The 144,038-nt window shown below is 38.9% G+C and overlaps 3 protein-coding genes and 1 long non-coding RNA gene across 7 annotated transcripts; 1 reads left to right on the forward strand and 3 right to left on the reverse strand.

Moving 5' to 3' along the window:
• Positions 1-54,359: 54,359 nt before the first annotated feature.
• LOC120319292 lies at positions 54,360-56,364 on the reverse strand. Its single transcript, XR_005559732.1, has 3 exons — positions 55,793-56,364; positions 54,766-54,924; positions 54,360-54,444 (listed from the first exon to the last, which is right to left on the reverse strand). It is a non-coding gene; the product is annotated as an uncharacterized LOC120319292 (long non-coding RNA).
• A 2,089-nt stretch (positions 56,365-58,453) lies between these two features.
• Positions 58,454-105,559, reverse strand: MRPS6 (mitochondrial ribosomal protein S6). 4 transcript variants are annotated; one of them, XM_039318759.1, is made up of 4 exons: positions 105,426-105,559; positions 75,440-75,563; positions 67,104-67,243; positions 58,454-59,305 (listed from the first exon to the last, which is right to left on the reverse strand). In XM_039318759.1, the coding sequence occupies exons 2-4, from the start codon at positions 75,446-75,448 to the stop codon at positions 59,128-59,130; spliced, it is 327 nt and encodes a 108-aa protein (XP_039174693.1). In that variant the 5' UTR covers positions 75,449-75,563; positions 105,426-105,559; the 3' UTR covers positions 58,454-59,127. The 4 variants fall into 4 exon arrangements, 2 of the variants coding, with proteins under 2 accessions (XP_039174693.1, XP_039174684.1); XM_039318750.1 differs by lacking the exon at positions 75,440-75,563; XR_005553574.1 differs by lacking the exons at positions 58,454-59,305; positions 75,440-75,563; positions 105,426-105,559 and adding exons at positions 67,557-67,644; positions 79,674-86,864 and having other exon boundaries at positions 67,105-67,243.
• LOC120296755 (protein NYNRIN-like) lies at positions 71,733-77,264 on the forward strand. The gene is made up of 2 exons (XM_039318719.1): positions 71,733-75,381; positions 77,205-77,264. Exon 1 carries the CDS (start codon positions 71,761-71,763, stop codon positions 75,139-75,141), a length of 3,381 nt encoding a protein of 1,126 aa, XP_039174653.1. The 5' UTR covers positions 71,733-71,760; the 3' UTR covers positions 75,142-75,381; positions 77,205-77,264.
• Positions 87,535-105,564, reverse strand: SLC5A3 (solute carrier family 5 member 3). Its single transcript, XM_039318731.1, has 2 exons — positions 105,426-105,564; positions 87,535-97,506 (listed from the first exon to the last, which is right to left on the reverse strand). The coding sequence occupies exon 2, from the start codon at positions 97,207-97,209 to the stop codon at positions 95,074-95,076; it is 2,136 nt and encodes a 711-aa protein (XP_039174665.1). The 5' UTR covers positions 97,210-97,506; positions 105,426-105,564; the 3' UTR covers positions 87,535-95,073.
• Between the last annotated feature and the right edge of the window lie 38,474 nt (positions 105,565-144,038).

A 144,038-nucleotide genomic window follows, 5' to 3' on the forward strand; every position in this document is an offset into this window, starting at 1 on the left:
GTTGCTCAGCACGAAATAATTTTCAGGGGAGTCTTCTCATTGTGGCCACTTATATTTATATACTTAAGTAGAAGTATTTTTGAGATCATTTATAATTACTTACAATATTTTCACTGAAATTCAATACTATGCATTCATCATGCGTTGCAAACTGCATAGTTTCTGAAAGCATAACTAAGCAAAAAATCAGTTTAAACTTGTAAAGAAATTTCCTCAGCTTCATGAAGGGAACTGAAATTAGAGCTACTGATATAATAATGTCATTGTATAAATCTCTGCTTAGATCATATTTTATGTATTGTGTATTGTACAGTTCTGGTTTAAAAGGATATTATGTTGCTAGAAAAGATGCCCAGACAATCAAAATGATTAAGAGGCCCAAAACAGCCCTGCAGAGATAAAGATTAAAGTAACTGCAACACTTTTGTTTGGAATAAGGAAATGTAACATTAACACCATAGAGGTATATAAAATTATACTAGACAGAGATAACATGGAGACAGAGAAATCTTTCCTTTCTCACAGTATTAGAGCCCAAGGTCATCACTGAAATGAAAAACAGAGATTAAGGGTAGGCAGCAGGAAATACATTTCTACGCAGTGTACAGTTAATCTGTAGAATTCACTGTTAGCAGTTGTGCGAATTGCAGCCAATTTTGCTGGTTTTAAAAAGCTACTGGACAGATTCAATGGAAAGCTAGCAGTAGCTACTACTTTTGGTGTTGTTTGGTGATCCTGAATCAGAGACAGCAAACTTTAAATACTAGTTCATGAAATGAATGCAGCATTCCCTCTTAATAGTAAGAGCAGGACAGGTCAGTTCTGGTGTTATTTTATCCAGTAGTCCCAAAGGTGTTTTTTGGCTCAGCTCATGAAATAGTGAATGTGTCTGGGCTTTGGTTATACTTGTGCCTACTGGCTAAAATGTTTATGGAGATTCTCAGTCATCCAGGATATGGTTGTCCCAAAGGTGAGTTTTCAAAACATAGCTGGACTTTGTATTTCCTTGAAGATGTTTTGCTTCTCATCCAAGAAGCTTCTTCAGTTCTGAAGAAGTTCTGAAGTGGTTCTTCTCATCCAAGAAGCACTTCAGAAGCTTTTTGGATGATAAGCAAAAGGAAAAACAAAGTCCAGTCACTTTTGGGACAACCATGACCTGGATGACTGAGAATCTCCATAGAGATCCATTTTAGCCAGTAGGCACAAGTATAACCAAAGCCCAGATATCTTCATTATTTCATGAGCTGGGCAAAAAAGCAAAGAATTAAGCAAAGGCCAGCACTGCCTGATGCAGCACATTCATTCCCACAAGATTTCATGTTGGTCACCAACGTGCAAGGCTTTCAAACAATCCATAGATTATCTTTAAGCATAGTTTCCAGGACTGAAAGTGATATATTTTTATCTGAATTCTGGCTGTTTGAAAATATGCCAAGGAAAATTCTGTTACTTTCCTCATCTGCTTCTAGGGTTCCCAGAGGGATTCGATTTATATTCTCATCATGGTTCATAACTAAGTAAAAGAGAAAAAAAAGGATATAAATATCACTCAGATTCTTTTAGAAGTTTGGAGTTGTACACAGATTGTCAGATTTGAAAAATGAGTAGTCCATCCTTGAGAGTTAGAGAAATGTCTGTCCAAGCAGAATAATCAGCTTCTTGATTTGGTTGGTGAATCAGCTTCCACAGTACATTGTTACTTTTCTTGTGCATAATAAACCAAGAAAAATGAGCCATTCTCAGATTCCTTTCTTTTTTCTTTTTACTGATTTGCTTCTTTTCTTTCAAGAATTGGCGACTGTTCTGTTTTGCTAACTTAAGCTTACTCTATGAAATGTGGAATGCTGAAATTCTGAGAAAGAACAGGGAGTCTTGCACTCCTCAAGGTTGTTTTGATTTGTTTAGTCCCATTGAATTTAATGCATAGTAGAAATTGATTTCATTTCTCCTCTCCTTGACACTGTTTTCTGCTTTCTTCTCCTTCAGGCAGCAAGTTCCATTATCTTCCCTTAGAATGATATTTTTTTTCTCTGAAAAATATATTATTGCACATTTGTTATTTCACAAGCTGAAATTTAATGCAAGTGATGGAAACTGTTGAGTCCCTCGCGAAATGGCAAGATACGAGAAGCAGTTGTAGTTCTCAGATTGCTTTATTCTTCATTTAGCTTACAGATTGAATGCTCCGGCAACGCCCAAAACTCCCGGCCTCTTATATAGGCCTTTCCCGGGTCAATGTGTTACTTTTCGCGCGCCAGCACCCGCGCATGCGCACAGGCACTGGCGACAGCCTGTCTGGTCCCGGGCAGCTTGCACCTGCCCGGGACCGCCTGCAAATGCCCCGAGCCCGTTTGCAAAGCTCGGGACATAACACCCCTTTTCCCCGAGCTAAAACTACTACCAATATACAACCCATTTTCTTGATGCAGTTTTCTACTCCCCAGTGCTCCTACCCTTCTACTGGCTCTGTTTAGACAGCAATGTTATGTAATCCTCTAAGTATTTAGGTGATTTCCTTGCTCTCTGTGACCTCCTAGGCTCTGGGTCTCTGGCAAGTGTCCCCTGACTGAGGGGTGACGTGTGCCTGTTACCCTTGTCATGCCTTGGTGCCTTCCAAGGATTGTGCCCCAATGCCTGGCCTGCTTGCTTGCCCACCGGGCTCGACAGGCCAGGGCTTCTGTCACTTTGTGACCTGGTTGTCCCGCCTAGCTGTAGGCTCTCTGGCCCTTCTAAATGATAGCCACTGTTGGGCGTCTCTGTAGAACCTCCTAGGTCCGTCCAAGACCTGTCAGGAGGCTGTCCATCCCCTGATCCCCGTTCTGTGTCCGGGCTTGTGTGGGTTTCTGTGCCTTCCCAAAACTCAGTTACTCCCTGATTTGGGCTGGAGGTGTTGTAGTCGGGACTTGGTTCCTCGACCACCTCCCTGTATGTTTCCCCCTTGTAGGACTTGGGGTAAGGTCAGGCCAACTCTGGGGATTATGTGCCAGCTCTCTTGCAGGGTATGATTTATTTGGATGCTCCCGGGTATCCTCCCTGACTGGAGTACTGTGTTGTGCAGGTGAATAGTGATTGTGCCCCCGGAGCGACTCCCTGGCTGGAGTAGGCATGAATGCCTGGTGGTTGGATAAGCCCCTAGAATTCCTGTTTGGGGCACTCGCGGAATCTTGGAATGTGCCGTTTGTGGCTCCATCATTGGTGATGGGCAGCAGCTCGTGCCCTTCCCTTTGCTCAAAGGGGTCCCCCTCCCCCCGGAAAAGACCCAGGAGACTCAGCAGGAAGGTCCCACCTAGGGCGGAGTTGGTCAATGTGCCGACGCAGGACACGACCATCGTCCAGGGAGACCTCGTAGGACAGAGGACCTGTGACCCTGGAAATAGAAGCGGGGACCCATGTATGACCAGGCCCGTAATTACGAGTCCAAACCGGGGCACCCACAAGTAGTTGTCTAGGTGCCCTAGGGTGTGAGGTAGATAAAGGCAGTCTATCCGGATGCAACCGGTCAAGCTTCGTAGTCAGTTTGCGCCCCCAGCGAAGTTCAGCTGGGCTTCTCCCTGTAGAAGTGAATGGTGTGGTGCGATAAGAAAGGAGAAAGTCAGCCAACCTGTGATGCCAGTCCCCATAGGTGAGTTTCTTCAAGGCGTCCTTGGTGATGCGAACCATGCGTTCAGCCATACCGTTGGTGGACGGGTGGAAGGGTGCAGAAGTGGCATGACGAATCATGTTGGCCTGCAAGAAAGCTTGGAATTCGGAGGAAGTAAATTGAGGGCCGTTGTCAGACACAATGACATCTGGAGCCCGTGTGCAGCAAAAATCCCCCTCAGTACCTGAATAGTCTTTGCAGTGGTGGTGGATGAGACAGGTACAACCTCAAGCCATTTTGAATGGCTGTCAACAAGGACCAAGAAGAATTGGCCCTGAAAGGGCCCAGCGTAGTCAATGTGCACCCTAGACCATGGGGACTGTGTTTCCTCCCATCTATGCACAGGAGCTTGGGGCATCTCTGGGCGAGAGCGTTGGCACAGGTGGCATGCATGCACCTTAGCCTCAATGTCCTTGTCTAGGCCAGGCCACCACAAGTGGCTGCACGCAAGGGCCTTCATTCGAACAATGCCAGGATGACCCTCGTGGAGGGACCCTAAGACCCTAGTCCTCATTGAGGTGGGGATGACAACTCTGCTTCCCCACAGCAGACAACCCTGAGAGGTGGAGAACTCGTTCCTTTTAGACCAAAAACTCTGAAACTCAGGACTAGGACAGTGCTCAGGCCATCCAGACAAAACCCAAGAAAGGACACATGAAAGTGTGTGATCTGTGCCCGATTCAGGGGCTACATCCCTGGCGTTCAGAGGGGACTCTGGCAAGGCTTGGATGGATAGAATGTTAACAGCTGGCGCAGGGTCAGCTTCTATTACTGGCAGGGACAATCTACTGAGGCCATCAGCATGGCCCATCTCTTTCCCAGGCTTGTGAAGTAAGGAAAAATCATATGCAGACAAAAAAATAGACCACCTGAGCATTCTAGGTGAAATGATTTGGGGAGTTTGCTTACATGTGGTAAACAGTCCCAGCAGAGGCTTATGGTCAGTGAAGACCGTGAAATGCCTGCCATATAAAAAATCATGGAATTTTTTAATTCCAGCAACAACAGCTAAGGCCTCCCTGTCTATTTGAGCATAGTTGCGCTCAGCAGAAGACAATGTTCTGGAGTAATATGCAACAGGAACCTGAGTTCCATCAGACCTGAGGTGGCTCAGGACAGCTCCAACCCCGTAAGGGGAAGCATCACAAGCGATGCACACAGGAAGGGACTCATTGAAGTGTGCAAGTACACTGTTAGAAGTGAGCAAGGCCTTGACCTCATTGAAACTAGTCTCATGTGTTTGTGACCACTGCCACACTGCTTGTTTATCTAATAGCCTGTGAAGAGGCTCAGCTACACTAGCTTTATGTGGAAGAAAAGAATTGTAAAAATTAAGGAGGCCCAGGAAGGCCTGAAGTTCGGCCTTAGACTTTGGCCTAGGTGCTTCTAAAATGGCAGTTAGTTTGGATTCAACAGGGTGAATCCCAGCAGCATCAATTTTGAACCCCAAAAATTCAGTAGAGGGCACCCCTATTTTGCATTTGTCCTTCTTAAGCTTGAGGCCTGTCTTCCTGAATCTTAACAGAACAGCCCTTAGCCTTTCAGCTAGAATGTGTGTGGAGTCTCCTGCAATTAAGACATCATCAAAGTAGAGGCAAACCCCCGGTATACCCCGTAGTGTGTTTTCCATTACGCTTTGGAAAATCCCAGGAGTGACATTCACTCCGAACTGTAGCCTTTTTACCTTAAAGGCCCCTCTGTGGGTCACAATAGTCTGAGCTATAGCAGCATCATCATCAACAGGCAGCTGTTGATACGCTTGAGCTAGGTCAAGCTTTGCAAAAACACGCCCCCCCTTGAGAGAGGCCAGGATATGACTGACCACAGGAACAGGAGGGCATGTTGCTGCAATGCCTTATTCAGAGTGCATTTGTAATCAGCACAAATGCGAATGTCCCCATTTGCCTTTAGAGGTTGAGCAATGAGGGTCATCCAAGGACTGGAGTCAACAGGTTCTAGAATTCCCTTTTGGATCAGTTTGTCCAACTCAGTGTCAATTTTACTCTTTAAAGCAAAAGGGACCCTTCTTGCTTTAATTCTAATGGGAGTGACAGTGGGGTCTAGTTTTAAGGACACAGGGGGTCCTTTGAATGTGCCCAACTGGGGGCTAAAAACATCTGCGAATTCTTTGCAGACTTCCTGCAGGTCGAGTGTTTGTAAGCTGTTGAGCCCCGTGACGTGTATCCCCAAGGCCTCAAACCAATCGAGTCCTATGAGACTCGTTCGTTCACCCCCTACTACTAATATGTCTAGTGGACCTTCAAAATTCTTATACTGTACGTTAAGGGTGGCCTCCCCCTTAACACACACTCTCGAATTCTGAAAGTCTGTTAGCACAATGTCAGAAGGCCTTAACTTGGCCTGAGTTCCACTGCCGGAACAAATCTTCCTAAATGTATGTAAGGAGATGATTGAAAGTGCAGACCCCGTGTCTAGTTCCATAGTTAATGGAACCCCTTGTAGCTTCACCTTGAGTGACAGCTTTTTCTTAATGGGCTTGTGTGTGCCTGTCCTAAAGATGCTCCTTCGCGAAGCGCAAAACCCCACCCTATTCTGGCTGGGGACCCTGGTACCTTTCAGGCGCAATTCTTCCTGAGGTTGTACCTTTCGTCGGCCCAGACACACAGCTGCAATATGTCCTTGTTTTCCGCACGCCCGGCAGATAGTGGAGCGGAACTTGCAGTCGGTTCTCCTGTGGCGACCTCCACAGCCGATGCACTTGAGGGGAGCTGAAGAGCTTCCTTTCTGGTTCCCTTCCTTCGTGGGGTGGAGACGGTCGACTTCCTCATCCAGATCCTCCTCGGAATTCCCTTGGACTTCTTCTTGGTGCACGGATGCAACATCTGGACTGTTCCTGATCGGCCGCATGTTCTTGATGGCGCTGCCTGCTGCTTCTTCTGCGGTGAGCTCTCTCAAGGCATCTTGGAAGGACAAGTCCTCTTTGGCAAAAAGCCTCTGTTGTAACTCTCGATGCCTTAGCCCACACACGAATCGGTCCCTCAGTCGTTCTTCGAGGTCCTTGAACTCGCAGTGCTTGGCGGCTTTTCTCAATGCGGCGATGTATTCTTTGACCGATTCTCCAGATCGTTGATCCCTCTGCTCGAAAGTGTGGCGCCATGCGATGACGGACATCTTGGGCTGGAAGTGCTCCTTCAGTAGCTTCTTTAGATCTGCGTAGCTGACAGACTCTAATGGGACAGGTGCTGTGAGGTTCTCCGCGATTTCGAAGGCGTCTTGACCGCAGACACACAGCAGGGTGGCAGCCTTCAAGCTATCTTCCCTCACTTGGTTCACCTTGAGGTAGTTTTCCACCCTGGCTACGTAGGACTCCCACCTCTCTGGATGTGAGACGTCGAACTCCGAAAGCCTTCCAATTTTTGCCATCTTCAGGAGACGGGTCTATCAGCCAGCCTACCCCCGAATGCGCACTGGATTGGCGGGTAGCTGCCGAGTCAACGCCGTTCCGCCGCTCAGGACTCACTTGGGTAAGCTTACACCTTTTCCTTTTCAGTCGATGCAAGGCATCCCACCTTCGTCGCCAGTGTTGAGTCCCTCGCGAAATGGCAAGACACGAGAAGCAGTTGTAGTTCTCAGATTGCTTTATTCTTCATTTAGCTTACAGATTGAATGCTCCGGCAAAGCCCAAAACTCCCAGCCTCTTATATAGGCATTTCCCGGGTCAATGTGTTACTTTTCACGCGCCAGCACCCGCGCATGCGCACAGGCACTGGCGACAGCCTGTCTGGTCCCGGGCAGCTTGCACCTGCCCGGGACCGCCTGCAAACGCCCCGAGCCCGTTTGCAAAGCTCGGGACATAACAGAAACCTTATGTGGAAGTTAAAACTGATCTTCTGCTTTGTTTAATTGATGTTCTACATGCATCCACAGATTATGCAGGAGATTTTACTTTTACTTTATTTTTATTTCAGTTTTATTATTTTATTTTATTTTATGAAACCTAAGCATTTAAGAAGTAGCTCCTTGGCTTGGTTAAAGGGCTTAAATTTTAGAGCAACCTGGCATCAATACATCTTCAAAATCTATATGAAGTTGGCTAGTTAGGAACTGTGTAATACAGAAAAAATAAATAGGATGAATCAGTAGTCATCTTCTTCAGGAAATCTCACTGGATTTTCTTGCACAATTCCTACAGGTGCTTACTATTACCTTTCAAAAGGAATTGCAAGTATATGATGATTATTCAATCACAGAAATATGTACAGTTGTGCTGTAGAAGCTGATCTAAGAATCAATCTCACTGAATTCCATGGAGTTTTGAGTATGCATTTATAGGCTTACAACTTATGATTTTGGCCGCCAGTGAGGAAACACTCATCCGGTCCTCACACACATACAATTAAAACAAAAACAGAGTACCTTATCTAACATCAGGAATGAAGCCTGATTCAGCTGTGTTCTACTGAATGTCCCTAACACACTTTTAAGAACTGCTCTAAATTCAAAGGGAGCTAACGTGCTGATTATGATTCAGGAAGGGGATTTCTGAGCATGGAGCAAGAAAATAAATGCAGCTTTTATCATACTATAGCTCTTGTTTATATAGACAAGGTCTAACTCAGTGTTGAACATATATGATAGATACCTTTAAATCCAAGTTTTCATTCAATATGGATTCTTTCCTCTCTTCCATCTACTGTTGCTTTCGGAATTGATATTTAATATAAAACCAAGCCAGTCATCTTTGAAAACAGCCGTTTAGATGAGTGCCCTCAGAATGATGCTACAATTTAGGGGGGTGGCCTTCATGATATTTTCAAAGATCTCACACTGTACTTTTTTTAGAAATTAGTTAAGGATTCTTGTGAGTACTATACGTGGATGCTATGAAATTATGGAAGACTGTCTTTGTATATGGTAACTGCAGCAAGATTATTATATATACAAAGATGGAAAGAGTCTTGAATACCTGCAGTGGAGGAATGGTTAGTAAAGATGACAAATTCGCATAGATGGAAAAATCGACTTGCTTTGGTTAGAGAAAAAACAATTATACATTGATCAGTGACTGGAATTTCTTTACAGACTTTTTGCTGAAAATGGGGGGAAATGTGATTTTTCTAGGCTTGACAATTAGAAAAGTAGAATATGGAAAGAAGGTAGCCATGATATAATAATGGAGAGAAGAAATCAAACAAAATTCATTGATTAAACCTGTCAAGAAGATCAAAAACTGCTTCTTTGTATCTCATTTTTCTTTTTCTTTCCTTTCTGTCTTTTCTCTTTTATTTGTTATATATTAACCAATCAGTTTTCTCTTTTTCTTTTTCTTTAATTTGTATTCTTGTTACTCTGTAAAAAAATCCCTTCAAGTTTTAAATTAAAGTTATTATAATTATTTATAAGTTAATTAAATTTAATTCATAAATATTAAATTCAAAAATTAAAATTATTTTTTTAAAAAAAAATAACTAAAAACATTTCTAGAGTGCCATGGTGGCTGGTGAAAAGTAAGGATTATGGTGGGGAGGAAGGTAAGTAAGATGTGAATGCATTGCAGAAAATCAGTCTGTGTTGAAAAGTACAGAAGGGGCAGGTGGATGCTTCTTTAAGGAAGCATTACGGCATCGATATACAGACTCTACTGATTTCCTTGTCAGATAGCAGAATTCCAAGTACAACTCCCATTGCTCAGAAGTAAGAAGTGCACTTATAAAGACCATTTGGATTTCTCCATCAAGACCTCCATTTTCCGATCTTATTTTTTGTTGTTGTTAATAGTAACACATGAAAAATTATTCAAAGCCCCTGAAAATGCATAAAAGATAAATTTTCTATATACAGTATGCAATTTTATATCAAATGGAATTGGAATTCCACTTATATTGTATATATTAAATGTATTGTTGAAGGAAAAGCCTTCATCATGGTTAGTCCAAGCCAGGAATAAACAACATTGTGACTGCTTTAGAAAGAAGGTTGCAGGTTATTGAAGAGGAGAGCCAGACAGAAAGATGGCCCTGGAAGAAAAGAGTGAGAGCACATGTAGGGAATGGATTTTTATACTCTCTGGGGCTCTTGAGGTTGTTTCCTGTTCCTGTTTGAGGCTTTGTATTTCCTGTGTCATGTACTTTTGACCTGAGTCTGAATGTGCCCCTTTGGCCTCTATGGGTTAATCCTATTATGTCCTGTCTTAGAGTTTGGGTGGGAAATATAGATTTTAGATGTCTTTGTCTTCTAAATGTCTAGCTGGGGGCCTCCAACCTTCCTGAATGGATTATTTACATCTGCATTTCTACAGAGCTGGTTTCTGCTTGGGGGAGGGAGACTTGGGGCTATTAAGAAAAAACTGGGCATGCTTTTCTGCCTCTTTAAGATCCTTTGAGAAAATATAATATTCTGCCCTTTTAATATTTCCTTCTCTTGGGGGGGGGGATGACTTCCCACAGTACTAAACTTTGTAAAATATGATGTTTGTTAAGAGTATTAAAATCTAATAAATAGAATATGATAAAGAGTTTGGTGACAATCTACACCACTGAATTTTCAGAGAAAATTAGTTCGAAGATTCAATACAATTATTGTTTTGCAGAAAAATAATTATTCAGGCCTGGCTATTTTCATATAATGTGGTTTCCATGGAAAGCAAACAGGTTTCTTGGTTAACCTCTGGCCCAGCAAAACTTGATACATTGTTTGCTAGTTAGAATGACACCAGTTATGGATAAGGTTCTCAAAAGAACTCCATTGTCATAGGCAAACAACTATTTAATAGAGATTTAGACTGGCTAGGACACATAATTCTGCAGAGGTATGACCCCATCTAATTGACCTTAATATGAATTCTCCCCTTCATTTGTATCTGCCAATGCTACAGATTTTTTCTAAAGAAAGGTCAGTTTTCTTTAAACTTTTTAAATGGTGGCTTAATCCTTGCCAAAGCGCTTGTGACCTTAATAACCTCATGCATTTTTTCCTATTGAAAGTGGTCCTAGAGGACATATCATGACAAATGGAAATCACCAGCAAGGGAAAACATGACACTGAACTTGCAAGTGGATGAACGTTTAATTTATATGAGTACAGATGTCTGCATATTTATTTGGCAGTTAAGAAGTCTTCAAAACAACTCTTCAGCCCCTGTTTGAAGATGTTCTAGATCTAGATCAGTGGTTCTCAACCTGTGGGTCGGGACCCCATTTGGGGTCGAAAGACCATTTCATGGGGGTCGCCAAACAAGGCTGTCCGCCATTTTTTTCCCCTTTTCTTTGACCACACCCCTGGCACCTGGTGATGTATAAGTGGTTGGGGGTCACCACAACATGGGGAACTGTATTATGGGGTCGCGGCATTAGAAAGGTTGAGAACCACTGATCTAGATTGAGGACATGTTTGAAGTTGAATCAAATATCATAATTTTTGAGGAGAAAAAGGCAGCTGGGATTTAATTCCTAGGTTATTTGTGTGAATGAATAATCTCCAAATGTTATTGGATTATGGTTCATCCTGTGAGAAGTCCAGCATTGATGCATCAGAGAATTATCATATGGTTCAAATTCACATCAAGCTCTGAAACATAGCTACTTCTTTATCATTTTAGATTTATTTTTCCAAAATTGTAATAAAATGACATTGAATTTATAGGAAATTGATATTGTAGACAAGTAATTTGATATGACAGCAATGCATAACTGTTTATCTACAACATAGTTGTTCACATAGCAATACACATGAGGATGTATCTTTACATTGCAGATCATCTGATTTAGGAATCATACTCCCTTCCACAACCATAATAATAGCTCCATGGTGAAATACCATAATTATAGTTTCTTCTAAGAAATATTTCCTTTAATTGCAAGTAGCTTGATTTCCTTTCAATTAGCCTTTGGGGATTTTTGTGAAGTTTTGCAATGAAAGGCACAGTGTTTATAGCAATTTCCGACTTTGTTGTAAATCCATGCCTATTTTTAAATATATATATATATATATATATATATATATATATATATATATATATATAAAATTTGGATTGCTAGCAAAGAATTAAGGGAGAACTGGAATAGCTATTTCGAACTCTTTAGCTCTTTTCAACCAGACATACCCTTCTGAGATTCGAACCTGGGCTGTCTGCATGTCTGGTTGAAAAGAGCTAAAGAGTTCGAAATAGCTATTCCAGTTCTCCCTTAATTCTTTGCTAGCAATCCAAATTTTAGAAATGTATATGATGTCACAGTTGTCACTGCTGCCTGTGGATGGCTCTAGTTTGAGCTGATACAAGGCAAAAGATTTCTCTCTCCCATATTTGGGCAACAGGGTGTAACATGTGGCACAAGTCGAATACAGTGTGTTAGTGTAATGGAATGTACTGTACGAATGACCTTAGGGGAAAAGGGGAAGACATGTTGTCTAAGAAACGATCAGACAAGAGAGGCAGGAACCCCAGTGGCTTAATGGTTGGAGAAAAGAAAGACCTACCCTACTGGAAGTTTGTGCCTTCAGATTCAGAAGATTCTGTTGATGTAGCCCAGCAGTCTCCAACCTTTCCAGCTTTGTGGACTGAGGGGATGGTTTTGCGTGAGACAGGCAGGCGAGCACGCACAACTCCATTTGCACGAGTGGTGAGCACACATGCATGCTGCTCACATAAATGGAGCTGCGCATGCTTGCTCACTTGCCTGCTGCATGTACCAGTGGAGCTGCACACGCACACTGACCCGCCGCTTCCATGGCCCAATTCTGAACAGGCCATGGCCCAGTGGTTGGGGACCCCTGATGTAGCCTTACAATAAAGTAGAATTATTAATCTAAACCTGTTTCCTCTCTGATTTGTCTGGGAGGGCTGCCAGTTAATTACTTTTTGAATTGCTAATCTGAAAAAAAAACTATTTGATCTCTGGGAGTGGATGGGGCTGTATGACAGGTTAAGGGAAAAAGTGATTTCTCTTACTTCATATTTTAGTCATTTCAATCCCACAGAAAATTCAGTGTTTTATAGCACACTGATCAATTTTATCTGTTTTATTACCACCTTGGAATCAAGAAATGGACATTATCAGAATATTTTTGAATCAACAGATTCAATCCAATAATTTAAGGACCTGTCAAAATTTATTTTGTTCAGAAGTAAAATTGGCTCATCAGATTCTGAGCACTTCCGCCCTTATTTTTAAACAAAGTTTTCTGCAAATCCAGCAGATTAGATCACACATGACAGCAACACTATGTCTCTAACTAGTTTATAAAGCACATTGTATTTTCTGAGCATTGTCTGGTTGTTCTCTGGAGGCAAAGTTCCCAATTCTTTTCCTTCCTAGTGTCACTAGCTAGAATTCACAATTATTTCAATAAAGTGAACAAAAGAAGAGTGCAGTCAGAAAAAACATCACTCTTATTTCAGAAATTTTCCATTCTAGGCTCAGATACTATGAATGGTTTACTGCAATTAGCAAACAATCTGTGAAGAGCATGTCTGTCTCTGGAGGACTGATGAGCCCTGGCATGGAGCTTTTGGGTCAGTTCCACTTTCTCTCAGTCCAACCTACTTCACAAGGTTGTTGTTGTGCTATGAAAATGAGGTCCCCAGTCACCTTGAGCTCCCAAGGGAAATGTAGGCTACAAATGCAACAACAGTAATCAGGCTATGTACTTGTGGACAGAAAAATTCTATAAGGACCTTCTCAGCAATTCCAGTAAATCAAATAATTTAAAATTACTTCCCTTTCGGGTTTCCTAAAAATCATATGCCTATCTTTATTGTTTCAGTTTTTCTAATAAAATGGCTGATTGTGAACCACCAAACAGTAGTATGTCTATTACTTGAGCTCCCATGTCAAAGGAAAGCCAGTTAAAAATCATTTTAAAATGTACATATTATGATAGATAGATAGATAGATAGATAGATAGATAGATAGATAGATAGATAGATAGACAGACAGACAGATAGATAGAGGATGGATGGATAGATAGATGAACGATAGATAGATAGATAGATAGATAGATAGATAGATAGATAGATAGATAGATAGATAGATAACCTTTATTGCCATTTTTTACTGTGAGCACAATGGCACACATTAAAAGTGAAATGTAGTTGCTTGCTCTCAAAGTGTACACATACATAACACACATTTAAACATACTATATACAGCATATGGTCTATACATATAAATAATATATAAATATTAATCACAAACATTATGCACAGTATAGTTCTGCATGCTAGTTCTATAGTTACTCATCCAAGAAAGCTAGAAATTAGGCAGCTGTCATCTTAAAAACCAGGCTGGGTTAATATGTCAGATTGCATCATTCCCTACTGGTGCACTTGTCTTAATGTATGTGGACCACTAGGATCTGATTCTGGATAACTGGTTCAGTTGTTCACTGGGTCTTTTTTTTTAATCTTCCCATCTGCCATAGATATGTCCAAGACATTATGGCTTCTTCACCAGTTTTACTTTAATAATGTTAAAAATATCTCAGTCTATGCTGACTTTTAATTTAAGAATTTGTACTGTACTCAAAGCAGTTCTGATCCTTTATATAAATTAAAGTGGAAAAATAACACAGTAAGACTCTTTTGCTCTTGGACAGCAGAATGAGTAGTCACAGAGATGATTTAATCACAGACTTCTCCTCCATGACATATTACACAGATTTTCTATTTCAAAAAGCAATGTTTCTAAATACTAAAATATTTAGTATGATTGGGATTATCCTATATCATGTAATGATGCACTCCCCCCCCCATAGTCCCCTCATAGTAGGTCCTCACATTATAAATAAGAGAATAACATTGCCCAGCAGGTATCTGGAGTCAGAAAAAATATCATTATCAGTACCAACTTGGACTTGTCTTTTTTCAAATTTTCAGTTCTATATGATCCCATATCTGTGCATTGAGTAAATCAGACAGGTCTGATCATTCGTCTGTGCCCCAGACATAATGGAGCTACTGTAGAAGTAATACAGTAAGCTTCTCCTAGGAACAGAAGAAAAGTGGGTGAGATCGTCCAAGAAGATTTATTTATTTTATTATTTATTTATCAAATGTGTATACCGCCGAGGTGGCGCAGCAGTTAGAGTGCAGTACTGCAGGCCACTTTAGCTGACTGTGTTCAGCAGGTCAGCGGTTCAGATCTCACCGGCTCAAGGTTGATTCAGCCTTCCATCCTTCCGGGGTAGGTAAAATGAGGACCCAGATTGTTGGGGGCAATGTAAATATATATATATACATTGCTTACTGGTGTACACCGCTTAGAGAGTGCTTGCACTTAAAGCGGTATATAAGTCTCATAAATAAATAAATAAATAAATAAATAAATAGTGTTGTGAGATGACACTAAGTGGCTTAGAACATGATAAAAATATAGAAATAAAAAAAATATAAAATATAAAAACAGATTAAAATTACAGGAGTTTAAAACAAACCCCAAAAATCCCACAGGTTTAGAGTCGAGCGGTCGTGGTGGCTTCTCTGTTACTACACTAGCCACCTCCAGCCAACAGCATCACTTCAGGCCCCATGTCAACCAGCATAGCCAAGTTTGAAGGCATTTCCTAAAGACCAGAAGGGTGGGGTGGACCTCACCTCTTGCAGCAACAGGTTCTAAAGAGTGGGCTCATGGCAGAAAAGGCTCATCCCCCAGCACCACCAGCCATGACTCTTTGAAGGGGTCCCCAGTAGACTTTTTCTGCCAGCCCGAGTGGGGAGAGGCAATCCCATCGGGGCAAGATGGCTTCTCAGATATCTTGGACTTATGTCATAGGGGGCTTTAAAGATAATGACCAACACCTTGAATTGGACCCAGAAGCAAATTGGCAGCCAGCACACCTCGTGTAATACTGGTGTTATGTGTGCCACACTAAGAGCCTCCAGAACTGTACACACCACTGCATTCTGAACCAACTGTAACTTGCAAATATTCTTCAAGGATAGAGCACATTGTAGTAATCCAAACAGGATATGACAAGGCCATAAATGACTGAGCACAGAGCACCATGATCCAGAAAATGGCAGGGTTAGTGCTCTCCCAGTCATGACTGCCACCTGCTCTTTGATGCCATTTCATCTTACTAGGGTTCATCTGCAGCCTATTGTCCCCCATCCAGGCATTTACAAGGTCCAGGCATCGCAAAAAGGCAGCCACAGCATCACTTGGATCACCAGGGATGGACATGCAAAACTGAGTATCATCATATCCCTTGGTGTCAGATGATCTCAGCAGCTTCATGTAGATTTTAAAAAAGAGCAGAGAGAATATGTGTTTTTGTTTTCTTTCTTTCCACAATGATTTGGAAAGGGAAAAAAAACGGGCATCTAAAAATAATGCTTTTAATGCTCTATGTGCAGGAGGCTTTCTTCAATTTTCCACTGACCAACTGTTGTCAGAGCTTCTTAGCATTAATGTTAAGCAGAGAGCAGGCTCAGTACTTTTCCATGAAAGGAGCTTTTTTCAGCAACATCTAATATCAGAGGAGGGCATATCTGAACTGGCTCAGCCTCAGAGACTAGCAACTGAAAATCCTCCTGCCAGTCATGTTGACTTTCCAGGCTTTTTATGGAATGGATGATTTTTATGCTTCAATAGCACTTGAGAGGGGGAAAATGAATACGTGCCTGACAAGCTATTAGTTGAAAGGAAAGTTATCACAGATAACAGACTGCACCAGCCTCCCTTCCCAACCATCTGGACATGTTGGAACTGGAGCTCCTAGGATTATTAGTCAACATAATCAACAGCCTTCATGTTTGGGAAATCTCAGTCACATTCCAATATCTTGGGAGAGGGCTGGGCATGGGAAGGGCCAGGTGCAACATTTAGGCAGTGTTTCACAACCCTGCTGACTGTGGGACTCTGAGAGTTGGTCCATACATTTTAAAGTTGCTAAACTGAGAGAGACTGATTTAGAGAACAGCTGAAAATCTGTAATTTATAGTGTGGATTTGCAGTGTGGAATAATGTGATCACAAAAGGTTAAGGGTTTTACAGCAATTTCCAATGGAAGAACTTGGAGAGCCTTTATTAACAAAGCATTTTGGTAAGCAGTTTCACACATGAGATGTAAATTGCCATTGAGTTTTTCTTAAGCTAGTCATATCAAGGTGTGAACAAACTAAATGCACAGTTACATTTTGTAAAGGGGCATTCATGATCCCAAGATCCAGTCGAGGTAAGACTTGATATCCTGTTGTAGATTACAACATTTTAGTTTCCTAAGCAAATGCTTTAAACTTCAAGAATGAAAATATTCCTAGAAACCTGCTGACTGAAAATTATAGTTTTCAGTATATAATGTAATATGTTTTTGGTATACTGTACGTAAACAAAACAGCAGATGATAAAGGAGAGCTATTGGTAAGTCCTCAAAAACTGGGATCTTTATGAAGATTGTAGAAACCTTAAAATACTTATGCTTTATCATAAAATGATTCTGTGCCACCAATGAATTTTAGATAGAATTGCACATTACAATAAAGACAGCATAAGCAGAGTCAGTCTTGGTTCCCTTCTTCCTTTGCACAGATAATCAATTCACCAACGTACTGATGTCTTATTATTTATTTCCCAACAGGAAAAGATATAGAAAATAAACAAAGTGCAGATAATCTGCAATGACTCCCCACGAGAGATGGTCACCATTTGGATGCAGAAAGTGCAATCTGGAAGTAGCATCTCTTTAGTGGGCTCTGGAGATCCCTAGAAGTAGTAGTGTGTGTGGGGGGGGGGACTTTCCAGATCTTTTGTTTGATTGGGAACCTAAGGGGTGAAATGGATGCCTTAAGTCAGGAGTGTCAAACTGCCAGCCCGCAGGGTCGGTTGCATCATGTGGAGGTCACACCCACGCCAGCTCTGGGAATGCGAAAAAAGTCACGATATGTTGCAACACGTCACATGATGTGGCAAGTTTGACACCCGTGCCTTAAGTCTTGCTTTGACCCTTAGCTGTCCTGCTCCCATGAGACCTGGTCTCATCTGCTTTTAACGGTTCCTTAAGGTAACCTACTAAGTTCTCTGCAGCTCTTGAGTGACAGGAATTGCATACTCCTCGTTTACTACATTGGAGGCTTTTCATTATTTCTCTCCTTGTATAATATTAAAAGCTAGAGGGAGGCTGAGGTCAAATAAAAGTAGTACTTACTTTCACAATGTATTCTTAAACTGACAAAGTCATTACCAGAAGCCAAATTAGTCTAACAGTGACTAACAGTATCAGTGCTTTTAAAAGGGAACTTGACAGTTTCATAGAAAAGAAAACAGTCAGTGGCTACAGAAACCTATGCCTAAATATTGGTTCAGAGAAGAATCAAAAGGAATTTTTAATTTTATGGAGTTTCTGTAGGTATATTTTATTGTATCTATATACAGCCACCCAGAGTTCCATTGTATAAGACAGGTGGCCAAATACTGTAAACCTTTTCAATAAATGAACTTAATACCAGTTGCAGGGAATCTGAGTAGGAGGGTGCTATTGTTTTGCTGTGATATTCCACTGGGCATCTGATTTACCACTGTAAAAATCAAGATAGTTTGGTCCAGCAAGGTTTTCTTATACTCTAGAATTGTCTCCCCACAACTATATGGTATGTCTGCGCTTGGTGGAGATAATGAAATGCACATCAATAAACTACTAGAACTATTAGAAATAAAATGTCTAACATTATTTTGCAAATGTAATGATGAAGGAGTGGATGAATTCAACATGACAACTCATGTCTGGTGCATTGTACAAATCCAGTCCTTATTAATTCATGTATAAAGGATAATCCTTTTAGTTTTGTTCACTTGAATCCAAACTCCATGGGATATCAAATATATCACTTGCAATTTCATGAACCTTCAAAGCTGTAGAATGAGCAACAGAGATGGAAATGCTTAATCCTTCCCTCATCTGACGTTTACCAAAGTAAAATCACCCTTATCAGGAAGGAAATCTTGCACTAGCATCCTGATTAAGCATCACTTTGAAGAATATTATTTTGGGGGGATTGTGACATGAAAAGCAAACAGTTAATCCTTCTTATTTCTCAAATGCAAAAAAAAAAAAAGAGAGAGAGAGAGAAGATGTGGATCTTGTGTGTGTGTGTGTGTGTTTCTGTGTCTTTATATATGTATTTAAATGAACAGCAAAAAAACACATGTGATGATTGAAGGCTGAAAACAAAAGCTAAAATAATTTCAATAAAGCTGCCTTCCCTGCTTCTAGTGTAGGAATATAGTGACTACAAGAATCGTTTCTTCCTTCCTTCTCTGGGAGATAAACAGTCAACAAACAAAAGCATTTTAAAAGGAAGGGATAAAATATGAAAGTTTAAACTTCAAGCAGTAAAATATAAACATTCTGTGCTGAAGTGTAAAATTACAGGGCTCTCCTGATCACCAACATACAGCAGAAGAGCTGACAGCTTGCTTGGAAAAGAAAGCCCCCATGGCCTACCCCTGCTTCAAATGAGCATTTTCTGCTTGGACCTTGAGAGTCTCTCTCTCTGGGGAGAGAATTTCACATATTAAAACATCATAAAAAAAGTTTTTAAAGAAAAATCATAATTTAATTAATAGATTAATGAGATTTGAAAGAAAAAGATTGAAATTATACCTAATTTCCTAATTTGTACAAAGAACTACAGATTATATGCTAGAGAGAAAACAGAAATAGAACATTGATTTCTAAAGTTTAATCAGAGGCTGCAAAGAACAGTGGCAGCGCTATATTTTTCCCAGCTTTGATCCACAACCTTCAGTGGAATTCTTCTGATTCCTGCCTCTTGTTTTAAAAGAAAAAGAAAAAAGAAAGAAAGGGCAGGGGTATCTCTGTATGTAGCAAACAGCAGCCCTACTAAACGTGAGGAACAGCTTTCCCTTGCAGGGATGTGGAGTAACAGCCTGGCATGAGTGGCTTGCAAGCAGGAGACATTCCCAGCACAGAGATATCCTGTGAGTGGATCAGTAGTAAAGAAACCAAGCTGTTCATCATTACTGGGGATCAAAACATTTTGGGTTTTGAATGGAGTCTCTTTGTGTTTTTATTATATTTTATAAGACATCAGTGAAGCTCCCTTGATTTTGTGAGTTTGTAAGATATCACCCAGCTTTAAGAATTATTTGAAATCTATTCTTTTAGTTTATAGTTTATATTTATCTTGATGATGTCTTGTTATAAAATAATAATAATAATAATAATAATAATAATCAGACAGTAAGTGCCATCTATGCAAAGAAGCTGAAGAAACAGTGGACCACCTGGTAAGCTGTTGCAAGAAGATTGCACAGACTGACTACAAGCAGCAGCATGACAAAGTAGCAACAATGGTGCATTTGAAGATCTGCAAAAAATATCATTTGCCTGTAAACAAAAACTGGTGGGATCATAAAATAGAGAAAGTCATAGAAAATGATAAAATTAACCTGCTCTGGGACTTCAGAATTCAAACAGACAAGCACCTGCAACATAACACCCCAGACTTAACAATTGTCGATAAGAAAGACAAAAAAGGCTGGATAGTGGACGTGGCAGTGCCTGGAGATAGCAGAATAGAAGAGAAAGAACTGGAGAAGATAACAAAATACAAAGACCTACAAATAGAAATAGAAAGACTGTGGCAAAAGCAAGCAAGGGTAGTACCAATATTAATAGGCTCCTTGGGTGCAATCCCAAAACAACTGGAGCACCACTTGAACAACATTGGCATTGACAAATTCTCTATTAGTCAATTGCAAAAGGCGGCCTTACTAGGAACTGCTTCCATCCTGCGACGATATCTGTAATACCATCAAACATCCACATCTGCCTATCCCAGGTCCTGGGTAAGGACTCAATAGGTAGACAAAATGCCAAATCCAGTCTGAACATCTGGCTGACTGTGCGATGATCCTCAATAATAATAAAAAAGTTGGAAGGGACCTTGAAGGTCATCTAGTCCAATCCCTGCTCAGGCAGGAAACCCTATACCATTTCAGACAAATGGCTGCCGGTCTCTTCTTAAAAACTTCCAATGTTGGAGCATTCATCGCTTCTGGAGGCAGCTTGTTCCACTGGTTAATTGTTCTAACTGTCAGGAAGTTTCTCCTTAGTTCTAGGTTGCTTCTCTCCTTGATTAGTTTACATCCGTTGCTTCTTGTCCTGCCTTCAGGTGCTTTGGAGAATAGATTGACTCCCTCTTCCTTGTGGCAACCCCTGAGATATTGGAATACTGCTATCATGTCCCCCCTCATCCTTCTCTTCATTAAACTAGACAATTCCAGCAGCCGTTCCTTATATGCTTTAGCCTCCAGTCCCTAATCATCTTTGTTGCTCTTCTCTGTACTCTTTCTAGAGTCTCAACATCTTTTTTACATCGTGGTGACCAAAACTGGATGCAGTATTCCAGTATTCTTTTTATAAACACGGACAGATGAAGAAAATAAAATTAAAGTGGCATTATTTTCTTTCTAAAAAAATGTTAATTTTCGTCAATCCAGATCCTAGAATTTATATTCTATAAAGACAATGTTCAAATTATTTTAAAGGCCTTTTGATTTATATCATGACTGCTGCACAGCATGAAGTTGTTGTTTTTTATAATACATGTATTATCAAACTTTAGCTTTGAAGTCCTACAGCTCAAAGCTGGAGCTGTTCATGAGACAATGTGTAATACAAAGACAACAACCTCCAGGGTATCAGTCAAATATGTTAAAATATTTCATTATAAGTGAACTTTTGTTTTCAAACCAGGGGCTGTTTTTAAAAACTGAAAATGTTTTCCCGTGATTTTGTGAACAAAGTGAATAACCACAAGACTCTGTATTATAAGGAACGTATTGAAAAAGAAGATTTTGCTTTGGCAGAATGCAGATGTCAACATTTTATACCCTGAAGGAAAAACATCATGTATTTCATTATTCTAAAATGTATAAGGAAATATATGCTTTGCTTTAAAACTTCTTCCCAGATGTACCCAGAAAAGAAATGTGCCATCTTTTTTGCTATACTAACCAAACTTGATGCCAGATCTCCCTGTGGAATTTTGGAAAATTGGCAGACTGAAATCTGTACACTTGGATTGAAAATATCACAATTAACGGACAAATTGCATACATTACTATACAGGTTTATACATTTGTTATGTTTACCTTTGATTGAACCAATCTCAAAAGACAAGTGACAAAAGGGAAAATTGTAAATATTTTGGTGAGAGATAACAAATGTGAATTTGAAACATTTCAAGTCAATGAAGATTGTATTGTGCACAATGCTGTAAGCAACCTTCTCACATACTCCCACAGACTTCCATTTCCATCTCCTGGTTTAAATTGAAAAGCAATCTACCCTTCCTAGCATTATTAAGTATTGTTATTATTTCTTAGTCACTGATTCTTTAATAGATTAGTACAGTGGTGGCAAACCTATGGCACAGATGCCAGAGGCGGCACTCAGAGCCCTTCAGCTGGGTTTTATAAAACCTTTTTGCTTTAGGCCTCCATCACCGTGTACAAAAAAAAAGGTTCAATCAATCAGTCAATTTCAACTTCTCGCGGGAAAAAAAAAATCTTGCAAAGTTGGAATTGATTGAACTTTTTAGTCCCACCCAGTCTGCTGTTACCAACGCAGCCACGCCCACCCAATGTGCCACACCCACTCGGCACTGGACGATGCATAAGTGGGTTTTGCGTTGCAGTTTGGGCACTCGGTCTCTAAAAGTTTCGCCATCACTGGATTAGTAGAAAACTGCTGGGCACTTTCTCTCCTAAGACAGCATGACTTCTATAGCATGGCTAAAGTTGCTGTAAGATATTTTAGATGTCATAATGATTTCAAATGCATCTAAATCTCAAACTGCAGTGAAAACCTTTTTTGGACCATTAAGCAAAGAGGAAAATGTCTCCTGTAGCACAAGAAGTCTCCTGAAATGGTGTGCTAAGAATCTGTCCTTGGTACTCCAATGTTGTGTAATGATTGCCAGAACAGCATTTTAAAAAGTTACTGAGGCGAAAACTTATCGGATTATGGTCTGCCCAGAGGCTAGGTTCAATATCAATTTCTTGAATTTCTAAGGCTAATTCTTTTGTAAACCATAGCATTTATTTATTTATTTATTTATTAATAAAATTTATATGCTGCCCAATCCCTAGGGACTCAGGGCGGTGTACAAAATTAAAACAATAAATATAACAATAAAACAATAAAATAAGTGCATTCATACAGCGTGTCCAGTCGTATCCCGCCCCCCCCCGGGGACATCAACCCCAGGCCTGCCGGAATAGGAGAGTTTTAATGGCTTTCTTAAAGGCCGGCAAGGTGGGAGTAGTCTATCCTGGTCCATGATCTATGTCTATTAGAAAAGTGTGTGTATTCCTTCTTATCATAATTCCTTTCCCTCCAAACGTCATGTAAGCTAAGATCTGTACACATCTCAAAAAAGGTTTTGGGAAGTGTTTTTTTGTTGTTGTTTCCTTTCCTTGCCTCCATACTTTTATGGTCTTTTGTTTTATCTGCAATCACATTAAAATCTCTGATTATACAGCAACCATCTCTCTCTAAATCACTCAGCTTATTATGAAGGTTTTTAAAAAAGGATACTTGAGCTCCATTTGAATCATATATTACAACAATTATTATATATTTTTTTATTCAGCTTAGCTTCAACTATCAAGACCCTTCCCTCTTTGTCGTTATAGATTTGTTTTGAAATTATCTTCTGCTTAACATACAGAGCTACTTCTTTTTTTTTTTCTCGTCTAGTGAAACATATAGCCTACCTAATTTAGGTTGTTCTAATAGATATTCTTGATCATTTTTATGTGAACCTCCTGTAAGGCGATAATGTCCACATTTAGTTTAATAAGCTTACTAAAAACTTTCTTACGCTTTACTGGTGCGTTCAACCCTCTAATATTTGTTGACCAAATCTTATACTCCTCTCCCATTGTCCTGTTTTTGTTGTGTCTTTGTGCTTCTAGTAATTTTTATTTCCTTCACCTCCTGTGAGCTTCTCCCCTGTTGTTCTAGCCTATCTTGACCTCTTCCCCCTCTCACTTCCTCCATGCTTTGCTCTGGCCCTCTTTTCTCCAACATTCGTTCAATATCTCTTCTTTTTTCAACCATAACTCTTTCTTCTCCGAGATCCCTCAGATCTTCCTCTGAAGCACAAGATTGCCTGTAGAAATCTTCCACTTTCTCTACTGTATCCAATCTAAATCTCTTCTCTTGCCAAGTCACAATAAGCCCCTCTGCTGTTGACCGTCTAAAATTTACATTGCTTTGATGTAACCTGGATGTCAGGAAGAGGTAGTTCTTGCGGAGGTCTCTCATCCTTTTGGGAATCTGTTTTAATACAATAATTTGTTTCCCTCCGTATTCTAACTGTTCATCATGTGTTCTGTATAATAATTCATGTCTAATTTTTTTTATAAACTTCACATGGACCTCTCTGGGAAGGTTATGTCATCTCCCATAGTTTGTCTGCACCCTGTATTTCTCATCCATTCCAGCAATCATCTCTTCTTTGTCAATCTCCAGAGCTCCTGCCAACAAACCCGCCATCTTATCTGGAATATCTTCTCCTCTTTCCTCAATAACATTTTGGAATCTAAGATATTGGGTCACCTTCTCTGCTTCCAGTAACGTCACTGCTGTCATTAACTCTTTATTAGCCTCAGGTAAGTTTTTGTCCATCTCTTCCACCTTCTTTTCTTCATTATCCAATCTTTGCTCTACTGCCAGCAACTTCTGTTCATTTTTTGTGATTTGCTGCTGAAAAGCTTCAAATCTTCTGTCCATTGCCTGAATCTTCTCTCTCATTTCTTCAGTAACATTCCTAACTACTTCTAGTTCCTTTTTGATTTCCTCATGGTTCTTCATCATGACTTCCTGGTTTGCCTGCATCATTGCCTGCAATTCTTTAAGTGGATTGGACCATTCTCTTTGAAGCATGTCATCTAACGATCTTTGGCTCATAGGGCTGGAACCTTGTGTTACGTTTTTCTTTCCCGCCACCAATCTTAGCTAAATTTGGACTGCTTGCCATTTTAAATAAACTTTCCCACAACTTACTCTTCTTCCAAAATATCCACTTTCCACTTCCCTCTTTTCGTTCTTCCACTTTCTCCCCTTTTACGTTATTCCCCTTCCAGGTGTTTAAACAACAACAATATCGCTGGTATATTCCATCTATATAACTCTATCAATAAACTACTAATACAAGTACAGGTTCTAATAGTTCAATCTCAGCTGTTAACTTTAAGCTTTCCCAGCATTTTCCTTTTTTCTTTATATAATCAAATAAACCCTTCAATCTCTCTTTAATATCCTTTCTCTTTTCTTCTTTCTTCTGTCTCACACCATACTGTTCTATACGTCCATATAGCCACCTGCTATCTCCTCAACAACGCTTTCCAAAGTTGTCAGTCTCTATATCGTTCTAGTTCCTTATATCATGCAATCTCTATCTCTTTCCTGGGAGAAGAAAAAAAACACTAAAAGAAAGAGAACAGAAATCTTTCCATCGGCCAATCCACTCAGCAGACAAAGGCAATAGCCAGAGGCCATAAGACACGGTTCTTAGCTTAAATGAAGGTTGATTCCTGTCCTTTTGTGTGGCTTTTAAAATGCTAGGTCTTTAATCAGTGCAGCCTGGCTCCTCTACATCAGGCCCTTCCAGGCGTTCTTCCTGCCACTTTCACTCACCGCTATCTTTCCACTTCTTCAGCTTCTCTTTTTCCAGGCTTCCCCTTTCCGCATTCTCTTTGATGCATCTACCAAACCGCTCACAAAGCTTTGGGAAAAAGTCAATTTTGTCAAATCCAATTTACTGTTGTTCTGCTATTTCCTCGCTTACTCCGTCCAGCTGTCAGCTTTTAGGAAAATCAATGCCTGGAAGTTCTTTGAACAGTTTCATTAGCCGGAACCATAACATCATGCCAAGATCTAGGTTCCAGCTAATGAAACACTTCAAAGAACTTCCAGGCATTGATTTTCCTAAAAGTCTTTATTTATGTTACAAAATGTCAGCACAGGCATAACGAAAGTTATGCCAAGATCTAAATTCTCTTCCCCTGAGCAATTAAATTATCAGCATGTTCCCTCCCTAAATTAGCTGTCACATATCACGTTATCCAATTAGTGTGAAGGTCAAAGGTTTCCTTCCTCTCTCTTTCCCGGGCTTTTCCCTCCACCCTCTTCTGCTCTGCATTAACTCTAAAAATACCAGACAGTTCTGCATATTGTCAAAGCAAGAATATACAGTATTTGCAGCGTTGACATCGGGTTTATCCGCTACACTTCACCAGTCGCCACCAACGGCAGAGCAGCAGATCGCCCACACCTTCCATCGCCCCCAACGAGGCTTCTTTCAGCTCGGATGAGCCCCACTGACCTAGGATGAGAATTTGGTGGTGCCAGAGAGACCATTCACACCGCCGCCCACTCTGACAGCTGAAGCAGGCCATGATGGACTCTCCAAAGAGTGATTCTTAAAGAAAAAGAATTTAAGGAAAGAATGGAGAAAAAAAATGCACCTTTTCTTTCAAGCAAATGACAATGAGGATACATCCTTGCAGAACATTTGGGATATGGCAAAAGCATACATGAGAGGTGTAGCAATTTTGTACATGGCTGAGAGAAACAAAGAGAAAAAACAATATAGGATGAGGCTCGAGGAAGAATAGAAACAGGCCGAAACACAATTTCAGAGAGATCCTGAAAACAAAGGATTGAAAAACAAAATGCATTTAATTAAACATAAACTCTATATATAGAGGATTTGGAAAAGTTAGCACAAAATTTACAGGCAGCTAAGCAAAATAACTTTGAGCACGCGAATAAACTGGGAATATGGCTAGCATATAAACTAAGAAGGCAGAAAGAGAAGCAACGGATTATTAATTTGGAAGATAAGAAAGGAGAGATTCAGGGGGAGGAGACTATAAAAAGGGGAATAACCCAAAGATACTATGAAAAACTATATAAGAGAAATGAGGGGGGAAATGTAGAAAGGATAATAGAATACTTAGAGAAGGCAGACATACCAAAGATTCTGGAGGAAATAAAATCTATGTTAAATGAGGAAATAAGAATGGCTGAAATAATCAGGGCTATAAATAAACAAAAGATCAATAAGGCGACTGGCCCAGATGGAATACCAGTGGAACTATATAAAGAACAACAAAGTGCATTCAATCAATACTTACTAGAAGTTTTCAACGCCGTATTAACCGATGCTAAAATACCCAAGTCCTGGTCAGAGGCAAATATAATATTGATTCCAAAAGAAGAAGCGGAAAAAACACGGATACAAAATTATAAACCTATATCATTATTGAATTCTGATTATAAATTTTTTTCTTCAATAATGGCGGAAAGATTCAAAAAGTACGTAATTGATTTCATACATTCGGATCAAAATGGGTTTTTACCAAACAGACAGACTAAGCGGAATATAAGAACAATCTTAGACACTCTCGAATTTTATGAATCGCATAGTGATTGTCAAGTGGCACTTCTGTTCCTTGATGCACAGAAGGCTTTTGACAATGTCAATTGGCAATTTATGATTCAACAACTAAAATTAATGGACATTGGGGAAAAAATTTAAACTTGATAACCGCAATATATTCTGAACAAAAGGCCCAGATCATAATAAATGGAGAGGCCACTGATACATTCAACATACAGAAAGGCACAAGACAAGGATGTCTTCTCTTGCCATTGTTATTTATATATACATTAGAAATTCTTGCCAGAATAGTAAGACAAGAAGAGCAGATTAAAGGATTTAAGATTAAGAAAGAAACATACAAACTTCAAGCTTATGCAGATGACTTAGCATTTATATTAGAAGACCCAGAACAATCAGGGCAGAAACTATTCGAAATATTGGAAGAGTATGGGGATCTGGCAGGTTTGAAAATAAATAGAAACGAAAGATTATTGCAAAAAACATGACTAACATACAGTACAAAAAGGAAATCTCGAGGCAAAATTAGGTATACAAGTAGTTTCCAAATTAAAATATCTAGGGATAGTTATTTCTGCACACTGCTCATCAATTAAAGAAGACAATTATGGCAAATTGGTAAAGAATATAAAAGTAGATTTAGACCATTGGGAAAATTTACATCTCTCATTACTTGGGAGAATTGCTGCAATGAAAATGAACATCTTACCTAAAATGATTTTCCTGTTTCAGAATATCCCAATTCAATTAGACAAGAAATTTTTCAAGGAGCTGAATAAATTAACCTTAGAATTTGTGTGGTTCGGTAAGAAGGAAAGAATAAAATTAAAGGCATTACAGAATGCCAAAGAGAAGGGAGGTTTAGGTTTCCCAGATTGGGAGCTATATTACCAAGCAGCGGCCCTAACATGGATTAGAGACTGGATAACCTTAGAAAATAAAAGATGTTTACATTTAGAGGGTTATGACCTCCAGCAGGGTTGGCATGCTCACATATGGACGGGGCAAAGCAGAAACCACCAATATTTTTTAAGACATAAGATTCAGCAAGAATTAATAAAAAGCTGGAATATAGTCAAACGTCAATATTACACAAAGATTCCGGCTTGGCTATCGCCATTGGAGGCAGTCACATACTGTATCCCAATCTGTATAGGAAAGACAAAGCTATTATATAAAAAGACATCCTGACAGAAGAAGATTATTTAAAACAAAAACAAGAGCTAAAACAACAAGGAATAGACATGGAGTGGTGGTCTTATCTCCAGATACAAGCAAGATACATGAAGGATAAGCAAGAATGGGGTATTAATAGACAGGATACAAGATTAGATAAAATACTGCTAGGCCCAGAGAAAAAATAAATAAAGAATATTTATAAATACCTGTTGGAATATAAGCTATATGAGGAGCAGGTTAAAGAAACAATGGTGACATGGGCAATAGATCTAGGATAGAATATAAATATAGATCAATGGCAGCAAGTATGGGAGCGAAATAACAAAATCACATTGGCGACATCATATAAAGAAAACCTGTATAAGATGGTTTACAGATGGCATCTCCCTCCGGCCAGATTAGCCAAAATGTATAACGGATATACATCTATGTGTTGGAAATGTAAAAAAGAAAAGGGCACCTTTTTCACGTATGGTGGACATGTAGAGAAGCACAGGTGTACTGGCGTATGGTCTGGGAATGGGCAATAGAAATGACTAGGCAAAACGTTCAATACAAACCTGAGACGTTACTATTAGGAATACTAGAGGAAAATGTAAATAAAGAAGACACATATTTAATTATTCACGTGGTTACGGTGGCAAGGATACTATTTGCTCAAAAGTGGAAAGCAATGGAAGTACCGAGTGGAGAAGCACTAATAAAGAAAATTATATATTGCGCAGAACTAGATAGGATAACTAAAAGATTAAAAAATCAGGAAGAAACAGAATTTTATCGAATATGGAATAAATTTTATAGATGGAGGGGGGAAAAATGGAGGTCACAGTAAAGAGATAAATTAAGATAGAGACCAGAAATGTATAGTTGTATGTAGATATATTATATGTAATTAATGTACAATATGGACTGAGATGTCAGTCAAAGACGATTTACCATGTTTAATGTTTTTAATCCTTTTTTTCCCTTGTACTTAATAAAATCTTTTTAAAAAAAAGTTACTGAGGACCCAGCAATGATCCTGATGGTGTTGCCCAGGCCTCCCTTTTTCCAGGATTGTACTGTGAGCAGCAGACAATCCCCAGTCTAACTATCCATAATGCTCTAAACAAGACAGATGAGATAGGTCATGGATAAAATGTCCTTGAGCACTTACTAATCAAACATTTTATACTGTTGTATACAGGTGTACTTTCTGCCATATGCAGGCATTTAACTATTTTTTTTTCAACCAGTGGAAATAATATAAAAATGTGGCTTCTGAACAGGCTGTCCATCATTTTGCAAGATCCCCACTGGTTTGATATGAACCTTGATTAGTGGCAGTCATTAGAAATAATGTGGCAATATACAGTCAGACAATTGCTCGCTCCATGCTCTAAACAGCAGGATTGCTTTGTATGTGTATGCACCAGTGAATATCAAATTATTTCCTCCAAATGATTTTAAAAATAATGCTTGGTACAAAATGTGAATGTGGAGTGATGTTAGATTAAAAAAATTATACCCTTTTGGACCAGTAGAAAACTTGCAAGCCTGGTTTACGTAAGTAAGATTAGTTCCACTTAGATGTATTTTGCTGCAATGGCTGTATTCATACATTAATTTACTAAACCATAAATTATTATACGAAAACCAAGCAAATCTATCTTAAGAACATTGTTAAAAAAAATCTTGTGTTAGTGCAATATGTGAAGTGAACTGCAGTTAAACTTACCATGGAAATTAACCATCAATTATTTGGAAACTGAACTATACTGCAACTAAAGGTTTGAAGCTATTTTAACTCAGGATCCTTTGCTTACTCCTATGGATTTGGGGGCAGGGATTTCTATGGAAGTTTTTCACCAAGCCACAAAGGTAGAAATTAGGAAAATTTTAAAAAGCTCTTCCCTTTTTTTCAGTATTTTCACTCAAAAAATGAGGCAAGAACCCCAAAAGACAGAAATATAAACAGTGAGCCATCACATAAAGCCATCTCAGACACATAAGCTACATGCTAGAAACAACAGGAGTCAAACTATGGCAAGCATCAGGAAATGCATCCTGATAGAATAATCAAAATACTTTATGGGCATTGGCAGAAAATGGGGAAAGGGACAAATCAGGAATTAACTGAGTCATTGATGTGACATTTGCAAGACAGACTCTGGCTTGGTCAGACGAGGGGGGAAATGATAGCAGTGTTCCAATATCTCAGGGGCTGCCACATAGAAGAGGGAGTCAAGCTATTTTCCAAAGCGCCTGAAGGCAGGACAAGAAGCAACGGATGGAAACTAACCAAAGAGAGAAGCAACCTAGAACTAAGGAGAAATTTCCTGACAGTTAGAACAATTAATCAGTGAAACAACCTGCCTCCAAAAGCTGTATATGCTCCAACACTGGAACACTCTTTTTAAGAAGGGACTGGACAGTCATTTGAAATGGTATAAGGGTTTCCTGTCTGTGCAGGAGGTTGAACTAGATGACCTCCAAGGTCCCTTGCAACTTTATTATTATTGTTGTTGTTGTTTTTCAACAAAGTTGGTCTAAAACAGCGGTTCTCAACCTATGGGTTGGGACCCCATTTGGGGTCGATTGACCATTTCACGGGGGTCGCCAAGCAAGGCTGTCCGCCATTTTCCCCCCTTTTCCAGCAGGTGCCTTACCTCCCTTGGGCTGGGCCAGCTGGTGGCCCAGCCGGTGGTCGGCCTGCTCCATCTCTGCCGCTTGCCAGCTATATCTCGGCCGGCATAGGGGGCGGCACCACGCATGCGCGGCGTTCCCAGGCAGGGAAAGTCCTTGACTTACGACTGGTTGGGTAGACCTTGACTTAAGACTGGTTTAGTCTTCAACTTACGACCGCTTTAGTCCTCAACTTACGACCAGTTGGGGGTCGCGGCATTAAAAAGGTTGAGAACCACTGGTCTAAAACAAATTTTGGCTTAGCATTATGTGGCTGGATGTGCAACCATAGGCTGTGCTTTCATGGTCGCACCCGTTGTAAATAGGCAAAGAAGGGAGAATTTTTGGTCTTCAGTTATTTTAGAAATATTAATGCAAGGGAATATGATTTTCTAAATCTAATCAGCCAGAATATAGTGACTATTTCCATCAAATGAAACAGACAACAGCTAAAATCATCATAGAAACAAATTAATCACCTCCCCTCCTTTTGATGGCATAACCTAGCAGAGTGTTTATATTTTTAAAAAGCAACTGTCACTGTCTGGTTGTGTGGAATGAGAGAATGTTACACTTCACATTTTTCAGAAAATGTTGGGCTGCCTTGCCAATAAAACTCAAGCTGTGGGAAACCTACCAATAATGCCATTCTCCATTAGAAAACTGTAGCACTTTCACTCCCATCACCTTTGTAGTGCCCAGGAGCTGCAGTGGGCCAGTCAAACTGTTCCTTAGCAATTGGCAAGCTCCCCACCATCCCTAATTTTTTTTTGTCAAGAAGTCTTACATTTTTTAAAAAATAAATAAATAGGGAGCTAGCATACTGTTGAGCAATGCATCAGCTCAAACATAACCACTACTTCCAATCTCTCTGAATCCCACACACCCAGAGATGGTCTGTGAAAATAAAATGATAGTTAATTGCAGCCAAGTACTCTGTTTGCCTTCTGTTATGTGAGTGGTTGTGTATGACCACGGTTACTATGTAAATCATTTTGTGATGGTATTTTAAAATTTCAGAGGTGCCCACTGAACAGAAAGGCTGATAGTCCTAAGCCTGACTTGATGCAACACACCATTCCATTCTTAAGGAGTCCACCCCTGGTGGGGGCAGAAATCCTTGTACCATCCCAGAAAAATGGCTGTCCAGATTTGGCCTGAAAACCTTGAATGATGAAGGACCCACAACTCCAGGAATCAGACTGTTCAATGCAATTCCATTGCTTCGTTGTTCTAATAAGTCAAGTAGTTCCTTCTTATTTTCCTCTGTAGAATTTCCATCCCCTGGTCCTATCCTTGGAAGATATTTCTTAAAACCACTGAGTATCTCGTGAAAGTCAAGTAGTTCCTTCTTATTTTCCTCTGTAGAATTTCCATCCCCTGGTCCTATCCTTGGAAGATATTTCTTAAAACCACTGAGTATCTTGTGAAATGTTGTCAGTTGGGACTCAGAGAAGATGGATGATTTGTGTAGCTGAATACCAAAGCCAAATTTATCAGGGCTCCTAGATCTGTCATAGTAGCATCCTGACAGAAATAATAACTACAAACTATCTTGATAACACTTCAATTTCCATTTATAATACTTCACCTAAGGGAACAGGCAAGGAATTGAAGAAGATGAGACATCAACACGGAAGAGGCTTAAAGTGGCCGGGATTAAAGAATTACTTCCGCTCTTATTTCCCTCTCTAATCCTTCTCTTACCACTGCTCTGGACCCCGAGCTTGGCAAGTGGATATTTAGGCTATTTGATCCTACAATATGATCTAAGGAGCCATGTGGTCTCCACTTCTATTTCCAGTCTGGAGAGGGATTGGCAAGAAAAGGGCAGCATTTTTTAGCATGTGTCTAATAATCTTTTGGAATATTGCTGAACATGTCAGTGCTCTTCTGACTGATTCACATTGTGAGTCAGTACTTTCAGATAAGGAATCTTTTCTTTACCATTGCTTACTCACTCACTGATCAAACGCTGCTTTATCAGACAGGACCCATCCTGCTGCAGAAAAAATATCACTGCATCTAATCTAGGGAGTGATCAGTTATGCCCAGTGGTGGGATTCAAATATGTGAACAACCGGTTCTTTGTGTGGATGCTGTTTCTGGAAGTCCATTCTGGGCCTGGGCAACCAAAAATTAGCTGGTGCGAACTGGCTGAATCCCACCACTGGTTATGCCTGTGAAAGCAGGCACCGGTCTAGTTATCTGTCAAAAATTGTCTCCTCCATTAAGGAGAGAGATCACTAATTGTTTTCCCTGCCAGTAGGTAACACTAGAGCAGTGGTTCTCAACCTTTCTAATGCCGCGACCCCATAATACAGTTCTCCATGTTGCGGTGACCCCCAACCACTTATACATCACCAGGTGCCACGGGCATGGCCAAAGAAAAGGGGGAAAAAATGGCGGACAGCCTTGTTTGGCGACCCCTGTGAAATGATCCTTCGACCCCAAATGGGGTCCTGACCCACAGGTTGAGAACCACTGCACTAGAGGAACCCACCAATTATCTTTTTAAAGGTTCCCTATTACTTGTATAAGAGCACCATTAATCACTGATACAGAAAAGGACTCTTCTCCAGAACATACACAAGAGGAAACAAGTTAATACAGCCATGAGGAATACTTCATAGAAGTAATAGTTATTGTTTCCAGCAATCACAGGGCAACCATATCTGGGCTGCAAACTTCCAGAAGACTAGTAAATGGCAGCAAACAGAACTTCGTCTCTCTTTGCAGCTCAGTTACAGTAATCATAAATCACAAGATCTCAGCATATCAATTTAGTAACTGAGGATCTACTCCTTATACACAGTCATTGGCAGCAAATCTCTGACATCTCAGCCAGTTGAGGATGCTTTGTAAAAGCCCTCATAAGAGAGACTAAAAGGGCTTGGCTTGAAATGTTATGATGTCCAGCATGTGCTGGGAGAAGCAGGAGACACTATTGGCAGATCCCACAAGGAGCTTGACCGGTTTATTCTATACCAGGGGTAGGCAACCTTGGCTCTTTTATGACTCGTGCACTTCAACTCCCAGAATTCTGGCTCAGGAATTCTGGGAGTTGAAGTCCACGAGTTATAAAAGAGCCAAGGTTGCCTATCCCTGTTCTATACCATACTGGTTTGTCTGCTTAAAAGGGATCATCTTTCTCTATGCTGTCTTCATTGCAAATTGGGATTAAAAAGATGGGTTCGTCTTTAAAAATGGAATCCTCTGTATAGGTGGAATTTCAATTTATTCATGTCTTTAACACACATGATTTCATTTTACAACTCCAGACATTTGAACTTGTGTGCTAAAGAGAATAACAGAAAATAGCCTAGAGAAACATGGAAGATTATGCTGCAGATTCAAAAAGATGTCTTCCTTTTATATACCAGGAAACTTATAATCAGTCCTCTCTTCTCCCCACCCTATGTACTTTGATTTATTGTTTTCAAAGGCAGTGATTATACAAGAGAGAAAAATATCACTGTTCTGATTCCAGGACCAATTTTACCAATTAATTTGTCATGGTCAAAACTTATCTCCCTTTACAGATACTCCATTTATTTAATTATACCCCAATCCACCTCAAAGAAATCGCAGAGAATAATACCCACTCCTTTAAAGCATAATTAAAAAGGAGATATTTGCACAGAAAGCAATCTGTTGTTAAAAGGTACTTTTAAATATATCAGCTGTTTCCCTAGCAGTCGAGTATTGGTGCCTGAGTCAGCAGCTCCAGACATTCATTAAAGAAGTTGTAATCCTTTGTGTTCCTAGCACGCCAAGACCAATTATATTTGTGACCATCAGCACACTAGAGATTTCCACACTAGCAGTTTATAGGATTATTCAGACATACAGTGGTTTTTCCATTAGGCATTGATTACCACAGGGTTTTTTGCCTGATGCTACAGATTGCTAGTGTTAAAGATTGTTAAAAACAACGAAAAAGGTGGATGTTTAATTTGTAAAGCAGACCCTTTCAACAAATGCAACTACTATGGGCTTCATGGATACGTCCAAGCAGTTTTCCCAGTAATGGTCCATAAAGTATTATTTATATATTATTCATTTATTATTAGGGTTTTTTCCCACCTTTATTTTGTCTTTCCAGTCCTCCAGCCAGCTTTGAGATTCCTGGGAGAGCTCCCATCAAACTATTAACCAGGCTTTTTCCTGCTTAGCTTCCAAGATCAGCTTTGGTCAGAGATTTACAAACATTTGCTGAGGTAAATTGGAAAAGCATAAACCAAGAGCAAATAGTGCAGAATCTCCACTGTCATTCTGTGTTTTGGGGACAAGGGGGAAAAAATCTGACTTTTTTGAAAAATGCTCAGCTGTACAGCCATTATTATTAATATATAATTATTTTTCTGTACTTTTCTATATGCAATTTCCACACAAAAAATAGAATAATAAACTATATAACCATAAAATCAAAACAGCAGATAAAAACACCCAAGTCAGAACATAAACTTGCACCCATTAAAACATACTAATGAAAACGAAAGGAGTTTCACAAGCTAAATGGCTCTTTCAAAACTTCTCCTATATTATGACACTGCTTTATAGTAAAAGTATGTTCTGAGGTATAATTTATAAGATTACATCAATTATGTTTAGACCGAAAGTAATTATAAGTAAAATACATACAATATTCTTTTTTGTAAGTTGTTTTATAACTATGTTTGTGCTATAAACTTTTTGTTGACAATGTGCATTTTCACTTCTGAACTGACCCTTAGAATGCTGCTATATGTTTTTGAACTCTTTGCTTTGATCCTTGACCATATCTTCATTACAAGGGGCCCTGGATTCATTATACTGGGTACTTTACCAGACTCAATATTGAGCCATCAAGTCAATGTGTTATGTTTCAATCCAATTTCAAAAGAAAGGGAAACAATCAGAAGCCAAAAAAAATAGTTATTTCAGTTAGGGATGACCTTTGTTTTGTTTTTTACAAAAAAAGACATCTGCTTTACATGTGACAAAGCAGAGGGGTTTTTTTTTTAATTTCTTGATTTCCTGAACCTTGTGATCTGCAGAGAATGGTAAAATAAACTGTTTCAGGGTTAGTTTTCTGGGTTTATCACTCTACAAAATGATGCATTATATATTTCCAAAAGAAAAGAATGTATTTCTTCTTCTTCTTGCCAGAAGAAATACAACAAAATGCCAGATGAAATACAGATCACAAAGGGGGAATTGGAAGATAATGCAGCAGAAAAAGTGATGCATGTTATTTCCAAATAATCTTTTGGCCATTCCATCACTAGGGGGACTTGTAGTGTCCAAAGATATGCAATGTACTAGGACTGCAACTGAAAGCTTCACAGGATGGATGATTTCCTCATATGTCCTTTCTTAATTAGTTGGAACTTCACCAAAATACTGCTTTATATCTTAATTAGAGTTCTCTGTTTAGAATTCTAGCCAGCAAGCAAGATAGTCCACTCTTCACATTTTTCTCTTGATTCTCCTCAGAGCTGATTCATTATTTATGTCATAAAAAAATAAATGTTTTTAAAAGATCCAGAAGACTCATGGGCAATTGCTAAGCTCTAAAGGTGTGTTGAAATGGCTGTTCCAAACAACATCATTATATAATGTGGTCTTCCTTCTTCATAGTAAACTTTACATTTTCTCATTCAAAAGCATTTCCTGCCTCTTTTAAAATACATTTAAATATTGCATTATTTTTCCTTAAACCATCCAGTCCCTTTTTTAAAATATCTTAAAAATGAATTTGCTGTGAATTTAAACCCTTCCATATTAAAGAGTCTTTGTCTTTGCCCTTTGAGGCAATCGTACAAAGTATGAGTTTCTATTCCTTTCCCTCTTACGTACTATGTGGAGGATAAGGAAAACTGTGGCTCATCTTCAGTCATTCAAGAGGATATTCTTTGGCCAAGATTGTCTCTCAATAGTTGCTATTTATAAACTCATGGAGGCACACTACCTTCCTGTAAATATACAGCCTTTACTATGTTGCAGAAGAAAGATGAGAGAGATGGTGGTGTGGAAAAAACAAGGAAGAGTGGTGAGAAAGCATGCTTCCTCTGGCATATTAGGATGGCATGAGGATAGATAAGCAACAGCTGGGTTGAAAGGCAGCTGTCGCTATATCTCCCAAATGGCTGATACACCATTAAAACAAGATGCTTAATTTCATAGTTGGTGCCAATTCACCTCTCCTCACCACCTCTTCCTCCAGATCTTTTTTTTTTTGGTAGCGTCATACAGACAGTCCTTGTTTAATGAACATAATTGGGACCAACAACTCCATCATTAATGAAAGCAGTCGCTAAGGTAAACTGCAAATGTGCTTAGGATCTTACTTCATATGTGAAGATCATAAATGCAAGAATTGGGTACAAAGTTACTTTTTCATCATTGTCATAACTATGATGAGTTGCTGTAAGAGAAAATCACTAAATGAGGACTACCTGTATTCTTTAATATGCTTTCTTTGGGGTAAAGCCCTCCCCAGCAAAAATAAAAAGAACTGAACATATCCTCACTGAGTACCCAGGAGGTAGTGGATAAAATATATTCATTCAAATATTGAGAAATATGCTAATGAAATGTCAGACTTATTCATATGACTTGTTTTTCACTCAGAATATGTACAGTAGTTGGATATTCCAAAAACATGAACAAATTCCAAGTATTTTGGTTGTTCATGTTACAAGATTTATTCAAGATACATGTTCACTTTTTTCACAATTTCATAATGTATATCTTTAGATATAAACATATCCTAGGGTCAAACTCAACTCCTGTTAATATTGCTGTGACAGAATTTGGCATTGTTTTCTTTTTCTTTACTTTTTCAATGTTGGTCTCCTATCTAAATACCAACCAAGACTGATCCATTTGAGCTAGATCAGGCAAGCTTGCCTAGGTGCTGCCATTTATTGAAACAACTAGATAAAAGAAAAGCACAATTTCCCCTATATAACATATAGGAAAACACAACCGGAGCCTCTTTGACATGGTACCAGTTAAGAATTCAAAAGCTTTAGGCAACAGCAAAAACATTTATTTGCATATGTTTTAGTGCTTTATTATCAATGTGGAAGGAATCTGGCTTTATTTTTATCTACTGACTTTAAATAGAGATTAGTGGGAAAGTATAATTTGGATACAGAAGATCCAGTGCTTGAATTAAACAAATTAAACAAATAAACCTCTAGTCTGTAGACTGAGAAAGCAGGCAGAAATTTGAAACTAAGAAGAATAGGAAATCAAATTGTGAAGTGGTGGTAAAGGTAAAATAGCATCCAAACATACAATCTTGAAATGCATGAGTGAACTGAGAAGCCTAGAACAACAGCAACAACAACAAAGTGAAAAATAGAAAGGATCTTTTATATAACGGAGCAAGAAATTCTTACATATTAGTGCTGTAATTAAGAGTAAGCATATGGAGATCAGTAGTTGTATATCTCCCTTGCAGCACTTTAATCAAATTATTTTCTTAATAATTTTCTTCAATCTGTAAACTTGTCTCTAGTATCACGCCAGGCAGGGAGGAGATCTCAGGTGGGGAATTAGCCTTAAATCCTTGGCAGTCACAAGGAATCAAGAACTGACCGCCTGCCCACCCCACCACCCCAAACTCTATAAAACCTTAGCAATCTGTTCCCAAGATAATGCAAGCAATCTTGAAGATTCCTGTATAATAGGCAGAATATAATAAAGTACAGTAGTTAGCTTGAACTCTCATACTGTATGTGGATCTGGCTGCTTGTGCCTGATTCTCCCATAACAATACTATAGAAACCAGGCTATTGATACAATTGGTAACAATAACAAAGAGTGATAACAACTAGAGAAGCAAATGTTAATGAGGACATAACCAGCTGTATGATATTATAGTAAAGTGACAGTCCTTGGGGACCTTCTTGCCTCTGGATGGGACCCAGTGAGTAAGGCTTCCACACCTTATATGAAACTATAGGCTCTCAAATTTTCAACTTTCTTTTTTGTTGTTGTTAGTTGCGAAGTCGTGTCTGATCCATTGCGATCCCATGGACAATGTTCCTCTAGGTCTTCCTGTCCTCTACCATCTTCTGGAGTCCATTTAAGCTCACTCCTACTGCTTCAGTGACTCCATCCAGCCACCTCATTCTCTGTCCTCCCCTTCTTCTATTGCCCTCAATCTTTCTTAAATCCTGACAATATCTGAGCCAAAATGTCCACTATCTGAGCCTGGTCCCACCTTTTCCAATTAGCATTTTTTAATAATGCCATCTTGAAAGAGTTTTGAATTGGAAATAATATCTTAAGGAAGAAAAAGCCATAAATTAGGAAGGGAAGAAGCTTGCTCTGTCCAGACTTGGCTACCTGGAACAGACATTGGCTAAATGAGCAGGTTTTACCTCTTGATACCGTAGTTCTTTTTTCTGTGGATGCTTATAAAGAGCTGCTTATTGTTGCCTAACAAAAATAAAATGTTTAAATACTGAGACCCCAAGATTGTGAGGCAGGGATGTCTCATCCCCCCACTCCCATTCATACAGCAGACACAGCAAGTTGGCATTTGGTATAACTCAATAACTTTGTATTGTTGAAGAGTCATGCTAGATATGACCAAAACCTCTACTGATTCAGTATTAGGTTCCCATAATGGCCACATATTTGCTAATGCAGAGGTCCCCAACCTTTAAGACTTGTGAATGTCAACTCCCAGAATTCCAAAGCCAGCTAAGCTGGCTGAGGAATTCCGGGGGTTGAAGTCCACAAGTCTTAAAGTTGCCAAGGTTGGAGACCCCTGTGCTAATGGGAAGCTATTAGATACAGAAGGATCTGGACAGACTTGAACACTGGGCACTAACTAACAAAATGAAATTCAATGGTGAAAAAAGCAGGGTTCTACATTTAGGCAAGAAAAACCAAATGCACAAGTACAGCATAGGTGGCACCATGCTCAATAGTAGTAACTGTGAGAGGGACCTCGGAGTCCTAGTAGACAATCACCTAAATATGAGCCAGCAGTGTGCTGCAGCTGCCAAAAAGGCCAACACAGTGCTAGGCTGCATTAACAGAGGGATAGAATCAAGATCACGTGAAGTATTAATACCACTCTTCAATGCCTTGGTAAGGCCACACTTGGAATACTGCATCCAGTTTTGGTCACCACGATGTAAAAAAGATGTTGAGACTCTAGAAAGAGTACAGAGAAGAGCAACAAAGATGATTAGGGGACTGGAGGCTAAAACATATAAGGAACGGTTGCTAGAATTGGGTATGTCTAGTTTAACGAAGAGAAGGACAAGGGGGGACATGATAGCAGTATTCCAATATCTCAGGGGCTGCCATAAAGAAGAGGGAATTAAGCTATTTTCCAAAGCACCTGAAGGCAGGACAAGAAGCAACGGGTGGAAACTAATCAAGGAGAGAAGCAACCTAGAACTAAGGAGAAACTTCCTGACAGTGAGAACAATTAATCAGTGGAACAGCTGCCTCCAGAAGCAGTAAATGCTCCAACACTGGAAGTTTTTAAGAAGAGACTGGACAGCCATTTGTCTGAAATGGTGTAGGGTTTCCTGCCCTGAGCAGGGGGTTGGACTAGATGACCTCCAAGGTCCCTTCCAACTTTACTATTATTATCGATCATCGCACAGTCAGCCAGATGTTCAGACTGGATTTGGCATTTTGTCTACCTATCGAGTCCTTACCCAGGACCTGGGATAGGCAGATGTGGATGTTTGATGGTATTACAGATATCGTCGCAGGATGGAAGCAGTTCCTAATAAGGCTGCCTTTTGCAATTGACTAATAGCGAATTTGTCAATGCCAATGGTGTTCAAGTGGTGCTCCAGTTGTTTTGGGATTGCACCCAAGGAGCCTATGACTATTGGTACTACCCTTGCTTGCTTTTGCCACAGTCTTTCTATTTCTATTTGTAGGTCTTTGTTCTTTGTATTATTATTATTATTATTATTATTATTATTATTATTATTATTATTATTATTATTATTATTATTATTATTATTTGCTAATTGTGAGCCATTCAGTAACATTCTCTCACCTGTGTTCTCTAGCAATGCATTGCAAAGTAATGTGGCCTATGAAACTGAGACAGGCCACTTCAGGTTTTGTGCAGCAGAATCCTATAAAGTAGTTATGCAATATTGCATTTTACAATTATACTTGTATGATGTTAACATTACGGTTATACTTCTATCATAATGTAGTGTGTATTTATTTAGATTACTGCAATTATCGCAATACTGTTAGACAAAGCTAAACAAAAGTTCGTCCATGAGAAGGGAGGGGGGGGGAATTATATCCAGTGTTTTACAGAAAAAGAGATTTAAAACAAAACATGTAACCCCCCTCGCCCCCGCCCAAAAAAAGGCAAAATGGCGATAGCTGGGAAAGACCTGAAGAATTTTGTCTTTTTTTCCCCTCCCTTCTCCTTCCGTATACTTCTTCTTTTATTTAATGTGTCTTTCTGCCCTATTTTTGGATTGTAAACCCTTCAACATAAACACCATGCATTTTGCCAGTTGTATTGTTCTGTGCAAATAAATACACAAGAAGCAATAATAATAATTACTGATAGCCCAGAAAGGAGTAGCAAGAAGTAGTAATATTAATAATGGCTAAGAATTATGATTGCTGCGTGAGAAGAAACGCCAAGCAGACTCTATGCCGCCTTGCCTGTGCTCAATCATTCCAGAGAATTTCAGTCATGTACTACATAACTTCAATACTCCTTTTATAGAATTTATTTTAATTAATGGCAGAAAGCTCTTCACATTCCTTAAACTGTTTTAACCGTGACAGTCCAAAAGAGCTAATTAAGTTTTACATTTCAACTGTTGGCAATATTTATCTTTCTCATAACACTATCTATCCTCCATCGTGTCTCATTCTACCATTTAAAATTTTGTTTCCCATCTTTGGTATAAAAAGATCTGCAAGAAAAAAATGAAAAGCATCTAAAACAACATTTTAAAAAATGTTAAATTGCAGAATAACAAAACAGAATTTTGCAGTAGAAGCAAATTAAAAAAGATGCATATTCAAACCTTATGGGCATAATATTACTATTAATATTCCTGCTGCACATGCACAGCATTTTCATATCTCATATATAGAGGCTTGTTATATAAGTTTCATAAAGTTATGAAACATGTTTTTTGTTAGATACTATTTGCATTGTCATATGAATTTTGACAGCAGACAAATAGCTGTTGCTGCTGAGATCCCTCTATACCTTCTGTACCATATATTAATACCGTTCCATGCACCTCAGCATATGGTCATGCTAGCCACATGACCACAGATGTGTCTTTGGACAACGCTGGCTTCCTCAGCTAGGAACAGACATGATCACCACCCAGTGAAGTTGGACATGACTGGAAAGAGGAAACCTTTACCTTCATATTAATTGCATCCATATTGAATTGTATGAATAGTATTAGACTTCCAGATATGTTGGACATCAACTCATAGAATGTGTACTTTGAATGGAGAAAGTCCATGCTGGTTGAGGTGACACTTTTCACATCTGGAAGATACTGTCATGCCCCCCCTTAGAGGCTAGTTTGGAAGAGGAAGAGGAGCTGAGACCATCTGACAGGGAAGGCATGTCAGAGGCTGAGGACCAGTGCTTCTTTTGAAAAAAAAAAGGTGCTGGAACTCACACACGTCATACAACCCACTTTGCCTACCCTACAAGGTTCCATCCAAAAAAGGTGCTGGAACTCCGTTCTGGACGTTCTATGACCAAAAAAAAAAAGCCCTGCTGAGGACAATGCTGTCCTGAGCCCCTCAGGCATTGAAGGAGGTGGTTGACCAGACAGAGAGCTGCCTGCCTGCACAGACACGGGAGGATCGGCTGCTGACCAGCAGTGGTGCTGCTAGGCAGCCGATCTCCTCTGATGTGGAACAGCCATCTACTCTACTCAATCCAAGGGCAAGAAGAGTGGAGCGTAGATGTTATGTCCCGAGCCTTGCAAACGGCTCGGGCGTTTGCAGGCAGTCCCGGGCAGGTGCAAAGCTGCCCGGGACCAGACAGGCTGTCGCCAGCGCCGTGCGCATGCGCGGGTGCTGGCGCGGGAAAGTAACCCATTTACCCGGGAGTTGCCTATATAAGAGGCTGCGAGGCGTTTGGGCGAGGCTGAAGCCATCTTCCTGTAAGCTGAACGCTGAATAAATGAAACTGAGAACTCCAGCTGCTTCTCGTGTCTGTTTTCCCGCCACGGACTCAACACTGGCGACGAGGATGGGATGCCTTGCACTACCTGGAAAGGAAGAAGTGTAAGCTTACCCAAGGAGTCCTGAGCGGCGCGAAAGAGGAACGGCGTCGACTCGGCAGCTGCCCGCCAGTCCGGTGCGCATTCGGGGGTAGGCTGGCTGATAGACCCGTCTCCTGAAGATCCGAAGATGGCGAAAATCGGAAGGCTTTCGGAATTCGACGTCTCACATCCAGAGCGGTGGGAGTCCTACGTATCCAGAATGGAGAACTACTTCAAGGCAAACCAAGTGAGGGAAGATAGCTTGAAGGCGGCCACCCTGCTTTGCGTTTGCGGCCAAGACGCCTTCGAAATCGCAGAAAACCTTGCAGCACCTGTCCCAGTAGAGTCTGTAAGCTACGCAGACCTGAAGAAGCTGCTGAAGGAGCATTTCCATCCCAAGGTGTCCGTTATCTCATGGCGCCACACCTTCGAACAAAGGGATCAACGGTCCGGTGAGTCAGTCAAGGAATACATCGCCGCGTTACGGAAGGCCGCCAAGCCCTGCGAGTTCAAGGACCTCGAGGAACGACTGAGGGACCGATTCGTGTGCGGGTTAAGGCATCGCGAGCTACAACAGAGATCCTTCCAAGACGCCTTTCACCGCAGAAGAAGCAGCAGTCAAAAACATGCGGCCGATCAGAAACAGTGCAGAGGGTGCGTCCGTGCACCAGGAAGACGTCCGACGAAACTCCGAGGAGGATCCGGACGAGGAAGTCGACCGTCTACACCCCGCGAAGGAAGAGAACCAGAAGGGAAGCTCTTCGGCTCCACTCAAGTGCATCGGTTGTGGAGGTCGCCACAGGAGAACCGACTGCAAGTTCTGCTCCGCTACCTGCCGGGCATGCGGTAAACAAGGGCACATTGCAGCTGTGTGCCTGGGCCGACGAAAGGCACAACCCCAAGAAGAACGCCTGAAGGGTACCAGATTCCCCAGCCAGAATAGGGTAGGTTTTTGCGCTTCGCGAAGAAGCATCTGTAGAACAGGCACACACAAGCCCATGAAGAAAAAGCTGTCACTCAACGTGAAGCTACAAGGGGTTCCATTATCTATGGAACTAGACACAGGGTCTGCCCTGTCCATCATTTCATTGCATACATTTAGGAAGATTTGTTCCAGAAGTGGGTCTAAGGCCAAGTTAAGGCCTTCTGATATTGTATTAACAGATTTTCAGAACTCAAGAGTGTGTGTTAAGGGGGAGGCCACCCTTAACGTGCAATACAAGAGTTTTGAAGGTCCACTAGACTTATTAGTAGTAGGGGGTGAACGAACGAGTCTCATAGGACTCGATTGGTTTGAGGCCCTGGGGATACACGTCACAGGACTCAATAGCTTACAAACACTCGACCTACAGGAAGTCTGCAAAGAATTTGCAGATGTTTTCAGCCCCCAGCTGGGCACATTCAAAGGACCACCTGTATCCTTAAAGCTAGACCCCACTGTCACTCCCATTAGGATTAAAGCAAGAAGGGTCCCTTTTGCTTTAAAAAGTAAGATTGACACTGAACTAGACAAACTAATCCAACAGGGAATCCTAGAACCTGTTGATTCCAGCCCATGGGAGACCCCCATTGTCATGCCTCTAAAGGCAAATGGGGACATACGCATTTGTGCTGATTACAAATGCACACTCAATAAGGCATTGCAGCAACATGCCTATCCTGTTCCTGTGGTCAGTCACATCCTGGCCTCTCTCAAGGGGGGGCGTGTTTTTGCAAAGCTTGACCTAGCTCAAGCATATCAACAGCTGCCTGTTGATGATGATGCTGCCATAGCTCAGACCATTGTGACCCACAGGGGTGCCTTTAAAGTAAAAAGGCTACAGTTTGGAGTGAATGTCGCTCCTGGGATTTTCCAAAGCGTTATGGAAAACACACTACGAGGTATACCAGGGGTCTGCCCCTACTTTGACGATGTCTTGATTGCAGGAGACTCCACACACATTCTAGCTGAAAGGCTTAGGGCTGTCCTGTTAAGATTCAGGAAATCAGGCCTCAAGCTCAGAAAAGACAAATGCCAGATTGGGGTGCCTTCTACTGAATTTCTGGGATTCAAAATTGATGCTGCTGGGATTCATCCTGCTGAATCCAAACTAACTGCTATTTTAGATGCACCCAGGCCAAAGTCTAAGGCCGAACTTCAGGCCTTTCTAGGCCTCCTGAATTTCTACAATTCTTTTCTTCCACATAAAGCTAGTGTAGCTGAGCCTCTTCACAGGCTACTAGACAAACAGGCTGTGTGGCTGTGGTCACAAGCGCATGAGGCTTGCTTTAAAGAAGTCAAGGCCTTGCTCACTTCTAACAGTGTTCTTGCACATTTCAACGAGTCTCTCCCTGTGTGCATCGCTTGTGATGCGTCCCCCTACGGGGTTGGAGCTGTCCTGAGTCACCTCAGGTCTGATGGAACTCAGGTTCCTATTGCATACTACTCCAGAACACTGTCTTCTGCCGAGCGCAACTACGCTCAGATAGACAGGGAGGCTCTGGCTGTTGTTGCTGGAATTAAAAAATTCCACGATTTTCTATATGGCAGGCATTTCACGGTCTTCACTGACCATAAGCCTCTGCTGGGACTGTTTACCACACGTAAGCAGACTCCCCACATCATTTCCCCTAGAATGCTTAGGTGGTCTATTTTCTTGTCTGCATATGATTTTTCATTACTCCACAAGCCTGGGAAAGAAATGGGCCATGCTGATGGCCTCAGTAGATTGCCTCTGCCAGTAGTAGAAGCTGACCCCGCGCCAGCTGTCAACATTCTATCAATCCAAGCCTTGCCCGAGCTCCCTCTTAGTGCCAGGGATGTTACCGCTGAAACGGGTACAGATCACACACTTTCACGTGTCCGCTCCTGGGTCCTGTCCGGGTGGCCTGAGCACTGCCCTAGTCCTGAGTTTCAGAGTTTCTGGTCCAAAAGAAACGAACTGTCCCTTTCTCAGGGTTGTCTGCTTTGGGGAAACAGAGTTGTCATTCCCACCTCAATGAGGACTAGGGTCTTAGAATCCCTCCACGAGGGTCATCCTGGCATTGTTCGTATGAAGGCTCTTGCACGCAGCCACTTGTGGTGGCCTGCTTTAGATAAAGATATTGAGGCTAAGGTACACGCATGCCACCTGTGCCAACGATCTCGCCCAGAGATGCCCCAAGCTCCTGTGCATAGATGGGAGGAAACACAGTCCCCATGGTCTAGGGTGCACATTGACTACGCTGGGCCCTTTCAGGGCCAGTTCTTCTTGGTCCTTGTTGACAGCCATTCAAAATGGCTTGAGGTTGTGCCTGTCTCATCCACCACCACTGCAAAGACTATTCAGGTACTGAGGGGGATTTTTGCTGCACACGGGCTGCCAGATGTCATTGTGTCCGACAACGGCCCTCAATTCACCTCCTCCGAATTCCAAGCTTTCTTACAGGCAAACCTGATTCGTCATGCCACGTCTGCGCCTTTTCACCCGTCCACCAACGGTATGGCTGAACGCATGGTGCGCATCGCAAAGGACGCCTTGAAGAGACTCACCTACGGGGACTGGCATCACAGGTTGGCTGACTTTCTCCTTTCTTATCGCACCACACCGTCCACTTCTACAGGGAGAAGTCCAGCTGAACTTCGTTGGGGGCGCCAACTTACTACTAGACTTGACCGGTTGCATCCGGACAGACTGCCTTCATCTACCTCACATCCTAGGGCACCTAGACAACTACTTGTGGGTGCCCCGGTTTGGGCTCGCAATTACGGGCCTGGTCATACATGGGTCCCCGCTTCTGTGTCCAGGATCACAGGTCCTCTCTCCTACGAGGTTGCCCTGGACAACGGTCGTGTCCTGCGTCGGCACATCGACCAACTTCGCTCTAGGCGAGACTTTTCTGCTGAGACTCCTGGGTCTTTTCCAGGGGGGGAGGGGGACCCTTTGGAGCAAAGGGAAGGGCAAGAGCTACTGCCCATCTCCACTGAGGGAGCCACAAACGGCTCGTCCCAAGATTCTGCAATTGCTCCGAAAAGAAGTCATGGAGCTTACCCACACAACAGGCACTCACGCCTACTCCAGCCAGGGAGTCACCCCGGGGGCATACTCACTTTCCACACACATCACACAGCACTCCAGCAACGGAGGATACCCGGGGGCATCCCAACAAATCATTCCCCGCAAGAGAGCTGGCACACAATTCCCAAGGTTGGCCTGACCTTACCCCAAATCCTACAGGGGGTCAAACATACACAGAGCTAGTCGAGGAACCAAGTCCCGACTACAACAACCCTAGCACAAATCAGGGAACACCTGAGTTTTGGGAAAGTACAGAAACCCACACGAGCCCGAACACAGAATGGGGTTCAGGGAATGGACAGCCTCCTGACAGGTCTTGGACTGACCTAGGAGGTTCTACAGAGACGCCCAGCAGCGGCTATCACTTCAAGGGGCCTGAGGGTCTACAGCTAGGTAGGTCAACCAGGTCACAAAGTAACAGAAGCCCTGGCCTGACGAGCCCGGTGGGCAAGCAAGCAGGCCAGGCATCGGGGCACAGTCCTTGGAAGACACCAGGGCACAATAGAGAGAACAGGCTCACGCCTCCCTCCAGTCAGGGGACTTTTGCCAGTAACCCAGAGCTAAGAAGGTCACAGAGAGCAAAGAAATCTCCTAAGTATCTAGAAGATTACATAACATTGCTGGCAAGGCAAAAGCCAGTAATCAGTGGGAGCACTGGGGAGCAAAATGTCATATAAAATAAATGTTGTATGTTGGTAGTAGTTTTAGCCCGGGGGAAAGGGGTGTTATGTCCCGAGCCTTGCAAACGGCTCGGGCGTTTGCAGGCAGTCCCGGGCAGGTGCAAAGCTGCCCGGGACCAGACAGGCTGTCGCCAGCGCCGTGCGCATGCGCGGGTGCTGGCGCGGGAAAAGTAACCCATTTACCCGGGAGTTGCCTATATAAGAGGCTGTGAGGCGTTTGGGCGAGGCTGAAGCCATCTTCCTGTAAGCTGAACGCTGAATAAATGAAACTGAGAACTCCAGCTGCTTCTCGTGTCTGTTTTCCCGCCACGGACTCAACAGTAGACAAGCCCAGAGAAGGGCTGCAAGGCTACTCAAGAGGAGGTTGCCCCACTTCTCCTCATACATCCTGAAAACACCAGTAATTTGAATATCTCTTTGGTGTGTTTGAGTTCACTTTATTGTTGAATATTGTAGAACAGGGGTCTTCAAACTTGGCACGCTGGCTGAGGAATTCTGGGAGTTGAAGTCCACAAGTCACAAAAGGGCCAAGTTTGAAGACCCCTGTTGTAGAAGATACCACTGCCAGTTTATTTTTCATTACACAATTTTACATAATTTCTCTGTGCTGCTCATTTCTCATTCCAAAAAGGACCAAGGGAGGAATTCTCTCTTGACATCTTCTCTTGGCATCCAAGGGAAGTGTGAGGGGGGCTAGGAGTCTCTATTCTAAAGGAGCAATGGCTATACAATGAATGTACAACAAAAGACAGGACACCAAATTTTACTCTTGAGAATTTCATTGTAATCCTCTTCTTGGTATGAAATTTCAAAAGCAAGTTTTCCTTCATTAGACTGAATGAGAACCAAAAGGAAAAGGGTAGGATAATTTGTTGATAGTGCTTTTTTGATCACTAATATTCTTGGGATTCTCCTCTCTTTTCTTAGTAATAATTATAAATAGTACTTGTACACTGCTTTTTCATCACTATCTGCCCTGAACATCCTAATGTTAAAAACAAATCAAGCAATGAAATCCCAGTTCAAAAGTGTAACTAAAACAACTAATCTAATTTAAAAGGGGAGTACTTCCTTAGACTGGGGTTTCCCATAACCTTCCATATTTGGGGATCTTACTAGACCTTTTTTTATCTTCCTTAAATAATTGAGGGTTTTTAATATGCTTGTTAAAAGCAAGGGCAGTTTCCTCTCTATTGCAATGCTACCCTAAAATCATCGCTGCTAGTACTCAGTACTAAAAGTCATTGTGTTAAAATAAAATAGAATGTATTAAAACTGTATTAAAACACTAGTGATCCAGGCAGTTGCAGCAGTATTTACAGTCTCTTTGCTGAATTTGAGCTGGTGATTAAGGCACCAGGCTAGAATCCAGAAAGCTATGAGTTCTAATCTTGCCTTAGCCATGAAAGCCAGCAGGGTGATTTTGGGCTAGTCATACTCTCTCAGCCCAACTCACCACACAGGGTTGTTTTTGTGGATAAAATAGGAGGAGGAAGGGATATTAGGTATGCTCACTGCCTTGAATTATTTATAAAAATAATAAAGGCAGGATAAAAAAACCTAAAATAAAATTAAAAACTAAATTATAAATTCCAGTATACAAAAAGCCTGCCATGGAACTCCTGCTTTTGCTTTGAGTTTTAAATTCTGAATTTTGTTGGATTTTACTGTACTCTAATGAGGAAACAAAGAACAAGGGCAAAGAATGTTGGTGCCAAAGGCAGGGAATATATTTTGCCTTTTGCAGGAGTACAATACTACCGGTATGTGTGTTATTCATTTAAAAAGTAGCTTTTTCAAATATGTAGTTTAAAATAGTTCAAAAAAGAATCTGGCAGTAGATATATTTAGAGCATTAAAACAAATAAAACTGGAATTTGCAGCTGCGAAACTCAGATCTGGATAGGAGGAGGTGGAATGGATGGACTGATTCAAAATCAAGAATTTGATTGGTGGATATTCATATTTAGAAAAGAAATTTGCCAAATATTTAGGCATCAATATGTATCATCTCTTCATCATTTAAGATTTGACAAATTTCTTGACATCATGTCTTTTATGTTAAGTCCTAGCATCTTAGCTTGTAAGCACTTTTAACTGGTATCAAAAATGTTTGCTTATGTTAATAGGTTTAAAAATAGTATTATGGCTCAGTTCCAACTAAATGTAATTAAAGAGAAAAATGGTCATGTTCCTTTTCTCTCATCCAATCATTTTCCCAATTTTGTAATCAGCTACAAATATCAAGAGATCTGTAAACTATTTCTTTTACAGTTTGGATCTTCTTTTTCTTTTATAGGTATGTATGTATGTATGTATGTATGTATGTTGGTTGGAAGGAAGGAAGGAAGGAAGGAAGGAAGGAAGGAAGGAAGGAAGGAAGGAAGGAAGGAAGGAAGGAAGGAAGGAAGGAAGGAAGGAAGGAAGGAATCATTTGTATTATTTATAGAGATCTTAGGGACGTTCCAAAATTAGGACTACAGTCCTTTATTCCAGAAGTTAGACATCTTTTTCTTTCAGATAGTTGAGTTGCTGGGGTTGCTTTACAATGAACCTAAAAGTTAAAACCTGGACTTTTTTCCACCTGTCTGCCTCCCTTTCTGTCACCTAGAATTAAAACTCTTCTCCGCAGAAGAAATGTTCTGGCAGATGGATGGAAGGATACAAGCATGAAAGGAAAGGGAAATTTAAAGAAGCTTGATATTTTTCATTCTGTTTCCCAAATATCCATTTGCTTTTCATGGTGATATTCACATTTCCTTTAGCCAATTCTTTAGAGGATAATATAGCATTCCATATGCATTCAATCTATGTTATCTTAATATCCTATTGATCCAAATTTCAGATATTTCTATTGTCCTGATGGGGATTTGAATCATAATCCATGCTATTCCATAAAAACAGCTACTAAGTCATAACCACATATAATCTATCAACAAAATTCCAGTCTGAACTTCCAGTAGTAAAGAACTTTCTTTATATTTTGAAATGCTGTTCTCATCCATTTTATACTCCTTGTTTCCATCCCATCTAACATTCAAAATGCAGATGCTTATAATGTCACACCTTTGGTATTTGTTTTTCCCCTAGTGTATTATCTGCTTCAGTGATTTTATTCCTACTGATAACCATTATTTTTGCTTTCCTCTATATTTAGTTCATATTTTATCGTGACTCTGCTTGACTAACGGTAATGAAATGGCAAAAGGAACAAGACAGATTATCAAAGTACTTTAATAGATATGGGACATTATGGAGTATGCCTTTTACTGCGTTTTAGTCTGTGGAAAGGACAAAAGAGCCTAAAATATAAAAGTACTATTTACATCAACTAAAAGAATTCTGCTAATGAATGTAAAAAAAAAATGATGCTGAGACTGTTAGTGATTGGATAGGATGGTGGCATTTCTAGAAGCTTGGGCAAATGTGAAACAAATTCTTAATGCCAGCATGTGAAAATGAATGAATCTTCTCAGAAGAAAATAATTTTGATGCTGATCAGCAGGGCTTTTTTTGCCCCCAACAATCTGGGTCCTCATTTTACCTACCCCGGAAGGATGGAAGGCTGAGTCAACCTTGAGCCGGTGAGATTTGAACCGCTGACCTGCTGAACACAGTCAGCTAAAGTGGCCTGCAGTACTGCACTCTAACTGCTGCGCCACCTCAGCTCATTCCGGCACCTTTTTTGGATGGAACCTTACAGGGTAGGCAAGGCAGGTTGTATGACACGTGTGAGTTCCGGCACTTTTTTTTTTTTACAAAAAAAAAAAGCACTGATGATCAGTATCTGCAGCTACATCATATTTTGAATCAATATTGTCAAATTTCACTGGCAACATTGCAAGATTTTGGAAAGTCAGTATTGATCACAGTCAGTGCGTCACACAATTTTAACTGTTAGAGGGGCATTTAACTTCATTAATTGAAATTGTATGGAATAAGGTACTAGAAAAGGGCATTGACAGCTAAAATAGCAAGTTGAAATATATTCTTTTTTCAAATCTCAGTGATTATAAATTATTGTCGCAATGAAAAATCTCTGAGAATCCTGTTGGCTTTCAGGTGGCTTGTTAAATATTGAATATTTTGAAAATCATTTATTTTCATCCAAGGTTATTCTAAAGGAATGCTAATCCTACACAATTGCCTTGTTTCTATATTGCAATTTTGTCTGGCCTCTAGGATGCTGCTTCATCATATATTAAATTTATATTTACAACTAATGCTTAGATTATACTTGATCCACTCCTTGTAACTCATAAATCTAGATAACAAGCGATTGTTATGAGTATTCTTCCTGCATCTCTATAAAATAAATGGGAATTAATTTTTATAGTAGATTCTCTACCATACAAGCCACATTTACATCAAAACATAGACACTATGGGGGTATATCCTTCCTATATCTCAATCTATTCCTGTTCTTACTCACATATGACATTTTATCTGCACATCTAAAAATATAATGTGTGAAAAGGCTCTTTCAAGCACTTTTAGCCTTGTGACTTTCAGATGAAAACTTCTGGGAATGAATTCCTAATTCCTAAAAACCTCTGTATTTATCCAATCCCTTCCCTACAAACAAACAGACATATTCAATTCTAACCTTTGCTCCAAAGTATTTTGGGAACCATCCCTTTCCCATCTTGAGTCTAAGCAGTAGTATTTCCTTGGCAGAAGGCCTGCCTTCCAGACATGTCTAAGATAGGTCCAACCAAAGATCAAAATAGGCAAAATTGATTTATATTTCCTTTCACCCATGTGCACATCATTAAATTTTCACATGACCAAGTAATTATCTATTGCTCAAAAGCTTAGGGGAAAAGGAGTTTTACAGAGCTACAGTGATCACAAAATAGTTTGTGATTTTCCAGGTTAATAATTAATAAATCGAGTAATCAAATATCTTTTTGTTTAATTTATATTAAGAATCCTTAGACCAGTAGTCTTCAACCTTACCGGCTTTGCAGATTGGTGTGGGGGGAGAGGGGATGGTTTCACACAAGTGGTGGGCGAGCGCACACATGCACGTGCAGCTCCATTTGTTCTGAATGGTTCTGAATAGGCCTCAGCCCAGGGGTTGGGGACTCCTGCCTTAATGCACTAGTGCGGTCGATGAGAAGGAGACTCACTACAGTACTTAAAACTTCTCAAACCTTGATAGGGTTTAATTTTGTAAGTTGGCAAGCTTCCTCCTATGTTAACAAAACCAGTGAAGGCTCTTAGAATTCCATTTTTTAAAAACATATTATTATAACATTCTAAATCTGTCCCAGCCTCCAAAGGCTATTTGGGCAGCAAGCTTTGAGTATTTATGGTCCTTCAGAAATTACTTCAGCTTAATAAATATAGCTGATAGGAAAGATAGCAATTGTAACCCAAAATGATTGGGCGCCACCGTTTCCTTAAGAAGTGACAGAAGTACATTGCAGATCAGTTAAGGTAGCCTCTTCTAAAACCCAGGTCTCACTCTCTTGTGTCAGTTGGAGGACACACCTTTTCTTTGTGTGCATTGAGACTGGTACTTATTAAGTCCTTGCTGTCGCATGGCGCTTTCACAGTTCATTTGATGCTTTAGAGAGAATTTTGAAACATTAAAACTTTTAATAAAGTGGTTATATAAACACTAGATTGCAGCCAAACACTTATTTATTGTTTCTAAAATTTCTGTGAAGCAAATCTGAGTCTGAAAAGTGTTACTTGAAATAAAAATAAGCAATCAGTTCTTAAGAAGATTCATGTCTGTTCATTACCTTTAATTCACACAATCTTGAAAAATATTAAAAGGCGAGAGCAGCAGACAGCTTGGTGAGCTTCAAAGGAGGTGTCCATGGAAATTGTGGTGCTCACAGTACCTATGTTAGAAACTCCAGCTGGTCTTGCAGATTCTGATTTTCAGCTTGAAATGTATATACTTTACCGGTAAGTTATGACTCTTATTCAACAGAAAAATTGGCTTCTCTAAATCCATTGTATTATAAGGAGACAATAATTCACTCTTAGAGGCCACTGGAGGCAAAACACATTTGACCTAATTGTCACTGTGATGTTTGTAAAGTCAAGCATTGCTTACATATGTATAATTACATTTAAAAATACAAATTTGCATAGATGTGTGTGTGTGTGTGTGTATAAAAGCATGATATATATTGGAGTTGGATTGAAGTGCAAAATCCCTTTGATTTAGTATCTGTGTGACTTAAAAAAACAACAATTTTCTAGCTGAGAATAAGGGCTCAGTAGATCTACTGAGTTACCTATCATCAATGACACTGGTTCCAGATGAACTTAGAAAAAGTATAATGCACATTAGAACTGTCAAAGTTACAGCCATGGACACTATATATTTAAAGGCCAGATTCAATGTGGAATCTCCCCCCCCCTTTTTTTTTTTAGTAATTCGTCCATGGAGAACCAGCACAAATATCATTCATCCTTTGGACTAAACTGTATCTTCCTAACATAACTGTTGATATCTTTGCCGATTCTGGTGTTGAAATTACCAGCCATAGGATATTTGCATTTGGTAATGTTTATTCAGCTCTCTCCAAAAAGATTTGCAGGAAGAACCAGACCTTGAACCACAGACCTGGGTTCCATCCTGTTAGAAGATATTAATTAATATCATTAATATTAAGAATTAATCCAAAATATGTGCTATCTATCTGAACTGCCTGGATATGATCACTGTCTTACATTCTCTCTACTGTATAGTTCACTTCATACCAGCTGAGATAAAAAACTGAAGATCTCCCACCCACCCACTGCTCTTCTGTACAAACCAATTTAATGGCAGAGATGTTATATGAGTGATGTTCTGGTAAAAAATGAGAAATATCCAGCCACCATCTCCTATATAAAATGTTAAAGTCTTGACAGGTTTTGTTCAAAATAGGTATTGACTATTTACTGTGCCACCTACCAATATTCCAAATAATGGCTTATATGTAATCCGGAGTCCATTGGTGGCATTCAAAGCATTATGTTCTTGTCTAGGTGCAAGAAGGCATACTGATGATGTTGTGGTAATGTTCTCACCAGCTTTTGATTCTTCGAATTAGTTTGCTGTTCTTGCATATGGCTAGATTGTGAGACAGAGATCTTGGTTACAATTCTTTATATTATTTCATAAATTCTAACTTATCAGAGGCAAACACAAAAAATTATTCAACTCTCAAATTTTCCTGCACTTCAGTTTGCAGGGGTTTTTTTATTGACAGATTTCAAGCTGACAGCAGGTGAAATACTGTAATACGGTAATTGTTGCTGAGCAATATTAAGATCTGTTTTTCACTCACAGTCCAGATGTATCCTTAGAGAAAACTCTTACTGAATGTATTGGTATTACTTTCATGTACATGTGAATAAGATGAAATTAAAAAGACATTTTGAAAACTCCCCCATTAGGAATATATTTGAGATTTTTTTTGCATTTAGCAGTTTCATAACTTAATGAATGCTAGCAGTTATGAAGTCCAACTTGCTATAGTTTTGGTCAGCCTTTGTCAAAAAGCTTTTCAAAATTTAAGTCCACAGGATTGCTTCTATCTACATGCTAATTGAAACTATTTAAGAACAGGCCTTACTTTCACAAAAGCAATCATAAATTTTCTTCCTGACCAATTTCTCCTCATATCAGAGTTAATCCTATTTAAACCACGGATTAAACTTGGTATTTGTGTAATTGCACTCAAAACAGAGCTAAGATACAAAAATAGCCTCTAAAACAGGGGTGTCAAACTGCTGGCCGCGGGCCAGATGCATCATGGTGAAACCGTGCCCACCCCATTGCTGGCAATGGAAAAAAAGTCACAATACATCACGACACATCACGTGACGTTGCAAGTTTGACACCCCTGCTCTAAAATGATTAATTAACAATTAAGTTTAGCAAAATTAAACTGGAGCACAAAGCTAACAGAGCATTAAAAGTTGAAGAAGTCACAAACCATGTTATGAATCTTCATTGGCAATGGAGACCAGGAAAGGCAACCTGTGGGCCATTGATTACCAATCTGTTCTGTAAAGTTAATAATTCAACTTAATAATGCTTTCCAACAATAAACCCCAAAAAGATTAAGTTAATTAGTAAATTCCTAATTTGCCTTTATCACATATATAGCATGGATGGAACCAGGGTACTTGTGTGTCTGTCTAGTTATTTCTGTTTGCTCCAGCAGAATTGGCAAAGTTGGCATGCTCAAAATCCCTTCCCTTAGGATAGTGTGGGGCCTAGAAGCTGTGCTTTCTGTTGTAGCAACTGCCTTATGCAACAGGGTCCTCTAATGATCTGGATGACAGAGACTCCTCTGCCTTTTTGCAAAGCATTAAAGATCTGGATATACCCCCAGGCAGAGTTGGGAAAGTTAAATTAGTCCTGTTAGTGAATTTGTTGATTGAGATGGGCAGCTATATAAATTGTCTAAATAAAGAGGCAATCCTACTCCACCCAGTCTCTAGAAAAGCCGACTGAAAAATATTGGGATATGAAGCTTTGTCTGAAATATATATACAAAAAGAGCCAGTGGCTTAGTATGTCTGTGGGTATTTCACCTGATGTCCCTTTAATTAAGCCGAAACAAATACAAACCCAAATACAGAAACTAAATGGAAAGCTGGAATCATCTTTATTCACTATAATTTTGTATTTCCAGAAAAGTACAGATTGTTACACCTACTCTTTTGACTTGGGAATTATGCTACCAGCCTAATCTGGAAAAAAAAGTCCAAGTTAATCTTGAGCAATACAAAGCCCTTTTCTGGGGAGAAGGGTATAGAAGCATTGGTGGCAAGCGATCAATGAGTTTATGACTAGCCATGCCAATCACATTGTTTTATGAAACACTTTTAACATTTTTAAAATTCTTACAGCATAACTCCAAAAATTATTTCATTTGTTGGAAATAGAAAATATACCAAGGATTAGTTCTTATTCGCAACCCTCTTCTGTTCTCCCATGACTTTTTGCCCTTTATCATCTAAAGGAAAAAAACCTGAAGAACAGCTGAAAAATCTCTTTTAATTGGTAGCCTAAGAACTCTCTCTCTCTCTCTGAAGGGCAATTAGGATTATTTTTTTTTCCCCAGTCCCCCACAATTTTCAAAGTTGTGGAAGTTTTTCAAAGCCCATTTGGAAGTTTCAAAAATAACTTGCACATCTAACTATATTTGATTTCAAGTAGTTTGTAAGTGCCTACCATAATCCTTGCTCCAATAAGGCTGGTTTGGGTCCAAGACGATTGTTCTATCTGTTTCTTACTGGCAAATCTTCCGTTCCTAATTATTTAAAAGACAGTGCCAAATGCTGATATTTTCAGCATGCTAACCTAATTATCTATAGCTGTGAGTGACTTCAGATCTTGAAATATCATATGAACATATAAATAGGAAAATACGACCTGCTAGTTTATATACAACTCACCTGATTAAAAACATTTTCTCAGAAATATTTTTATACCTGGAGTCAATGTATATTCCAAAGAAAGCTTCAGTTATTTGGGGCTTTAAAAAGCTAATGCATACTACAAACTTTAAATAGCTAATTACAGATCTGGGCAGCAGAGAGATTCAATTATATTTATACTTGGATTAAAAAGGAAATTGCATACTAGAGCAAGTAGAGGGATTTAAAAGAATTGAATATATCTCATTGTGAGACAGCCATTATGAAGACATTTCTGATCAAAAATATTTGCTCATGAATACAACCACAGTACAATATAATGCTTTGCTGTAATTGAGTGTTTCAATGGTGAAATTTCCACTTTTTGCTTTACCATATCTGTGGCTCTCATCTTGATGTACATGTCACTGAAAGATGTGCATTAAGTAATGCCTTAATTTATTTCCTCAGCTTTTTCTTTAACACAATGGTTTTTTGTTTTAAATTATTTAGATAAATTTGCATAATAGCCCTTAAGATTAACAGAATTGGTCCATATTGATTTCTACCAGTACAGATCCAGCAATTTTCTGAACCCAAGTTTTTTAGACTGGGACATAACACTTCAAGAGTTTTGATTCCTTGAATGCAATCTCCTCAGTTTGAAGATCTGTTGGACTCCTGTAACAATGAATCAGAAAAGGATTTCCAGGCTAAGAAAAATGGCTCTAGTAAATAAAAGGGGACAACTACAAGCAGATATAGAGATCTGTTTTCTGTGGGGTAGAGCAGGGGTCTCCAACACCCGGCCCGTGGACCAGTACCAGGCTACAGCATGCCAGCAACCAGTCTGCACAAACAAGCAAAGCCCTATCTGCAGGATGCAGGCAGAACATAAAACCACACACCCTCCGGTACGCGGAAAAACCTCTCTTCACAGAACTGGTCCTTGGTGCCCAAAAGGTTGGGGACCTCTGGGGTAGAGTAAAGCCTGTTGTAATAGCTGGTGAGTGATGTTGGTTTTTTAAGAATTACAACAATGGAAATTAGTGTTAAGTACTTAGTTATGTTAGAATGAATGTAACCCTGTTTTTTTTTTTTAAAGAAATAACCATGTGAGTCTATTCTTTTTGTTAATGCCTAGTTGGTTTTAAGGAAAGGATTTAGGGATTTCCCAGTCCAGTAGATAACATATTGAGGGAGGAAAAAAAAGCAGAATGTAGAAAAAATAAATAAAATGAGGCAATTGCCACAACTTTATTTAATCAATTCATTCACAGAGAATGCATTTAAAGCTGGTAAGATGATGAAACTGATTCAACTATCAATGCTATGTACTTATTGTAGCAAGAAAACAAGATGTCCATAGAGATTACATTTAACAATATAATAAAATAACAAGATAGGATCTTCCCTTATTTTGAAAACAAAAATTACATTCAAGACTGTTAGGATTTTTAAAAGCTATACAGTTTTCTTAACTTTCATGAACTCAAACTTATTAGATTTTAGCTGTGCTAAATGGAAACAATATGCCAGAGAATAGACTATGTCCATTGGTCTATAAAACCAATTTTTGAACATTTTATTGTAATTCTCAACAATTTCATTCAACATTTTACAGTTTTTATGAGTGCCATATCTAAATGATACAAATTGCTTTTAAAACTGTTTATTTGGGAACAGATTCTATATAATATCAGGATTAGCTTTTTAGGGCAGACCAGATTTAAATAAGAGAAGCAATAAGGGGGGGAAGCTCTCTGATTTTTACAATAACAAATAAGAGTGGAGATTATTGCCTTTAAAGTAGCCAAAACTTAGGTTGAAACATCATACCTCATCTCACACATGCTTATGATAAAGTTTGAATTAATGATAATAGTATTATTATCACTTTTGGTTATTTCTTCTTCTGTAGTTCTTCTACATAATTGACTGGAATTATGCCTATACATTCTTCGGTCCGCTCTATACGTTGTCTTAAAATACTAGACCTTATTATATCAATGTCCCGTTTTAAATGGTCCAATAGATTCGTAATTATTGTTGGAGAAGAATCAAAGTCTACCAAAAAATACCTGGAAACAAGAAAAAAAACACAGTTAAAAGGTTTTATGTTAAAAAACATAATCTATACTATATCTTGTGGGCACGATGAGACTCTAAACTGATGATGTAATTGACCCCTCTTTCGGATTCAGCCTGGACATTTTCTACAAAAAGTGTAACTAAATTTAAGCAAGAATGGCATCTATATTTATTACACAGCAAGAAAATTACAAAAAACTAGAATATGGTTTCTAAAATTTGTTCCAATAGTACTGCCAAATGGTATGAGAACCCATAAAGGGGCAAGTCAGAATTTCAATATTTACCTATATGGTTTTCCTTTTTGCACATTATTATTAATATTACCTCCCTCAAAAGAACAGAACTTCATTGTTGTTGAGGGGCCTGCCTGTTCTAATTATGCTATGGCTTTGCTGAAGAGGCACAACCATATGAGGCAGGTCTTAGCTGGACAGCTGGAACAGACTAAATCTGTTCCAAAAAATCCATTCAATATGCTGTCTCAAAGATGCTTTTTCAAAAGGCAATTGGACTGTTTTTTCCTTGAAGAAAACAGTGCAGTTGCCTTTTGAAAAAGCACATTTGAGACAACTATGACCTGAACAACTGAGAATCTCTACAGACATTTAATATGATAATACATAATTTGAATTTCATGCCAAATCTACTGTCACCCAGATTAATGAGTTGTGTTAGGTGGTATGACTACTGGGCATTCACTGAAAAAAGTGCTATAGGCTCAGCTCCCTCTGCAAGGCAACCAGGGCATGAAGCTGACAGGCTACTGGAAGGCAATTGAAAATTTGTTCAAAGGAAGAAAACTACTAACTATGGAATGTTTCTACCAATCAATACCATCAAAACATGGATTTCAAAAATGAATTTACCAGCTCTGGAAAAAAGACATCTGGATTTAGGGATTAATGAGCAGAGATTTATGGACTAAAGTGTAATTTTTAAATACAAGTTCTTTACCAATGTTGAATTGGAAGCAACTGAAAAATAAGCAACTCAAAATTTGGGTTTATTCTGAAATACCAATAATAATACCAATTTGCAGAGTGAGCAACAACAGCAGAAAGTGAGGAGACTATTGAGATTAACAAAGAACAATAAGAAACTGTAGTTACCAAAGGTTTGCAAGCACTTAATGAAAATCTAGTTGGGTAAATTAAGGACCAAAGGAAAGAACTGAAGAAATAGGTTTATCAAAATTGAAACACATTACACAAAAACTTTGGCTAAAACAGGGAAGAATGCTAATGAAACTAATGTTGAAATGATCCCAATTGCAACACTGGCACAAACCAACCCAGCTGACGTATGCTGCAGCCTGTGCAACTAGTTATTAAGAAAGTAATAATGGGAGTGTGTGCTTGATAGAAAGAACTCATTTAAAAAAAAAAGTCACATTTCTCCCACTGACATGGAAATCTTGCTTTCAGTATTAAAGGATGGGACTGGTGAATTTTTGTCCTCTTTCTTTTGCCTTGTTCTAGCCAGAAACTAAAGGTGCTCAAATGCAGCCATGCATTCAACATTTTCTCTAAATCAGGGATCTCCAATCCCCAATCCATGGACTGGCACACGGCCACAGATCCATGGACTGGCACAGGGCCACAGCATGCCAGAAACTGGACCGCTCAAACAAGCGAAGCCCCATCCACGGGATATAGGCAGCATGTAAAACCACGCCTGCTCCAGTCCAGCGAAAAACCTCTCTTCACGGAACCGGTCGCTGGTGCCCAAAAGGTTGGGGGCTGCTGCTTTAAAGCTCTAGGGCAAAATCATGAATTTGATTTATTCTTTTGAACTATAGAAACTACCTTAGAAACATCAATTTTCTTTTCCAAATTATATCCTTAAGTAGACTTAAACAAGCAAAAATTACTGCAATTTAGAAGCTTGGCTAATGTTCTGCCTGTCAACAGAAAACAGATTATCAAGCCAGCAACAACTGTAGTTTTATGCAACCCAGCAACTTTATAATGTGCAAAGAAGCATCACAGTTGCCTTCACTTAGAGCAATGAACTGTGAACTGACAGGTGAATATTGTTTGGAATTAAGAAAAGAAGAGAGCCAAGTTCAAAAATTATTTACAGAAATGCAAGCAAATGAATGAAATACAACTCATATTCTCCAAAGCAATCAAATCCAACTATAACTTTCCAGAAATGTTAGACTACAACTCTGTAGTGGTTTATTGCAGTTGCAATAATAGAAACTATAGCATAATGTGTCTGGATCGCATTAGGTCTGGGGGAAAATGTTCTAGAATAGACATGTCAAACTCAGGATGTTGCGCAACGTATCAGGATGGTTTTACCATTGCCAGCAATGGGGTGGGCGTGGCTTCCAGATGACATGTCCGGCCCGCAGGCTGGCAGTTTGACACCCCTATTTTAGAAGAACTTAATGGTATTACCAATGTAGGAGAAAAAGTTCAACTAAATCCCACTAATTCAATGCAAATCCACCATAATCCTGGTGTTTAGTATATAGACGGGCAATGAAAATATGGGGTAATATTTGTATATTTCCCATCAAAATATCAGTTACAAAGACTTAAGGGAAAAAATGTCACAAAATTATTTGTTCCAGATTAAAAAGGGGGAAGATACCTAATTACACACATATCAAAATTAAAATATATAGATTTTAATTAAAATGTCAAGATTATAAATTTGATATTGATATTAATTTATATCAATATTACATTTTATGGAATTCAAATATATACTAACAAGCTACATTCCCATAAGAGACTTTTAAAAAAATTAATCAGCAACAGACAAGCACCTGGATCCAACCTTTCTCACAACCCTCATGGGAAAACAATTCTCAGATGATCTAGTCTGACAGAGTGCCCATGGGACAATCTGTTTAGAACAGGGCCAGAAAAGCTCTATGTTTTATGACCACTGAGCTTCAGATTTTTAAGAATATCATCGTAATTTTTAGGCTCTGCCATCAAACTCTTATTAATATCGCTGATTATGAGATTCGGAAGAGGACTAGAATAGTGCCTTGTCTACCGCCTCTCAGGTCTCAAACTGGGTTTCTCAGAGGTACTCAACATGTCTGGTAAACACACATGGAAAAGATCAAATTACCAATTTTAACATTTGAAACATAGTTAACCTTCACATATTTTCATAAATGTTCATATGCTTTGTAAAATATTGTAAAACCCCATTCTACTTTTAATATCTAGTTCTAGCATTCAGATGAGCAAAAACTCATCTATATAAAATCTCATCCAGAAGAAAAACTCCTTGTACAGTACCAAACAACAGAATATAATTGTTTAATATGCTGGGAAACCTATCATATGCTACACAATAAAGAACCCCAATTGAAGTTCATATGATGTAAAAAAGAATGGTTCAGATCTAAAGCCCAAATCTATTACAATTTTCTTCTCCACTACAGATAAAGCCTATCAACAGGATATAAAACAATAATCCTGAAATATTCTAGGCCCCTTTAAGTATCTAGGTCAAGGATACCCCAACCCCCAGTCTGTGGACCAGCAACCGGGCTGTGCAAACAAGCGAAGAAGCCCCATCTGTGGGATGCAGGCAGCACACAAAACCACTCCCCCTCCGGTCCGCAGAAAAATCTTTCTCCATGGAACTGGTCCCTGGTGCTTAAAAAGTTTGAGGTCATTGATCTAGGTGTCAATGTTCAATCTTCCATTTGCTGAATTAATCAAATGAGCATCTTAACATAAGACTTCAAAAAGCATCCCTTGCAATTATCAAATATGCAAGCCAACTATTTAAAATTTTGGGTCGGTCTTATATGGTGCTCACTGTGCATCTATAAGAATACATCTAGATTTGAAAGCAGCCAATTAAATCTCCTAAAATCTACAATACACGGTCCTCATTTGACCCTTAATGGTCTCGTGCAAATAGAACTAGACTACCCTTCCTTTGGGGCTCATTTTGAGACTTTGTTGCCTCAGCTTCTGCCCCAAACAAACCTTTCGGTGAACTCTCTTGATTCACCTTATCTTATTAGGTTTGTCTTGTCTGAATAAAATTATACAAATAAATTATTTGATATACAATACTGGAGGAGGGGAGTTCTGTTCCAGCAATATACATTCTTGGCCTTCATGAAACTCTGGCCCAATTTAAGCAGAGTATCTGGGACAAAGACATCCAACTTGACAGAGACAGCTCTTCTGATTCCTGCTATAGTGCAATTTTCCTCTCTTCTTGGACGACACAACAACATATTATTATTGTTGTTATCATTATTGTTGTTGTTATTTCATATGGTTAACAGAATACAGCGTTAGTGCATAAAAATTCACAAAGTCAGTATATGTATCTAAGTATAAAACACCAGGGCAGAGAATTATTTTAAAAACACACAGTATGAATGATGAATAAAATTATGAAAAAAATTAAATTATGTATGAGCCATTACTGAAGTGACTAAACCTATGGCCAGATATGTAGATTGTTTAGCCATTGGACATTGGGGTGCAATGTAGATAACCTCCTCGTGGTGCCTCCTGGGCAATGTGACTTTGTCATGGCTAAATAGTCTATACACTCCAGCTACTGAATCTCACAAGGGTTTCCCAGCAAGAAGCAGCAGCAGCAGCAGCAGCATGAATACTGAAAACAAAGAACATTTTATTCACCCCACAAAACAAGACTTTTCTCCCTAGTGCAAACTGATATGCTTCTCATTAAAGTGACATCAGGCAGATACACTGATACCATTACAAAAATCACACTTGTGATTACTCTGATGAAAAAGATTGAAATTATTAAATTCTTGCCACTGTGAACTCAGCAATGAACAGATCTCATATTGCCCATTGTCAGAAAACGTTAATAGTTTATAAGTGACTCTCCTCTTTGGTGATCAATTTTCAGATGCCCCTAAGAAGGTCACACACATTTCCACCTATCTCCTATTTTTCTTAATATCTATATGAAACTATTGGAAAAGATCATTTGCAGATTTTATGCTACTTACTCTCATTTTGCTGATGATACTCCATCGTACTTATTTCCAAACAGCTGAGAATTTTATCTCTCAAGAGCCTCGACATATTTCAAGAATTGGATGTTAGAGAACATCTGAAGCTGGACATAGGCAAGCAGGCTGCTAACTCTACAGACTGGACCACAGGGTTGGGATGATATTGCTATTCTGAATGGGATCACATTCCTTCCTTAAAAGAAAATGGAGGCGAGGGAGCAGTCCTCTGTGATCCAGCTTATGTACTAGATAACCATATAACAGTGGCAAAAAAGGTCTTTTCTCAGCTTCAGCTGATTAACAAATTATGTCCTCCTGGAGGAGGCCTAGTTTCAGATAGATAGGGACTAGTAATTTCAAGGCTGGATTAACACAGTGCATCCCTTGAAAACAGACCATAAATTGCAGTATGTGACAGCATTTGTAGTAAATGGTACTCCAGGAAGTGCCTTAAAACCCCATATTGAAACATTTACATAGGTTGCCAGTTATCTAATTCAAGTTGCTAAATTGGTGTAACTTCGGTCCAAAATACATGCATGACTTTCCAATCCTGTACTGACTGCCCCGTATTCTAAGATCCTGAATGGGACCATGGATACATTTTATGTGGAGGAAATTCTATTTTTTTAACATGGGAACAGTACTGCAGAAAAGATTCCCAATGAACCTGAAGGTGGCCCCATTAGAGTTTAGAAGGGGACTTAAACCCAATCATTTTAACTAGGTCCTTTACAGAGTTTTAGAGTGTTTAATATAGTTTTAATGCTGTTTTCAAATTTCAGAATCTTTAAAATTGTAAGCCACTCATAGTTTTTGGAATAGTTGGTGAGAAGGGTGTTATTTTTATGCTTTCAAATAAATGGTAATGAAACAAGATGATAATGATGACGATGACAACAATGAATAGTGGTTACAAAGCAGGATACTGTGTCTTCTAGTCCCGCCTTAGGCATGAAAGCCAGGTGGGTGACTTTAGCTAGTCATTCTTTCTCAGCCCAACCCACCTCACAAGGTTGTTGTTGTAGGGAAAAAAGGAGGAGGAAAGAATATTAGGTATGTGCGCTGCCTTGAGTTATTTATAAACAAAAAATACAGGTGAGATAAAAATCACTTTTGTTTATTATTTATTTGCTGCCTATCTCCTATTGAAACTCTAATAACATTTTAAAAAAGAAATAAAATATTGCCACTGTCTAAGGCAGGGCTTTTCAACCAATGGTACGGGTACCACCTGTGGTACATTGGCATCTGGCAGGTGGTTCGCGACCATCCTAGAAAAGTGGTAGCGGGGGAGGGGAATGAACTGAACCGGTGGCCGCACCGCACAAGCCTGAGCGAGAGATGGCTGGAGCTGCAGGGCTGTCAGGGTTCAGTGGAAGCGCCAGGATCAGCACCAGGCTCCAGCTGGAGCTTGGTGCTGATCCTGGTGTTTCTGCTGAGCCCAGAAGAAGCACTGATCAGCTGGAATGTTGCAGCATCTCCAGGGTCTTGTGATTTACATTCAGATGCTTGGCAACTGATTCATATTTATGATGGTCACAGTGTCCCAGGTGAGGTGACTAAAACCTGTTGCAACCACCCAGCAGACAGGGGAAATAAAAACCAAACACCCACCTCACCCCACCCCCACTGCCAATCCTCAACAGAAATGCTCACAACAATGAAAACCTCGGACAGAAGGAAGAGCGCGGCCGGGCGGGCAGGTGTCTTGCTCGGCTGTGGCTTAGGGGGCACTTTTTTCAGTGCCACTGTAACTTCAAACAGTCACTAAGTGAACTGTTGTAAGTCAAGGACTACCTGTACTTTATTACTTTTCCCCCCCCTTTTTTTTTTTGGTCATCAAGTTTTTGACACCTTGCTAGGTGACTGGTGGTACTCGGATGTTGCCATATCCTAAAAGTGGCACAATGGGTAAAAAGGTTGAAAAGCCCTGGTCTAAGGTATCTGTACTTTCTTTCAATCTCTCTTTATTGGAAACTACATCATACCAGATACGTTGATAAAGAAAATATACTGAATATATTTAAGAAATTCATTAAAAATGTTAAAAGTACAAATACAGTTGGATTGGCTTCTACTTTCAGGACACCCCTCAGTATTTGGCCAGTAGTGCCATTTATATCTTTACAAGTAAAAAATAATAAATATCTAGTTTTCCCCTCAAATTTTGTACATTTCATCTAGTTGATACGTTGCAGATCGTTATTCTGATTATTTTCATTATTGAATGTCATCTTTATACAATACTAGTTGCTTAGCAACATTTCTCCCTCCTTATTGAGAGACTGCCTTTCATAAGGTATTCTTAACATTTAAGAGCCATCACAATAAAACATCACCTAAAAGATCAACGTTACATATAAATTCCTCAATCTTTCAGCCTTTCCAGACTGGGGGAGGGGAGGGAGAGGGCATGGTTCTGCACAAGCATGTGTGCACAGCTCTATTTGTGTGAGTGGCATACACACGTCACTCACACAAATAGAGCTCATGTGCACACGTTCCCCGCTGCTTGCACAAGTGGGGATGCCCACGTTCATACTCACCTGCTCTTTCCACGGCCTGGTTGCAAACAGCTCACGGCCCACTAGAGGGCTGTCTCCTGGAAGTTGGAGACCTCTGGTTTAACTGATCTGGTAGGCATCAGGTTTTGAGACATGGTAGGAGCAGCTGCTAAGGCAATACCCAAGACCCAATTCCAGTATTTTTTTTTCTGTAGATTTCTATGCTACCACCACTTCTTTGGATTATATTCAGTCTAGCAAAATTACATGCAAAAATTTAGTAGCTCATACCCTCCTCTGTTGTGATGCTCATCGTGCTTTACTATCTTATACGGCAGCGTTCTTTCTCCCAAGTTTTCCAAATTCCTCACCACTGCTCCTCTTTCCAGCAAAGCTTCCACTGTGCGTCTCAGTGTTGCAGCTGTCTCTGGCTTTAAACAGAAGGAAAAAAAACATACATTTACAGTGTAGTCAAGGATCATACAGAATTGGGGGAAATGAAAACATAATGAAAATAGAGAAAATGCAGTGTGTGTTGTGTAAGACATTTTTTGATAAAATGGTTTCAGTAAAACTTATCCATATTGTTATTGTAATAGTTCGTGCATGACATTCAATTGACTCATTCAAAAGGCACAAGTAACAAATCTTCAATTTAGTGGATAATTGGGGCCATAAATTTCCCTTTCCAATGTTGAAGAACTAATCTCTTGGCAATAATTAGGGCAAAAAGAGCTCACTCACATTGTTCAACTGTCAATGTCCATGTATTGTAGAAGGTAGATATTTCAAAATAATATGTATCAAGTCAATGGCAATTACTTTTAACTGGCTGGAGTAAAAAGGAAGGAGAGAAAAGACAGACGTTAAAGCAAGGGGAAGTCCCAAAAGTTTGATTACTCTCTTAGCCATTTGCAAGAATGTATTTTCAGATTATAGACCAGTGCCAGAGGCGGCACTCAGAGCCCTCTCTGTGGGCACGCACGCGGTTGCCCCAGTCCTAGGCCTCCAGCTGGGTTTTATAAAACCTTTTTGCTTTAGGCCTCTGCCGCCGTGTGCAAAAAAAAAAAAAAGGTTCAATCAGTCAATTTCAACTTCTTGCAGGGTAAAAAAAAGATCTTGCCAAGTTGGAATTGATTGATTGAACTTTTTAGTCCCACCCAATCTGCCGTTACCACCGCAGCCACGCCCACCTAATGGGCCATGCCCACCCAACTGGCCACACCCACCCAGCACCCAATGATGCATAAGTGGGTTTTCAGTTGCAGTTTGGGCACTCAGTCTCTAAAAGGTTCGCCATTTTTTTGCAATTTAATGGGATTTTAGAGAAAATGTGAATGTAGTCTGTATTCCCAAATCTAACATTTCATATACACAAGTGTAACACTCCATGGTACAAAAAACTGAAAACAAGTTATTCTTAGGTCACTTTAGTATAGTTAAGAAAATTCAATTAAGAAAGGAATTCAATATTTCAGATCATGGTTGTCCAACCTTTTGGCTTGCCTGGGCTTCATTAAGTGAAGAGGAATTGTCTTGAGCCACATATAAAATATATATAATATGGTTGTCCAACCGTAATCACATAATAATATTAAAGATTATTATTTTGTGAGGCTACATCAGCTATCCAAGGCTGCATATGGCTCATGGGTTAGATATGTCTGTTTTATAGACTGATGTGGAGAAGGAAACAGATATTTAAATAAGACTCTAAAACAGGGTTGTCAAACTGCCGGCCCACGGGCCAGTTGCATCATACAGGGGCCATGTCCATCACAGCAATGCAAAAAAAAAAGTCACGCTACATTGTGACATGGCACGTGACGCAGCGAGTTTGATACTTCTGCTCTAAAGAAACAAGGATATATTTTATCATACATTACTGCATATAGCATCTCCATTCAACTTCATATAGGTATGTGTTACTTTAGGTTTTTAAACTGAAACATTTAACAGAATCTTGCTGGATCAGACCAAAGATAATCTAATATAAGATTGAGATGTTTCAAGATAGTAATAGCAATCTGCTCCCCAGTATTTCCACCATATCTATTGCTCTCTCTGAACGAGAAATTACATGTTGCTTATCGTTAATCACTAAACTTCGGCCTCTGATTTTACCCAATTTTCCAAAATAATGCAAGCTAGAAATTATCATATCTTCAATCCACCCCTATCAGTCTCACTATCAATCCCCAGAGCTATAGTATAATTGAATGGGAAGGTTCTAGAAAAGTTTAAAATTTTCTACCCAGCAACAGGCTCACTGAGCATGTGCGGGAAAACCTGAGTACGTGCCTGGAACTAGGTATGAAATGTCCACATGTAGAGAACAAAAGAATACCCATATATGGTAAGGTAGGAGGTAAGGTAGGATAATTGTGTCGTCTGATAGGTTTGTAACCTGCCACGTCAGGAATAGCTGACGTAGGTATAGGAGGAGATAGGGAGGAGTATAACTGCTGTTGCGCTTCTGTAGGAGGTGTGGCTTTTCCCTGCGACTCTTGTGAGTACGGGTTAAGTTCCACCACGCTTTGCAAACCGTCTTTTCTTGATTTTTGATAATAAAAGAAACTTTATTCTTCTACTCCGAACCTCGTCTCTGAATTTCTTTCAAGGAATTCTACAAACAAATTGGGGGCTCGACCGGGATCCAATCTGCGCTGGGACTCTGAGGGGTCCTCCTTAGGTGCACCCCTTTCCTTTTGAAAGGAGGGGAACCACCCAGAGGACTGCGGAGCTCTTGGAAAACCCGTAAAATTTTAATAAAGACGAGTATTAGGAGAAGGGTGAATAAAGTGCGGAACAGCCTGAAGACAGACCGGGTAACATCTGCGCGCAGACCCTGGTGAGTACTGGTTTGAAAACACCAGAACACAAGAGTCCAGGGCGGTCGGGATAGAGTGTGTGGATGTGAGAACTGGCAACGGGGCCGGGTGGAAGTCCTTTTGAGGGACCTCGGGGAGGTCTGCAGGACGGAGTGAGTGAAGGGGATATTATTGAATATCCGGAGACGGTGACGTGTGGAATTGAGAAGGAGTTGCTGGGAGGGACATAGGCACACATACTCAAGATAGGCTGAGCACCCATAAAAGAAATGGGGGGCAATACAGGGTCGACCAATTCAGGGAAAAAGTGTGTTAAAAGGATCCGTAAAAACCCCAAACTTAAAATCGACCCGAATGGCCCTTTGGGCAAAATATTGGCTGGATGGGGATCCCCGCCCTATAACCGGGAGATTTTGAGGTTGGGGTTGAATAAAGAAGATATGGTTAATTTATGTTGTTTTGTTTGGTGGGAGGACGATAATGTGGAGTGGCCAAGGAATGGCTCCACAGATTATTTTCAGTGTCACAATTTATATAACTATGTGAAGAAAAAGAAATGTAAGAGTTTAGATAATGAATTAGATTATGCGCTAATTTGGGTGCCAGATCTTTGGAACTCAAATGAGCACATTCTCGTGGCAAAAACAGATGAAGAAGAAGAAGAACAAGAAAAGGGGAGGGATCTCTTAAAGAGTATTCCACCCCCTTATAATCCTAATCATATCCAAAACCCTCCTCATCCAGTAAATGTATTAACACCACCATTATATCCAGAATTACCAGAGGGAGTGAGTCAGTCAACCCCAGAACAATGGTCAAGTCCCTCTATGCCTGTCTTGAGTCCAGAAAGTCGGGATCCATATCGGACCCCCCAATACCCTACACCACCCATACCTGTACTAACACCCCATTTCTCTTCTGAAATAGGGAATAAGGGTGAGGAAGTGAAAAAGAATTTGGCAGCAGAGTTGGAAGAGAGGGAGAGAGTTCGGCAGTTTCCCCTGAGGGAAACTCCAAATGGAGTCAATGCTCAGGGAGCTCCGATAATAACATATGTTCAAGAACCACTTAAGGCTTCAGAAGTAAGGGCCTTTAAGAAAGAGATGAAAAGTTTTATAGAAGATCCTCTGGGGGCTAGTGAACAATTGGATTCTTTGTTAGGCCCTAATATTTACACTTGGGATGAAATACAAAATATAATGGGAATTTTATTCAGCCCAGAAGAAAGAAATTTAATTAGAGTAGCTGCTATGGCGGTATGGGAAAGAGAGAATCCAATAGTAGCTGGTGGGAATCAGGATGCGGGGGCTGTTAAATATCCTTTGGTGAGACCAGATTGGAATAATAACGAGGAAAGAGGAAGGAAAAATATGCAGGATTTAAGATCAATAATAATAAAAGGGATGAAAGAGGCTATTCCTAAAACACAGAATATGGCACGTGCAATAAATATAGAACAAGGAAAAGAGGAAGCTCCCGCCACCTTTTTGCAGCGTCTTAAAGACGGACTGCGGAAGTACGCAGGGGCGGATCCTGACGATGCCTTAAATGTCCAACTTGTTAAGATTCAGTTTGTGACTAAGGCGTGGCCAGACATCGCCAAGAAATTGCAGAAGAGGGAGAATTGGACTGCAGAGTCCCTGGAAGTATTGTTAAGAGAAGCCCAGAAGATATATGTGAATAGAGAGGAAGAGAAAGTGAAAAGAGATGGTCAAAGGACAAGCAGGATGATGGCGATTGCGGTGAAGGAAGTGATGCAAGCTCAGCCAGAGAGAGGAAGAGGGCGAGGCTGGGAACGAGGAAGAGGGAGAGGAAGTGAGTTTAGGGGAAGACCAGGAATGAGAAGCAGGGGCGGAATGAACAGAGGAAGAATGGTAAGAGAGAGAGGAACTTGCTTTCACTGTGGGAAGATGGGACATTTCAAAAGAGAATGCCCCACTCTGGCCTCAGAAGAGCAAATCAATAGGATGATGGAAGAGGATGAAGACATCTACTAGGGAAGTCAGGGGCCCCTGATTAGGAGTTCCCGCCGGGAGCCCTTGATAAATTTGGAGGTGGGAACCCAGGAATACACCTTTTTGGTGGATACTGGAGCATCTCGCACTTCTGTGTGTGTGATGCCAAGGGAAGGAAAATTTGACAAACAGACAAAAATTAAAGTAAGTGGGGTAAAAGGGGAGGCTTTTGATGTAAAACAATTGGAACCAATAAAAATAAAATATGGGGTAAATGAAATTCGGACCCTGAAGTTGTTATATGTACCTGAAGCAGGAATTAATATTATGGGAAGAGATTTGATGTCTGCACTGGGGCTTACAATAAGTTTTGATAAAAACGAAACAGCATATGTTCTAACAGAAGAGAAGGAACAGAAAATTGACCCCTTAGTTTGGGTACAACCAGGCAATAGAGGTGGATTGGAAATAGAGCCTCTGAAAATAAAACTGAAGCCCCAAAGTGAGGTAGTAAGCCAAAAACAATATAACATTTCAATGGAGGGAAGAAAAGGTCTTCAACCAATCATAGACCAGTTAGTGAAGGATGGGTTATTGGAGGGAACTATGTCACCCTATAATACCCCCATCCTACCTGTGAGAAAACCTGATGGTACTTACAGAATTGTACAGGATTTGAGGCTCTTAAATTTTATAGTAGAGACCAGACATCCAGTGGTTCCAAACCCTTATACCATTCTGGGTAAAATACCTGTAGAACACAAATGGTTCAGTGTGGTGGATTTGAAGGATGCCTTTTGGTCTTGTCCTTTGGACAAAGACAGTAGAGCATTATTCGCGTTTGAATGGGAGAATCCTTTCACTGGAAGAAAACAACAATACCAGTGGACTGTATTACCCCAAGGATTTACAGAATCCCCAAATTTATTTGGACAGGTGTTGGAGCAAACTTTGGAGAAATTCAAATTGCCAAAAGGCGTAAAAATGATTCAGTATGTAGATGATTTATTAATATCAGGCAAAAAGAAAACAGACACTGAGGAGGGAACAATTGCCTTGCTAAACTTTCTAGCCCAACAAGGCCTGAGAGTGAGCAAGGGAAAACTTCAATTTGTGGAACAGGAGGTAAAGTATTTAGGACATTTGATCAGTCAAGGTTCTAGAAGAATCAGTGCTGAAAGAATTCAAGGGATTGTGGAACAATCGAGACCCAAAACGCAAAAAGAATTAAGGAAATTCTTAGGGTTAATTGGATATTGTAGATTGTGGATAGAAGATTATGCCAAATGGACAAAGAAGTTATATGAACAATTGATCCAAACTAAACCATTCAAAATTGGGTGGACTAAGGAACTTGATGAAGACTTCCAAAAACTAAAACACTTGTTGGTTAGTGCTCCTGTTCTTAGTCTTCCCAATTTAGATAAGCCCTTCCACCTCTTTGTTTCAGTAGAAGGAGGAGTGGCTCTAGGAATTTTGACGCAAAATTGGGCGGGGCAAAAGAAACCAGTGGCATATTTGTCAGAAAACCTCGACTCAGTGGCCCAGGGATGGCCTACTTGTATTCAAGCAATAGCAGCAGTGGCCTTGTTGGTGAAAAAGAGTGAGAAAATCACAATGGGAGGGGCACTAATTGTTAGTAGTCCTCATCAAGTAAGAACTCTACTGAAACAAAAGGCAGGGAGATGGCTAACTGACTCAAGGTTGTTGAAATATGAAGGGATGCTGTTAGACCATGCTGACCTAGTTCTGACCACTGATTCAGCCTTGAATCCGGCACAATTCCTAAATAAAACTAGCTCATTTGAAAATGATGAAATTGAACATTGGTGTAGTGAAATAGTGGACTTAGAAACGAAGATCAGACCAGACCTGCAAGATATTCCCCTAACAGAAGGGGAAAGATGGTATATTGATGGTTCTTCACGAGTAGTAGAGGGAAAAAGACAAAATGGATATGCCATCATACAAGAAGGAACGTGGGCCCTTTTGGAGGGGGGTAGATTGCCAAATCATTGGTCTGCACAGGCAGCCGAATTATATGCTCTAAAAAGAGCTTTAATATTGGGAGAGAAATTGAATTTAACAATTTACACCGACTCTAAGTATGCCTTTGGAGTGGTGCAAACTTTTGGAAAAATTTGGAAAGAAAGGGGGTATGTGACAAGTCAGGGGAAAGATCTGATACACCAACAACTAGTGGAGGAGGTGTTATCGGCCCTTGTATTGCCACATAGAATTGCTGTAGTACATTTGAGAGCACATCAAAAAGGGGAAGAAATTGAGAAAAAGGGGAATAGATTGGCAGATCAAGAAGCTAAAGAGGCTGGCATGAGTGAAATTATTGAACAAATCAAGCTTATGATTCCTCATGTAGCTAAAATAAAAGAAATCCCAACCTTTAATGAAAAGGAAGAAGACAAAATTAAGAAGATAGGAGGAATCAAGGATAAAGAAGGAAAGTGGTGGTTACCAGATGGAAGACAAATTCTTAATTATCCCCTCATGAGACAAATCTTTGAAAGACTGCATGAGGGGAGTCATTGGGGAACTCAAGCTTTGATTGATGAGGTGCTAAAAAGATATGCAGGAGTGAAGGTTTACACTGCAGCGCAACAAGTAACCCAAAAATGTATAATTTGTCAAAGAGTAAATAGAAACCAATTGAGAGAAAAACAAAAGGGAGGAAGGCCTTTGGCCCTCTACCCTTTCCAAAACATACAAATAGATTTCACTGAAATGCCACAAGTGGGACGGTATAAATATTTGTTGGTAATAGTAGATCACCTAACGGGGTGGGTGGAAGCTTACCCTTGTTTTGATGAAACTACTAGAACTGTGAGCAGATTGTTGTTAGAACACATTATACCAAGATATGGGATTGTTCAAAGAATTGATAGTGATCAGGGAAAACATTTCACCGGAAAAATCACTCAAGGGATAGCTAATGTGTTGGGAATAAAATGGGATTTGCACAGCCCATGGTGCCCGCCCTCTAGTGGAAAAGTGGAAAATATGAATGGAAGGATTAAAACTATGTTAACGAAATTATATTTGGAAACAGGAATGAATTGGATGAAAACTTTGCCTATAGCCCTGTTTAGAATAAGAACACAACCTAGGAGGGATGTTGGGATTTCACCTTATGAGATGTTATTTGGCATGCCACTAAGGAATGCTGGTATACAAATGGGGAATCTACCTAGTAAAGATAAGGGACTGATTCAATACTTGCAAATACTGTCCCAGACTTTTGATTCTTTCAGAAAAACTGGCTATTTGATACAAACTCCTCCTCTAAGCTTCAAAGTCCACTCCATAGAAGTCGGAGACCAAGTGTGGATAAAGACGTGGAAGGATGATTCCCTCAAACCAAAGTGGGATGGACCGTTCTTGGTGTTATTGACCACAGACACTGCCATTCGAACACAAGAAAAGGGTTGGACTCATTATACCCGAGTAAAGAAGGCTAATCTTGAGGAGTCGGAAACATGGAAAGCATTTCAAAAAGAACCATTGAAACTGGTGTTAAAAAGACAATGACTTATATCCTTTTGAATATGACAATAGTGGCGATTGGGGGAAAATTATGGATTGAGCCGCCTAGAATCTTTGAACATAATGGAACTTGGACACAAATTCGGTGTTATAATGACAAAGAGAGTGAACACTGTCCCATGAACTGGATCTTTGAACCCAAAATTTGGTGGTGTGAATCTAAGTTGCAACCAAACTGGCAGCAAGTAGGTCAGGAGAAAAGCTGGGTAACGCAAAATAAAGGGGGTAAGTGTCAAAGTACTCTATATTTACAAGTAACCAGGGAGACTATAGGTAAATATACCTGTACCATGTGGGAAGGGAAAACTTATTTGACTAGTCACTCTTTTGTGGCTTCTCCAGACTCCTTTGAATTTCCTCCTATTCCCTTGTGGATATGGACAGCTTCGGCTATGAGGAGACACTTTCTGCGGAGAGAAAAGAGAGCAACTAGTACTATTATCTGTCTAAAAGGTGGGGGACATCAAAAGGGAGAGTTCCAATACTGGAAAACTACTCAATATGGATGTAATCTGACTCTGGAAGTAACACCAAGGCAAACCCAGAGAGATCCAGCTTGGACTTGTAAAAATCAAAGTAGAGAGTGGATGAGTGGAATTACCCAGATGTGTGAAAATGCAACCAGGGGAGACCCAAGGTGCCATTGGATAGGGAAGGCCTTGTGGTACAGTGGTTGTGGCACAGAAGGGGAAAGCACTGATTATCTCTACTTTCTATGTAACAATACTAGGAGTCAGTATTTACAACCTGAATGGGAAGGGCTGTGTGAAGTATTATGGGAAGAACTTGTTCAGACTCATCAGCCTGTCCATTCCTTATCCCCTCCTGTTAGAAAGATGAGAACTACTGTTACTACAAAACAGACCACAACGAAGTTCGGACCCTGCCAAGAGTGCACAGAATGTATTAAAAAGACCAAGCAAGGGAATATAGTTACTAGTACCTTATTATATCACACTCTAAAACCAGAATGTAATGCTACTAAAGTGCAACCTTGTGTATGTAATCAAACTCAATATTTTAGGTGTTATACAGCCCAAGGGATGCAGTGCTATGAACCAAAAGCAGTAGGTCCAATTACTGCTAGCATTTATGTATATGGATATAAAGGGGGAGTTACTGGAACAGAAGGGTTATTTGCTATAGCCCAAACTAAGGGAGGATACGTTGCCCACAATACCACAAGGGGAAATACCAAGCTGTCCGTGTGTTTTGACACTTGTAAAGCTATAAGGATAGGACAAGGACATGATAATAGACAAGGAATGAAGTGTGGTAACTTTGAGTGGGAAAAAGATTATATGAGGGAAGAAAAATATTTATTCCAAGTTGCCATGCCCGCTGCGAGTACAGGCCAGGTGGCTTTTGCTCCAAGTCACACTTATTGGTATACCACTAAGACCCCTTGGGAATGGAGGAAAGGACCCCAGGGGTTCAACTTGTCTATGGCCTCAGTATCAACAGATTGTAAACCAGAACAGTGTACACGGATTTGCTTACAAATCAAGGCATCTGAAACCCCCTCTACTAATTTTTACTATTTTGGTATTGGTATAAATGGAAGAGGAAAAGATCCATATGGGTATATTATAGTAAAAGTGAGTTCAACAAAGTTAACTTCAGAGCCAGTAAAGGTATATTGGGAATATCAGGAAGAGATTGCAAAACTTAATAGTCTCCCTGTTCCACCAAAGGCTAAAAATATGTTTATCGCTTTAGCCCAAGAGGTTGCTCAGAAGTTAATGCTGAAAAATTGCTTCGTGTGTGGGGGAACCAATATGGGAGATGAATGGCCATGGCATGCCAGAGAAGCTAATTATACTGAAATTGAGAAATGGAAAGGAAATTTCACTTACCAGAACACCTATAATGAAACTTGGAGGATGTCCATTAACCTGGTGGGCAATATATGTTACTCGAGGAGTAACCATAGTGGGAGAACTAAACCTATGGGGTTCATGCGCTGTTTGAATACCTGGGAAAACAATACTTGGATATCACAAACGAATCAAAGTGTCCCTAACAACTCTTTATCTTTAATTCCCGAGCTTGCCTTCCTAAAAGATCCTGAAAACGATACCCTCCTCTGGACCACTCCTGATGGGTTATATTGGATCTGCGGAGCATTTGCATATAATATTCTCCCTGCTGGATGGTTTGGGTCTTGTATTCTGGGTGCTATACAACCCTCTTTCTTCCTCTTGCCATTACAAAGAAGACAATTATTGGGTGTCCCTGCCTATGAACATGTGGGAAACTTGGTAAGGCGGTCTGTGGCTAAAGTGGGAGAAGGGTTAAAAATTGGGAATTGGAAAGATGATGAATGGCCACCCGAACGAATAATTGCTTATTATGATCCAGCTACATGGGCCCAAGATGGAAGTTGGGGGTATAGGACCCCAATTTATATGTTAAACAGAATTATCCGATTACAAGCAGTAGTAGAAATTATAACCAATAGAACAGCTGAGGCTTTAACTAAGTTGGCTAAAGAAAGTGTTTTGTCCAGAACATATATTATGCAAAACCGCTTGGCTTTAGATTATTTGTTGGCTAAGGAAGGAGGTGTCTGTGGAAAATTTAATTTAACAAATTGCTGTATACAAATTGACGATTCAGGCATGGTAATTAACCAGATAACGAAAGACATGGTTAGAATTGCACATGTACCTGTACAAACTTGGACAGGGATATTGGATGATGAAGGGTTCTTGGGAGGAATATTCAGAAATTGGAAACAGGCTCTGTTTATGGTATGTATTATATTCATTGGAATAATGATGTTACCTTGTCTGGTTCCAGTAATAAAGAACCTAGTAAACAGTTCAGTCCACGGCATATTACAAGCCCAACAAAATGCTAAGTCCATAATGGTATTAAAAGAAATTGAGGACCAAATCCAGTTGTTGGAAAATATGAATACTTCACATCCAATGAAAACTACCAAAGAAGAAACTAGTAGGTTAAATGAAATAAAAGAAAATATTAAACTAGTGACCAAATAAGAAATGGGGGAATTGAATGGGAAGGTTCTAGAAAAGTTTAAAATTTTCTACCCAGCAACAGGCTCACTGAGCATGTGCGGGAAAACCTGAGTACGTGCCTGGAACTAGGTATGAAATGTCCACATGTAGAGAACAAAAGAATACCCATATATGGTAAGGTAGGAGGTAAGGTAGGATAATTGTGTCGTCTGATAGGTTTGTAACCTGCCACGTCAGGAATAGCTGACGTAGGTATAGGAGGAGATAGGGAGGAGTATAACTGCTGTTGCGCTTCTGTAGGAGGTGTGGCTTTTCCCTGCGACTCTTGTGAGTACGGGTTAAGTTCCACCACGCTTTGCAAACCGTCTTTTCTTGATTTTTGATAATAAAAGAAACTTTATTCTTCTACTCCGAACCTCGTCTCTGAATTTCTTTCAAGGAATTCTACAAACATAATGAAAGATGGAAACATGATTTCTATCCATTTCATTACAGCATGATTTTCTAATCATTGGTTATCTCTCCCCTTGGCAACATTACAGATAGTCCTTGACTTATGATCACAATTTTTCTGTTGCTAAGTAAGATAATTGTTAAATGAGTTTTGCCCCATTTTACAACTTTTCTTGCCACAATTGCTAAGAGAATCACCACAGTTAAGTTGATAACATGGGTTATTAAGTGAATCTGGCTTCCCCATTGACTTTGCTTCTCAGAAGATTGCAAAAGGTGATCAGATGATCCCTGGACACTACAACCATCATGAATATGAACTAGTTACCACCTAACTGAATTTTGATCATGTGACCATGGGGATGCTGCAACGGTCATGTGAAAAATAAGTCACATTTTTCAGTGCTGTTTAACTTTAAATAGTCACTAAACAAATAGTTGTAAGTTGAGGACTACCTGTATTTATAACAATAAACTATCTAAATATTTTCTTCTATCCTTTTTTTTTAAACTAAAGGTACAACTAACTGCACCTGTAAATTTCATCCATCTTTCCCAGCTCTACAATATCCTTTTTGGATAAACCAACCAGGATTGTAAACAGTATTTAAAACAGAGAACTACTAACAGATACTCAGTACTCCTGTTTCAACTCCTTCATGATTCATAAGGAATTTGCCCTTTGCGCCCGAGTTGTAATTTTCATTAAATTATCCAACATGATTAAGTTGTTTCATAATTAGTCAAATGCTAGTTTAAAACCCACCAGTGTTTATGTACTGTCAGAGTAAGCAAATTATGGCCCGTAGCTCCCATTTCTATAAGTATTAGGAACCACTCTAACTGGGGAAAAAAGCAAGATCAGCAGATTGGTTGACCACCATTTAGAAAAAATTAGTAGGAATTTTGTGCCTACTCTCTTCTTTACTTATTCTTATCTACTGTCCTTAATCTCTCAGAGGTTTGTAATAGCATGGACCATAGCATCTCATTGACAACTAAAGAAGTCGTGTTGCAGTGTTTGTATTCCTGTCTGCAGTACCATTCCCCAAATAGGATTGGAGGACTTCTGTTCAATACCATGGCAATCATGCAGGGAATTCCATTGCTTTTGGTCTGATCTTCCATTGTGCTGAAGCCTGTATGAAGCCATTGGGAAAGGCTGTCCAGAGTGTTGGAATGAGATTTACAAATGCCTCTTAATTTTGTCTTTTTCATCTGATCCAAATCAACAGAAGAATGCTTGTGGGCTGTGAAGGACCAGATGAAGGCCAGCTGCCTGAAGATGAATCACAGAAAGATAAACATTAGCCTGGAAGGTCATCATCTCTGAGCAGTTCTATCCAGAAACTGTCCTTAACCTAGTATTACATGAGGTGACACTTGCCCTATAGAGCGAAGTACAGGATATATGGCTTCTCTTGGATACCAAATGATCACTGAACACACCTATAGCCTCAGTAGGGAGAGTCTATGCATAGCTTCAGATAGTGAGTCCAATATAGCAATTTATGGATGAAAAAGCCTGACTTTGGCAGTACATGCCCTGGTAATCCAAATTAAATTATTCCATCTGGAGATCACAGGTGGTACAAGAAACTGTCTAGGGTAGTATACTATCTCAGAAAATGACCATGTTATCCATACTTTTCAGGTGCTATCCTGGCTGCAGATAATATATTGGATTTAATTTAAAGTCAGGTACTTACCAGTAAACATCCAATGCATTCAAGACCAGTTTTCTTGTTTTGCATTTCAGAAAATAAAACACAAACACACAGAATTGAAGCAGACAAATGATTCCATTAAAATATTGGTTCAGTAAGCTATCCAGAATTATTTTCTGTTAATTCTCAATCCCTAAAAATATAAACAGGTGCTGAAAATTTTAGGTTCAGCTCTCCAGGGACATCACCACCAAGGAAAGTAGCCTATCCTATTTAAAAAGCTAAACTCAATTCCACATATTAGGATATCATTTTTCTCATCAATGGAATGGCTTCAGAGCAGGTTGGTCTCCATAACTTCTCCAACTGATTCTATGATCTCTGATAATAAGGCATAGCGTTTTCCACAAGCTTCTACTCCCCAACTGTTATTAGAAGGGGCATTGTCTTACCTGAATGTCTTTTCTCAGCACGGAGATGGAGAATCCACGAATGGGTTAACTCTGTCCTCCTGCCCAATCAGATCAAGTCAGCCAAACTGGCCATGCCCGTCCTGGACTAGGTTCTCCCAGTCTCGACAAGGGCGAAGCCACTTACTGACAACAAGACGTATTGGCTCATAGACGTTAACCCTAGGCCGAAGGACCAAAAGAGGGAGGAAGTGCATTCTCCATCTCCGTGCTGAGAAAAGGTGTTCAGGTAAGACAATGCCCCTTCTCCAGCACAGGAGATGGAGAATCCACTAATGGGACATTCCAAAAGCCTACTGTCCCTGAGGGAGGGAAGCAGCCAAGTTTGGAACGTCTCGAGGTACGATCTGTTGAAGAACCCTCCTGCCAAAGGAGGTTTCTGCAGATGCGTACCTGTCCAGCTTATAATACCATATGAACGGTGAGGGTGAAGACCATGTGGCCGCCCTCCACACGTCCTCAATGAAAGCTTGAGCTGACCAAGCAGCAAAAGTGGCTGCACTGCGCGTAGAGTGAGCTATGATCCGTTGTGGAACTGGCAAGGACCCGGACTGGTACGCCCCCGCAATGCAAACTCTTATCCACCTGCCAATCGTGGAAGCCGAAACCTTCCGACCCTTGGAAGGGTGGAACGAAACGAAAAGTGCCTCAGAGCTGCGGAAAGCGGCCGTCCGGTTGATGTAACAACGGAGTGCCCTGCAAATGTCCAAAGAATGTCATTGCTGTTCCAGATTGTGAGAAGGATTAGGACAAAAATCGGGAAGCACGATTTCCTGAGCCCTGTGGAACAGAGTGTTAACCTTAGGTACAAAGGTAGGGTCTAGGCGAAGAACAACCCTGTCCCGATGAAAGATACATAAGTCATCCCTAACTGAAAGAGCCTCCAGCTTAGAAATTCGCCAAGCTGAAGTTATAGCTACCAGGAAGGCAACCTTGAGAGACAATGCTCTCATGTCACACGACCTGAGAGGTTCGAAAGAAGCCCTAGTAACAGCTTGCAGAACCCGTGGCAATTCCCACGAAGGGTATCTATGCACGACAGGGGGCCTAGTGTTAGTTGCACCCTTGATAAATGAGCAGATCAAAGGATGTTGACCCAGAGATGCAGCAGAGTCACAGGCAAGCAATGTGGAAAGAACTGCCACCTGTCTGTGTAATGTATTGAGCACCACGCCCCTGTTCAAGCCCTCTAGAAGAAAATCCAGAATATTTGGAATAGTCAAATTTGAAAAAGACAGGTTGTGTTTGGAGCACCACCTACAAAAATCTTTCCACGTGGCATCGTAGATGTGGTTGGTAGCCGGTCTTCTAGAAGCCTGGATTATGGAAATGACCCCTGGTGAGCAGGACTCCCAGGAAAGGATCCTGCGCTCAAGTGCCAAACGGCCAACTGGAGCCATTGGGGTTCCGGGTGACTCAGAGTCCCCTGGTTCAGCAAGACACAACCCGGAGGGATCCTCCAAGGATGAGACAGGGAAAGGCTCACGAGGTCGGCAAACCATGGTCTCCTTGGCCAGTATGAGGCCACAAGAAGAACCTCCGCCCTCTCTTGTAGAAGTTTGCGGATGACCGCCGGAAGAAGGGGAAGAGGAGGAAAGGCATAGAAAAGGCCCTCCGGACATGGAACCCGGAGAGCATCCACTTCCTCTGCCCCCGGAGACGGGAAACGGGAGAAGAACCTAGGCAATTGTGCGTTTGCCGGAGAAGTGAACAGGTCTATGATTGATAGACCAAATCTGTCGGAGATCTCCCTGAAGATGTCCGGGTGCAGACGCCATTCTGAGTGGTCCATTGTTGACCTGCTTGTCTGTTTGCCTCCCCTGAAATATGGTCAGCCCTGATTGAGGCAAGGTTGGTCTCTGCCCAGGAGCCCAACAATTGGGCCTCGGTCATGAGGGCATGGGATTGGGTACCCCCCTGCTGGTTCACATGGGCCTTTGCCGCCACGTTGTCTGTGAGGACCAGTACGTGTTGTCTCGCAACCCTGTTGCGGAAGTGATGGAGAGCCAGATGTATGGCTCTGAGCTCCAACCAGTTGATGTTGTGCCTCAAGTCTGATCGAGACCATCGTCCCTGGGCCCACTGTGACTGAAGACGCACTCCCCAACCGAACAGACTGGCATCTGTCATGATGGTAAGCCGAATGGGTTCCTTGAAGAAGGACCCTTGAGTTCGCTCAGAGCCACCATCTGAGCGAACTCAAGACTTGTGGAGGAACCCTTACCCTTCGGTTGGATGTGCTGGTGCCCAGCCTTTGATAGGGAAGCAGAAACCACTGAAGGGACCTTGAGCGTAATTTGGCCCAGAGAACAATCACTAGGCACGATATCATTTTCCCCAGTAATTGAGAGAGACTGACAAGTGACAGTGTCCTGTCTCTGCAGACTTTGAGGACCAAGTTCTGTATGCTGTCCCTGCGCTCTTGGGACAGATAGACCCGGCATTCTGCAGTGTCTATAAAGGCTCCTAAGTGTAACAGTCTGGTCAAAGGGACCATCTGGCTTTTCTTGAAGTTTACCAAGAACCCATGGTTCTGGAGGACCTCAATCACCTGCCTGAGGTCTGATTGTGGCTGGAGCAGACGATTGGATTAGAATGTTGCCCAGGTAACATTGTACCTGAACCGGCGCCAGTCTCAGGTGGGCGGCGATGACCGCCAGGATCTTGGTAAACACTCTTGGAGCCAAAGACAGGCCGAACGGAAGTGCCCTGTATTGATAATGATGTCCCATATAATTGAATCTGAGAAACCAACGGTGATTGGGAAGGATGGGAATGTGAAGGTACGCCTCCGTGAGGTCTATGGATGTCAGGAAGTCCCCCCTTCTGATGCTGCCCAAGATGGACTGAAGTGTTTGCATCTTGAACTTTCGGTATGCAAGATGGAAATTTAGACCTTTGAGGTCCAGGATCGCTCTCCAACCTCCCGAAGTCTTGGGGACTACAAAGAGGATGGAGTAGAATCCCCAACCCCTTTGGTCTGGTGGTACCGGTTCTGTGGCCCTTATGTCCAATAGGTGACGGATGGCCTCCTGAATGAGGCCTCTCTTTACTGGATTGTTTGATTGGGGACAAGAAATGAACCTCCTTGGTGGGCTGGAAACGAATTTGAGATAGACCGTAATGAATGGTGTTTAGGATCCAGGTGTCTGTGGTGGTGACCTCCCACTGGTGGGCAAAAAGGGACAGCCTGCCCCCTATGGGAGGGTCCACTTGAGAGTCACTTTCTGAGGAATGGCCGGCCTCCCCCTCGAAAGGGCCGTTTGCCCTGAAACTGTTGCCTGGGTCTGGAAGCCGGTCTGTCAACTGGGTGGTCCTACCTGGCCATGAATGGACGGGGAGGATGTGTATTAGGGAGGGTAGTTCCAGACCGAAAGGACTGTCGACGGACGTAGGGATTGGTTCATCTGTCGGCCCATTTAGTAAGGTGGAAAAGTATCTTCCTTTTGTCCTTATTTTCAGTTAGAAACGGGTCTAAGGCAGCCCCAAATAACTTACTACCCTGGTCGGAGCTGCTGCCAGGCGCCATTTGGATTTGACGTCAGCATGCCAGTGCCTTAACCATAGCATACGACGTGCTGTTACGTTGAAAGCCATGGTCCGGGGAGGAGAACCTGGCAGCGCACTCCATTACGGCCACTAACTTGCTCAGGTCCTGGTTTGTACGAACATCCTCCGGGGGAATCCTGACCTGGAGCTGATGAAGACAAATGAGAGCCGATTTAGTAAAGAACAAAACTGAAGTAGCAGCCCTGATAGATGTTGCCACCTGATGTGTTCTCCTAAATGCCAGTTCCGATCTGCGGTCCTCCGTTTTTAAGGCCTCAGACATATCCCCTGAGATTGTCGTAGGGGAAAAAAGGTGAGACAAGGGCTCATCCACCGTAGGCACTTCCACTAAGTCTGAGGCCACACTAAACAGTTTTTTATCGTTCCCACTAGGGAGGGGAAAGGTACCAGGAGACACCCACTGTTTCCTGACTGCATTGAGAAATAAGGCCGGACAGGGTACATGATGTTGAGTTACTACCAGTTCGATGAAGACAGGGTCTGTGTCTGAATCAGGGGTGGTTGCCGCTGGAGCAGAACGATTAGGTCCCACAGCGCTAGCCTTACGAAGCAAGGGTAGAAAAAGAGATGGATTAAATAGACCAACGAATGGAGGCGGGTCCAGAGAGGAAACCTCTTCCTCTGACCACAAGGCATCCAGAGCCTGATCCTCCTCTGGGAGGGATGAAACTCCGCTATATGAGGAATGGGATGGAGAAGGAGGTCCGTGGCCACTCTGTTGGGCCGAATGGGAAGGCAGAAGAGAGAGCGGAGAATCGTCTGTGTACCTGTGGCGACCTGGCCGCAAGAGCCTGTTCCACCGCCTGAGTAACCAGAGACTGGAGACGATCCTCAAGAGAAAGGAAATCAGACTGATCTACTCTGAGCCCCGCAGCCATAGGGATGAAAGTCGTCTCTGGAGCCGGCCGTTGATCCCGTGGCAAAGATTGGTATGTTTGTGTACCGAATTCCGGTCCAGATGGAGCGGGAGAAGCTGGTGACCAGACTTCCTGAGCAGAAGTAGAGGGGCCCAGTGGCAAATTGAAAAGAGGGGCCTCAGGCTGTATAGCCTTGGCCCTGGCCTGTTTCTGAGCCTTGGAAAACTCTTTCTCCAAGGCCTGATGTCTCCTGCTGACCTGTTTCTCCGCAAATTTGGAGGTTTTCCTCCCAGAGACAGCCTTGGCCTTGGCTGAGATCCTACCAGCAGCCTCCTGGTTGGAGAACCTGTGCCATTTCCGGCCCGAAGAAGGGGAGGCGTCCTTGGACTTGGAGGCCGTGTTTTCCTCCATGCTGGTGTAAATAATCTTCAGGTGCACTAAAGGGTACCCCTGGCAAGGATCAATTGGCAGTTAAGGAGCAAGGGCAGTGGGTGATAACTATCGCCCTGCCCCCCCCCCCCGGTCATTAGACCGGTGGTATCCAAAAGACCGGTTTTGTTTACAGCTGCTGTAACATCACCAAGGTAGTAACAGCCGGCCTGCTCGTGAGGCACACAATATTGCCAGGCCAGCAATATAAAATTGGCAAACAATGAGCAACAGGCAGAGCTGTGGGAGAGGGCAACAGAAATATCCTTGCGTGAGACCACTACGGATATATAGCTCACCAGATGGTGACCAGGTAGGGAGACACCAGATTGGCCCAAAATGAGCCCGATGCCTTGGTCTGCAAGAATAATTATTAAATTAAATCAAAATATAAGATTAGAAAATTGAAAAATAAAAGGAGGATGATCAAAGAAAATGAACGAGGAATGAAGCCACAAGAGGCCACAGTTAAAAAGGCCTGCAGGGCCTCGAATTAAGGCTCATGAGGGCTGTTCAAAATGGTGGCCGCTGCCTAGCCAGGCTTCCTGCCATAATGAAATTAAAGCTTCAGCCCCACGGATTAGGGAAGAAACAGAAGTGAGCCTCATGACAATGAAACCCCCAAAAGACCAATAAACAGCTGATAAAGAGGAAAAATCCTCTCCCCCTGCTCCCTTTTCCCCACAAAGGCAACCTTCATCAGCCACGCGGTCTGCAAGATGGCGGTGGCGCTCCAACTCCCAAGTCTTACTAATTAAGAAATCAGTTCCCCGAGGCTTAAAAACACTGTGGGTGAATGGGAGTGCTGAAAAGAGCCTCTCAGTTGGCTGGCATTGATTCTGGAGGACGAGAAGCCTCCCATAAAAGTTTGAGCTATTTATATAGCTACCCGCTGTTCAGCTGTGCTCGATCTGGCCGTTGGGGGGTTGCCTAAGCTGCAGCCACAAGCTCCAACAGCAGGGAAGCAAAAGGAAATTGGAAAGGGGAATTAGAACAGCACTGAACCCAGCGCTGTTAGCAGGGAGGAAGGGAGAAACGGAAGCCTCTGTTTTTATCTAAATCCCACTGGGAATCAGGTGAGTGATTAGTCAACTGGAGCAGCGCTGGTCCCAGCACTGCCCAGGAAACTGCACTTTTATAACAATTAGATAATGGAAAATCCACCAATGGACTTTATCTACCTGCCTGAGCCAAACTTGCACATCTGTCCTGGGCAAGATCAAGTCGAGACTGGGAGAACCTAGTCCAGGACGAGCGTGGCAAGTTTGGCTGACTTGATCTGATTGGGCAGGAGGGCAGAGTTAACCCATTGGTGGATTCTCCATCTCCTGTGCTGGAGAAAAGCAGTTTGTCTTCTTTAAATCTTCACAACAAAATGTACATAGGGACTACAGTACATACATTTTGTTGTGAACTACATTTAAGAAGACTCAATAACCTGAAAGTAGGAGTATTCATTCAAGCTACTAATTTAGTAAGAAGCGACCAATCTTTTAAAGGTGAAGTATGCCAGTTTTTAGATTTTGCCAATTATCAGCAACCCAAACCAACATTGTCCTACAAGGCAGATACTGGAAGTGACCCACTGGTTTCTGACTTCTGTGAGTTAGAAAACCTTCTCTAAATCAATTAGAGAATTTATTTTCCATATCTGGATTTGCCCCAATTGTGTTTCTCACTTGGTCTAGGAATTCTACATGTTTTTTAAAGATATTCTCTTTTAAGGTTCCAGATTTCCTAAGTATTGATTTGAATGAAAAGTTATGTGTAGCAATCATATGTTTCAGTTTATACTAAATTTGGTGCATCACAAAATTGTCTTTGATTCAAAATGAATAAAAGGTACCCAACTCTGAAATAATGTATGTCCTTCCACTGTCTAATATCAAAATATCATAAATTGTTCACATAATCACATAATTGAATAAAAATTCCAGACAAAGCAGACTCAAGAATATTCACTTAAGTTTATTTCATAAACTTTTAAGATCATTTCAGAAATACTTCTATTTTTGTACTTTTTATTTAAACTTTGTACATTTTCCATACAGCAACTTGGACAGGACAAAATTCTATATTCAAAAAAATGTAAACTGCAAGAAATACAGTTTTAATTATACAAATACTCTAATAAGAGTTTCATGTTGAAGACTAATTCAGGAGGCAAAAAATACAGATACAGTATACAATAAGCAATAAACACACAACTAGCAATGAGAACTGAGTTCTCCAAAACAGTTTTCTTCAATATCATATTGACAATATTCTATGCTTAAAAGCCATTCATTCCATGACAAACTGTGGTAAAGATCGTAGCAATGTTCCATCAATATTCATTTTCTTAACACTTCTAAATCTATATTCCTACTGTAATAATTTTATTTCATTGAATAATATGCCCTTTATCGACAGATCATGGACATTTAAGAATTTTTATTTAAGACATCTGAAAGTAAGTTTATACATTTTATGCTTAGTTGTCCATTTTCCCCCTAAAGTTTAAGACTTGACATGTTGCACATTACCATTTTATTTTTTTGCTCTTACTAATTTACACACATTTCTAGAAAATACAAAAACAAAACAAAAACAACAAAAACAAAAGATACCAAACATAGTTTTTAAAAAAGTATACCTATATATCCAAAGGGAAAGAAAAATTAGTATCACACAAACACTGTATTTAAAACTTAAAAGGATGAAGAAAAAGGTATTTACTTAATAAAAGAATCTGCTTTCTTCTTGAAGAAGACTACTAGGGTTTTTTTTTTGCACAGCAACTATTTTTATATCCACCTCATTTAAAAGCATTGTGTTCATAGACACATATATTATCATATGTCACTGCCATCATTGCTCAGTACTTGACTTTGCCCATGAAGAATCTTACTGAAAAGTAGAGTCATTATAGCACTATTTTACACAAAATCAGAAGAAAAATGAAGTTTTTTTAAGAACAAAACATTCCCAGAAATGGTTATGTGGGGGGAGGGGGGGTATACCTATATGCCTGTGCTATTTTGTAATCAAGGTTAAAAGACCTCAGTGAAATAAAAACTCTTATATGTACTTATATTTAAACTATTCTAAAGCTAACAAAAATACATTTAAAACACTGAATTATACACAATTTCTCTTGAAAAAGTTTTTAAGTACTTTACTCACCTTTAATTCATAACATCACATGTAATAACACTAGTTTTATTTTCAAAGCATTAAGGGCACAGAATACACAGTATACCGAACAATTAAGATCCTAATTTCAAATACATAATTTAAAGTTTTCCTTAAACTAAATTTATGAATTCAGTATACAGTTTTTTTGGAGGGATCTCGTAGACAACTCCTACAATTACCTTAGGTTAAGAATTTAAAATAAAGGTATTACACTAAGTCATTGTTTTCTGAAGTATCCTTATCAGAACTTGACAGCCTACAATCCACAACCTTTTTTCCATTTAGGAAAATATTATACACTAAAAATTATTTCTAATACCAGGCTAAAACAGTAGAAAAAAAGTGAAACAGTCAGCTTGCTATCTTCTTTTATATTTGTACAGGTAACCCTTGAGTTACAACAGTTCAAAGTTATGACATCACCCCCCAAGTGCTTATACAGTCCCGAACTTACGAATATTGCAGCACCACGGCAGTCAGTCAACCTTACAAACGATAGCAGAGGCACTGCAACATTTGCTTTGCCTATTCCCCACCCCCGCTAGATCTCCATAGGCACTGAGCCTGTGGAGATTCACTTACCTTGCAAAGATGTAGCGAGCAGTCTCCTCTCCAGCCTCTATGCTGCGGTTTCATTGCCTGCTTCTGTGCATTTGCAGAGAATGGAGGCCTGAAGTAAAGCGAGATCAGTAGGGCATAATCTCGCGCTACTTCAGGCCTTCATTCTCTGCAAATGGAGGTCTGAACGAGATCCGTACCAAAAGGCTTTGCAAACAGACAGGAGGCTTCGGTGCTTTAGGCCTTCTGTCCATTTGCCATTTCCTTGCCGAAACAAGCAGGGGCAGAGAGACTGGGGAGGAGACAACTCGCTTGATCATTGAGATCTTCAAAAGGTAAATGAGTCTCCACAGGCCCAGTGCCTTTGGAGACCCGGTCAGGCAGGATGGGGGGGGGGAGCATGAGATATTTCAGTGGGTCGGAGGAGGCCTTGGGTGGTCGAAAGCAGCCACCCATGGTCTTTCCCACCCTGAGAAACCTCATGCGCACTTAATGACCTGAGCATTCGATTAGCGAATGCATTGGGTAAATCAGGGAGGGATCACGTTCATTTTACGTGATACCATTAATGAATTCCTCGGGTTATGAATGTAATTGGCAGGCTCTATTACATTCATAACTTGAGGATTACCTGTATAGCAAAGCAGCAAAATGGGATGGAAGGATGACTTTGGCAAAATAGAGAATAAAATATTTTCCAGAATAGAAGCTGTGATTTCCCTGAATATAGTACAAAAATAAAGCCCTCGTACAGATAAAGTTTCTATTTAAATATACAAATTAAAAGCCCATTATATTTCTAAAAAGGTATTCTTGATCAACTGCTATGATAATATACAAGACAATACTACATCACAAAGATTCAGAGGGAAAAAAATACCCATGCACCTCTCTGGATCCATTAGGGGAATGTTTGTATATTCCTGCATATAGACTAAACTAGAATTCTCCAGATGTCCTAGACAACAGTTCCCGGAATTCCAGCATTAGACAAGCAGAACTGTGACTGAGGAAGGCAAATCTAAACTATTACACACACTGGACAATTGCTTAGGTATTAAGAAGTAAAGCTGATCTATGGGAAATTTGAATTTTTGTTTAGGTACCACTAGAAATTGTACACTAAACTGTAAATAGAAGGATCATTATTAGCCAGAGTCTACACTGCTAATCAGAAGATCAACTGTTACTCATGGAATGTACAAGAATCCTACTCAGTGACATTTATCAGAACTGACTTTGCAGTGATATTAGAAGTTTAGGATTATTCATCTTTATTAAAATGCTACCCTTCTTTAATTTTGCAAAAATAACAGAGCCTGCTATTACTTGTTACAGTGAAGCTGTAAGAGGCTGACTGATGTGATTTTATTTGGGAGTAATTGCCCTTAATTTTTTTTACATATAGTTACATACAAAAGGGCTATATAGCACAACATGATCTAGAGATATATAAAACATAATTTTTAAGAGATTAAGTGTTGTATATAATATGCCTTCTATTAATGTAAAAATAAATACTGAATGGCCATTAACAATGAATGTAAACTATGATTTACTATTTAATTAGTCTTCAAGACTAGAGTTACAGTTCTACTTAGAAAAATATATGTGCTCCTTTATGGGATAGATAGAAATGTGAAGTCAGCAAAAAAATAAATGTTTTCATCACAGATGAGATGTGGCAACCTGACAAGGTTATATTTTGCTACTAAAAGGCACTATAACAAGCTATTACACATTTACTTTCTTAATTTGAAGGAAACAGCAGAATTATATAAAAGAAATGTTCAGTAGTAAGAATAAAGGAATATAGAAAGTTCAGTTAAAATATGATTCTTATACTTATACAAGAATCAAACTAGAAGTAACACTTAGATCTTCCTCTACTACAAATAACAAAAACAAGGTTGTCATATTCCAGAACATTACGCAGCCCAGTATAGACAACCCATCTTAGACCATGATAACCGATAAGTGTTCCAAATTATCACACTCAATAGCAAACCCCCACAAGCAAACCCTCACAAACAAAAAGAGGATGCTTCAGAGGAAAGCATATTTCTACGTTAAGTAGAAAAATGAAGGACTGCAGTCTACTTCAATCAACCCTAATTAACAAAGTATTAAACTATGGCCTGATTGCTCACAACAATCTAACTGAAGCTAAACAACAACAAAATCCTGTTCTGCTATCATTGCAGAAGCTAAGTAGTAGAACTGATTTTAAGGGTGGAAGGGAGGGGGAAAGGTATTGCACTGTAACCCCCCAAAAATATTTTTTAGAATGGAAAAATTGGCTTTACCCATTTGATGATTGCAGCCTCCACCTGTCCCATACAACAATTTTTTAAAAATGTCTGCAAAATGGTTCCCTAACTCAAGTTTAGAAATTTCAATAAATAAGCATGGTAGCATATTCCATTCACATATTCCAATAGTTTGTTTGCTCTCTGTTATTCCGAAGTGATTTGGAAACTATTGTTCCCAGAGATGGCATGATCTATTCTAGACTCATTTCCTGTTTCTGACATGTTGATGTGATACAGATAGTCCTCAACTTACAACCATGCATTTATGGTTGTTTGAAGCACCCCATGGTCACAACCGCAATTGTGAAACCAAAAGTTTACTTCTCGTTTCCAGCAAAATGCCTATTGTAGACAATGGGTTCATTTAATAACCACAGCATTTGCTTAACAGTGGCAGATTTACTTAATGACCATTGTATTTCGCCTAATGACTGCTGCAGAAAATGTTGTAAAATCAGGTCAGTCATAGGATGATCTGGTTAATGATCAGCACGACTTATGACTGTAATACTGTGCTGAATTACGATCATTGGTCAAGACTGCCTGTACTATACTTGATCTTAGTCAAAAGGCAGAGAAGCAATATTCAGGATCTCCACTTTGTCAAAGAACAAAAGCTCTTAACAAAAAAAACTAAGCTTACGAACAGCATTGCAACGTAATAGTCTAAAGTATATAAAGTAGAAAAACGAACATTTCTGAAATGCTCAAACAGAATTAATCGATACATTTAAAAAATGTGGCTAAATTTCCCTTATTGGTTAATTGTCCAACATTTTACGTGATGAGCCAATTTCAAATATCTTCAGAATTAACTCTGCCATGTGTATTTATAATACTGCACATAAGTTACTTAAACAGTGGGAGTACTGGACACTGCTATTTTAATGTGTCTGTAAGGCTATTCAAGGTATTTTGGGAGGAATACCTTGGGAGGGAGGAAGAGGGAATGAAATATATTCCTGAGCTAGCCAATCTGCATGTCAATACTAGCAACTCACTCAATATACTGAATGTACTGAGAAGAGTGATGCTACCTTACTTAGCAGTAATCCACATTTCCTCACTAGCATCATCTGGTGTCTCTAGTCACGGAAGACAAATTTGTTCACTACTTCAGATCTGAAGCGAAAAAGGAACTTTGGAAAGAGCATGAGCACACATGCCACACGGGTCAATACCTCTTTTTCAAGAAGCTGTACCTTCTTCTGTGCTTTTAAAGCAGCTGTCACCCAGGAAAATGTGCATTTGAGTTAGTGAGGCACCAAAATATCGCACTACCAAGTTCTAAAGCATTTTTTTAGCATCAATGAAGTATTTATTACACATGCCTTGAAAAGGCTTTTTGGTCCTGTACACAAAGCTCAGTTCATGTAGAAGCCAACAAAAACATAATCTTGCTACAGTATTTACAAAATATACCACTTTTAAAATTATATCACATAATCAAGATTGAAACCACAATTTAATGTTTCTAGATTTTTCATATTAATTCCATCATTCAGTAATAAATGTCACTTAATGTCACAATGTCATTATTCAGTAATAAATGACATTTTTTTCATCGATCTCGTGGGAAAAATTCTAAAGCAAAATGACTCAATATGCTATTGCCAATGACTCAAGTCAATTTTTGGTTATGTTATCATATACTGTTATAATAGTTATTGCAATCTTAATCTGTTCTAAGATACGGACATATAAAAAAAAGAAAATAAATGTATTTTTGCATTAGATACTTTAGTTCTGCATCCTGATTAAAGTCAGAACCTATGGTCCTCCAATGTGGGAACATCTGAATTTCCATCAGCTACAGATAGCATGACCAAAGGCCAGGGAGAAAGAGAAGTACAAAGCATCTGATGGGCCACAATTTTACCACTTTGAAATATAAGAATGCATTTTGTTGCAAAACTGCAGAGCTGAGCTCAAATTCTAAACAAAGGACAAATTCCCTCTAGCCAGTTATGAATGATACTATGGAATGATAAAGATTCTTGCCAAAAGTCGCAAGTTCATTTGTATCTGCCAGTTCCTGCTTCCATTGGCCCTGCCATCTCAAGTCATCCTATAGATGCTATGAACGCCAGTGCTGTAATGGAGTGTGCATCTATTACTCCTCACGCAGCCATTTCAAACTGGGTATTAAACATTGGCACGGGATAGGGAGCAAGTAAGATTCATTCTTCTGTCTTTGCTACAACTACAGCCCCAGAACAGGAGATTCTTCCATGCATGGAACAGCTGGCTTTCCGTTATCTGAGCCCAAATTGAAACATGATGTCTCCACTATCTCAGTCTACGCACATAAAAAAAAAAAAAACAGGGCTTGTTGGACTCATGCATTGCGAGGGGGTTGGAACACTGCAGGGAACGCTGATGGTGGCTGAGAAGAGGAAGAACATAAGCCCCCATCTTAAGTTGCTGGAAAAGTGGGGGGTGCACACTGAAGTCCAAACCTGGAAAAGGGGGAGTTTTTAAAAAGCCTACTTTTGTGCAAAACTGCTTATTTTACAGTGGCTTTTTTCACACTGTGAAAAAGATTTCGCAAAGGGTGGCTTCACAAAAAGGATGCTAGAGATTTTGGGGTTGTTTTTTCTTTTCACTCTGCAAGAGATTGGAGGAATCACTGTAACCTTACAATTTTAATGTATAAATACAAGTTTAAGAAAACGTTCAAACATCCCCAAGAAGTATTTTTAGATGAAAATACCTCAGGGGTTTTTTTGTCTTACCATTTAGACTGCCTTTTTATGTCCAAATAATCTGAACTATAACACCAAATAGCATAATTTGCAATGGAGGCTTAAATCAATATGCAGAGTATCAGCTAGGGAGATCTGAACTGGACCATTCTTTCTACTTAATTTGAAATATTTTTTTCAAACTTACTACTAGTATTGATAAATATTTACTTCATCTAGTGAATGGAGAAAGGAAACTATTGTACTCAGCGGCGCATAATAATTTTAGATGACACGAATTATCAAGAGTTGGGTAATTCAGTCTGAATCCTACATATTTGTTGGGAATATAGTCAAAAACAATGTTTTAAGTACTGGGTAAAATGAAAATAATCTGAAATTGTTATTAAGATGACTCATAACTGTATATGTGTAATTTATCAATATTTGAAGTGTTAGTACCAACATTAACACTATGTCACCTTGATTATTTGCAAATGATTGTGATTATTTTATTTAATACACTAATTTCCTACTTTGATATATTGAATTCAACTTTTGGTACTGAATAAAATTCCCATTCTGCACTGAAATAAAAACTCTACTCTATAGGATTTGTAATGATTTTCAAGCTGGTTGAGAACAATAATGCAAAGGAAGCATGACATATGAGACATATAACACACATAATTATATATTTTTCCAAGGACCTGTTGTCTGTCTTGTGAATGTCAGGCCACACTCTTAAAAAACTGTTCACAAAGAAAAATAAACAAACATGAATATTCCAAGAAAACACACGCAAAATAATCCAACATTAAGTAATAATTTAACTTTTGGAGTCTCTTCCAGCATTTGTAGACAAATAGCCTCTTCTTCTGTCTTATCTTGGATGGCTCTATTGTTCACATTTTTGCTTTTAAAGCCACAAAACCAATCTATAAATTTCCAGTCTTTGTCACTACTCCCAGTCTGCTCTTCACTCTTCTTGTTACCCATAAGAGCTGCCTGACCATTAGAGTAACGATCAACTGGTGTCTCAGCTTCACAGTTAAAAGAAATCACTGGATTGCTGTCATCTCTGGAAGTAATTAGAAGATTGACATTTTCAGGCTGGTCATTTTTAACATTTTCTTCAGATTTCCCATTTGAAGATACCGTTACACCGTACTTTAACACATTCTTCTCTTGTGCTTGATATGGGCTGCCTGATAATGTGTTTTCTTTCACAGTTCTGTTTTTTATAGACCAAAATGTAGTTGTACGAACTTGTTCTGTTGAAGGTGGTGGAGTCAAAAAGCTGACTATTATAGCCACAATTCCAGTGATCCAAAACAGCCCAGTAGCAACATACATGTAATGGATATTCTTGATGAAGTATGGTCTGGTGTCTGGCTGGTTACATTCAGGGACACGATAGATAAATGCCAGAATCAGTCGTACAGCTCCTAAAGCAAATCCAACCATCCCACCAAAGAAAGCCCCTTGTTCATTAAAACGCCTCCAGAATACACCTAAAAGGAATATAGCAGCCACTGGAGGAGTCAAATAGTCCGCTACCTCTTGTATATATAGATACATTTGACCTCCTTGCATTTCCACTATTATTGGGACCCAAGCAATGCTTATTGCAACCATGAAAGCAACAAAAACTCTTCCAACAATCATCAGTTCTCTGGATGATGCACTCTTCCTTATGAGGACCTTATATATATCAAGTGTAAAGATGGTACTGGCACTGTTAAATATAGAATCCAAATCACTCATTAGTGCAGCAATCATTACAGCCATCATAAGGCCCCGCAGACCAACAGGAACAAGATTCATTACCAAACGCGGATAGGCAATGTTAGAGCATCCAGCTCTGCTTCCACAAACTTTCATACAATGTTCTGGATTGATGCATGCAATATCATCTGCAAACAAAATCCGTGATATCATTCCCGGAACAACTATAAGGAACATAGGTAAGAGTTTTAAAAAACCTGCCATCAGAGTGGATCCTTTGGCATGAGCAATATTTTTTGCTGCTAACACTCTCTGGACAATTACTTGGTCTGCACACCAGTACCATACAGAAGCTGGAGTCTGTCCCAAAATGAAACCAGGCCAAGGAATATCTTCATCAGTTGGTTCACGTAACATTTTCAGTGCATCAGGTTTTGGGTCAACATTGCAGTGATTAGTATTGGAAAGATTATGTATCAATAAAATCGATGTAATATTTGGTTTTGCCAACATATATCTTCGTTTAACCTCTTCAAACCCACCCACTTCTGTAATACTTATGATCATAAGTGTGAAGGCACCAATAATCATAAGCAAAGCTTGAACTGTGTCTGTGTAGATAACTGCTACAAGACCTCCAGTCACTGTCAACAATGCAGTCATTCCAATCAAAAGTGTAACTGATAGATAAATATTCCAGCCCAATGACTCTTGAATGAACAAGGCTCCTGAATACAAATCTACTGAGAGTTTGGTGAAGATATAGAGAATTAGAGACAAAACAGCAAAATATACTTGAATCCTGTGCCCTCCAAAGCGTTTGGATAAGTACCCAGGCATGGTGTATATTCCAGATTGTATGTAGACCGGAACAAAGATCCATCCCAGGAGTTGCAAAAGCATTAAGGCATTGAATTCCCATGCCCCCACGGCAAATCCGCTTGCTGCTCCAGATCCTGCAAGCCCAATGAAGTGTTCACTTCCGATGTTGCTTACAAACAAAGAAGCACCAATTGCAACCCATGTCATAGATCGCCCTGCAAGGAAGTACCCACTTACAGTGCTTCGATTGTATTTCCACATGGCAAAAAAGCCTATGCACAAAACAAGCACAAAATAGAGCGCCACAATGGCAATGTCTGCTGGTTGCAAAGCCGCCCTCATTTTTGTAAAACAAGTAACTTCCAAAAGCTGATGTCCAGGTCACAAACCCCGAGCCTTAGTAAGATAAATCAGTTTAGTTTTACAAGCACTGTGGGTCAAAATCTGTCCTTTGGTTTGCTGTCTTGATAGCAGTGGATGCAGTATAAATATGAGAAGATAAAATGTGTTTTTTTCCGCTTCTTAAATACTTAGTGTGCACTTTTATTCTCCAATCCACAAGAGCACCATCATTAACTTTGTTGATGTAGGAGAAATTCTTAGTTGCAGCTAAGTCTAGTGAGGCCTACTGTACCAACCCTGCAAGGCAGCAAAAACAAAAGATAAAGATTGAATTAGAGAAGGCTTTACTATGCACCAGAAAAACTTGAATTCTGTCATAACAAGTAGGTTGAACATAGCTTTTCCTCACTTTGAAATGCAATGTTGAATTTTACACAATTTAACAGATAACTTTCAAAGATTGTAAACAAGATATATTAGTAAATTAAAGAAAGTGCATGCTTTCACTAAATAAACCACCAAATTTGCAAAACTAAGCATTAACTTAACTACGTAGAATGTTTTGATATTCAAAATGATAAATCAGCACCACAGGACTCTATTCTGGATTTATATATTGCACTCTTCAATTCTCACAATTATCTCCAAACATGACTTACCTAACTTGATGTTTTTGTGCAATACTGTATCAATAGAGTTATAAATGTAATTGCAAAAGCTATCATCATTGGGAAATTAAAACAGTATGTTCCTTTTCCTATTCATTTGCTTCTCCAAAATGATCTCCACTATACCCAGTTCCCTTGTCCTAAAGTAGCTGTGCACATATTTTTTCATATAATTTCTTCAAAAGCTTGAAGACGAAAATGCTTCATATATTCATGTTCTATAGTACAATGTGGATATTTTTTTTTTAAAAAAGTGTAATAATAATGTCTAAATGCAGTACTGCAGGTGACCTCTAGTGGGCCAATGCTAAACTCTGGCAAGATAGAGGACTTCTAGGAATGTGACAGTTCAGGAGTCGTTTTGCTGAAACTGTACTTTTCCTCCTTGAAGAAATGGTTGAGAAAGTGGAAGTTGTAAAAAATCTTAGGAAATAATGATCGTGTCATCCTAGAATTCACCATATTGAAGGCAGGGAGAACTAAAGGTAATCAGTTTAGTGTTTCAAGACATTTCAAGAGAGCTGACTAAGAAAAAATGTGGGAAGGATTTCTTAGATGAAAATGCTAAAGGGAAAATAGTTTAGCGGAGTCAGGAAATTCTGAAAAATAAGATTAATCGGGAACCAAATTAAAACAATACTAGAAAGAAAAACAGGAGACAGGTGATATTATTGGGATGGTTGCAAGAACTCTTTGATAAACTGAGAAAGAAAAAATGAAAAAGGAGTCATGTAACAAAAGCAGAATATTAGTCCAAAACTCTTTAAGAATGAGGTTAGAAAGACTAAGGGTCTCAATGAGTGGAGGCTTGCATGGAAAGCAAAAATAACCAAAATGGTTTATTTGGATAAAGTATGAGGAAGATTAAGAAAACAGTAATTCCATTGGTTGGAGAAGATGGCAATAGAGAGAAGACTGAACTGCTTAATTCCTACTTTGCACCTGTAGTTTTCACAAAAGGAAAAAGAGGTCAACTATCAGGTGTGCCATGGGGGGGGGGGGGCAGAAGAGTAGTGAAAGTCAAAACAGACAACTAAGTGGTGAGAGAAACTCTAGTTTGAATGAATTCAAGTCACTGAGTCAGATGGATTACATCCCAGGCTGTTAAGGAACTACATAAAATAATTCCAGAACCATTCATTGTAATCTTTGAGAACTTCTGGGTAGGGAAAACACCAGAGGAATAGCCAAATGGAAAAGAGCTGTTTAACACTGTTCCAATCTTTCAGAAAGGCAAAAAACTATGGACTAATCACCTTGACTTCAGTTCCTAAGAAAATCTTAGAAAGATCACAAAGCAGTGGGTTAAAAAGTAACAAGGTAATTATCTGAAGCTAGCATGCGTTTGTCAAACACAAGTTGTGCCAGATTTTATGGCTTTTTTTTTTTTACTAATTGGCTAGATTAGAAGGATCCTGGTAGCACCTGCTGAACTAAATTGTAATTCATAAAAGCTTATGCCTTTCACTAAAAGTTGTTAATTAGAAAAGGTATTGCCACACCCCTGCTTTTTTGCCAACACAAACTAACACAGCTCCTCACCTACAATAACTAGATTAGTAGACTAAAGGAATGTTCTGGATGTAATGTAAGTAGAATTCAATAAATTTAATAAAATCGCCACCTTCTTCATAAAACGGTACAGTGCAGGATGTATGGTTTTACTAGCAGATGAATTTACAGTTGGTTAAACAGCGATATCCAACATGTCTTTAACCAATCTGTATCTACATGGATAAATATATGCATTTATGGAACATACATAATAACTGACATTAGAATGAAGTTGACTGGAACAAACTGATATGAATATAATTCATTAATGTAATAAATACAAGATAATGTAACAATATCTGATTATTTTTCAAAATCAATAAAAATGAAATAACTTAGAAAAAAGCAGGAAGAGAAAAAGATGAAAATGAAGAGCTCCAAGAAACATATTTCATCATTTTAATGCTACCAGTTATTATTTTTATCTACATATCTACTGATATAAATTTAGATGTTATAGTCTTCAAGTTATATATTAAGAAACCCATTCAAAGGATTCAAAGTGACCTGTTACATATTCTGATAAGGAAATGAAACTCCAGGTTCTACCTCTTCACAGAACTAGTCCATATGGTAATTAAGGCAACAATATAGAGGAGATAATAAACTTTCCAGTAAAAAAAAAAAGCACATGAAATCTCATTAAGTTGCCAATAATAATAATACAATTGTGTAGATCAGGGGTCCTCAACCTTGGCAACTTTAAGACTTGTGGACTTCAACTCCCAGAATTCCTCAGTCAGCAAAGCTGGGAGTTGAAGTCCACAAGTCCTAAAGTTGCCAAGGTTGAGGACCTCTGGTGTAGATATTTGTTGCAGCCACCAATCCACCTGCAGCATCTTCTTTTCAACATCTGCTATTACCACATCCCTGGCTTCAGGAATAGCACATCCAATCACCTACACAATTTCTGAATCTTCCCAGTGCTTTCCTTTCCTTATCTGCTTTTAGCTACCACTTTGCCCTAATGTCCTTGACATTACACCATCCTCCCAAAACACTAATCTACATGGAACATGCTTGCTTCAGTTTAGATGTTTTGTTTGTAGGGACCATTTTGTACATATCTATAGAGAAAAAAAATATGAATAAGAGTTTAGGTAAGGCTTGAATCAGATATCTTAAATATTATTACTTAATCAATCTAAATTAGAAAAGCCAACACAATGGGACAGTAGTCATTTTAAATTAATGAACATCAAAGACAATTTACAAGATAATCCAATGGAATGCATTATTCATGGTAACCAAGTATAAAGTATGGAACACCTGGAAGATATTTAATTATTCCACCCACTACATGTCTGGCAGAACTAAAGATTATGTACCTCTCAAATAAACTGCAATATTCCAATCCTCTAACATCCAAATTCAGTACATACAAAGTGAAGTGATACATAACCAAGTAACACATTACAGTTAGTTCTCGACTTACAACACAGTTCATTAAACTTATCAATTTTTAAAATTAGAATTATGGACACTGTTAACTTTCAGTTTACCACTTCAAAGAAAAAGATATTTTGAATAAGGCAAATTTGTTTGAGGGATTACTTAAAAACAGAAATGCTTTGCTGTAGTAGAATAAGTTCTGTTTAGCATTATATTCTTTCATAAGTGATAAAATCAAGTTTCCCTCAAGCTGAGTTCACTGATACTTTACAACAGATCAGTGGTTCATTATGATTAACCTTCTAGTCGTGCTAGAGAAGACCTGTTTTGAAGTACATAGATCATTTTTTTCAGCAAAACTTATCAATTATCAGTACTACAGATTACTTTCATGCATCTTTTAACCAAAGTTCAGAAACTATTCATACAGCCCTATTGTCAACAGGGAACTTTAAACTAAACAGAAATAGCAGTCTTAATAGTTCAATCACTAATGCAGAAGTACCCCACCCCACATACAGTTTACCTTATTTGATCCTGCCAACAGTTACCACTCCTTAATGTCAACTAAAATCAATTAGCTCCAACATAAACTGACATTGGTCTATTGAATGGTCTACAGCATAGGTGTCAAACTCGCCGTATCACGTGACATGTCACGACTTATGATTTTTTCGCATTGCCGGAGCTGGGGTGGGCGCAGCCTTCACATGATGCAACCAGCCCATGGGCCGGCAGTTTGACACCCCTGGTCTACAGCCTGTATAAAGAGTAATTACATCCCAATAAAAAAGATAAAAAGATTTATCTTTAAATCCATATACATACAATATATAATTGACCAATCAAAGATACATGGAGAGGTACTACTGTAATTTACTGCAATTCATTCCCTGGTCTTTATTTGTTGCTCTAATTATATATATACCCTGATGGTGCTCATATATAGTGTGCTCCCTGAACTCTTGAAACAGCCTTTCAATGAAACTTGCCGATTACATAATCATAATCTCATCATTCTGCTGGTACAGGTAGTCCTTGACTTAACAACCAATCATTTAGTGACTGTTCAAAGATACAGCAGCACTGAAAAAAGTAACGTTTGGTTTTCATATTTATGATCGTTGAAGCCATCCTATGGTCACATGATCAAAAGCTGGGCATTTGGCAACAGTTTTTATGTATTTATGACAGTTGCATTGTTCTGGCGTCATGTGATCACTATTTGTAACCTCTCCAGCTAGCTTCCAAAAAGCAAAGTCAATGGAGGATGCCGGATTTGTTTAATGACCACATCATTCTCTTAACAACTGCAGTCATTCACTTAACAACTGTGGCAAAAAGGTTGTAATAACTGCCTTGCTTAGCAACAGATATTTTGGGCTTAATTATGGTCATAATCGAGGAATACCTGCAACTGGTATCTTGCATAAGCACGTATGACTAATTAATTACATTTCATAAAGTCAGTTTTTAAAGCACACTGCCAATGCCTAAAAATCATTGTCCATTTTTCAAGCCAATCAACCACAGAAGAATTCAAAGAAGCAACCAATGAATACAGCTAAGAAACAAGTTTTCAAAAAGAATTCAGTTTTGGCCATAAACAATAACCAGTTCATAAATGAAAGCTCACATTTCTAAGACACAGAACTGGGAAAAATTCCAAATGAAAGTGATATAAAAATTTGTAAAGCTTGATCAAATTAACTGTTTAGTGCATTACTACACTCTACATTACTATACTCTACATTACTATATCATTTGTGTTCTATTCTTTTATATACTGGGTAAAGCAATATCTTTTTGTAACTTCCTTATTAACAACCTTTGCTATTTCCCAATACATAATTTATATATCTAAATACTTTCAACCAAAAGGAGAAAATCAATAGCTTCAAACATGTACTGAGGGAAATTGTATTTGCTGTATAGAAAAATACTATGAAATTCCCTGAGTAATTTGAAATAACACATATTACTTGTAGAGTTATTTTTAAGTGTGCAGTTTTTCTTCACAGACAAGTGAAGTCAATGCGCCACTTTCCCATGAATGGAAAAAAACTGTACTCTAACCAGAAAGTAGTTTAGCTCTCTTGCCCTCTTCTGGGCAAGTACATAAAGTACACGTATTTCTGGAAGGACATAAAATAGGAATGAGAAATACATCTTAATAAATTGCAACTAGATTTAAATTATTTTATATATCTTCTTAAATATATCACTTTTAAATACCATGTTTGTTATAGGATACATTAAACTTTTAAGACAAAAGGTGGTTGTTCTTTAATTTCTTCCATTAAAATAGCTATAAATATTTTATACTAGATAGCTTACGCTCTTGCTTCTATTGTATTTCTATCTGAATTGATTCAGATATTTTTATCCACAGAAAATGTATGTTCTTGGCAAAATCAATCCATCAGAACACAGTTTCATCTAACTAGCAATACACCAGTACAATAGTGTCTTTTGGACTGAGATTTCTAAATGTAAATGCAGACAAAATTAAAGCAATTCTTTCTGTATGTTGTTTGTTCATCACAAGATAACACTGAATTATTTATATTTTTAAATATACATAGTAATGATTTGGAAGACTTCTATCTAAATGTGGAATTCAAAGATGATTGATAAAAACTATTCTTGAGCACATGCTTCCTTTAAGAAGGTAATCTTTGTTTCTTTAGATCAGCTGACACTCTGATCTAAATGTCTGATCTGACATTATGGCAGAGGTTTTTTTTTTTTTTTTTTTTTTTTTTGCAGATTGTGAACTCTTCAGCTGCAAGATCCTAATACTTTGAACTTTAATTCAGAAATGCCTACATGCTGCTTCACAAATGTTTGGTACCATTTCAACAGGATCTATGCCTTCTAAAATATTTTTAAAATGTACTTTACATCTGAGATGGTCCAAAATTCAATCAACAACTTATATGTTCACAGAAAAACCAATGTTTGTCATGCCTGAATCATAGGTAATTTATTTTGCATTTTATGGGAGCACCCCAGAAAATCTATGAAAATTCAAATCAAATTAAGGTAAGCTATCAGAAACAAAATGTGTGACAATACTCCAAAATCTGCAAACCCAGGTCCCAAACATCAGAAAGACAAAATTCAAATAAAACTGACATGTGTTCAGAAACATGTAGGATATATAATATCTCCTATGTATATAATGAAGTTTTACTAAGCAAAGACCTCCATAAGCAAAAATATTTTTAGGCTGTAAACATATACACATCTACTTGCGAGTTAACTCACTAACCACAGTGGGACTTTTTGCACTTATGCAAAATAGAATTATAGTGCAAGGAAATACTGTGAGCTGCCCAGCCTTCTGTAGAGTATTTATGAGAGAAAAAAATTCTAATTAAAGCGTTCATTACCAGTTTGCCTGAATAAATACATTTAAATAGAATATCATTTTCTATTTCCTTTTTCAAAACTATTTCATGCTCTTCAGTATTTACCAATATCAGAAACTGTTTAATATGCAGTCAGACTCATCAGTACTGGTTCACCAGTATGTGCTTCAGGAAACTTCCCCAGAATTTACTAGTGTTGTTGAGTTATTTCTGCATGAATCTCAAACCTGCATGTGAAAAATAGGTCCTCTGCACTTGAGTTATGGACTCCCACCTGATGCTATCTATTTGCCATCTGTATTTTGAACACCATTTGCACTTCCTGGTAAGAAATCGACCAATCTTTCAATGCTATCTTTCAAGCTCTCTAGAAAAGATCAGCTAGTTTCAAAGGTTAAGTCTAAAGGCTCCTAGAGTCATCTTAAAAAAAAAAAGTCCTAGCAATTTATGTTCCATTTATATGTATAAAATTCATGTTTCTGGAAATCAAAAGCTTCCAATGGGGAAGAAGCATTTAAAGGTGATCAGGAGAGCTGTTACCAAGAATTTTCCAGAAGTGCAAAAATGAAGCGGTCCAAAAAAAGCTGCGATAGGCTCCAAGAATTACCATCAGGCAGCGGACCGATTTTTGCGTTTAAAGGGAAGCCCCTGCATATGCGCGGCCCATGCAAAAACCCAAGAGCTACTGAAGAAAAAAAAATACTGTAATTTAAATCTGCCACTTTTTCCCAAACGACTAAGAACGGCTCCTTTAATCGCGTTTTGTTATAAAAAAAAAAAAAAAGGCAACTAGACTACACGTGCGCTTTCAGCGTTTGGGAAGATTGGAGGGGGGGGGGAGAGAAGTCGCTTAAGAAGCAGAAGAACAGTTCAATTGTTTGAATTGCGAAAGCCCTCGCTAATTCTCCTGAAGTGATTCGCCGAACGATAATGAAAGAAGAGCCAGCAATGGCGGGAAAAAGCCCGTCCTTTCAGAGCTCACACGTTGGTGCGGAAAGGAAGGACACATGGTCGGACGTTCAGGGCTGCTGGGAAGAAACCCGGGGCGCGCAGGAGCTTCAGAAGGCTTGGAAGCCGGGCGGCCTGAGGAGCGCAGAGCGTCAGAAACAGGCCCCACCGAGAGAAGAGGGATACCTGGCGGAGAAAAGAGGGCAAGGCCACCGAAAAGGGCAGTGGCTGTTTAACCACACACACGCACACAATCACACAACGTCCACACCCCACTCACCCTCTGCATGGCTTTCAGGATCAAAGCCAACTCATAACGGGGCATCTTTGGCGAAAGAGCAGCTCAGCCCCCACCAGACAAGGGGAGTGCGGTGCAGGTACTGAGCGTAGATCCGACGGCTCCCTCGTCCCCAGCTGTAACGAGGCGACGGCGGTGGCGGGTGTTTAAAAGAGGTCGGTGCTATGCGCACCCGGCGGGCCCGCCCCTTTGCTTGCGTCAGGCGGTGCTATTCTTCCCCTTTCTCCCTCCCTCGTCCTCCCAGGATTGGGGGGGGGGAGGATTTCTCAGGCGCGCTGGTCCCAAATTATGCCGGGAGAACCTTTATTTCCAACTCGTCCCCTGCATAGGAAAGGCAGCCAAGCAGCACCGCGCTTTGAAAGCAGGCCTGCGGCTCCTGCCTCGTCTTCCCGAAAGTGATGCCTGTCCCGCCTTTTCTCCCTTTTGTTTTCCCCTCCTCTTAGACCCGTGGCCGCAAATACTACTGCAGAGAGTGGAAATTTCCACTGAATCCCGCCGCGTTCTCCGCCCCTTGAAGCTGCACATGGGAACTCGCTGGCCCTGCGAGACCCTTGCCAGTAAAATCCGCGTTCTAGGCCAGACCCCCACCTGGAGGCCTCCCAAGCCAGCTTTGTTCTCTAGCAGATATGAAACGGACAGTGGCTCTGCCACCGAGCTGTGCAATGCCAGGGTCCTCCATGCCTCTGTTGCCAGAAGCTTCCAGAAACACCTGTGGGTTTGCAAAGCTTAAGCTCCGTTTTTTCCGAAAAGGAAAAAAAAAACCTGCCTACGTACGCACACCACATAAGTTTGGGACATTCCCACGATCAACGATAAAATACCTATATCGCAAATAACTGCGGGATGCAGCAGATAGCATCGTTGCCCCTTAGACGCAACAGTCCCGAATACGCGTTCCTCTGCCGTACGGTTAGCAAATCTGACTCTGCGTAGGACGGTCTGACATACTTCACATTTCTCCAAAACATACAAGGGCGTACATCCGCGAAAATAAACCTCGAGCCTCTTCCGAAAAATAAATTGCTGTAATGTCTACAATGGGGATGGGAATCCAGTGTGATTTCACTGCCTTGTTATAGTCCCTCTAATTGTATTTCCATTATCGCTGGTTTAGCCTTTCTAAAAACATACATTTTGTATTTGGACTGTTCCACAACCATTGGCATGCCCCAAAACGGAAAGAGGCAGGAAACTGCGTGAATACAATACAGTATATTGTCTTAAATTAGAGGGGAAAGGAAAAAAGGAAAACAAAACTACCACCACCAGATGTGATGGGGAGGCAGATCCAAATATGGTAGGTCAAGGGAAAGGAAAATTATTCTGTATTGTATATGTAATTGCTATCTATTTTTCAGTCTTCCCTGCCCCTTTGCAATAAATTAATATTCATTTGACTGAACTACATTTAATAATCTTAACCCAATGGAAAGCAGTCTCTTCCATATGCAGAACTGTGTGTGTGTGTGTGAATACAGAGAGAGAGAGATGCAGATAAGCTCTTTGTTTGCAAAAATCAGGTGCTCACTTTCTCCTCTTTAGAAACTTTTTAGAGTAACAATATATCCTGGAATTTAACAAAATCCTCCAGCAAATAAAAAAGTGTCTCTTGCATCGTGTTTCTTGCATCAATTTGATTGGTTGGGGGGGGAGTTGTTATTCTTTATTTTTCCTTATATGTTTTTCCTATCCCCTCTCTATGCCTGATAAAATTATAGTATTGATAGGCCCACCATGTATTTCAACAGTTCTGAATCTTTATGAAGCATTGTGCTAGTTCCTTTTTTTTTTCCCCCTATCTTGTGTTTTTCCTGCAGGTACAGCATGCACTGTTTTCAAATCAGCCAAGTGTTGATCCACTGATTGTGCCAGGATTTGATCAACTGGCTTGTCATCTGAGCCTGTTATGGTCTGAGGGAAAGTGATTGGCCCAAAGCTACCCAGCCAGCTTTCATGTCTAAGGCAGGAGTAGAACTCATAATGTCCAAATTTCTAGTCCAGTGATGGCGAAGCTTTTAAAGACCGAGTGCCCAAAAACTGGCCCTACCCCCACTCCGCCCCCACCCTGCCTGCCCGCAGGGCCACTCATCACCTCCAGGCCCCGCCGCAGATCGCCCAGCAGCACCATGGCAGCCATGCCCTCTGCCCGTGCCCCGCAGCATCAACTGTGCGCGATGGGGCATGAGGGCAGAATCTTGTCTACGCTGCCTGGCTGCCATGTCCTTGACTGCACTGCTCTGCATGGGCCACGCTCAGGGGCGACCCTTCTCCAGGAGGGCTGCTGGTGAGGGTGTCATGGGGGGAGGCAAGGCTGGGGCAATGGCATGTGTGCCCACAGAGAGGGCTCCGAGTGCCGCCTCTGGCACCCGTGCCATAGGTTCACCACCACTGTTCTAGCCTAATGAATTTGCTATTTCTCTTAATTATCCGATTAATGTATTAGTGTGAGGGAATTGTCCAGAAGATCCTGTATTAATTAGTGATTGTATGTATCATTTAAGCTTAAAAGTTCACCTAAAAGTCATTTTCAATCCTATCATGGCTGATTATGGGACAGTTGAAAACTATTATATCTAGAGCACAAATAATAATTAACTATCACAGATTCGGCATGTATTAGACATGTCATTATCTCCTGTAAATAAATAGTGATTCTAAGCAACAAACATGGCTTAGCGTCAGGAATATTTGGGGGTCACAAGATATTTTGTATCTATAAAATCTTAGCCTAATATTTGAGACTCATGTTTGGCCCATCACAGTGTAATATGTTCAGGTCTTTCTCAGGATTGATAGATAATTAAATCTTTTCCTCTCATAATGGTGCAACTATAGTCTTAAAATCTTTTGAAGGATGAGGGGAGGGAGGTTTTTATGTGCCACACAGAGCATTTTATGTTTTTTTTTCTCTGTCAAGTGTGCAGCTGAAAGCAAGAGAGACTTAGGACTCATTTTATGCAAATAATGTTTTTTGCTCATTGAGTACTATGCTGCCTGGAGGGTTTCTTTTTTGCCTCCCCTCCCCTTCCCTTCCCTTCTATAATACTTTTGGGGGTGGGGAGAGAAGGAGCTCAATGATATTTTGGATAAGGGGCAGAATCCAGAATATAATTGCCTGTAGCTGAGCAGCAGGTCTGTCAGCTGGCTGCCCATGTGGCAGGTACTTAAACCTATGAAGGAAGTATGGTTGGAAAAATTAGGGTTCATGTGGTAGAAAGCAGAGGGAGAGATATTTTTTTTTCTGTACTCTGTGCCCTATGTGACCAGGTCCTCAATCGAAAGTTTGAGCTGCAGTAGGTGAAGGGTGAGCTGCAAGCAAAATTTATTTATATGCCATGGCTAGAAGAGTAGAGGAATGAGAAGAACATGATAATTTCGATTGAGGACCTGGTCACATAGGGCACAGAGTACAGAAAAAAAAATATCTCTCCCTCTGCTTTCTACCACATGAACCTTAGCTATAAAGATGACCAACATAAGAAGAAAGAGAAAATAAAAGAAGGGGTTGTTACTAAGGTAAAAGGTAAAAGTGTTGGTTTCAATTCAAAAAAATGGGAAGGTAAAATATATGGGACTTCAGATAAAAACTAGTAGAAAGAGAAATAGGATGAGAACAAAGGGGAAGAGGAAGGAACAAAGTTGAGAGCTTATCTAATGATCCAGATGAAGAAAAAAGCCCAACAGATATGGAGAGCAAGAGATTTCACTTGTGAATTTAATGCAACAACAAAGGGATCGTGTGGAGGAGCTTTGTTGATGGAGGGATATAGGGACAGCTCAGTGCCCAAGAGTTTTCAAGGTTGGGAGCACTGCTCTCTAACTCAGAAGTCCCCAACCTTTTGGGTACCAGGGACTGGTTACGTGGAGAGAGGTTTTTCCGCAGACCGGAGGGGGTGTGGTTTTGTGTGCTGCCTGCATCCCACAGATGGGGGTGTGCTTGTTTGTGCAGACCGGTTGCTGGCATGCCGTGGCCCGGTACCGGTCCATGGACCGGGGGTTGGGAACCTCTGCTCTAATTCTCAACGATTTGCAAATGTTTTGGGGAACAGGGCAAATACAAGGAATGAATTATGGACTGGATTGTGCTGGCAGTGAGGCAAGCAAAGCCAAGTTGCATTGACTTATTCCCCAAAAGGGAGGCCTTGAAAAATAATAAGTAAAGTGATGGTTCAGTTAGATATCATATCTGCAGCTATGGCAACAATTTCTAGGAATCTAAAAATCAGCAAAGTCAATGAAAAGTGATTCAAATTCCCTAAAAAATTATTTGCTTAGATTCCTAAAGATATAAACAATCAGATAGTTTGGGATATGGTATATTATTAAGAAAAACAGAGTTTTGTTGAAATGTCTTTGGCAAAGAATCCGAGTCTGGACTTTTTTTTGTCTGTCCCCCATTTTTCTATGCATCGGGTATAGAGAAATGATTATTTCTCCAGTTGCAGTGAAGTAGTGCCTAAAAAACAGTTTTTCTCCATAGTGCATGTGTATGTGAATATTGTATCTTTTATTTGGATGTGTCTGTCTATTTATTTTTGTTATGGTAGGAAACCTTTGTAATTCTGGCTTTATTAGGACTTTCTAGGTCTCTCTTTGTAGCTTTTCCTTTTGGATTATTATAAATTGCCTTCATTTCTCTATCCTCTGAAATCCATGTTTTCATCTTCCTTTGAATTCAGTGTGCTCTGGTCTTCGAGCCACTCTCCTATTGATTTGAACAATGTATTATTATTTTGTATCTTTTTAATTGGTAAGTATTTTTGTAAAACTGTATCACCCGTATATGTCATGCAAACCTAAATGACCCATGCACGATCAAAGGATGAAATGAAGTGAAAAGAAATTGTTCAGAAGACACTGTACTAGTTAGTGATTGGTATGTATCATTCAGGAATAGAAATTCACCTAAAAGTCAGTTTAAATCCCATCACTGAGAGGGAGGGTGGGTGATTATAGGATAACTGGAAGCAAATTATTTATATTTCTACCACAAACAAATAATTAGCCATCACAACATTTGCATGTATCGGACAGGTCATTTTGTCCTATGAATACTGATTCTAAGCAAGAAACAGGACTTGGAGTCAGATTCATTCCAATAGAATTTATTTAGCAGAACCTTAATTTCATAGTATTCTGTACTGCCACATATCAAAGCCTTCAAGACAATATCCATGTTTATACAGAATACATATTGTATAACCTACTATATATTAATTAAATAATTTAACATTAATTGGCAGGTAGCTGCATCCTATTTTGTCATTTCCAATTGCTAAAAAATCCCCACCTGAGGTTTATAATCATGGTTCCCACTTCTTTTACCCAAATTGCTTCCATAACATTTTCATATTTCAACATAAACAACTGATTTTGTGATCTGAAAATGTTTATTTAATATTGTGAAATGGGTACTATGGTTCCCACTTCCATTTTGTAATGCCTCTTTTGGGATTTATCTCTGGAATTGTCCCCAAAATAACACTACATTGTGTTGGCATGCCTCCTTGGAAACAGAACAGCAAGCAAATATGAATAGTTTCCAAAATCCTCCATAATTTGACCGTCAAACTATTTTGGAAATGGATTTTTTGCTATTAGTTCTCTTTCCTTTTGCTTCTTTTGGCCAGTTTCCTTGGTGTACCAAAATATAGTGGCATATCAGCTAAGCTAAATCTCAAGAAAGAGAAAGAGAGAATTTTGCTTTTGTAATCCACTTAAACATATTTTTATTTGTTTAGAAATGAACTATTTACTGCACAATCATAATCCCAGCAAACATATACAGTAAAATAAATTAGTATGACAGGACAGTAATTACATATTTGGAAAACCCGTAGTTCTCCAAGTTTTTTTTAATCTATGTACATTTTATCCACATTTATAAAACAAATATTTTGCTTTAGACTAGTTACTTGTATGTTGAATAGGTATTTGGATTTATGAGCAAGCTTGTAAGAGCCCTGAAGAAACCTGCTGTTTCGAATCTACAATATAGAACATAGAATAACAGGGTTGGAAGATACCTTGGAGGTCTTCCAATCCAACTCCCTGCTCCAGCAGGAGACCCTATACCAGGGGTCTTCAAACTTGGCCCTTTTATGACTTGTGGACTTCAACTCCCAGAATTCCTCAGCCAGGCACACTGTTTGAAGATCCCTGCCCTATACCATTCCAGATAAATGGTTGTTCAATCTTTGCTTGAAAACCTCCAGTGATGGAACACCCACAACTTCTGGAGGTAAGCTGTTACACTGATTAATTGATCTCACTGTCAGGCAATTTCTCCTTAGTTCTAGATTGCTTCTCTCTTTAATAATTATCCACCCATTACTTCTCGTCCTGCCTTCAGATGCTTTAGCGAATAAGTTGACCCCCTCTTCTCTTTGACAACCCCTCAAATATTAGAAGACTGCTCTCATGCCACTCCGTCCTTCTCTTCATTAGACTAGACCAAGGGTAGGCAACCTTGGTTCTTTTAGGACTCGTGGACTTCAACTCCAACTGGCTGACTCAGGAATTCTGGGAGTTGAAGTTCACGAGTCCTAAAAGAGCCAAGGTTGCCTACCCCTGGACTAGACATATCCAGTTCATTGTATATTTTAGTCTCCAATCCTCTGATCAGATGCAAAGAATGAATTAAGCAGTTCTGCTTTCTCCCTTCTACTGGTGACCCCCTTGCCATGTTCTCCTATTAGTGGACCAATGATTTCCTTGATTTTTTTTCTTGTTTTTCACATGTTGAAAGAAACTTATTATTATCATGGTTAATCTTCAATTCAATCCACAGTCTAGGACTAGTAAAAAATTTTACAGTTCAAGTTCTAACCAAGACCTAAGAGTAGTTGAGGTAACGTCTGAGTATAGAGAGAATTCCGAGTAAGATGGTTTTTTGCAAAGTCAGAATATTCAGGTCTAATAAGTTCAAAATTTCCATGTATCTAGGCAATCCTTTGGGTATTGCTCCAAGGGTTCCTATTACTATTGGTACAACCATTGATTTCTTCCTCCATAATCACTCAGCTTCAATTTGCAGATCACAATATTTCGTTATTTTTTCTGTTTCTCTTCAATTTGTGCATCACCTGGTATTGCAATATCAATGAACCAGACTTTTTTTCTTTTCCACAATAGCAGTGTTAGGTGTGTTGTGGGCCAGATGTCTTTCTGTTTGAATTTGAAAGTTCCACAAGATCTTGACCTGTTTCCAGTAATTTTTGCTGCATTTGAACTCAAACTTCTGCCAAAGCTTCCAATGTTTGATTTTGGCAACTCAATCATGGCGTTGTAGATAATCAATCTGTGAAATTTTGCTGCAGCCACTGGAATTTGTTGCAACTCTTAGTTCATTCTTAGCTTTTCTGATTTCATTCTTGCAGATTTAGGCTATTTGCTGTTGACTGGGCTATTTGGTGGTAATTCTATTAGGGATTAATCAATTTGCTATGCAAACAACCTACATTAAAAGGAATAAAGAATTACGAATTCTTATTTTGCCTAGACAGTGGAAAGGATTAATATTAATGCCAAAATCTTTAGTAGAACTTAGATTATATCTTGTTCAACAACAGCAAAAAATATTTTGATTGAACTCAATACTGATATAGAAAAGGGTTGAATAGATTGGACCCTTAATAAAATTAATGATTTATTTAAACTTATGTTTATACAGTATCTATAATTTTCTCATTAGTGGAACATTGTATTAAATGTGTTACCTTTGAGACAGGATTTAATATTTTAAAAATATTTTAATATATTCCTATCACTTGGATGTTAACACATGAACAAAGAAAGTGGAATTTCCATGCTCCATTTTTAGGTAAATGAATTATTTTTCAGCACTGGAAAGATAAATACTTAGCCACAGTTACTCAACACTTTCCTCAGTTATTAGCAACTTATGAATGAATTTCTTATCAGTATAGCTTAATTGTGGATTATTATAATAAAATATGGTAACATTTATTGAAATGGATATGTAGAACTTTATATACATACCCTGACTATACACCCTGTATTTTTAGTTTTAGTGTTCAGTTTTCTTTTCTCTTTCTTTATAATCTTGATTAATAAAATAAATATTTCATTTATTTTATAAATATATTATATTTCTACATAAAGTTGGTCATTACATGAATAATTTTGTGTATAATTTTCTTTCTCTTTGAGTTTTTAATGGTTTTGTGTGTATGTCTGGGGTAGGTGTTAAAATTAATTAAGATGAAAAAATAAATAGCAATATTCCGTATGGAAAAATGTAGCTGAGTTTTTTGACAAAACAGGAAAGCATAAAGTTCAAATGGTTAGTGGAATTTTCCTACATATGCATGGTTTATTTGAAACACCAGTTCCCATCACCAGGAACAGAAAATGTTAGAACTTTGCCAGCATAAAATTAAGATATAAATACATCTATACTGTACCCAGTTTAAAAAATGAAAATTGTGTCATATCTTTCAGCTTCTGTATTTTTCATTTCATGTATTTTTCTTATGTACTGTATGGGAATAAAAATGTACTGTTCCCATTTGCAATAGATTTTCTCAACTTGCCATCAGTACATAATCTGCATTACAGCAGTGAAGCAATCTAAACAGTATGTGCTGTCAACAAATTACTTTCATTTTTAAAGCATTAAAAAAACCAGGACTTATTTAATAATACATTTTATAAAGTTTTATTTTTTTAACAGAATTCAATAATACTTATTTAACAAAATTGTTTTGTCTGAGTATCTTATTCACTAATATAAATTAACAGTACTTTTTTTGTAATATATATATATTACAAAAAAGCTTGGTGTTTTTATTAAACTTTACAGTTTGGAATTCCCTGGTGCTCACTTTTATTTATTTATTTTGAATATATATACATGTCATACAACCTGCCTTACCTATCCTACAAGGTTTACCTTTGTAGTTGAAAAAAAAACCTTCAAGTTTTAATGTATCTAAAAGACTAGGATTTTGTTCAAGGTAAGTGAATATTATTAATGTTACCATGCACTGTGTGGCTTTAAATTACAAGAAGGCATTTTATTAATCTTTTGGGACATTTGCCATTGGCATACCCATTTAGTTTAACGAGTGGAAATGTCAGCTTTCTATGTGGAATGAAATTGGCCCAATAAAACAAAATTTAGTTGCTTGTAAAAGATTGAATTATTTTTAAGAAGTTGTCAAACAAGGTGGAAAAATTTACATTTGGAATTTAATATGGATATTGACTTGAAACAAAGTTGAAACTTTGTCAGTGAACAGATTACTTTTAATTTACCTTTAAGTTAAACCCAATTTAATAAATAGATCTGATTAAACCTCTTACTGTAGGTCTACCTTTACATCTGACCAATACATAATTAATATATATTAATAGTACCCCCAAATCACAAGATATTGGCTTTATTCTTATTCTTCCCCTCTGCAGTTTGAATATAAAGTATAAAAGACTAAAAAGAGATTTTCGTAGACATCCCAGCCTTTGAACTACCCAAGGAACTGAAACGGCAAAGTTTCACTGTCGGACAATCTTCCATGCCAGCAGCCTTTCTTTCCTCTCGCTTCGCCTCTTTTTAATCTCACACCCCACCCTCTGTAAGGGAAGGCAAAAGGCTCACTCACCCTCTCATGAAAGATGGTCTCCATGTTTATGTGTCTCCCACCACCACCATTGTCTTCCACACCACATGGTCTGACCCAGCCAATCAAGCCACACTCTGGCTGTGGTGCTCTGGCGCCTCTAGGCTCCTCCTAGAGGAGGCAGACAGCATCAGAGGGGACCCCACTTGCACTGTACCACCAGCGGGGCATTTTCAAAAACAAACGAGGATAGGAAGGGAAACAATAGGAAAAGAATGCAACTCTGGAAAATCCATGAAAAAGGTGCCGGAACTCAATTCCGGTATGTTCTATGACAAAACCCTCCTGCAAATGAAATTCCTAATCCCTAAGTCTTTTCTCTAACCATTGATAAAATAGGTCCCAAGTTTAAAAACATAATATTCCAATATATCTAGTATTACCCTCAAATTATTTTTTATTTGTCTCTTTGGCAAAAATCCGTTTTGATGTGGGTGTATAAATTCAGTCAAAAATTTTTTCAGCCTCTCAGCTATTACTGAAGTGAAGATTTTATAGTCCACATTCAGCAGTGATATCGGTCTATAGTTTTTTATCTGGGTCAAATCTGAGTCCTCTTTTGGAATCAAAGTAATATTTGCTTCTGTCCATGTATTTAGGAGTTTTTCCTCCAACAAAAGTTTGTTACATACATCTTTCAATGATGAAAATGTACCTTGTAAACATTTATAAAACTACCGGGAGTCCATCTGGTCCCGGTGTTTTTTCATTTTATTGACTTTTTATTGCCTCTTCAGTTCCATCATTGTTATTTTTTCATTTAACATAGTCTTGAAATTTTCTGGAATTTTTGGTAAATTATTTTCTTCCATATATTGAGTCATTTTCTCCCATGGAGTTTCTTCCTTAACATACAGTTTCTCAAAGTATTCTTTAATTATCTTTTTTATTGCTTCATTTTTAAATTGTAAAAAGCCTTTTTCATCTACTAAATTGTTTATCAACTTTTTCTCCTTCTGTTTTTTTAAGTTTATAAGCTAACCATCTTTCAAAAAAGTTTTGCTTTGCCCTTTTAATTTGCTGTGCCAATTTTTCTGATTCTATTAAATTTAATTTATGTTTTATTATTTCCATTTGTCTTTTCAATATTTTCTTTTGTAGGTTTATTTGTAGTTCAAGTTCTAATTTTTTAAATTCTTCTCTTAACTGACATTGTTGTCTCTTTATTTTATTTTATTTTTTTTGCCATGTATGTTATCGCTATGCCTCGAAAATATGCTTTGGCTATATCCCATACATTTTGTATTGTTGTATCTTCTTTTTTATTTTCTTTGAAGAAAAATTCCATTTCTTTTGTTACTAAGACTATAAATTCTTTCTCTTTTAATATAATTGATTCAAAGTCCATCTTAATTTTTTCTGCATTCCTTTCGAGACCATTTTTAAAGGATTATGATCTGCCCAAGTACCTAATTCTATTTCAATTTCCTGCATATTATCCCTTAATTCAAGCGTCATCCAAATCATATCAGTTCTGGACCAAGATTTATGATTATTAGAATAAAATGTATATTGTGATTTTTCTGGGTTCGTTTCTCTCCAAATATCTTGTACACCAATTTCCTCTATCATGTTAAAAAAAAAGTCTTAGGTAATCTTTTTCTTCCTTGTTTCCCTGATTTATTGCTTTTATAGTCTAATGTCCCATCTATTATTGCATTGAAATCCCCAATTAAGCATATATTTTGATATTCCATTTCTACTATTTTTTTTGTGAAGGTTTTGATAAAATTCTTCTTGTTTGTTATTTGGTGCATATATTGCTATCAAAAGTATCTGTTTTTGATTTTAAAATATTTCTACCATTAATATCCATCCTTCTTCATCTCCATAAATCATTTTGGAATCTATTGTCTCTTTAACATATATAACTACTCTTTTTTTGTTGAGCTGATGTGTAATAAAGTTTTCCAAGTTTTGGATTTTCCAAAAAATTATGATGTTGTTTTTTTATGTGTGTCTCTTGCAAAGAAATTATATTAATGTTTAATTTCTATAGTTGTTTGAAAATTCTTTTTCTTTTGATGGGGAATTCAACCCATTTATATTCACTGAAAAAAATCAATTTTCCTTCTCCATTTTGATTTACTTATATTTAGGTCTTATTGATCTCGTAATTCTCTATCTCTTACTGTTCTCTCATTTTGATTCATCTTCTCTTTTTCTTCTTCCACCCATGTAACTGTTTCCTTTATTGTTTGTTCTGTCTGTTTCTGGCTTTTTCCATCCTCTTGTTGATATTGTGTTCTTTCTCCCAGAAATGCTCTATATCTTTCATCAAAATCCTCTGCCTTCCACACTGAATCCAATCGATATCTGGCATCCAAGGTCCCTTCCAACTTTATTATTATTATTATTATTATTATTATTATTATTATTATTATTCCAATTGATTAAAATTCCTTCTGGCATCAGCCATTTAAAATTTTGCAATCAGCTCTGTAGTCAAGAAATGATATTGTCTTCGAGTATCCCTTATTCTCTTGGGAATCTGTTTCAGCACTACTATTTCTTTATCTTTATGTTGAAATGGATCATCTCTAACTCTTCTTAATATCTCATCCTTTTTTGTTTTCTTCATAAATCTTACATGGACTTCTCTGGGCAATTTATGTTTTCTCACGTAACTTGAATTCATTCTAAATATTTCATCCACCTCTTGCTGCATCTCCGATCTTCCAATTTCTAGGCCCTCTGCTAATAGATTAATAATAATTTCTGCTATATTTTCATCTTTATCTTCGGGTATGTTCTGGAATCTCAAATAGTGTACAGCTTTCTCCATTTCCAAAGCAGCAATAGCATCTTCTAAGTTTTGATTTGCTTGTTCTAATCTTTCATTCTCTGTCATTAGTGCTTCAATTTTTTTCCTCAGTATCTTCTAATTGATCTTCCACTTTCTGAATTCTTTGTTCATTTTTAAGAATCATTTGTTGGTGAACCTCAAATTGTGTCTTTATGTCAAGCACTTGTTCGTTTAGCTTATCAAGATTGCTTTTTGTTTCTTAGTGATTCTTCTGCATCATTTCTTGCATTAGTTGTAAGGTCGCGTGCATCTCTTTTTGGAGATTGTTTGCCTTCTCTCGTTGTAACATTGCTTCAATAGATCCCTGACTTGCTGGACTAGATATTTCGGAAGAGGGTGCAGAAGCAGGGTTTTTTCTAATTTTAGTGAAGTTTGGTGCACTCATTGTTCAATCAGGTAAATTTTGTAAATCCACAGAGAGAAGAGAAAGAAGAGAGGGGAAAAAAGAAACAAGCCAACTGCTTTAGGCTATAATCCAACTTTAAAAAGAGCCAATTGTTTTAGGCTATAATCCAACTTTAAAAAGGCGCCAACTGCTTTAGGCTATAATCCAAAATTTAAAAGGGAGTCAACTGCTTTAGGCTGTAATCCAAGTTTAAAAAGAGCCAACTGCTTTAGGCTATAATCCAAGTTTTTAAAAAAGTCAATTGCTTTAAGATGTAATCCAGCAAAAAAAAAAAAAAAACACCAACTGCATAAGTCTAATCCACATATTTCTGTCAGTTCAAAGATATTAAAAAAACAACCCCCGTCTCTCAATAGTTTCTATAATAGTTATGCCTAGAGTTAAAAGATGTAGTTTAAAAAAATCTTTGTTTTTTCTTTTGTAGAATCCCAGAATGTTCTTTGTTTAGCACAGGTGTTGTTTCAAGGTCATCACTCTTCTGATTCTTTCTGTATTATTGTAGTATCTTCCTTCACCACTATTGTCCTCATTAATTGTAATGTCTCTATCCAGTTTTAACTTTTATTTAAAATGCTCTTTCACAACAAAGTAAAAAAATCTTCCCAAATCAAAAAAGTTAGCCAACAAAGATTATCATTTTTTTTCAATCAGTCTCAAATCTTTTCTGCATATTTTTTATATTCCTTAATTTTGTTCCCCCATTTCAGATTTCTCTCCGCTTTTAATTCTCTTCTTCCCAAGTCTTCCTGGGGTTTTACTTTTAAAAATTATCCAATTCAGGGATTTATATTTTAAAAGTCCATAGGGAAGAAAAATAATCTCATCCAGATCAAACATGTTGTTGACAATCAGCTGTTCGGTGGTGCTGCCGCAGCTCTTCACTTCTTCCCCGGCTGTCTATGGTTTGGGCTCTCTGCGTATTTGCTGGCAGCCTTTCTCCCGCCTATTTAAAGAGTTTCCTTGGTCTTTTTGGGCAACCGCCGTTGGCTCCGAATTCCCAAGGTTTCCCTTCCTCGTTGCCTCTCCAGGACGACTTTCCGACATCTCTGGGTCTCCAGACAAAGCAAAATTGGGCTAGGAAACCGGAGCTCTGGTTTCTTTCATCCGTGTCACCATGACACCCGGGGTGAACTCCTTTAATAATACATTTTAAGTAAAAACAAGACCTGACTGAGAAAGTCCATTGCAAATAGACTTTCAACAAACAAATGTTTGTTTTCTCTTTTTATTCAAGGTAAACTTCATTCAGCATCAGTTGTTTGTTTGGAGAAATTGTTCAGAGACAGATATTTGATCCTTCCATTCTATACAAATGAAGTTGTGAACTATAAAGAGAAGAAAATAATATTATAGCAGTGTGTTTATACTATATTTTTAAACTTGCAAAGCTTTGTGCTTTGTCAGAGGTTAATTTCAAGGTGGCTGAACTAATTCATCATTTTTGCAGGATATACAGGACTATTTCCTACTGGGACAATCAATTAGTATCTATAGTGAAAGCATAATTTCTCCCCTCCGGTACGCTCTCTCTCTCTCTCTCTCTCTCTCTCTCTCTCTCTCTCTCTCTCTCTCTCTCTCTCTCTCTCTCTCTCTCTCTGTGTGTGTGTGTGTGTGTGTGTGTGTGTGTGTGTGTAAGAGACCACACAGCAGCTGGAAACAAGGCAAGTGGGGTTTGGAGAGTGTGAAAGCCACTTTCCTGGACAAAACCCAGAGCATCCAGGAGGACAGCAATAAGATGGCACCCAAAGATGGCTGGAAGAATGGCTAAGGCAACAGCAGACATGGAAGGAGGATCCAGCAGAGGAAGTGCCATGGCAAGACAGGACCCTGCATGGGTCAACCTGACAGATAGATGAGATGGAAGACATTGGCAGGAAAGGGCTGGACTTAAAGACACCACTGAGGCACTGATCATAACAGCACAGGAAACAGGCACTAAGCACCAGATCCATAGGAGCAGCGTCTACTATACTAGACTAGCCTCAGGTAGAAACTATGCTGAAAGGCCTCGGAGGTGGTCCAGCATATAGTGGCAGGGTGTAAGATGCACTTTCACTTTAGAAATTTTCTGGAATCAGCAGTGCCTCCTACAATGCTCCTTAAGATTCAAGGAGTTATTTTCCATCCTAGCCCAAAATAATTGACATCATTTCTGGATTGTATGAAAGTGGTACAGTAAAGTAAAAGGAATTTAAAAGAAGAAAAATTTGCCTGAAGGCAAAGAGATAGTGGAAGAGATACTGTAGTTCTATGAAACAGCCATATTGTCCTTTTTACATATGCATTACAAATGCACCAATAATTGATTGCTAGCCACTGCCCTGTTTTCTACTATTGTTAACAGCCATATTAAATAGCAGGTTTGTGTTAATGCTATCCATAACCAGGTAGTATACAAAAGTTAAAACTAGAGAGTGTGTAGAGTTGAATAAGTCATGAATTAGTACAGGAAGTCCTCAACTTACAACAGTTCATTTAGTGACTTTGAAGTTACAATAGCACTGAAAAAAGTGACTTATGACCATTTTCACTTTTACGACTATTGCATTCCCATGGTCATGTGATCAAAATTCAGATGCTTGGCAACTGGTTCATATTTATGATGGTTGCTGTGTCCCGGGGTCATGTGATCACCCTTTGCACTCTTCTGACAACCCCAGTCAATGGGGAAGCCGGATTAACTTAACAACCAGGCTACTAACTTAACAGCAGCATGGATTCATTTAACAACTATGGCAAGAAAGCTCATACAATGGGGCAAAACTCACCATCTCACTTAGCAACAGAAATTTTGGGCTCAATTATGGTCATAAGTCAAGGACTACTATCTGTATTCTTTTTAAAAAATACTGGTCCCCCTCAGAAAGAATATGTTGTATTGTTTGTTATGTTAGACCAGAAGATGCTCTTTTTTTTCCTATGATTTCTTTTATGTTCAGTAAACATGCTGCAGATATTTAAATGATATTCACAGATATGCAGTGCTGTTTGTGCAGAAAGTCTGAAATAAAAAACTCTAAGCCTAGCAGGTGACTATATCAGGGTATAATCTGAAAAATATTTTGCCTTTTGCCTAACATTGCTCCCGGTCAAGGGTTTATTTTAATTATGAAATTGACTATTTAGATATACAATTTCTGACTCTCACACTAAGCGCTTTACATTAATTGGGCATTTCAATGAAAAAAAAACTTCCAGCAAATCATATGTACAAAATTCTGGGACCCCTGACATAAAGCAGCATAGCTTCTAATGCACCATCACACAGTATAGATATATTGTGACTTTATATACAAGAAACAATTCTACATCTTCACTAAGGGTAATGTGAGATACCAGCCCTTATCACCGTAGGTGATACCTGATTTCTATTTCAATATTAGTGGGTAGTTAATGACTACTATTAATATTAGTTTTTATTGTCAGTTACTCATCTAAGGTGACAGAAAACCATAACGTATGTAATAATTTATTAGCAGTTGAATAAATTCGAATTCATGCCAAGGCTTTTAGTTTTAGTCTATCTTTTGTTTGTTGACAAGATGGGAGACATAAGCCAGGGGTTCAGTACATGCTCTGTCTTTATGTCCCAGTTTCAACCATAGCACTTTCTGGTAGGATTGGAAAAGGTTTTAGCAGAAATGAGAGAGCTTTTCCAATCAGTTCCCAAAGTGCTATGCTAGATGGATCAATTTTCTAACTCAATATGTGGATGCCTGCTATCTTCCATAGTCTAAATTCCACTCTACTAAGAGACTCCACTTCCAAGGAATGTACAGTTTCAACTATTTTATAAAGACTGCTGTGCTTATCCTACATAAATATATTAAGGATCATTTAAATCAGGTCTGATTGGGTTATAAGTCTTTTGATTCATTTTAGAATAATGACATTTAGATTCTCATTACATGAACAGTAGTTCCATTCCTTGGGTATATATAAAATGAAATTGCAATATTAGAAACACATGCTTACGTTCCAAAACAGTTGAAGAAAGATTTTTATCTATTCCAACAACTGTATTCTCTTGAATGAAGTTTCTTCAGAGTGTGTTATGGCATGAAATCAGTATCTTGTTGGAATTTGAAGCAGGAAATCTTTAAAACAGTGATGTCCCTTTTTTCTTAAAACAAACTCAGATTTTTTTTTTAAAAAGTGTCTCTTATGACTAGACATTTCACTTACGATGCTTTCAATCAATTGAAGTTATAATATAGCCTTCTGTTACTGCCCTTGATCTTTTCGCCTATTACTGAGACTTTACATAAACATAGTTCAGCAGATCTGAAACTTCCTATGTACAATAGAGAGTTCTGCTTTAATTTGAACTGTTTTTAAAATAGTGTGCATTCTTCTGGTGGCTGATAAAACTATGTTATTAATATTTAATTGAATTAATCTCTTAGGGGGAGCCTGAACCCCATAGAGCGTGTCCCCAGATGGTGGATTGGGGAGCCCTACCTGTTGTGCCTGGGCCTGATGAGGCAACTCAGCAGGACCAGAAATGTTGCAAATGGTCCTGGGCAACCTAAAAGCTGCCCGGGACCAGACTGGCTGGTGCTGGACTTATGCGCATGCACAAGGCGCAAAGAAAGAGGTTCCCTATTGGCTGGACTGCCTGGGGGTTGGAAGACTATAAAAGGCCTGCATGCCTGTTTGCAGAGTTGAGTGGAGTTAAGGAGCAAATAAAGAAGTTTGATTACAACATGTGTTGTGCTTCAATGCCTCGAACCCCGAAACACAAAACTACCCATTATGGCTTTTATGCTATAATGGCGGGTTGGAGGGAATCAAATATCTCCCGTAGACTAACAGGCCTGGTGAGTGGCAGCTGGCTCCCCAGTATTGACTGAAGAGACCATATTGGTTGGAACGGCTTCAGAAGAACAGCACATGGTGTGATGGCAGCCACTTGAACAGCCTGTACACAGCGGTGTAGAAAGCAAAGGGAAGACTACTACACTATATATTTCCCAGGAAAATCATGTTAATAGCAGCAAAACCTAACCAAAACTCAGCAGCACTTTTTCGTGCGGCTGCAGATAAAAACAGGATCACCAACATGATTGCCAACGTCCGATAACGGATATAGCACACGAAAAAGAAGAAGAATTGAACTAATCTGGAATGATACATGAACGTTCAAGGATAATTCAAATCAAAGTTAAAAGGATTTATGGTAAGTTCTCCCTGCTTTCTGTGTCACACATAAAGGGTAATAAAGGAAACTTTTGACATGAAGGGATTCAAAGGAGAACAACCAACTTGTCTATGTAGAATGCTCAAGAAATTGGAACAGATTTTACACAATTTCAGTGTTGGTTTCCCTTATTCTTGAAGATAAGGTATACACAATTTTCTTAAATAGGCAACACTGTAAAGGCAGCCAAACACATTGGTACAAACAGATAAGAACTATGCTAATCATATTAGTTGATGTCTCTATGAATTCTTCCAGACAGAGATACAGTTCTAATAAGGAGAGATTAATACAGTAATCCCTTCTTTGTGTGCCATCTTAGAAAGGAACTTAAGCCTGTGCACTGGCACTGTGTCTGTGGATGAAGGAATGCTATTCCAGGGTAGCATATACTATATCAGAGATACTACTGGATCATCATCTTGTGCCTGAATAGGTAGTTTGTGTTCTCAATTAGGGGAGATGCTATTTATTCAGTTTTATTATTGTAAAGAGAGGGAAGGGATATATGCTCAGGCATTGACCTGAGTAGACAAGACAAGGCATTCAGCTATACAAGCAAGCATTGATTGGTTGAGAGTTCTCTGTGCTTGGCTACTAGACAGAAAAGATCAGTACTTATTGGCAAGCTCTAGACTCCATAGTCACAGGCATCCTGATATCCAAACAGATCTGAAAATAGCCCAGATCAATTTGAGATGCATTTTAACCTGAATTCAAAAAGGTGGATGATGGGAAGGCTGACTGTATGATATATATAGATGATATGTGACTATGTCATCTGTCCATTACTCCTTTCTGTTTATGGCAGAAACATCTTGATTTGTTACAATATTCAGTTTATTGAATATTTATGGGTTTATGGTGACATGTAAAATTTGTAGTGGTTTTTTGTTTTTGTTTTTTGGTCAGGAAAAACAGAAGATCTACCAACTTCATGCAACGTTTTCTTTGAAAGCTATTTAAAACAAGGCAATATAGACCTAGGCACTTGATAGCATTAATCAGGAGAGAATCAGAGTATAAACTAAAGACAGGCATTATTTATCAACTATAATATTCAGTTTCTATTAGAAAACATCTATAGTATCTCTCTAGAAATGAACCATCTCATTCATTTAATATTTCAATTTAGATAATATTATTATGCATCCCCTATTTCTCAGAAGTGAAAAGTTTCAGGGACAGCATTGTAGGTATTACCTTCCTGTAAATGAGGGGATACAAAGGATGGAATGCTACCTTTTGAAGATACAGAAAAAGAATACAGTTGAGGCAAATTACTGCCACTAATCCTACCTCAGTTCTGTAGGGATAATTCTCCATTCAAGCTGAGGTGCTTCATTTTCAGCCAACTCTCACCTTTAAATTCTAAGTAATCAGAAATCCATTCTCTTTTCCCTCCTGGACTGATAAGTTTCTTCTTTTTTTTTTTCTACTGAAGAGAATAATGTCACATCAGCCATTCATTCCTGGCCACTGGCTAAAAGCTTTGCAAAGGATTATCTATGATAGTGCTGATATAGATTTCCCATCATATATTTTAGAAATAAAAAAATGACATCAGTTTGTCAGATTTTCTGTTTCCTGTGCCAGTGATCATGGTGGGGAGTGATTGGAATACAGAACTATGAAAATACTAGGTTTTGTTGTTGTTGTTGTTGTTCTCTCTCTCTCTCTCTCTCTCTCTCTCTCTCTCTCTCTCTCTCTCACACACACACACACACACACACACACACACACACACACACAAATATGTTACTTATTCTTATTAGGATGACTATAAATCCTTGGGTTTGTTGTCAACAGTTCCTAATTTAAAATGCCACAGGGTTCCAAAGACTGGTCAAGTGAATGCCCCAGAGTTTATAATGCATCTGTGTCAATTTCAGTACTGATTTATTCAGATTTCAATTAGAGCATTTAGATTTTACAGATGATGTGGTTGCCCAGTTATTTTCCCATGCACAGGAATAATAAAAAAATAGATTTCACAGAATTTACAGAATCGGTCTTCTTTCTACATACAGGCCTTCTGCGTCTCCTTTTTCAGTAGTATATTAAATAAACACTCTAGCTTCTTCTTTCATGTGTTCCCTCATGCGTATAACTTTTTCACACTGATTTCCTTCTCTTATTTTGTTCCATCTCTTTTCCTGGAATATCTGCCCAGAACTATAAATGCTCCAAGTGAGTGGATATTTTATTATCTTCTAAATGAAAGAATCAATTTATTTCCTTTTATGGATCTTATTACCAATGAATTTCCAATTTTATTGCCAACAAATTTCCAATTTTATTGCCAATGAATTTCCAATTCTATTGCCAATAAATATTTTATTTTAAAAAACCTATTTCATGTATCAAAGTTGTGGGGTCACAGCTAGGAATATTACTTGTTTTATATATAGGGCTTCTCTTTGGAGCCTTATAAAGTATAAATCACATATATTTCCACTTTTTTGCGGGATTAAAGAAAACCATACACAGAGTGTAACACAATGCTTTAAGTCAGTAAAAATATAACTTCTACATTTCATGGTAAAGTTCTTACATAAACAGAATCAATATCTGCATAAATTACATTTCTCGTTTTCAGGCTCTCTTTCATTTGCTCTCTTTTTTATACATGTATCAATGAATACCTGTTCATCCATTGCATTGCACTACAATGTAGTTTGTTTGATTTGAGTGTGTGGTATGAACTCAGGCTACGCGTGTTTTTGTAGTCTAACAAAACAAATTTACCATGCTCCTCTTTTTATTACTAAATCACAATTGGGTTCTTGAAATGCACCTAGCATGGTTTACAGATTAAAATAGTTGTGTCACGGAGCATGCTGAATGAAAAATCAAATAGCAGGACATAGACCAATTTGTCAATCCCAATTTGGCAGTGAGTCAGAAAGAGCACTTATGGCAGGGAAGAGATCAGCAAATGTCCTATTTATATAGATTTTTGCTATCTCAAAAAAAAGAGGGTGCTCTTGAACTGAGCATTTTTTCACAATAAATTGTACAACTCAAAATGTTTAATCTAAAGGATGGGATATCATTATAATTTTCTCTAAATTAAGATGTAGAAATATTCTTTTTCTCAGTAGTAAAAGCACTCTGTGTGCTTTTAACTGTGCAGTATTAATCTCTGTGTCCTTGTGATACTTTTACCCAGCTTTATAATTTCTCTCAAAGCAATTCAGAATTATTTCAAATTCAAATCTAACATTAAGAAGTGATCCTGAAAAGGGTATTTTCACAAGGACGTATTGCATAGTGAGGAATGCATCAAGTGAGGAAGATGATAATAGATAATCCAATTGTGGCCCATGGTTTGTTTGTATTTTAAAACTCAATTGGCAGTATGCATATTTCATAGAATGTGACATGAAACTGATTGGAGGCTGTATTTAAGAGATTTTGTCTGTAGGTTTAATCGTTTAGTTTTGCTGTTCTCTTTTTTCTGTGTATCAAGCCAATCATATAATTATGGAAACTAATGAGACTTTTCTTTTGTTGGTTTTTCAATCTCTGCATAAGATTTGTGGCTAAGAGCTCCATGTGAGGGGCCATAGGTTGCCTATTCCTGTTGTAGAGGTTTTAAAGGCAGTAGTATATGTGAGATGGACATAGAATCTATTATGTCAAATGTCAAGTAAGATATAATAGAATAACATCATTGGAAGGGACCTTGGAGGTCTTCTAGTCCAACCCCCTGCTCAGGCAGGAAACTCTATACCATTTCAGACAAATGGTTGACCAATCTCTTCTTAAAAACCTCCAGTGCTGGAGCACCCACAACTTCTGGAAGCAAGTCATTCCACTGATTAATTGTTCTGTCAGGAAATTTATCCTTAGTTCTTTTTTAAAAAAATATATTGTATTGATTTTTTTAATATAAACATCTTGATATTTGGTAAACATCATGTTGTCTGGGTTTATATTTACAAAGTAATCAGTAATGGTTAATTTCTATATTCCAAAATCCACATTATACCTTTGCTTGATTTTCTCTTCTTCCAACAATATTCTCTTTGCAACCTAAATTAATACAATTCGTATTAATTTGATAGGTAACAATTAAATATAAAGATTTTTCTAAAATTTCTACCAATAATAATCCCATCAATATCATGCTTCTTTTCTATCTGGTCATCTTGGTTGCCTCGTCACAAATCTTGTTTACAGTTCTTATTTAAATTTATTTTAAATAAATGTTCAAAACATTTCTACTGGTTAAAATTTTCCCAAAATTAATTACCTTAAAGTGTTTAAATCTATTTTCATATCTTAAAAAATAAGTAAGAAAAAGACACAAAAGAAAGACATAGAAAAAGAAAAGACATGAGAGAGAAAAAGAAAAAGAGAAAAAAAGAGAAAAAAGGAGAAGAAAAAAAGAAAATAATATACTACTTAAAATACATATCCCTTTTGAATTAGTATACACTTATTTCCAAATTCTTTCTGTTCTTTTTACCCATAATTAAACCTGTGTTTAATCTTGAAATGTTCCATTTAATAAATCCAATCATCTAATCTTTTAACTCTATTCAAAACATTTTTCCCATTTTTAGTTATCCATTGGAATTTTCTTAAAATCAATTACATTTAAATATCTAAAACATTTCCTTTATGTTAATCATCCCACACATTTTTATAGTTCTCATATCGAAAAACAAAAGAAAAACAGAAAATAAGATACTGTCATACTTAGAGAGTTCATCCCTCTTAAACTAAAATCTTTCAATTTCTTCAGCCATATTCAAATAAGTGTTTAATTTTTAAATATTCCCTCTGATACACCCCACCATCTAATTCCTCAATTCTCACTTTAGCCCTCTTCTTTGGCTGAGCATCTCTCCCAATCAATATATTCCGCTGCATCAAAGAGTCTTTCCATAATCTTGTAAATGTTGTTGTGGATATAGTAGACAAAGCAAACATCATGTCTTTGTAAAAAGATTTTGCCTTAGTTCTAGGTTTCTTCTCTCCTTGATTAGTTTCCATCCATTGCTTCTTGTCCTTTCTTCAAGTTCTTTGGAGAATGGGTTGAGCCCATCTTCTTTCTGGCAGCACCTTAGATATTGGAACATTGCTATCATGTCACCTCTAGTCCTTCTTTTCATTAAACTAGACATACCCAATTCCTGCAACCGTTCTTCATATGTTTTAGCTTCCAGTCCCCTGATCATCTTTGCTGCTTTTTTCTGCACTCTTTCTAGAATCTCAAATCTGTTATCTAGTGGAATAAGTAGCAATTGATAAATCCTTCAAGGTGAAACATCTGTGGGGCTTGATACTGATTCAGTTAATCATTTTAATAAAGTTTGATATCTTGTATAATGAAGAAATAACAAGGAAAGAAAAGGCCAATTCATACACAGTATGCAGTTTAGCTTACCGTATATGCCGGCGTATAAGACGACTCCCAGAAGCACTAAACTCGACGCCAAAGACGGGGGTCGTCTTATACGCCGAGTCGTCTTATACGCCGGAAATACTGGTAGTTTCCAGCGTATAAGACGACATTCTAGGAAGGCGGCTCGGCGATAAAGACGGGGGTCATCTTATACGCCGGGTCACCTAATACGCCGGCATATACGGTATATGTTATGACAGTCTTCCCAAGCATAGTGCTATCCAGATTATGAATCTACATCACTCATAAACTGTAGCTAGTGTTGATGTTGACTTTGGTGATTGATGTTTGGAAGAAGACAAAGATACACACCCCGCCTGCCTGCAGGGCCACTCACTGACTCTAGGGCCCGCCGCAGACCACCCAGGCAGCTAATGACGGTCATGCCCTGTGCCCACGCCCCGCAGCATCAACTGTGTGTGATGGGGCATGAGGGCAGAGTCTTGTCTATGCTGCCTGGCTGCCATGTCCTTGGCTGGGCTGCTCCACATGGGCCACTCTCGGGGGCGATTCTCCTCCAAGGGGGCTGCTGGTGAGGAGGGGGTCGCAGCGGGAGGCAAGGCTGGGGCAATGGCACATGTGCCCACAGAGAGGGCTCTGAGTGCCACCTCTGGCACCCGTGCCATAGGTTCGCCACCACTGCTATAGAAAGAGGATATTATTGAATCAGTTTGTCTTCTATTACTGATGACACAAATGAGAGCTTAGCTTGGCAGAAGTCAAAGAAGCATTTAATGACAATTCTGGTGAAATGATAATGACTGAAAATACAAGAAAGAGGTATATTTGGGGGTGGAGAATGGCCAACATCCTTAGGAAAATGCTCCAAAGTTAAAACATCACCAGGGAAATCATATATGCATAATGAACTCCTCTTTTAAGTGAAAATCTCTCCAACAGTTTGAATGTATCAACTATTAATGACTAAGAAGATGGTTATTCATATATCTTTCTCCAAACTGTTTGTGGTAGAAAATTCATTAAATCACCAAAACTTGTAGGTTACAATGAGTCACTGGTCTTTTGCAGTTAAACAAACTAGACGCAAGAATCACAAGATTAGATAGGTTTCATATAGAATATTAATAACATACATTATATACATCATATAAAATTTTAATAACATAAATAGCATATATTTGTATTAAATGGAGACCTTAATAGAGAACATTAATTTACATCTGTTAAGCCAACAAGATAGCTACATTCTTGGTTTCACATTCATGATGTGAACATTTTACATAAACATTCCTTGAAAGGCAACATAGTGGCTTTGTTATAGAACAGGGGTCTTCAAACTTGGCCACTTTAAGACTTGTGGATTTCAACTCCCAGAATTCCCCAGCCAGCATGGAGCTAGGGAATTCTGGGAGTTGAAGTCCAGAAGTCTTAAAGTGGCCAAGTCTGAGGACCCATGTTATAGAACAGACATGTCAAACTCGCAATGTCACGTGACGTCACACAACGTATCGGAACTTTTTCCCCATTGCCGGCACTGGGGTGGGCATGGTTTCCTTGTGACATGTCCGGGCTGGCAGTTTGACACCCCTATTATAGAAGTTGTGTCAAAGCCCTACTTGTTTTAACAAGCTGTCTCAGTATTCACTTCCAACAGAGAGAGATAAGGAAGTAAAGTAATATACATCTTTGAATCCTTGTTTGGTTTTGTTTCTATGGATTGGTGAGAGAGTTTGGTTGTGCTTCTTCTAGGTCAGGAATGTTAAACTGCCAGTCCGCGGGCCAGTTTCATCATACCGGAGTCGCGCCCACTCCATTACCAGCAATGGTGAAAAAGCTCCGATATGTCGCGTGACGTCGCGAGTTTGACATGCCTGTTCTAGGTGATGCTATTCATTGGATTTTATTGTTAATTTTATTGTTAATTTTATTGTTTTTCTTGTGTTAAATCACCCAGAATCACTCAGAGTTGAGCACACTAGACATTTGATCAATAATCTACTAAAAAAAAGTAAGGTTCTACATTTAGGCAAGAAAAATCAAATGCACAGGTATCGTATAGGGAGGTACCTTGCTCAATAGTAGTAACTGTGAGAGGCATCTTGGAGTCCTAGTGGACAATCACTTAAATATGAGCCAGCAGTGTGCTGGAGCTGCCAAAAGAGCCAACACAGTGTTAGGCTGCATTAATAGAGGGATAGAATCAAGATCACGTGAAGTGTTAAAACCACTTTACAATGCCTTTACAAGGCCACACTTGGAATACTGCATCCAATTTTAGTCAACACGATGTAAAAAAGATGTTGAGCCTCTAGAAAGAGTACAGAGAAGAGCAACAAAGATGATTACGGGATTGGAGGCTAAATCATATAAGGAATGGTTGCTGGAATTGGGTATGTCTAGTTTAATGAAGAGAAGGATGAGGGATGACATGATAGCAGTGTTCCAATATCTTAGGGGTTGCCACAAAGAAGAGGGAGTCAAGCTGTTCTTGAAAGCACCTGAATGCAAGACAAGAAGCAATGGATGGAAACTAACCAAAGACAGAACCAATCTAGAAGTAAGTAGAAACTTCCTGACAGTTAGAACAATTAATCAGTGGAACAACCTACCTGTGAATGCTCCAACACTTGAAGTCTTTAAGAAGAGATTAGATGGCCATTTGTCTGAAATGGTATAGGGTTTCCTGCCTGAGCAGGGGGTTGGACTAGATGATCTCCAAGGTCCCTTCCAACATTATTATTATTATTATTATTATTATTATTATTATTATTATTATTATTATTATTATTATTATTGATCATCGCACAGTCAGCCAGATGTTCAGACTGGATTTGGCATTTTGTCTACCTATCGAGTCCTTAACCAGGACCTGGGATAGGCAGATGTGGATGTTTGATGGTATTACAGATATCGTCGCAGGATGGAAGCAGTTCCTAATAAGGCTGCCTTTTGCAATTGACTAATAGCGAATTTGTCAATGCCAATGGTGTTCAAGTGGTGCTCCAGTTGTTTTGGGATTGCACCTAAGGAGCCTATTACTATTGGTACTACCCTTGCTTGCTTTTGCCACAGTCTTTCTATTTCTATTTCTAGGTCTTTGTATTTTGTTATCTTCTCCAGCTCTTTCTCTTCTATTCTGCTGTCTCCAGGCACTGCCACATCCACTATCCAGACTTTTTTGTCTTTCTTATCGACAATTGTTAAGTCTGGGGTGTTATGTTGCAGGTGCTTGTCTGTTTGAATTCTGAAGTCCCAGAGCAGTTTAATTTCATCATTTTCTATGATTTTCTCTATTTTATGATCCCACCAGTTTTTGCTTACAGGCAAATTATATTTTTTGCAGATCTTCCAATGCACCATTGTTGCTACTTTGTCATGCCGCTGCTTGTAGTCAGTCTGTGCAATCTTCTTGCAACAGCTTACCAGGTGGTCCACTGTTTCTTCAGCTTCTTTGCATAGGCGGCACTTACTGTCTGTTGTTGTCTTCTCAATTTTGACTTTGTATGCATTTGTCCTTAAGGCTTGGTCTTGTGCAGCCAGAATTAGTCCCTCGGTCTCTTTCTTCAATTTTCCTGCTCTTAGCCATTGCCAGGTCTTGTTAATATCTGCTTTCCCAGCTTTTTTTTTTTTAATTGAAAATTTTTAAAATTTTACAAAAAAGAAAGGTTCCCTTCCCCCCCACCCCAACCCTCCCCCAACCTTCCCAGAGCTGAAAACAGGCTTAATTAAAATTCAAAAGAAAAAAATTTTAAACACAAATGAACCATATACAAATTTGGTTACAATAATTAAACAAATCATAAAATACTTTAACACCAATACTTAAAAAACAGAAAGAGAAAAAGAAAAGAAACAAGAAGAAGAAGAAAAAAGAAAAGAAAAAAAAGAAATTAGAAAAAGACTTACTTTGGGTTTGGAAGAAATATTATAGAAGTGATTCAAGAATTCCATTATGGGCATGCGATAGAAGGGATAAGGAGAGGAGTTAAGATGGATAGCATTTCTTATATACAATTACTTAGATGGGATGGTAAAAATTGGCAGTTAAAATCCATGGAAGATTTAACACAAGAAAATATTATTTTTTCATGGTTTCAGTATAGACAATTATTGGAAAGGTGGAAGATAGATTGTAAGGTGGGTTTGCTTAGAGAGGATGAGAATTTGTTAAAACAAATAAAAGATCAAAGACGAATCCATATCAAAAGAATTTATGGGGTGTTAGTGGAACTGGATTCAGAAGCAGAACTAGTTAAAGATTGCATGGTTAAATGGGCACAAAACTTTAATGAATCGGTTCCATTAGATACTTGGGAGATTATTTGGGTGAGGAATGTTAAATTTACACAAGCCCAAAACTTACGGGAAAACTTTTATAAAATGTTTTACAGATGGCACCTTGATCCACAAAAAATGTCTCGTATGTATTCAAACTTGCAGCCTAAATGTTGGAGATGTGGTTGCTTGGATGCTACTTATTATCATATTTGGTGGTTATGTAAAAATATAAAAGCTTTTTGGATTAAGATATGGTGGAATATGTGGTGGTCTCCCATGGAGAATGAGACACGCATGCAGGTATCTTGGGATGAGAGCCCAGAGCTGACTCCAGCACCCTCTTTTATTGTTACTCAGGTTTTTATATCACACAGCATAATCAAAAGACGTATATAGGGGTGGTTACAATATATCAAATAACAGACACTTTCCAGATGCAAGGCTACAGCAGGTGTTCTTATCAGAGTCTGTCCAAATGGTTGATGAATGCATCCTGTGTCTAGAAACAGTCCGTTTGTTATCTCTGGGGCCCTTGTGGGAGATGCCCATGGACATTTTTGTGCAATTAATCCCACAGGAATATTCAAAGAATTTTTAAAAGAAGGATAAAATTTACTCCACAATTGTTTTTGCTGGGTATTGTTTCCGACTGTGACAGTAAAGAAACTATATTAATGTTAAATCTAATTACAGCGGCTAGGTTGTTAGTAGGGCAATGCTGGAAGAAGGAATCTTTGCCTACTTTGCAAGAATGGTTTCTTAAAGTTTCCTATTTAGCGGAAATGGCAAAGATTTCGGCTTTTTTGAAAGATCAATTGCAAGAGAAGTACCTTTTGGTATGGAAAAGATGGATAAATTTTATACAATACAAGTATGATATAAAAAAATATTACTTAGCTTTTGAATAATTTATATTTAAAGTTTAAGATATTTTTTAGATATTTTTTTTTCTTTTTCTAATTTCTTTTTTTTTTCCAGCTATTTTTTTAATATATTGGCCATGTAGTGCTTTGTCTTCCCATGCCTCTATTCTGTTCTTCATTTGGTCTTTCTTGTAGGCCAGTATGGTCTCTCCAGTAGTCAGTAAGCCTTCCTGATATACTAATTTCAGTGCATCTTCATCATTGTTCTTCAGATATTCTTCCAAAGCCATTTTTTCTTCTTCAACCATCTGATGTACTTGTAGCATTCCACGCCCACCTATTTGCCTTGGTAGATAAAGTCTGTCAATGTCACTGCGTGGATGAAGGGCATGATTCATTGTCATTATTTTTCTGGTCTGCCTATCCATTGCTTTTAGTTCTGCTTGAGTCCAGTCCACTATTCCAGCTGTGTACCTAATGACTGGGATTGCCCAGGTGTTGATTGCCTTTATGGTATTTCCTCCATTGAGTTTGGATTTTAAGATCTTCTTCACTCTCTTGATGTATTCATCTCTAATCTTTTTCTTGACTTCAGTGTGCTTGATGTTGTCAGCTTGAAGGATACCCAAGTATTTGTAGTAATCTTCCTCATCCAGACTCTTAATGTTATTTTCGTGGGGCATCTTGATTCCTTCAGTTTTCACTACTTTTCTTTGTTTGATAGTAAGTGTGGCACATTTGTCCAAGCCAAACTCCATAACAATATCTTGGCTATATATACAGACAGTGTTGAGCAGCAATTCTATTTCAGATGATGTTTTTCCATACAGCTTCAGATCATCCATGTAAAGGAGGTGGGATAGTCTGGCAGATGTTTTTGATGTTTGATAGCCATGTCCTGAGTTATTCAGTATTGTTGACAGAGGAAACAGTGCAATAACAAATAGTAATGGTGATAATGAATCTCCTTGAAATATTCCTCTCTTGATATTAACCTCTCCCAGCTTCTCACCATTGATCTGCAACTGTGTCTTCCATTGTGCCATTGATCTTTGCACAAATTTTCTGATGTTTCTACTGACTCCTGTTATTTCTAGGCACTTTATTATCCAATCATGTGGCAGAGAGTCAAATGCCTTTTTGTAGTCAATCCATGCCACATTCAGGTTGGTCTTCCTTCTCTTGCAGTTTTCCAAGATCATTTTGTCTATTAGGAGTTGATCTTTTGTTCCTCTGCTATTGGGGCAGTTTCCTTTCTGCTCAGGTGGAAAGAGATTGTTTTCAACTAGATGCTGTTGTACTGCATCAGCTACCACACCAGTTAGTAATTTGAAAGTTGTTGGTAAGCAGGTAATTGGCCTGTAGTTACCTGGTGTTGCCCCTTTTGCTGGATTTTTCATTATTAGGTAGGTTTTCCCAGTTGTTAGCCATTTTCAATTTCTCCACCTTGTAGTATATTGTTGAACTGCTTGGCAATGAGTGGGTGTATAACAGTTAGATGTTTCAACCAAAACCCATGCAGTTCATCTTCACCTGGTGCTGACCAATTTTTGATTTTCCTTGCTCTTTTTTCTACCATTTTTGTTGTTATTACTAGTTCTTTCATTTCAACTTCTGTTTTATTTGCATCCATCTCTTTTAACCAAGCCGCATACTTGTTGTATTTCTTTGGGTTATCCCATATCTGCTTCCACAACTGCACTGTTTCTTCCTTGTCAGGTACTGACTGATTCATTGCAGTTTCTCCATTGATGGATTGGTAGAAACGTTTCTGATTGGATTGAAATTGGAGGTTCTGCCTATAGTTTGCAATTCGAGCTTCATATCTACTGATTTTTCTGGCTATAGCTGTTATTTGTTGCTTTATTATTTCCAGTGCTTCCTTGATCTTCATTGTTTCTAAGTGGTATTTCTTGATTAGGTATTCTTTGGTCTTCTTGTTCTTCAGCTTCTTTTCTTTCATCTGTTCTAGCTTGCTTGCATGTGATCTTAACTTGCTGATCTTATTTTCTAGTCTAACCTTCCATTTTTGTGGTGCACTGTTTGTTTGTTTTTCTTCTTTGTTGATTTTGCATCCCAGGTATTCAGTTATAACTACAGCTGTTATTATTATTATTATTATTATACTTCCTCCTAAGGCATGACCTTCGTTATCAGCTAGTCACTATAGACATAAACTGACAGATTAAAGGTGCTACTTGAGATTTTTAAAAGAAAGTATATATTATACTTACATAAGTAGAAATATGGTACGAAATCAATTTTACTTTGTTCAAATTCCTACCATCCATACCTAGAAATAAATGCCGTAGCTCCTTCAGAAGTTGCATTACCAATTTTACAACATCAAAATTCTATACCTGTTGACGTTTCTGATATTGAATGTTATATGTTATAACAGTAATCCATCCTGGAGATTATCAGAGCCTGGATTGTGTGTGACAGCTGTCCCAACTCAGAAAAGTCCAGAAGAAACTATTTAAACCAGGTAAAAGATCCTCTGGACCACTGAGGACATTCTAGCCTTTAGTGACAATATTGCATAAAGGAATATCTTCAGACTCTGTATCTGCTTTTTCTGTGAGCAGTGAACCATTTTTAACAAAATGAAAAACTGTATTAAAGTTATTACTATGAAGACACTATAATATAGACTTCTAAGTCAGAAATCAGTAAGGGAAACAAACTTTTCTTTTTCTTATCTTTTCTTTCTTGTGCATTTGAGTAGCTCAAAATTATTTTTCTGTTACCGAAGCACAATAAATTATCATTTGAATCAAATAAAATCTTCTACTGTCATGAGAAGTTAATTATTTGAAATACATTAAAAGGACTACTAGTTTACTAATGTCAGAATCAGAGGACCAGCCAATTAGCTATTATCAGCTTAAGTATTTACAACATAATCTATGCTAAAAGAGTTGTACTTTGTTACCTAAGAGAAAATCAGATTAGCTTGTGACATATGTCTATAAAAACTTGTCCTTTGTGCTCTTTCTGTTATTTCTTTTTAATCAGGCTGCCTTTAAATGGAAACCCACTTTTTATTAGCAACTGCAACAAAAATATCACATGTGATCTGCAGTTTAGAGGATGAAGATATTTTATTAAAGCAACAATAAGAGCCAGATGTATATAGCAAAGTTCTGTCAGCATTCACATTTGCCTCCAGTCGTTTTCCAGCATATCAGGCTTGCACAAATACACATACAGTTGACTGTGGCCTGCATAGTCGAAAGTACCATGTAAAACTGGTTGGGCTTATGTAATAAGAAGCTAAAGAAAGCTTTAAGAAAAAGCTGGGTCTCCTACCTTCTTGTCCTTTCAAACTATAGCACTTCTGGTATCTCTCTGGTAATTAAATGAATGGAAACAGGAGCTAAAATGCTTCCAATAAGGCTTTTAATGTAATTGTCCTTTTTCATTTTACAGAGGACTAAGGCATTATTATCATAGTTTGATTATGTTTGATAACCTCTTTTATAGGTCTATCATCTAACTAGCTAGCTAAGCTAAAGAAAGGAGAATATGGTTCTCTCCCCCCCCCCCTTGGTTCAGTGAACATGGTCTATTCTCTATGAGCCAGCAAAAAGCTAAAACCAGTATATGCGACTTTCTACTGGTTCTGTTCTTACTTGCTGCTAGAGGACAATATCCTCATTTATTGTACATTTCAGGGAAACCTAGTCTCTCTTCATCTTCTGAAAGTCACAGTCAGTGGGTAAGCCATCTGTCAATCATAATAGTGAGCTTCACATTTAGCCATTTGTCCCAAATCATCCACCTTTTTACCGATTACATCTAATGGTTTTGGGACCAGCTCACATATTGGGATAAGTGTCAGAGAAATAGATAGGTCTTTATATAACAGGTCTCTGAGCAATCCCTTGCCAAGCCCTTAGTAACCCACGTATCTTTAGGTTTGTTGTGGGAGATTCCATGAGCCTCTTGATATCTGCCTGTTGATGCAGTGGTAAGGGGGTTACAGTATACATTTTCCTAATACAAGAAAAATATGCAAATTTTTATGAACTTGTAATAGTTTGCAAATTACCATCCTTTCTCCCAGGCTTGAAAAGAACTCCTGAAATAGGGTGTCTGATGTGCGGGATTACCTGAGCCAGATTGTGCTGTTTCTTCTACTCATGGTGCAACCATTTATGTTAAAGAAGAAGATGAGGGGCTGCCTTCTAGTATAGTCTTGGAGTTAAACATATGATGGTAGTGCCTAAAAACAGCTTGTATTACCCTAATATTAACCTTCCATTACCATGTCTGTTGAAAAAAAAAATGGGAGGCCTATTCCATAAAGCAAAGCAACCCTGACTTGTCTCCGTATTCTTTCTGATAGACATTTTAATTCAGTTTTCCCCAACATGGATATTTTGTTGGTGTTTGATTAAACTCCCAGAATTCCTTCACCAGTCTTTCCATTGCTGAGGATTTTGGAAATTCAAGCCCACATCGAGGAAGGGTGGTTTAATATATAATGAAATAACATTATCAAAGTTCTGAACAACAAGAATCAGGTCATTCTAAAAAACAAAGGTCTCTTGATAAGCCAACTTATCAACACGTATTGCCGGCTGCTATAGAAATGAACTTTGAGTTCCAAAACCATCATTTACCCGCAGGAAAGACCTCTGAAACAATAGCAACAAGAAAGTGATGTATAACCTCATTTGATAAACATGTTTTCAAACATATAAGCCATATCTCCCTACTCTCAATGTGTTGTACTACAGTCTCAAAATTCATAGGTAGTGGGGTAATTAGCTAAGCTAGCTCAGAATTATGAAAATTACAGTTCATAAGAATATACTTAGTTAAGAAATATTACTACAATCCAGAGTGACCAACTTGGCATTCTGCAATCTCTTTATTCATTTAAATTAAGAAAACAAATAGCGTAGCTCATGGAGTAGTGATGTTACATAGGCATATGAAGTTTCAGGATGGTCTTCAAGTGTTGTCCCGTGTAGAGCAACTTGTTATACATCTAAAAAGTTTGGTTTATTTTTGGTTGAAGCTCAAAAATTATCCATCTCATCCAGAGACATTATATTTAGCTGCCAAAATTATTTGGTGATCCTCAGCATCAAATCAAATCAAATACTATTCTTATGATCATGGATCAGAAAATAACTTACAATACCTAAAATCTCTTGTTCAACTATAACATTAGAAGATGCTGTCACTAAATTTGCCAATCCCCTGGCAGGTTTTTGGATTTCCATTTATGGAGTTTTGGGCAATCCATTTTCTTACCCAAATCTTGTTTCCCCCCCCCCCCATTCAGACATATTATGTCTTGAAAAAATATTGGATTTCATTAACTTAATTTGAATGAATTTGCTTTAATGTTTCAACCTTCTTAAACATTAGAGGGCAAGTTGTTGCTGAACTAAATCTTAGTAATAAGATTTATTTATTCTAAAAAAAATAGAATAACAATCTAAAATGGAGAAAAGATTATTTAAAAGATCATTTTCAAATGATATAGAGAATAGAAAAGAAAAAGTGTACATTAGGTGCCCTTGGGTTGGATGTGCCAACAACTCGATATTATTCTCCCACACTAAAGCTGCAAATGAGAGTGAAATAAGAGAAAACAGTAATGAAAACAAATTCGGTGTAGGTGGTAAACTCATGACCTTTCAAGCAAATAGATAATTTCTGAGTGACTGGTATGAACTATCTACAGAATAAGTGGTTTTCAAATGTTTAAGCCTTAAACAAATTAGCAGTCTTATCAGGGTGATTCAGTTTATTCATGTCATCGAAGGATAAGTCAAATATTATTGGATATAGAAAAAAAAAGTCTTTATCCCTTTTTATTTAGCCATGAGATGACCCTAGCAGAATTCTCTGTGCTTCAGAAACACTCTAAAAGATATATCTGGATACAATATAAGAAATTTTTTTTGTCCTCATGTTCCAAAGTTGTTGCCATTTTGTCTACTTCTAACATTTTGTCTTAAACAACTATATAGGGAAATTCAGTTAGGACAGCATCAACAGACCTGTATTTAGATGGCAGACAATAGACTGCCTTAGTAGATTCAGCACAATGTATCGGATATAGATTTAATAGTTTCTATTCTCTAAAGTCTCTTTGTACTGTTGATAAGCAAATCCAGACATTTTTTTTCTATAAAAGTGGTTCAAGGTTTCTTGACATAATACTAACTCTGATTACTGTTATGTCTCAAACAGTTAAAGCAGCAGTGGGTTTCTTGTTTACTTCAGTGTTAACTTGTTCTTTTAATGGCCTCTTTATTTTACTGTATATCTCATCTCAATCTTTTCAATATTATCTACATGAGCTGAAGACATGTGTTTATCAAATTTAACAAAACAAGACTCTCAGATTTGCTTATTTCATAAGGAATGATATCAATTGGAAATTCTGGAATAAACATAGTTTTCTGTATGTATTCCATTTGAATTCAGGTCCCAACCATTGTTTTCACCAGGCAGGGAGAAACAAATAGTTTCTCATTTGAAGCTCACTTCTTAGATATATTACAGCCTCTGCAGAAGCCAAGTGGTTTGGTTCCACTAAGATAGTTCAGATAATAAAGTTAACTCCACCGGATGTCTTGCAACTACTTTTATTGAGGTTGGCTGTGCTAAACAGAATCTTGAAAGTCTGATTTTGTTATTCCCTCTTCCTCCTCCTTATACCATGTTTCCCCAAAAGTAAGGCCTACCCTGAAAATAAGCCCTAGTTTGATTTTTGGTAGTGGGCCTAATATAAGCCCTACCCCCAAAATAAGCCCTAGTTTTGGGGTGAGGCACACATCTAAAAATTAAGCTAAGGCTACCCCACGTGCCCCACTTGCCTTGCAGCCAGACCTTGCAGCCAGGTGAGTATAAAAGACACCTACCTTTTGGGGAAACACAGCAGTTCAGTGAAATAGGAAGGTCTCTGTCTCAGCCACTTCTGAACATTATCTGGATGTTCTGGACTTAAAAGGTGTTTTAGCCCTTGTTGCCTTGCAATAGAATGCATATCTCCATCCAGGTCATTTTTTCTTACTCTCTATGGGGAAGGATGGTAGAGAGAAGAGGCTGTACTTTAAACTTATGAAGTATTTTTGTCTTCCCAAGTAATCAAAAGTGGCAGTACTAGTTTAATTAGATGTTCACTTTAACAGCTTTCTTTAAGTGCAGTCTAATTTTTTATTTTTGCAGCTGGTGGGGAAGAGAGGACAAACTACATCTTAGCACATTACCATTCTGCCAGAAATCATAGACATCTATGTTGATAGAAACACTATACGTGCTAGTTTTAAGAAGACTCTAATATGGGAGATGCTACAGACTGCAGATGGTCAAGGTTTAATTATGCATTTAGAATTGCAACTTTATCATGTAATCTATTGCTATTTGCTATGCCTGCTGACCCTGATGGGAGCTGATTTGAAAAGATTTGGAAGGGGGCATAATTTCACAATTTCCTAATCTTGACATCAGCCATGAGAGCTACTCTTTTTTATTTAAAAAAATTGATTTCATTTGGAAAAAAAGTGTATATTTTTAAAAATGTGTAATTATTTAATAAAGATACACATAGAAAACAAAAAAAGGAACACAATAAAAACTTATTGCATGACATATAAATAAAACTATTCACCCACATTTTAAACACATCCTTAAACTTTTTCAGGTTTAATCCACATGCAATAATACCAATTCATCTTTCTATATGGTAAGTAGAGGGATAATTTGTATACAAAAAACAAATACATGTCATTGATCCACAACTATACATCTGATCTTTTTCCAATGTTGATGAATACCCTTTAGCCAGAAAATCCATAATGCTTCACAAAGTAATGAATAGTTAAATGTTTGATAGATAATTCAAAAGTATGCTCTCTGTTGTAACACCTGTCTTCTGGAACATCAGCCCATCCATAGATCTGTATGGCTTCAACTTGATAATAAGGCAACAGTTTTTGAAGAACTGTTTGTTCTCTTCAGTCTGGGCCTAGGGTGAAAACTGAGCCCTGTTGGTTAATTTTTTATACTCTACATGTTTTCTGGGTACTCATAGCTGTTCAAGGAGGGGTGGAATTGGTTTTATGGTTCTTTCTTGTATATCTGTTTTTCATTTAGCTGGTTGGTTTTATGGTTATTTCTTAATTTTAAATGTAAGCCATCCAAAAGTTTTTGGGAACCAGCTAGCCTCTAAATTTACTTAATTAAATAAATAAATCACGTATTTAAACTATGGATTTGTGAAATAGTGCATTAACAATCTAATGAATGTTAAACTACTAAAACTGGACAGGAATAGAATATATAATAAAAGTGTCCTCTCCTCCATTTTCTAGCACAGAGTGAGGCTGTCATCCTATCCTTTAAAACTATCTCTAAATATAAACAGCTACATTTATTTCATATAAATATCATAACAAGCATATTAAATTGCACTTAAAACACAGATATTGATTTGTTAATCTATTATAATCCAACTGCTTATTTAGTACTCTTTATTTTTAAGTTTGTTTATAAAACTGGGGGGGGGGTTACACTTAATGTAGATTTAAAATAATTTAAAATGCAATTCCCCACTGCTAATGATTTGGTAGTTTTAGATATTGCTAATACACTTGAATCAAAATATGCAATCGATGTTTTAACTTAAAATGTTTGAATTTCAGCTTGAAAAGAGTGGTTCTCATTTAATAATCCCTCATTTTATTTAGAGAATGAGTTGATAAGTAAATATTAATTAAACAACATAACCTGCTGTTTCTCTATTTTTCTAAAGGAAAAGTTAGGGAAAGGAGTCCCACTGAGTATCAGATGTGTGATTTTGCAAAATAACCCTCTATCAAATGTATCCATGACAGCTTGCTTAAAGACATCCAGTTGCAGCTACCGAGCTATTCATCAAAGCAACTGGGAGGAACTGGAGTAAGTACTCAAAGAGAAAGAAAGGATGTGTCTGCAACTAAGTGGATTTTATAAAAACATAGGGCCACTTAGATTTTGGAAGCATCATGACATTTATTGGTAGAGCGTATGGGCAACTCTTAAAGTTCAGTCCTGATTTTTAGCAGGATTGGGAAAAAAGCCATAGTGTGGTTTAGAGATCTGTGATGGCCAGAGAGAAGTAATGGAACTATTACTTTTAGGGGGGGGGGGTCTATGGCCAATAGCTTCATAAAAGCCATAGGACTATTGCATTTTGGGAGCCCCATGGAGACCACAGGGCAAAAAATTGGAACTGGATCATTGGACTCAAACTTTGGTTCAAGAGATGAAATGTTGCCTTCAGGAACCTAATGGTCTGGTGGAAGGTTGTTAGAAGAATCTTGGTTTGAATGGCAAGGTGTTATCACAATGTGACATATTATCTTCAGGAGAACTTATTTGGTTTAAGACAGTGAACACCATCATGGGTCAATTAAGAGCAAATATCTATGACTCACAGCAGTGCTTTTCAAACAATGAAGGAGGCTTATTATAACAAATAAAATAGGACATGTGTTTTATCTGTAAAATCTTGCACAAATGGAAATTACTGTTGCTAGAGTCAAGTGATTAATTTGCTTGTGTGAGTCTGTCTAATGGTACTTCCTTTTAATGTGAATAAGTACATTTGCCTTTATGAGCTTACATTCCAACTAAGGAGTAATGGGCTTTTTTTCTTGTGCTATGAATGGTGATTTGATTTATGATCAATTTTATCATTATGGTTTTGCCTAGGGTGAAAGCTAATGTGAACAGGAGATTTATCAAATGACTATTAACATTTCTTGCTAGAATTGGCATATCTTCCTGCAAATATAAGGTTTAAACTGCTGGGCTATGTAGTGTTTGTATATGTGTATGTGTAAGGGAGTGCATGTTTTGTTCACATATTGTGATAAGCCATCATGTTGTTTACTTGGATTTGGTTTAGCAAGGTGTGAGAACTCAGCCATTATAGTTTATAAACCATTGCTAATGAATTAGAAAACTCTGTTCCAAACATCAATGTAAATCCAAACATTATGACACATTCAGC

The sequence above is a fragment of the Crotalus tigris genome, unplaced genomic scaffold (genome assembly GCF_016545835.1).
Source record: "Crotalus tigris isolate CLP2741 ecotype Arizona unplaced genomic scaffold, ASM1654583v1 scf7180000017601.7605149639:7615979, whole genome shotgun sequence".
Lineage (NCBI taxonomy): Eukaryota > Metazoa > Chordata > Lepidosauria > Squamata > Viperidae > Crotalus > Crotalus tigris.

Bases quoted from the DNA above. Each gene is read 5' to 3' on its own strand.
- MRPS6 (XM_039318750.1), bottom strand. From the start codon at position 105,470: ATGCCCCGTTATGAGTTGGCTTTGATCCTGAAAGCCATGCAGAGG. The intron at 67,244-105,425 runs GTGAGTGGGGTG...TTCTGTTTAAAG, and splicing joins TCCTGAAAGCCATGCAGAGG to CCAGAGACAGCTGCAACACT. The intron at 59,306-67,103 runs GTATGAGCTACT...TCTTGTTTCCAG, and splicing joins GAGCATCACAACAGAGGAGG to GTATTTTTTGGTAGACTTTG.
- LOC120296755 (XM_039318719.1), top strand. From the start codon at position 71,761: ATGCCAAGGGAAGGAAAATTTGACAAACAGACAAAAATTAAAGTAAGT.
- SLC5A3 (XM_039318731.1), bottom strand. From the start codon at position 97,209: ATGAGGGCGGCTTTGCAACCAGCAGACATTGCCATTGTGGCGCTCTAT.